This window comes from Henckelia pumila, chromosome 2 (assembly GCF_033568475.1).
Source record: "Henckelia pumila isolate YLH828 chromosome 2, ASM3356847v2, whole genome shotgun sequence".
Classification (NCBI taxonomy): Eukaryota; Viridiplantae; Streptophyta; class Magnoliopsida; order Lamiales; family Gesneriaceae; genus Henckelia; species Henckelia pumila.
In genome coordinates this window covers 49,976,752-50,120,930 of record NC_133121.1, presented here as the reverse complement: position 1 = coordinate 50,120,930, position 144,179 = coordinate 49,976,752, and the positions used below count along the sequence as shown (strand labels likewise).

At 36.4% G+C, this 144,179-nt stretch overlaps 1 protein-coding gene, 2 non-coding genes and 1 pseudogene across 3 annotated transcripts; 2 read left to right on the top strand and 2 right to left on the bottom strand.

The window, feature by feature from the left end:
• Positions 1 to 49,327: 49,327 nt before the first annotated feature.
• Positions 49,328 to 94,705, bottom strand: LOC140877594 (uncharacterized; annotated as a pseudogene).
• A 58-nt stretch (positions 94,706 to 94,763) lies between these two features.
• LOC140885957 (small nucleolar RNA R71) lies at positions 94,764 to 94,873 on the top strand. The gene has a single exon (XR_012151368.1). It is a non-coding gene; the product is annotated as a small nucleolar RNA R71 (small nucleolar RNA).
• A 7,255-nt stretch (positions 94,874 to 102,128) lies between these two features.
• On the bottom strand, positions 102,129 to 129,403 carry LOC140877593 (uncharacterized). The gene is made up of 9 exons (XM_073281126.1): positions 129,240 to 129,403; positions 128,948 to 129,037; positions 128,684 to 128,858; positions 126,488 to 126,682; positions 125,607 to 125,667; positions 115,709 to 115,898; positions 113,805 to 113,973; positions 113,289 to 113,771; positions 102,129 to 102,251 (listed from the first exon to the last, which is right to left on the bottom strand). The coding sequence occupies exons 1-9, from the start codon at positions 129,401 to 129,403 to the stop codon at positions 102,129 to 102,131; spliced, it is 1,650 nt and encodes a 549-aa protein (XP_073137227.1).
• On the top strand, positions 117,410 to 117,520 carry LOC140885773 (small nucleolar RNA R71). Its single transcript, XR_012151189.1, has one exon. It is a non-coding gene; the product is annotated as a small nucleolar RNA R71 (small nucleolar RNA).
• Positions 129,404 to 144,179: the final 14,776 nt, after the last annotated feature.

Here is a 144,179-nt window from a genome sequence, read left to right as displayed (position 1 = left end):
ATCAGCCTATCCTTCCCCCCCCCCGGCTCTTATCCGTAGCTCTATTTTCAACTTCATTAGCAGGAAAGTATATGTAATTTTATTTCAATATTTCAACTCCATGCTATATTTTTCATTTATTTTCACAAACATGCCATGAAACTTTAGATAAAATAATTTCACAAAACATCAAGTTTATATAAACACACAAATCCAAATCCAAAGTCAAATCCAAATCTCTAATTCAAAAAATCAGTACCTACATGATTGGCCAACGAAACAATAATCTCACAATGCATCAAGTATATATAACCACACAAATATAAATCCAAATCCAAATATCAATCCTCTAATTCACAAAAACCAGTACATACAATATTTTCCAGCAACACAATCATTTCACTAATAAAATTCATCAGTCAAGTTCTCTTTAAGTGTCCAAAGATAAACATGTAGGTCATGTTATCTCAATAAGTTTTTGCATACTCCATCAAAGTAATTTCTCTAGTAGGTTGACATAAAACTTGATATGAATCTTGATGTGTAAGATTATCAAACACGATTACAAATCTGAATCGCACCCTCTAATCAATAAACAAAAGATTCAAAGTTTTGGCCAATCTTTGAAACAAGTAAAATTGATAGAATTTTGGATTTCCACCTTTAATCGACGGAAATATTAACGACAGAAATCACGACAATTGAAACAAAAAAAACCTTCAGATAACTTGTATCTGACAATCTTCAGTGAGAAATTAATCGACAAATCCAGGCTCGCTCGAGCGGACACAACTCTCTCTTGAGCGAGAATCGCACTGTATCGCAACTTCCTTTGAGCTCGCTCAAGTGGCCGATACCTGTGCTCGAGCGAGAAACTCTCTGCCCGAATTTTAATTTCTTCATTATTTTTAACTTCTAACACTTCTAGGACGCAAAAAGATATTCCAAAATACTCTTCAAGCTGTTTAACTTTATTTCCTTGTATTCCAAATCCTTCTGCTCTTGATTGTAAATCAAGGAACAAATTTTGGAACAATATGAATCTTCGAGCACCTCCTAGATTCATATCAAACTCCCCTTCTTCAAAAAGATTTGTCCTAAAAGCCTTCCCCTTGTCTTGACATGGATCCAACATGCTAAGCCTTTTAGTGTTGTATCTCCTTTGCTCATTCATCCCAACATCTTTCACAACCTACAAAGAAGAAAGAATACTGCTCGAGATTGAACTGGCTATTTCATCACAATGAGAGAAAATCTCTTTGTACATAATTACTTTAAAGAACTTATTCAATTTCACAAATTTTTCAACCTCAAAATTTTGGACCATAATATTTTTATATTGGTCTCTTTCCTCTCTTTTCTTTTCTCCCTTTTTTTCTCTAAAATGCCATCTCACTCGTTTGAACACTTTTTATTTTGGCCTCAATTATTTCTTTTTCTTTTTCTTTTTTCATGACTATCTCACTTTTTTCATCACTCTTTTTTTTCACCCATATAACTCAAATTTTCAAATTTCAATTGATCTTCAGGAAATTCTTTTGGATTCAAATGCAAAGAATGATTACAAGACTCATCAATAGACTCACAAGTGATACCAACAAGATTATCATCTACAACATGCACAATCGAAGAATTATCATCAAACAATGATTTACCCTCCACCACACATATTGCAACACTCACATCATCAATAGTTGAAGTATCATCAACCTCAATTTTCTCAACTTCTTTTTTTAATTCACCATCAACTACATCACTAGATTCAACCTCTACTCGAGAATCCGCCACTTTCATCATAACCTCCTTTAGACATTGTCTCATATCATGCACATTTTTGTTACGACACCACAAGCATACAATATCACAAGTACTAAAATTTGAAAGTTTAGATGTACCTTGATAATCATGCTTTGGAACTCAATTTTCCCCTCATAGTGATTAGGAGCAAAACGTTCCCGCATAGCTCTATTCATCTCATCCCATGTAAAAATAGGTCGCAATCCACGTCTTTCCCTATTTTCATCCAATCTATCCCACCAAGTACAAGCATAGTCGGTAAACTCTTTTACAACCAATTTAACCTTCTTAGCTTCAGATAGATCATGACCTGCAAATATATTCTCTACCCGTTTCTCCCACTTCAAGAACAATTCCGAATCCATATCTCCATGGAACGATGGAATTTTATTTATCCTCAACCTATCCAAATTATATTCAAAATTTTTTCCCCATCATCATATCTATACACATCACTAAAACCCTTTATTTTTCTCGCTCTCCTACTCCCATAATAAAATCTCATTTCACTCTCCCTATACCCATCATATTTTTGATATTTTCCATCAACATCATAGTTTCTATAAAACATTGTACCGGCAAGAAAAAGGTTAGTTATAAAATATTCCTCACCCAAAATCTCACAAGTCACTCCAAAGATAATTCACTCAACACTCCTCTTTTTTTACACTCAAATATACGGAATAGCTTATGCTTTGTGATTTTAAATATCAAACTCAAAAGTTCAAAAACTTGTAACAATCGTCAATCGACTCACGTAGATTGCACAAAAACAAGTCAAGAGACTTATGAATATTGAAAGAAACTTGGCACCCAAAAACTCATAAGACACAAGAAATTTGCCACAAGTTATTTTATAACTCTTTTTTTTACTAAATTTCGTCGTCCTCTTTTTTTTTGACCGATTTTCAAATCTCTTTTTTTTAATATAATTTGTAGCACAAGACACGAGACTTGGGTAACAAGTTTAAAAGAAATGAAACAAAAATTTGATATAAGATAGACGAAGAAGGAAGAACAAAGATCAATGAACGAAGAACGAGGAACGAAAAAATAATATAGAATAAAGAAGGATACTACATACTTGAATCAAAAACCTTCGCTTTGATACCAAATGATATGAATCTTGAAGTGTAAGATTAGCAAACACGATTACAAATCTGAATCGCACCCTCTAATCAATAAACAAAAGATCCAAAGTTTTGCCCAATCTTTGAAACAAGTTAAATTGATAGAATTTTGAATTTCCACCTTCTATCGACGGAACGATTAACAACTGAAATAACGACAATTGAAACCATAGAAAACCTTCAGATTACTTTTATTTGACAATCTTCAGTGATAAATCAATCGAAAAATGTTTCCAAGTAATTAACTGAGAAAGTTTGAATTGAAAAGCCAAAGCACAGCTTTGAATAAAATTCTAGAGAGAATTTCAATAATTTGTGTATAAACTGAAACTGAATTATGTTATTCAATAATGAATTTATTTGTTTTATCTATAATACAACTACAAAATAATAAAATATATATCAAAATAATATCTAAAGATATCAAAGATATCTCCTAAAATTTTTCTAATATAATTAGATCTCTCAAAAATAGGAAAATAATATCAAAGTATCAAAATCCTGCACACAAACACAAACACGTCGAGTGTGTGTTTTTTTTCTCAGAAATCCAGGCTCGCTCGAGCGGACACAACTCTCGCTCGAGCGAGAATCGCACTGTCTCGCAACTTCCTCTGAGATCACTTGAACGGCCGATACCTGCGCTCGAGCGAGAAACTCTTTGCCCGAATTTTAATTTTTTCATTATTTTTAACTTCTAACACTTCAAGGACGCATAAAGATATTCCAAAATACTCTTCAAGCTGTTTAACTTGATTTCCATGTATTCCAAATCCTTCAAGTCTTGATTGTAAATCACGGAACAAATTTTGGAACAATATGAATCTTCGAGCACCTCATAGATTCATATCAGACTCCCCTTCTTCAAAAAGATTTGTCCTAAAATCTTTTCCCTTGTCTTGACATGGAGCCAACATGCTAAGCCTTTTAGTGTTGTATATCCTTTGCTCATTCATCCCAACATCTTTCACAACCTGCAAAGAAGAAAAAATACTGCTCGGGATTGAACCGGCTATTTCATCACAATGAGATAAAACCTCTTTGTACATAAGTACTTTAAAGATCTTATTCAATTGCACAAATTTTTCAACCTCAAAATTTTGGACCATAATATTTTTTTTTATTGGTCTCTTTCCTCTTTTTTTTTTTTCAAAGTCCATCTCAATCATCTGAACACTCTTTATTTTGGCCTCAATTATTTCTTTTTCCTTTTATTTTTCCATGGCTATCTCATTTTTTTCATCACTATTTTTTGCAGTCATATCACTCAAATTTCAAATTTCAATTGATCCTCAAGAAATTATTTTGGATTCAATTGCAAAGAATGATTACAAGACTCATTAATAGACTCACAAGTGATACCAAGAAGTTTATCATCTACAACATTCACAATAGAAGAATTATCATCAAACAATGATTTACCTCCACTGCAATATTGCAACACTCACATAAAAAATAGTTGAAGTATCATCAACCTCAATTTTCTCAACTTCTTCTTTTAATTCATCATCAACTACAACATTAGATTCAACCTTGACTCGTGAATCCATCACTTTCATCATAACCTCCTTTAGACATGGACTCATATCATGCACATTTTTGTTACGACACCACAAGCATAGAATATTACATGTACTAGAATTTGAATGTTTAGATGTACCTTGATAATCATGCTTTGGAACTCCACTTTTCCCCTCATAGTAATTAGAAGCAAAACGTTTCCGCATAGCTCTTTTCATCTCATCCCATGTAGAAATAGGTCACAATCCACGTTTTTCCCTATTTTCATCCCATCTATCCCACCAAGTGAAAGCATAGTCGGTAAACGTTTTTACAACCAGTTTAACCTTCTTAGCTTCAGATAGATCTTGACCTGAAAATATATTCTTTACCTGTTTCTCCCACTTCAAGTACGATTCCGAATCCATATCTCCATGGAACGGCGGAATTTTATTTTTCTTCAACCTATCCAAATAATATTCAAAATTTCTTTCCCCATCAACATATCTATACACATCACTATACCCCTCGATTTTTCTCGCTCTTCTACTCCCATAATCAAATCTCCTTTAACTCTTCCTATACCCATCATATTTTTGATATTTTCCATCAACATCATAGTTTCTATAAAACATTATACCTGCAAAAAAAAGGTTAGTAATAAAATATTCCTCACCCAAAATCTAACAAGTCACCCCAAAGAAAATTCACTCAACACTCCTTTTTTCACTCAAATATACGGAATAGCTTATGCTTTGTGATTTTAAGTATCAAAATCAAAAGTTCAAAAACTTGTAACAATCGTCAATCGACTCACGTAGACTGCACAAAAAAAAGTCAAGAGACTTATGAATATTGAAAGAAACTTGGCACCAAAAAACTCATAAGACACAAGAAATTTGCCACAAGCTATTTTATAACTTTTTTTTTTTCTAAATTTCTTCCTCCCCTTTTTTTTTTTTTTTACCGATTTTCAAATATCTTTTTTTTAAAATTTATAACTTGTAGCACAAGACACAAGACTTGGGTAACAAGTTTAAAAGAAACGACATAGAAATTTGATATAAGATATACGAAGAACGAAGAACAAAGATCGATGAACGAAGAACGAAGAACAAAGAAAGAATATATATTAAAGAAGGATACTACTTACTTGAATCAAAAACCTTCGCTTTGATACCAAATGATATGAATCTTGATGTGTAAAATTAGCAAACACGATTACAAATCAGAATCGCCCCTCTAATCAATAAACAAATAATCCAAAGTTTTGCCCAATCTTTGAAACAAGTAAAATTGATTAAATTTTTGATTTTCCAATTTAATCGACGGAAAGATTAACAACAGAAATCATGACAATTGAAACCAAAGAAAACTTTTAGATAACTTGTATCTGACAATCTTCAGTGACAAATCAATCGACAAATGTTTCCATGTAATTAACTGAAAAAGTATGATTTGAAAAGCAAAAGCAACTTTGAATAAAATTCTAGAGAAAATTTCAATAATTTGTGTATAAACTTAAACTGAATTATGTTATTCAATAATGAATGTATTTTTTTTTATTTATAATACAACTACAAAATAATAAAATATATATCAAAATAATATCTAAAGATATCAAAGATATCTCCTAAAAGTTTCCTAGTATAATTAGAACACTCAAAAATAGGAAAATAATATCAAAGTATCAAAATCCTGCACACACACACAAACACGCCAAGTCTACGTTTTTTTTCAAAAATCCAGGCTCGCTCGAGCGGACACAACTCTCGCTCGAGCGAGAATCGCACAGTCTCGCAACTTCCTATGAGCTCGCTCGAGCGAACGATACCCACGCTCAAGCAAGAAACTCTCCGCCTGAATTTTAATTTCTTCATTCTATTTAAATTCTAACACTTCAAGGACGCATACATATTACAATATACTCTTCAAGATGTTTAACTTGATTTTCATGTATTCCAAATCCTTCAACTCTTGATTGTAAATCACAGAACAAATTTTGGAACAATATGAATATTCGAGTACCTCCTAGATTCATATCAAACTCCCCTTCTTCAAAAATATTTGCCCTAAAATCTTACCCCTTGTCTTGACATGGATCCAACATGCTAAGCCTTTTTGTGTTGTATCTCGTTTGCTCATTCATCCCAACATATTTCACAACTTGCAAAGAAGAAAAAATACTACTCGGGATTGAACCGGCTATTTCATCATAATGAGATAAAACCTCTTTGTACATAAGTACATTAAAGATCTTATTCAATTGCACAAATTTTTCAACCTCAAAATTTTGGACCATATATTTTTTTTTATAGGTCTTTTTCCTCTCTTTTTTTTCCTATCTTTTTTTTTTCTCTCAAAGGACATTTCACTCGTTTGAACACTCTTTATTTTGGTCTCAATTATTTCTTTTTCTTTTTCTTTTTCCATGGCTATCTCACTTTTTTCATCACTCTTTTTTTCAGCCATATCACTCAAATTTTCAAATTTCAATTGATCCTCAAGAAATTCTTTTGGATTCAAATGCAAAGGATGATTACAAGACTCATCAATAGACTCACAAGTGATACCAAAAATATTATCATCTACAACATGCACAATAAAAGAATTTTCATCAAACAATGATTTATCCTCCACCGTAAATATTGCAACACTCACGTCATCAATAGTTGAAGTATCATCAACCTCAATTTTCTCAACTTCTTCTTTTAATTCATCATTAACTACAACACTAGATTCAACCTCTACTCGAGAATCCGCAACTATCTTAGCTTCAGATAGATCATGAACTGCAAAAATATTATCTACCCATTTCTCCCACTTCAAGTACGATTCCGAATCCATATCTCCATGGAACGACAACATTTTATTTTTTTTCAACCTATCCAAATAATATTCAAAATTTCTTTCCCCATCATCATATCTATACACATCACTATACCCCTCGATTTTTCTCGCTCTCCTACTCCCATAATCAAATCTCCTTTCACTCTCCCTATACCCATCATATTTTTGATATTTTCCATCAACATCATAGTTTCTATAAAACATTGTACCTTCAAGAAAAATGTTAGTAATAAAATATTCCTCACCCAAAAATCTCACAAGTAACTCCAAAGAAAATTCACTCAACACTCCTCTTTTGTTTTTACTCAAATATACGAATAGCTTATTCTTAGTGATTTTAAATATCAAACTCAAAAGTTCAAAAACTTATAACAGTCGTCAATCGACTCACGTAGATTGCACAAAAACAAGTCTAGAGACTTATGAAAATTGAAAGAAACTTGGCACCCAAAAACTCATAAGACACAAGAAATTTGCCACAAGCTATTTTATAACTCTTTTTTTTTCTAAATTTCGGCCTCTCTTTTTTTTTTAACTGATTTTAGATTCTCTATTTTTTTGAATTTATAACTTGTAGCACAAGACACGAGACTTGGGTAACAAGTTTGAAAGAAATGACATAGAAATTTGATATAAGATAGACGAAGAACGAAGAACAAAGATCGATGAACGAAGAACAAGGAACGAAGAAAGAATATATATTAAAGAATGATACTACTTACTTGAATCAAAAACCTTCGCTTTGATACCAAATTATATGAATTTTGAAGTTTAAGAATAGCAAACATGATTACAAATCTGCCCTCTAATTAATAAAGATAAGATCCAAAGTTTTTCCCAATCTTTGAAACAATTAAAATTGATAGAATTTTGGATTTCCACCTTTAATCTACGGAACGATTAAAAACTGAAATCATGACAATTGAAACCAAAGAAAACCTTCAGATAACTTTTATCTGACAATCCTCAGTTAGAAATGAATCGACAAACGTTTTCAAGTAATTAACTGAGAAAGTTTGATTTGAAAAGCCAAAGCCAAGCTTTGAATAAAATTCTAGAGGGAATTTCAATAATTTGTGTATAAACTGAAACTAAATTATGTTATTCAATAATGAATGTATTTGTTGTGTTTATAATACAACTAAAAAATAATAAATATATAGCAAAATAATATCTAAAGATATCAAAGATATCTCCTAAAAGTTTCCTAGTATAATTAGAACTCTAAAAAATAGGAAAATAATATCGAAGTATCAAAATCCTGCACACACACGCACAAACATGCCGAGTGTGTGTTTTCTCTCGGAAATCCAGGTTCGCTTGAGCGGACACAACTCTCACTCGAGAGAGAATTGCATTGTTTCGCAACTTCCTTTGAGCTCGCTCTAGCGGATGATACAAGCGCTCAAGCGAGAAACTCTCTGCCCGAATTTTAATTTCTTCATTCTTTTTAACTTCTAACACTTCAAGGACGCATAAACATATTCCAAAATACTCTTCAAGCTGTTTAACTTGATTTTCATGTATTCCAAATCCTTCAAGTATTCGAGCACCTCTTAGATTCATATCAGACTCCCCTTCTTCAAAAATATTTGTCCTAAATCTTTCCCCTTGTCTTGACATGGATTAAACATGCTAAACCTTTTAGTGTTGTATCTCCTTTGCTCATTCATTCCAAGATCATTCACAACCTGCAAAGAAGAAGGAATGCTGTGTTGGAAAACTGGCGTTCAGATCAATCACGATTGATACCCGGTGCAGCGGAAGTTTAAAAATTTTATTATGGAACAATTCCATATTGTGGGTATCAACCGTTCAACGATTAAATTATAAGTGTGTGTGTAAAATTTAAATAACAATTATTAAATTTTACCTTCAATCTCGAATCGAGATTATTGGACTCCAACAGATTTCTCTGCTCTTGTTGTCTCTCCCTGGAACCGATGAACTCCTTCAATCAGGTCCACGAATGGAGGTTTAATCCCTCTGATAGATTGCACTAGAAAATCTATCAGAAGTTTTCTGCGAAGAGAATAACGAATTTGATTCGCTTATTCCAGACTGCAATTCAAAATCACAGACCGGAATTTCTCTGACAGAGAGAGGGAGGGGTCGGCCGAAATATTCTTGAGAGGAGGCTAGGGTTTCGAAATTTTGCTCTCAAAATTATGACCAGTTGTGTGTAATTTCTGTACTGCAATAACTTATTTATAATGCAGGCCACTAACACCTTAGGGCCCATTAGTCATAAGTTGAGGCCCGACAAGCAAAGCCCGCATGTTCAGAAATTAATATAAAATTCATCGTGACTCCAATTGATAAACCGATTTTACCAATGTGCACAGAAACCATTTCTGCACATTTTAAAGTCAAGATAAATTTTCCTGAATCCGAATTCAGTGGTTTCCAAAAATGTACATCCCTATGTCATTTTAGGAAATCCTACTCCCTTACTCTTATTTAAGAAGTCCAACTTCTTTATTCATTAAATTTAACTCTTTAAATTTAACTATCTCAACGGGGATTAAAACTCCATTACACTGTGTGACCCTCAATGGTTCAGGGATACAGCTAGCCGTGGGCTCACAACTCCTTGTGACTCGGAACAACGATTTCCGACTTGCCCAACGAATCATGGTAAAGCGCCTAGCAACATCGCCCTATGATTCCCTAGGTATCACTGATAGTGCCTACAAGAACCAGTAGATTTTGGTTAGCGTACAGTACGGTCCCTTCATATATCCCGATCGAATCAACAACCATTGGTATATCGAGAGTCGCTCAAGATTCGATAACTATGCAATACATCTTGAAGATCAAATTAGTGACATCGCATGTGCTACTAAGAAACCATTTCTTAAATCACATCAAGTACTCTGGCCAGAGATTCGTCACACTAATATCTCCTCAGATCGCATAGGATATCCACACTCGCAAGTATGTGGTGAATCCTTGACAACAATGCATCGACTCCTATATGTGTTGTAACTGTACCCAATCCCGACACCTGATGACCCCCATAGAGTCGGTAAACGAGTCAAAGCACAGTACTAGCATATAGAGTCTCCATGATGTTTCAAGTAGTAAGGACTAATGGTGTACAACCAAAACCGCGGACTTTATCCACTCGATAAGTGATAACCACTTGGAAAGTCCGGATAGGGTAGTTCGATTATTCATCCTATGAATATCCATTTGCATGCTTCGAACATCTCCATGTTCCCTACCAATGAAACGTGGTACTCCGCATCGCAAATGCTAGTCTCAAACTCGAGCGATCCTTATCCTTATTATCGGACGGCTCAATCGACTAGGAACAGTTTAGAATATACAGTGACTATAAGATGTATTTCATGATAGACATCCCCATGTTCTACCACATCTTACATACACTATAGTATATTCAAGGTCTTTATCAAAACAACAATAGTATATCACAATATAACAATATGAAGAAAGATAAAGTCATTGCCATTGATAAAAGTGTAAATTATATTAAACAAAAGATTGTTTATACAAAGAGTCATCAAAGCCCATAGCCACAAGTTGGCTCACTGGGCACCCACTCTTTCAATCTCCCACTTGCCCTATAGCCAACTAGTCATACTACGTAGACCCATTGCTTCGCGATGTTTGTCAAACAATGGTCCTGGCAAGGGCTTAGTAAGCGGATCAGCGATATTGTCTGCAGAGGCCACTCGTTCGACAGTGATGTCTCCTCTTTCCACAATCTCCCGGATGATGTGGTATTTCCTCAGTACGTGTTTGGATCTTTGATGAGACCTTGGTTCCTTTGCTTGAGCAACGGCACCCGTGTTGTCACAGTACACCGGGACTGGACCAACAAATTCAGGAATGACGCCCAACTCTTGGACGAACTTCCTCATCCAAACGGCCTCTTTAGCAGCAGCTGATGCTGCAATGTATTCAGCCTCAGTGGTGGAATCCGCTGTGGTGTCCTGCTTGGAACTCTTCCAAGAGACAGCACCGCCATTGAGCATGAACACAAATCCAGAGGTTGACTTCGAGTCATCCACGTCACTTTGGAAGCTAGAGTCGGTATAGCCTTCCAATTTCAGATCTCGTCCTCCATATACCATGAACATATTCTTAGTCCTTCGTAAGTACTTAAGAATGTCCTTCACGGCTTTCCAATGCATTTGACCAGGATTAGCCTGATATCTGCTTGTGACACTCAGAGCAAATGCTACATCCGGTCTGGTAGATATCATCCCATACATGATACTACCTATAGCTGACGCATATGGTACATGTGTCATATTCTCTATCTCTGCATCAGTCTTGGGACACATAGACTTGGATAAAGAAACTCCATGACACATGGGTAGATGTCCTCTCTTGGACCCATCCATTGAAAACCGTTTCAATATGGTGTCGATGTAGGTTGATTGAGTGAGTCCTATCATTCTCTTAGATCTATCTCTATAGATCTGTATCCCAAGAATGTAGGATGCCTCACCCAAATCCTTCATCGAGAATCTACCTGATAACCATATCTTTGTTGACTGCAACATCCCTACATCATTCCCAATGAGTAGGATGTCATCAACATAAAGTACTAAGAATGTCACAGCATCCTTAACTACTTTCTTGTACACGCACGGTTCCTCCGGGTTCTTGATGAAACCAAAATCTTTTATTGTTTCATCAAATTTCTGGTTCCAACTTCTTGATGCTTGTTTTAGACCATAAATTGATCTCTGAAGCTTGCATACCTTATGCTCGCTTCCCATGGATGTGAACCCCTCTGACTGCTTCATATAGATTTCTTCCTTAATGTCTCCATTAAGAAAAGCAGTCTTCACATCCATTTGCCATATCTCATAGTCATACCATGCAGCTATGGCAATAAGGATTCTTATGGACTTGAACATTGCAACTGGTGAAAAAGTTTCATCATAGTCAACTCCTTGTCTTTGAGTGTAACCTTTCGCCACCAATCGCGCCTTGTAGGTCAATACCTTACCATCAGGTCCAAGCTTTCTCTTGTAGATCCATTTACACCCTATTGGAACAATTCCATCAGGAGGATCTACTAAAGACCAAACTTGGTTTGTATGCATTGAATCCAATTCAGACTGCATAGCTTCAAGCCATAAATTTGAATCCGCATCAGAAATTGCTTCCTTGAAGTTTCTTGGATCACATCCAATGTCGGGTTCATCTTGATCCCCTTCAAGAAGAAGACCATATCGAACAGGAGGTCTAGAAGTCTTCTCGGATCTTCTAGGTTCAGGCGTGTCCAGTAATGGTTCCTGAGGCGTAGGATCGTTATTTTGTATTTCGAGTTCTTCTCAAACTTCTTCGAGTTCCATCATCTCGCCTTTCTTATCCAATAAGAACTCCTTCTCCAAGAAGGTGGCATTCCTAGAAACAAACACCTTTGTTTCAGCAGGATAATAGAAATAATATCCGATTGAATTCTTCGGATACCCTACAAAATAACATAAGCTGGATCGACTATCCAACTTATCTCCCACTGTCCGCTTCACGTAAGCAGGACATCCCCAAATCCTCAAGTACGAATACTTAGGAGTTTTGCCATTCCATAACTCGTATGGTGTTTTGTCCACTGCTTTAGTGTGGACGTTGTTCAACAACAATACCGCCGTTTCAAGCGCATAGCCCCAAAACAAAGGTGGAAGCTCAGTGAAGCTCATCATGGATCGAACCATGTCCAACAAAGTTCGATTACGACGCTCCGATACACCATTTAGCTGTGGTGTCATAGGAGGAGTCCACTGAGAGAGAATCCCATTCTCTTTCAGATAGTCCAAAAACTCGGTACTCAAGTATTCTCCACCTCGATCCGATCGAAGTGCTTTAATACTTTTACCTAGCTTGTTTTCTACTTCAGCCTTGAATTCTTTGAACTTTTCAAATGCTTCAGACTTATATTTCATTAAATATAAATACCCATACCTTGAATAATCATCAGTAAAGGTAATGAATTAGGTATGGCCATGTTGAGTCCCAACTCTAAATGGACCACAAACATCTGTATGGATCAAATCCAACAGATTTTGACTACGCTCAGGTTTCCCCTTAAAAGGAGATTTAGTCATTTTCCCTTTTAGGCAGGATTCACAAGTAGGTAGAGAGTTAATATCAGACATATCAAACATGCCCTCTCCCACTAGCTTGTTCATCCTCCTTGAGGAAATATGACCTAGTCTAGCGTGCCAAAGGTTTGCCGGGTTTTGACTATCGATTTTCCTTTTGTTTGTTGTCGCCGGTTTATCAATATAATTTATTGGAACGTCTTTTAGTTTTAAGTTGTATAGATCGTTTTCAAGTTGTCCATTTCCAATCAAACATTCATTCTTGTAAATATTGCAAATCCCATTCACAAAATTGCAAGAATAACCATCTCTATCTAGCATAGAAACAGAAATAATGTTTTTAATTAAATCCGGAACAAATAAAACATCTCTTAATAATAACTTAAAACCATTCTGCAAAGTTAAACAAACATCTCCAATGGCCGTAGCTTCAACTCTGGAACCATTCCCGAGCCTCAGCTGGGTCTCACCCATTCTAAGCCTGCGACTTCTTGTCATCACCTGCAAATCATTGCAAATGTGAGATCCACATCCGGTATCCAATACCCAAGAAGTAGTATTAAGTGAAATGTTTATTTCAATATAGAACATACCCTTTGCAGTTCCCAACTGCTCTAGATATTCCTTGCAGTTGCGCTTCCAATGACCCGGCTTCTTGCAGTAATGGCAAACATCCTTGGATTTTTCCATTTTTGAAGCCTTTGTCTTGTGCTTCTTCTCGGGCTCGACTTTCTTGGGTGGGGCAGAACGTTTCTTGCCCTTCATACTTGGCCCCTTCTTAGCAGAAGATGAGGAGCCCACCAAGAAAGCTGGCTTATCCTTCTTAAGTGTGGATTCATATGTCACAAGCATATTGACCATCTCTTCAAGGGTGGCCTCTATCTTGTTCATATTAAAATTTACCACAAATCCGTCAAACGAAGAAGGAAGAGACAGAAGCAGTAAATCCACGTTGAGTTCATGCTCCAACACCAAATCAAGGGTCGCTAACTTTTGTATGAGCCAAATCACTCGTACCCCATGATCACGGACCGAAGTCCCTTCACGCATGCGACACGTCATCAGCTCCTTAACAGTAGCGAACCTTTCAGCCCTCGATTGAGCCCCAAAAAGTTCCTTGAGTTGAGCGTGAATATCAGCAGCATTCACGGTGTCCTCAAATCGCCTCTGGAGTTCATCAGACATCGAGGCTTGCATATAGCATTTGGTCTTGATGTCATGGTCCCACCATGCATCAAGTTTGGCCAATTCCTCCGGACTTACGTCAGCTGGTGCTTCCTTCGGAGGTGATTTCTCTAACACGTAGAGCATCTTCTCCGAAGTCAAGACAATCTTCAACTTCCGGAACCATTCCGTATAGTTTGCGCCAGTTAACTTGTTTTGTTCGAGGATCGAGAATAAAGGATTACGCGAATTCATCGTATGAAATACTGAAAAGAAAAACAGACATATATCAATGATTGTTTAAGCAATTTACTAAGACATAAAATAGGCGAATTTAATTTTATGAATCTCACTCCCACTATTTTAACGATTTCACTACCCTCTAGTGAAAACGGGAAACTTTTTCCTTAGTGAGAACATGGAGTCCAATTGACAAACTTATGGTCCCGAATAATATCAGCCAACCATAATTCTCAAAAGGTAGAGCCCAATTGCTTCCAAAGCAACCCCCATGTGTTTACCTCATGTCCAATAAGGGCCCAATAATATGACGCCGTTTAAAGTGACATGTCAAGATGACCCATCAATATTAAGTTGTGATGGACGGTCGCCATGTGGATCCCCCAATAATATGAGCCGATCCCATGGGAGTTCCACCCAACTTACAACATTTGTCGATCCAATGTACAGCTTTCCGACGAACGGGCCCCCCCAATAATATGAGCCGGACCGTATCCGCGGGTAGCATCTCATACATTGACCGTTGATGGAAGGTAGGAATATTTAAACAAATTTAAATTTCCTTTATTTATCTTGATATCAATTTTAAATCATATTTAAAATGAGGGATTTTTAATTATAAAAAATTTGTCTCATCAATTTCAAATTATTGCATGCTTGCCGGATTCACGCAATTATGTCTAAAACATGCATACAATCATAATATCATATATTATATAGGATGATCGATTCCATTTCTAATTGACCCGTGGTTGCCAATCACGAGTCTTAGTCCAATCCTAGGTAATATGCAGTATGAAATGCAATCCTATTACATGTGCTTCCAATTTACATTTCTTCTGTCTTTATTGTCTGCTGGGCCCACCATCTTCAAATCTTGATCTCCCACTAAATCTAATGTATTTACAATAAATAACAATGACAAGTAGGGGATACATTTTTTTTAGGGGGTGGGAACGGGCCATAAACCAAGCCCACTTTTATTACATATGACATTCATACTGGGTCATAAACCAGGCCCATTAATAAAACCAACAACAATAAAAACAAATGTAAATTCCTAACATACACCTACAAAATTGGTCATGGCAATCGATCATCCTTATCCAATAACATTTAATTCAAAATTAATTTATTGGATAACATGCAGTGGCAATTCAAATTTAAACAGGATAAAATCATATTTTATATATAAAATCTCATTTTACATATAAAATCATATTTTATCTCTTTATCAAATAAAATCATATTTTATTTACAAAATCCAATTTTATGGATAAAATCATATTTTACTCAATATATTCATAAGATCAAATCTTATCATCAATTGTACCAAAAATAATTGATTTCAAAATTCAATTTAAGGATAAAATATTAAAATTTTCCAAAAATTCAAATTTATCCAAAAATCAATTTTAAAGTTTACGGACTCGAACAATTCGATCCGAAATCTCGTGAACCAATCAAAAACAATTTTTGACCGGACCAAAAATAAAATTTTAACACATTAAAATTAATTTTAAATAAAAATTTAATTTTTCCCGCGGGCCGCCCGGGACACTCCCGGGCCGGCCCGCACCCGTGGGCGCGGGCCGGGGCAGCCCGGCTGCCCCTTTAGGGCAGCAACAGTTGCTGCCCTGGCGGCGCCTGGCGCCGCCCCTGGGCGGGGCCGTGCGCCGCCCTGGGCGGTGCCGAGCGTCGCCCATGGGCGGCGCCGTGCGCCGCCCTGGGCAGCGCCCAGCGCTGCCCTGCGCAGCGCCCAACGCTGCGCTGGGCAGCGCCGAGCGCCGCCCTTGGCGCCGCCCGGGGCAGCAACAATTGTTGCCCCACCGGGCAGCGATCCAATCGCTGCACGGGTTTTGCCCCGAAAATTTTTTTTTTTTTATTTTTATTTAAAAATATTTATTTTGTTTCAAAAACCGAGACTCAAAAATTTTTGTACAATCGATTAATTTAATCGTTTGATCTGAGCAACCTGGCTTTGATACCACTGTTGGAAAACTGGCGTTCAGATCAATCACGATTGATACCCGGTGCAGCGAAAGTTTAAAAATTTTATTATGGAACAATTCCATATTGTGGGTATCAACCGTTCAACGATTAAATTATAAGTGTGTGTGTAAAATTTAAATAACAATTATTAAATTTTACCTTCAATCTCGAATCGAGATTATTGGACTCCAACAGATTTCTCTGCTCTTGTTGTCTCTCCCTGGAACTGATGAACTCCTTCAATCAGGTCCACGAATGGAGGTTTAATCCCTCTGATAGATTGCACTAGAAAATCTATCAGAAGTTTTCTGCGAAGAGAATAACGAATTTGATTCGCTTATTCCAGACTGCAATTCAAAATCACAGACCGGAATTTCTCTGACAGAGAGAGGGAGGGGTCGGCCGAAATATTCTTGAGAGGAGGCTAGGGTTTCGAAATTTTGCTCTCAAAATTATGACCAGTTGTGTGTAATTTTTGTACTGCAATAACTTATTTATAATGCAGGCCACTAACACCTTAGGGCCCATTAGTCATAAGTTGAGGCCCGACAAGCAAAGCCCGCATGTTCAGAAATTAATATAAAATTCATCGTGACTCCAATTGATAAACCGATTTTACCAATGTGCACAGAAACCATTTCTGCACATTTTAAAGTCAAGATAAATTTTCCTGAATCCGAATTCAGTGGTTTCCAAAAATGTACATCCCTATGTCATTTTAGGAAATCCTACTCCCTTACTCTTATTTAAGAAGTCCAACTTCTTTATTCATTAAATTTAACTCTTTAAATTTAACTATCTCAACGGGGATTAAAACTCCATTACACTGTGTGACCTTCAATGGTTCAGGGATACAGCTAGCCGTGGGCTCACAACTCCTTGTGACTCGGAACAACGATTTCCGACTTGCCCAACGAATCATGGTAAAGCGCCTAGCAACATCGCCCCATGATTCCCTAGGTATCACTGATAGTGCCTACAAGAACCAGTAGATTTTGGTTAGCGTACAGTACGGTCCCTTCATCCATATATCCCGATCGAATCAACAACCATTGGTATATCGAGAGTCGCTCAAGATTCGATAACTATGCAATACATCTTGAAGATCAAATTAGTGACATCGCATGTGCTACTAAGAAACCATTTCTTAAATCACATCAAGTACTCTGGCCAAAGATTCGTCACACTAATATCTCCTCAGATCGCATAGGATATCCACACTCGCAAGTATGTGGTGAATCCTTGACAACAATGCATCGACTCCTATATGTGTTGTAACTGTACCCAATCCCGACACCTGATGACCCCCATAGAGTCGGTAAACGAGTCAAAGCACAGTACTAGCATATAGAGTCTCCATGATGTTTCAAGTAGTAAGGACTAATGGTGTACAACCAAAACCGCGGACTTTATCCACTCGATAAGTGATAACCACTTGGAAAGTCCGGATAGGGTAGTTCGATTATTCATCCTATGAATATCCATTTGCATGCTTCGAACATCTCCATGTTCCCTACCAATGAAACGTGGTACTCCGCATCGCAAATACTAGTCTCAAACTCGAGCGATCCTTATCCTTATTATCGGACGGCTCAATCGACTAGGAACAGTTTAGAATATACAGTGACTATAAGATGTATTTCATGATAGACATCCCCATGTTATACCACATCTTACATACACTATAGTATATTCAAGGTCTTTATCAAAACAACAATAGTATATCACAATATAACAATATGAAGAAAGATAAAGTCATTGCCATTGATAAAAGTGTAAATTATATTAAACAAAAGATTGTTTATACAAAGAGTCATCAAAGCCCATAGCCACAAGTTGGCTCACTGGGCACCCACTCTTTCATGCTGCTCAAGATTGAACCGGCTATTTCATCACAATGAAATAAAACCTCTTTGTACATACGTACTTTAAAGATCTTATTCAATTGCACAAATTTTTCAACCTCAAAATTTTGGACCATAATAATTTTTTTTATTGGTCTCTTTCTTCTTTTTTCTTTCCTCTCTTCTTCTCTCTCAAATGTCATCTCACTCGTTTGAACACTCTTTGTTTCGCTCTCAATTATTTCTTTTTCTTTTTTTTTCCATGGCTATCTCATTTTTTTCACCACTCAATTTTTCAGCCATATCACTCAAATTTTCAAATTTCAATTGATCCTCAAGAAATTATTTTGGATTCAAATGCAAAGGATGATTACAAGACTCATCAATAGACTCACAAGTGATACCAAAAAGATTATCATCTACAACATGCACAATAGAAGAATTATCATCAAACAATGATTTACCCTCCACAGCACATATTGCAACATTCACGTCATCAATAGTTGAAGTATCATCAACCTCAATTTTCTCAACTTCTTCTTTTAATTCATCATTAACTACAACACTAGATTCAACTTCTACTCGAGAATCCGCCACATTCATCATAACCTCCTTTAGACATTGACTCATATCATACACATTTTTTTTACAATACCACAAGCATACAATATCACAAGTACTAGAATTTGAAATTTTAGATGTACCTTGATAATCATGCTTTGGAACTCCACTTTTTTCCTCATAGTGATTAGGAGCAAAACATTTTCGCATAGCTCTTTTCATCTCATCCCATGTAGAAAGAGGTCACAATTCACGTCTTTCCCTATTTTCATCCAATCTATCCCACCAAGTACAAGCATAGTCGGTAAACTCTTTTACAACCATTTTATCCTTCTTAGCTTCAGATAGATCATGACCTGCAAATATATTCTCTACCCGTTTCTCCCACTTCAAGTACTATTCTGAATCCATATCTCCATGGAACGACGGAATTTTATTTTTCTTCAACCTATCAAAATAATATTCAAAATTTCTTTCCCCATCATCATATCTATACACATCACTACAACCCTCGATTTTTCTCTCTCTCCTACTCTCATAATCAAATCTCCTTTCACTCTCCCTATACTCATAATATTTTTGATATTTTCCATCAACATCATAGTTTCTATAAAACATTGTACCTTCAAGAAAAAGGTTAGTTATAAAATATTCCTTACCCAAAATCTCACAAGTCACTCCAAAGAAAATTCACTCAACACTCCACTATTTTTTTCACTCAAATATACGGAATAGCTTATGCTTTGTGATTTTAAATATCAAACTCAAAAGTTCAAAAACTTGTAACGATCGTCAATCGACTCACGTAGATAGCACAAAAACAAGTCAAGAGACTTATGAATATTGAATGAAACTTGGCACCCAAAAACTCATAAGACACAAGAAATTTTCCACATGCTATTTTATAACTCTTTTTTTACTAAATTTCGGCCTCCCCTTTTTTTTTGACCGATTTTCGAATCAATTTTTTTTTGAATTTATAATTTGTAACACAAGACACGAGACTTGGGTAACAAGTTTAAAAGAAACGACACAAAAATTTTGTAGTAACCCAGAACTCATTTTAAGATAATAATATGTTAAACATGATTAAGGGTAAGTAATTAACCAATTCCGGGATTTAATTGGACTTCAGAAGGAAATTTGGGCTTTTGACTTTGGGCTGGATCGGAAGCTCCGAACCCAGATCGGAAGCTCCGATCCCAGCCACTTCAGAAGCCGATCGGAAGCACAGAGATCGGAAGCTCCGATCCAGGAATGGAAGTTCCGATCTCCAGCGGCCAGCAATGCTCGATGACTCAGCCGTGAGTTTTGACAAGTGTCGAACGGAGGGCAGATCGGAAGCTCCGATCGTCGGATCGGAAGTTCCGATCCTGGCGTGTCAAGCATGCATGCAGTGAGCTGGATCGGAAGCTCCGATCCCGAAATCGGAAGTTCCGATCTCGGCAGGGAATTTTGCCTATAAATAGGGCTTGTCTGAGTTCATTTGAATTACGAATTCTCGAGTTTCTTTATTCAGTTATATAGTGTGAGATATACACTTGAGGGCCCTATCGGTTATAATAGAGGTTCTGGAATAACCAAGTTGTGGTTATAGTCATCCGGGACTAGCGACTCCAAAGGGCTATCTACGGACGAAGGTATGGTCCGGGAATCTATTTAAATTTTGGGAGTACTTATTAGCTTAGTTAAGGCTTATAGAATTTATGTAGTGATACGGTGAACTTTTGAATATAGGCTTGGAACCTAGGATCCTACTATACTTGAACTAGCCTAGAGGTACGTACACATTGACTGAGATTGCCAGTGAGTATACATGTTTATATATTGCATTTATTTGGCATTATTATATGGCATGATATATGATTTACCGCTTTTTATATTCATATGTCATATGCATATACACGTTGAGCCTATACCTTGATATACCTGATTATAGAGCCGCTCAGCTCTATACTCGATAGTATGTCACTGAGAGTACCGCGACGGCGGGGACATTTATGTCTGACTACTCTAGTGTACTTGACGAGTGTGGTTGCACCCAGAGGTTGATCCGTGCGGTGGCAGCACTCATGTGGCGCCGGTACTGAGCATGACTTTTCAGATGAACCCTTTACCAGTCATCATGTTGCATGCATCATATTTATACGTGTACTCATGTTTATGTACTGGGCGTTAGCGCTCACGTCCTAGTTGTTATCTTGGACACCCTATTCCATGGGGCAGGTCGCAGGATGGACGGAGTTGGTGGTTCAAGGCAGGATTAGGGAGCAAGCCTTGAGGAGTTAATTATACAGCAAGATTCGATATAGCTGTATAATGTTTACTTTTAAGTATTTCGATATGGTTGTATCACTACTGATGAATAAGCTTGACACTTTTATACTAAGCTGATATGTAATTTATGGTTATGTTTCCGCACGTTTTACTCTGTTAAGTTATTTTGTTGTATTAAGTTTAATGTATGCTATTAGTTGCCAGTTAGTAGGTGATACGATGCAGGGTCACTACATTTTTGGTATCAGAGCATGCTTAGATTTTGAGATTAGTACTTGGGATTTAGAATTAGTTTTGAGTAATTCTTGCGCATTTGGGATTTTAATGTGCAATTCTTTTCAGGATATGGCTGACGAGAGTCACGGTAGTGTTGGCCAGGGAGGTGTTCATCATCATCGTCATCGCCGCCATCATGATGATCAACATCGTCATCATGAGGGTAGACGTCGCTACACTATTAATAAGTTCATGCAAGTAGGGCCGAAACCCCTGGTGGGAGGCGAGAATCCTGAACAAGCTAGGAGCTGGATGTCTAAACTCGAGAGTACTTTCCGAGCTTTCGAGTGCACTGAGGATCAGAAATTGGAAGTTCTAGAATTTTTTCTAGAGGATCGAGCACATTTTTGGTGGGATGCCAAAGCTGCTCAGGCACGTACTGAGAGAGGACAGGTGACTTGGGGAGATTTTTGTGAGCAGTTCCAGAAACTGTATTTTCCTCTGTTCTCCAAGCACGATCGATGAAGTTGCTTACTCTAAGGCAAGGATCAATGACTATTTATCAATATCAGCAACGATTTATTGATCTGCTACCTTTCAGTCCTCATATTAATAAGAGTGATGCATCGAAGTATGATCTCTTTTTACAAGGCCTGAACCAAGATATCTACTCACAGGTTGTTGTCTGTGAAGGCCCAGTATCTTATGAGACTTTGGTGAACCATTTCCGTCTTGTGGAGACCAGTAACAGGCGTGCACAATTGTTGATGTCAGCACAGCTTAGTGGATCATTTGAGCCTAGAGCTCAATCTGTTGTGCAATCTGGACCTACGTCTTCTTCTACTCCTACTACTTCATCTGGATCTCGTGGTTCACGAGGTATGTTCCATTTTGGGAAGAAAAAGAAGAAGGAGGAGTTTTGTAGCCACTGTGGGGGGAAACATCCTGCAGCGTCATGTCGGAGAGCTACTGGTGCTTGTTATATTTGCGGTCAGCAGGGACATCTGCGGAGAGATTGTAAGAGTGGGTGCCCAGTGAGCCAACTGTGTGGCTATGGGCTTTGTTGACTCTTTGTATAAACAATCTTTTGTTTAATATTATTTACACTTTTATGGCAATGACTTTATATTACTTCATATTGTTATATTGTGATATACTATTGTTGTTTTGATAAAGACCTTGAATATACTATAGTGTATGTAAGATGTGGTAGAACATGGAGATGTCTATCATGAAATACATCTTATAGTCACTGTATATTCTAAAACCGTTCCTAGTCGATTGAGCCGTCCGATAATAAGGATAAGGATCGCTCGAGTTTGAGACTAGCATTTGCGATGCGGAGTACCACGTTTCATTGGTAGGGAACATGGAGATGTTCGAAGCATGCAAATGGATATTCATAGGATGAATAGTCGAACTACCCTATCCGGACTTTCCAAGTGGTTATCACTTATCGAGTGGATAAAGTCCGCGGTTTTGGTTGTACACCATTAGTCCTTACGACTTGAAACATCATGGAGACTCTATATGCTAGTACTGTGCTTTGACTCGTTTACCGACTCTGAGGGGGTCATCAGGTGTCGAGATTGGGTACAGTTACGACACATATAGGAGTCAATGCATTGTTGTCAAGGATTCACCACATACTTGCGAGTGTGGATATCCTATGCGATCTGAGGAGATATTAGTGTGACAAATCTCTGGCCAGAGTACTTGATGTGATTTAAGAAATGGTTTCTTAGTAGCACATGCGATGTCACTAATTTGATCTTCAAGATGTATTGCATAGTTATCGAATCTTGAGCGACTCTCGATATACCAATGGTTGTTGATTCGATCGGGATATATGGATGAAGGGACCGTACTGTACGTTAACCAAAATCTACTGGTTCTTGTAGGCACTATCAGTGATACCTAGGGAATCATGGGGCGATGTTGCTAGGCGCTTTACCATGATTCGTTGGGCAAGTCGGAAAGTGTTGTTCCGAGTCACAAGGAGTTGTGAGCCCACGGCTAGCTGTATCCCTGAACCATTGAGGGTCACACAGTGTAATGGAGTTTTAATCCCCGTTGAGATAGTTAAATTTAAAGAGTTAAATTTAATGAACTAAGGAGTTGGACTTCTTAAATAAGAGTAAGGGAGTAGGATTTCCTAAAATGACATAGGGATGGACATTTTTGGAAACCACTGAATTCGGATTCAGGAAAATTTATTTTGACTTTAAAACGTGCAGAAATGGTTTCTGTGCACATTGGTGAAATCGTTTCATCAATCGGAGTCACGATGAATTTTATATTAATTTCTGAACGAGCGGGCTTTGCTTGTCGGGCCCCAGCTTATGACTAATGGGCCCTAAGGTGTTAGTGGCCTGCATTATAAATAAGTTATTTCAGTACAGAAATTACACACAACAGGTCATAATTTTTGAGACAGAGCAAAAATCGAACCCTAGCCTCTCTCTCAACAAATCGGCCGAACCCTCCCCCTCTGCCCGAGAAATTCCGGTCTGTGATTTTGAATCGCAGTAAGGAATAGCGAATCAGATTCGTTTATTCTCTTCGCAGAAAACTTCTGATAGATTTTCTAGTGCAATCTATCAGAGGGATTAAACCTCTGTTCGTGGACCTGATTGAAGGCGTTCATCGGTTCCAGGGAGAGACAACAAGAGCAGAATTGTTCTGTTGGTGTCCATTAATCTCGTTGCGAGATTTGAGGTAAAATTTATTTAATTGTTATTTAAATTTTACACACACACAATAATTCAATCGATGAACGGTTGATACCCATACCATGGAAACGTTCCATGAAAATTTTTAAACTTCCGCTGCACCGGGTATCAATCGTTATTGGTCTGGGAACTCGCCAGTTTTCCAACAGTGGTATCAGAGCCAGGTTGCTCAGGTCAATCGATTGAATTAATCAATTGTACAAAATTTTTGAGTTTCGGTTTTTGAAACAAAATAAATATTTTTAATAAAAAATTTTTTTTTCCGGGGGCGAAACCTGGGCAGCGATTGGATCGCTGCCCGGAGGGGGCAGCGATGGTCGCTGGCCCCAGGGGCGGCGCACGGCGCCGCCCAAAGGGGGCGCACGGCGCCGCCCAGGGCGGCGACCGTCGCCGCCCAGGGCGGCGCACGGCGCTGCCCAGGGCAGCGCTGTGCGCTGCCCAGCGCAGCGCTGTGCGCTGCGCAGGGCAGCGCTCGGCGCCGCCCAGCGGCGGCGCCAGGCGCCGCCAGGGCAGCAAGCGTTGCTGCCCTAAGGGGGCAGCCGGGCTGCCCCGGCCCGCGCCCCGGGTGCGGGCCAACCCGGGAGTGTCCCGGGTGGCCCGCGGGAAAAATTAATATTTTATTAAAATTAATTTTAATATGTTAAAATTTTATTTTTGGTCCGGTCAAAAATTGTTTTTGATTGGTTCACGAGATTTCGGATCGAATTGTTCGAGTCCGTAAATTTTAAAATTGATTTTGGATAAATTTGAATTTTTGGAAAATTTTAATATTTTATCTGTAAATTGAATTTTGAAATCAATTATTTTGGTACAATTGATGATAAGATATGATCTTATGATATATTAAGTAAAATATGATTTTATTTGTAAAATTGGATTTTATACATAAAATATGATTTTATTTGATATGGAGATAAAATATGATTTTATATGTGAAATGTGATTTTATATATAAAATATGATTTTATCTTGTTTAAATTTGAATTGCCACAGCATGTTATCCAATAAATTAATTTTGAATTAAATGTTATTGGATAAGGATGATCGATTGCCATGACCAATTTTGTAGGTGTATGTTAGGAATTTACATTTTGTCTTTATTGTTGTTGGTTTTATTAATGGGCCTGGTTTATGGCCCGATATGAATGTCATATGTAATAAAAGTGGGCTTGGTTTATAGCCCGTTCCCACCCCCTAAAAATGTATCCCCTACTTGTCATTGTTATTTATTGTAAATACATTAGATTTAGTGGGAGATCAAGATTTGAAGATGGTGGGCCCAGCAGACAATGAAGACTGAAGAAATGTAAATTGGAAGCATATGTAATAGGATTGCATTTGCATACTGCATATTACCTAGGATTGGACTAAGACCCGTGATTGGCAACCACGGGTCAATTAGAAATGGAATCGATCATCCTATATAATATGTGATATTATGATTGTATGCATGTTTAGACATAAATTGCGTGAATCCGGCAATGCATGCAATAAATTAAATATGATGAGACAAATATTTTTATAAATAAAATCCCTCATTTTAAATATGATTTAAAATTTATATCAAGATAAATAAAGGAAATTTAAATATTGTTTAAATGTTCCTACCTTCCATCAACGGTCAATGTATGTGATGCTACCCGCGGATACGGTCCGGCTCATATTATTGGGGGGGCCCGTCCGTCGGAAAGCTGTACATTGGATCGACAAATGTTGTAAGTTGGGTGGAACTCCCATGGGATCGGCTCATATTATTGGGGGATCCACATGGCGACCGTCCATCACAACTTAATATTGATGGGTCATCTTGACATGTCACTTTAAACGGCGTCATATTATTGGGCCCTTATTGGACATGAGGTAAATACATGGGGGTTGCTTTGAAAGCAATTGGGCTCTACCTTTTGAGAATTATGGTTGGCTGATATTATTCGGGACCATAAGTTTGTCAATTGGACTCCATGTTCTCACTAAGGAAAAAGTTTCCCGTTTTCACTAGAGGGTGGTGAAATCGTTAAAATAGTGGGAGTGAGATTCATAAAATTAAATTAGCCTATTTTATGTCTTAGTAAATTGTTAAACAATCATTGATATATGTCTGTTTTCCTTTTCAGTATTTCATACAATGAATTCGCGAAATCCTTTATTCTCGATCCTCGAACAAAACAAGCTGACTGGCGCCAACTATACGGAATGGTTCCGGAAGTTGAAGATTGTCTTAACTTCGGAGAAAATGCTCTACGTGTTAGAGAAAGCACCTCCGAAGGAAGCACCAGCTGACATAAGTCCGGAGGAATTGGCCAAACTTGATGCATGGTGTGACCATGACATCAAGACCAAATGCTATATGCAAGCCTCGATGTCTGATGAACTCCAGAGGCGATTTGAGGACACGGTGAATGCTGCTGACATTCACGCGCAACTCAAGGAACTTTTTGGGGCTCAGTCGAGGGCTGAAAGGTTCTCTACTGTTAAGGAGTTGATGACGTGCCGCATGCGTGAAGGGACTTCGGTCCGTGATCATGGGGTACGAGTGATTTGGCTCATACAGAAGTTAGCGACCCTTGATTTGGTGTTGGAGCATGAACTCAATGTGGACTTGCTGCTTCTATCTTCCTTCTTCATTTGATGGATTCGTGATAAATTTTAATATGAACAAGATAGAGGCCACCCTTGAAGAGATGGTCAATATGCTCGTTACATATGAATCCACACTTAAGAAGGATAAGCCAGCTTTCTTGGTGGGCTCCTCATCTTCTGCTAAGAAGGGGCCAAGTATGAAGGGCAAGAAACGTTCTGCCCCACCCAAGAAAGTGGAACCCGAGAAGAAGCAAAAGACAAAGGCTTCAAACAATGGAAAATCCAAGGATGTTTGCCATTACTGCAAGAAGCCGGGTCATTGGAAGCGCAACTGCAAGGAGTATCTTGAGCAGTTAGGAACTGCAAAGGGTATGTTCTATATCGAAATAAACATGTCACTTAATACAACTTCTTGGGTATTGGATACCGGATGTGGATCTCACATTTGCAATGATTTGCAGGTGATGACAAGAAGTCGCAGGCTTAGAATGGGTGAGACCCAGCTGAGGCTCGGGAATGGTTCCAGAGTTGAAGCTACGGCCATTGGAGATGTTTGTTTGATTTTGCAGAATGGTTTTAAATTATTGTTGAGAGATGTTTTATTTGTGCCAGATTTAATTAAAAACATTATTTCTATTTCTATGCTTGATAGAGATGGTTATTCTTGTAATTTTGTGAATGGGATTTGCAATATTTACAAGAATGAATGTTTAATTGGAAATGGACAACTTGAAAACGATCTATACAATTTAAAACTAAAAGACGTTCCAGTGAATTGTATTGACAAACCGGCGACAACAAACAAAAGGAAAATCGATAGTCAAAACCCGGCAAACCTTTGGCACGCTAGACTAGGTCATATTTCCTCAAGGAGGATGAACAAGCTAGTGGGAGAGGGCATGTTTGATATGTCTGATATTAACTCTCTACCTACTTGTGAATCCTGCCTAAAAGGGAAAATGACTAAATCTCCTTTTAAGGGGAAGCCTGAACGTAGTCAAAATCTGTTGGATTTGATCCATACAGATGTTTGTGGTCCATTTAGAGTAGGGACTCAACATGGCCACACCTACTTCATTACCTTTACTGATGATTATTCTAGGTATGGGTATTTATATTTAATGAAATATAAGTCTGAAGCATTTGAAAAGTTCAAAGAATTCAAGGCTGAAGTAGAAAACAAGCTAGGTAAAAGTATTAAAGCACTTCGATCGGATCGAGGTGGAGAATACTTGAGTACCGAGTTTTTGGACTATCTAAAAGAGAATGGGATTCTCTCTCAGTGGACTCCTCCTATGACACCACAGCTTAATGGTGTATCGGAGCGTCGTAATCGAACTTTGTTGGACATGGTTCGATCCATGATGAGCTTCACTGAGCTTCCACCTTCGTTTTGGGGCTATGCGCTTGAAACGGCGGTATTGTTGTTGAATAACGTCCACACTAAAGCAGTGGACAAAACACCATACGAGTTATGGAATGGCAAAGCTCCTAAGTATTCATACTTGAGGATTTGGGGATGTCCTGCTTACGTGAAGCGGACAGTGGGAGATAAGTTGGATAGTCGATCCAGCTTGTGTTATTTTGTAGGGTATCCGAAGAATTCAATCGGATATTATTTCTATTATCCTGCTGAAACAAAGGTGTTTGTTTCTAGGAATGCCACCTTCTTGGAGAAGGAATTCTTATTGGATAAGAAAGGCGAGATGATGGAACTCGAAGAAGTTCGAGAAGAACCCGAAATACAAAATAACGATCCCACACCTCAGGAACCATTGCTGGACACGCCTGCACCTAGAAGATCCGAGAGGACTTCTAGACCTCCAGTTCGATATGGTCTTCTTCTTGAAGAGGGTCAAGATGAACCCGACATTGGATGTGATCCAAGAAGCTTCAAGGAAGCAATTTCTGATGCGGATTCGAATTTATGGCTTGAAGCTATGCAGTCAGAATTGGATTCGATGCATACTAACCAAGTCTGGTCTTTAGTGGATCCTCCCGATGGAATTGTTCCAATAGGGTGTAAATGGATCTACAAAAGAAAGCTTGGGCCTGATGGTAAGGTATTGACCTACAAGGCGCGATTGGTGGCTAAAGGTTATACTCAAAGGCAAGGAGTTGACTATGACGAAACCTTTTCACCAGTTGCAATGTTCAAGTCCATAAGAATCCTTATTGCCATAGCTGCATGGTATGACTATGAGATATGGCAAATGGATGTGAAGACTGCTTTTCTTAATGGAGACATTAAGGAAGAAATCTATATGAAGCAGCCTGAGGGGTACACATCCATGGGAAGCGAGCATAAGGTATGCAAGCTTCAGAGATCAATTTATGGTCTAAAACAAGCATCAAGAAGTTGGAACCAGAAATTTGATGAAACAATTAAAGACTTTGGTTTCATCAAGAACCCGGAGGAACCTTGCGTGTACAAGAAAGTAGTTAAGGATGCGGTGACATTCTTAGTACTTTATGTTGATGACATCCTACTCATTGGGAATGATGTAGGGATGTTGCAGTCAACAAAGATATGGTTATCAGGTAGATTTTCGATGAAGGATTTGGGTGAGGCATCCTACATTCTTGGGATACAGATCTATAGGGATAGATTTAAGAGAATGATAGGACTCACTCAATCAACCTACATCGATACCATATTGAAACGGTTTTCAATGGATGGGTCCAAGAGAGGACATCTACCCATGTGTCATGGAGTTTCTCTATCCAAGTCTATGTGTCCCAAGACTGATGCAGAGATAGAGAATATGACACATGTACCATATGCGTCAGCTATAGGTAGTATCATGTATGGGATGATATCTACCAGACCGGATGTAGCATTTGCTCTGAGTGTCACGAGCAGATATCAGTCTAATCCTGGTCAGATGCATTGGAAAGCCGTGAAGGACATTCTTAAGTACTTGCGAAGGACTAAGAATATGTTCATGGTTTATGGAGGACGAGAACTCAAACTGGAAGGCTATACCGACTCTAGCTTCCAAAGTGATGTGGATGACTCGAAGTCAACCTCTGGATTTGTGTTCATGCTCAATGGCGGTGCTGTCTCTTGGAAGAGTTCCAAGCAGGACACCACAGCGGATTCCACCACTGAGGCTGAATACATTGCAGCATCAGCTGCTGCTAAAGAGGCCGTTTGGATGAGGAATTTCGTCCAAGAGTTGGGCGTCATTCCTGAATTTGTTGGTCCAGTCCCGGTGTACTGCGACAACACGGGTGCCGTTGCTCAAGCAAAGGAACCAAGGTCTCATCAAAGATCCAAACACGTACTGAGGAAATACCACATAATCCGGGAGATTGTGGAAAGAGGAGACATCAGTGTCGAACGAGTGGCCTCTGCAGACAATATCGCTGATCCACTTACTAAGCCTTTGCCAGGACCATTGTTTGACAAACATCGCGAAGCAATGGGTCTACGTAGTATGACTAGTTGGCTATAGGGCAAGTGGGAGATTGTAAGAGTGGGTGCCCAGTGAGCCAACTGTGTGGCTATGGGCTTTGTTGACTCTTTGTATAAACAATCTTTTGTTTAATATTATTTACACTTTTATGGCAATGACTTTATATTACTTCATATTGTTATATTGTGATATACTATTGTTGTTTTGATAAAGACCTTGAATATACTATAGTGTATGTAAGATGTGGTAGAACATGGAGATGTCTATCATGAAATACATCTTATAGTCACTGTATATTCTAAAACCGTTCCTAGTCGATTGAGCCGTCCGATAATAAGGATAAGGATCGCTCGAGTTTGAGACTAGCATTTGCGATGCGGAGTACCACGTTTCATTGGTAGGGAACATGGAGATGTTCGAAGCATGCAAATGGATATTCATAGGATGAATAGTCGAACTACCCTATCCGGACTTTCCAAGTGGTTATCACTTATCGAGTGGATAAAGTCCGCGGTTTTGGTTGTACACCATTAGTCCTTACGACTTGAAACATCATGGAGACTCTATATGCTAGTACTGTGCTTTGACTCGTTTACCGACTCTGAGGGGGTCATCAGGTGTCGAGATTGGGTACAGTTACGACACATATAGGAGTCAATGCATTGTTGTCAAGGATTCACCACATACTTGCGAGTGTGGATATCCTATGCGATCTGAGGAGATATTAGTGTGACAAATCTCTGGCCAGAGTACTTGATGTGATTTAAGAAATGGTTTCTTAGTAGCACATGCGATGTCACTAATTTGATCTTCAAGATGTATTGCATAGTTATCGAATCTTGAGCGACTCTCGATATACCAATGGTTGTTGATTCGATCGGGATATATGGATGAAGGGACCGTACTGTACGTTAACCAAAATCTACTGGTTCTTGTAGGCACTATCAGTGATACCTAGGGAATCATGGGGCGATGTTGCTAGGCGCTTTACCATGATTCGTTGGGCAAGTCGGAAAGTGTTGTTCCGAGTCACAAGGAGTTGTGAGCCCACGGCTAGCTGTATCCCTGAACCATTGAGGGTCACACAGTGTAATGGAGTTTTAATCCCCGTTGAGATAGTTAAATTTAAAGAGTTAAATTTAATGAACTAAGGAGTTGGACTTCTTAAATAAGAGTAAGGGAGTAGGATTTCCTAAAATGACATAGGGATGGACATTTTTGGAACCACTGAATTCGGATTCAGGAAAATTTATTTTGACTTTAAAACGTGCAGAAATGGTTTCTGTGCACATTGGTGAAATCGTTTCATCAATCGGAGTCACGATGAATTTTATATTAATTTCTGAACGAGCGGGCTTTGCTTGTCGGGCCCCAGCTTATGACTAATGGGCCCTAAGGTGTTAGTGGCCTGCATTATAAATAAGTTATTTCAGTACAGAAATTACACACAACAGGTCATAATTTTTGAGACAGAGCAAAAATCGAACCCTAGCCTCTCTCTCAACAAATCGGCCGAACCCTCCCCCTCTGCCCGAGAAATTCCGGTCTGTGATTTTGAATCGCAGTAAGGAATAGCGAATCAGATTCGTTTATTCTCTTCGCAGAAAACTTCTGATAGATTTTCTAGTGCAATCTATCAGAGGGATTAAACCTCTGTTCGTGGACCTGATTGAAGGCGTTCATCGGTTCCAGGGAGAGACAACAAGAGCAGAATTGTTCTGTTGGTGTCCATTAATCTCGTTGCGAGATTTGAGGTAAAATTTATTTAATTGTTATTTAAATTTTACACACACACAATAATTCAATCGATGAACGGTTGATACCCATACCATGGAAACGTTCCATGAAAATTTTTAAACTTCCGCTGCACCGGGTATCAATCGTTATTGGTCTGGGAACTCGCCAGTTTTCCAACAGAGATTGCCCTCAGCACATGGGTTTTGCTAGTGGATCGGGATCACAGGTTGGATCTCAGGCTTCTACTTTTCCACGACAGCAGCCAGCACCACATAGTTCTTCTGGTTACCGTCCACAGTCTCAAGGGCAGGTATTTGCTCTATCTCAAGAACAGGCTACTGAGGGACGCGATCGCATGTTGGCAGGTATCTTTTTGTTATGTGGTATTCCTGCACTTGTTTTAATTGATACTGGAGCATCGCATTCCTTTATTTCTAGCCGTTTTGTTAATAGACATAGATTACCTTATGTATCATTAGATATGAATTTAGTTGTATCTACTCCGCTGGAGCAGGAGATAGTAACTAAGCGTCTAGTGATGGGTTGCCTTCTAGAGTTTGAGGGTAATGTATTGTCAACTAATCTGATGATATTAGCGATGACAGATTTTGACTGTATTTTGGAAATAGATATACTGACTTTGTATCACCCTACTGTGGTTTGTTATCAGCGTCTGGTACAGTTTCATCCTGCTAAGGGTGATAGCTGGTATTTTTATGGTGAGGGTGTGCGACCTCTGATGCCACTTGTTTCGGCTCCGAAGGCATGTCATGTCTTGGAGTCAGGTGGGGAGGGCTATCTTATCTATGCAGTTGATATGTCCATGAGTAGTACGGGTATTGATCAGTTACCGATAGTCAGTGAGTTTCCTGATGTATTCCCTGATGAGATTCCTGGTTTTCCTCCGGTGCGAGAGGTTGAATTTGGTATTGATTTAGTACCAGGAACTACGCCTATATCCCGAGCGCCTTATCGTCTAGAACCATCAGAGATGAGGGAATTGAAACAGCAGTTACAGGATCTGCTTGATAAGGGATGTATTCGTCCGAGTGTTTCTCCGTGGGGAGCACCTGTTTTGTTCCTCAAGAAAAAAGATGGATCGATGCGATTGTGTATTGATTACAGGCAGTTGAATCGTGTCACCATCAAGAATAAGTATCCTTTGCCGCGGATTGATGATCTGTTCGATCAATTACAGGGTACTTCTGTCTATTCTAAGATAGATCTGAGATCTGGATACCACCAGATGCGGGTACGAGACTCACATATTTCTACGACTGCTTTCAGGACCAGATACGGGCATTATGAATTTCTGGTGATGCCATTCGGTTTGAAGAATGCACCGGCAGTCTTTATGAATCTGATGAATCAGGTATTTTGAGAATATATGGATAGATTTGTCATCGTCTTCATTGATGATATTCTTGTCTATTCTCATGACAAGGATGAGCATGCACAACATTTGAGGATTGTTTTACAGACGTTACGAGATAAGTAGCTGTATGCAAAATTGAGCAAGTATGAATTCTGGCTTGATCGGGTAGTGTTTCTCGGTCATGTGATTTCTAATGAAGGAATATCTGTTGATCCTAATAAGATAGAGGCAGTGCTGAACTGGTCTCATCCGACGACGGTTGCTGAGATTCGTAGTTTCTTGGGTCTAGCTGGATATTACCGTCGGTTCATCGAGAATTTTTCACAGTTGGCCAGGCCTTTGACTCAGTTTACTCGGAAAGATGTTACCTTCATTTGGTCCTCGGATTGTGAGGAGTCATTTCACGAGCCGCGGAGACATCTTAATACTGCACCTGTGCTAGCTCTACCTTCTGGATCAGGAGGTTATGTTGTCTATACTGATGCCTCTGGTCAGGGGTTAGGATGTGTTCTGACACATCATGGACATGTTATTGCCTATGCTTCTCGATAGTTGAAGACGCATGAGAGGAATTATCCAGTACATGATCTCGAGTTAGCCGCCATTGTATTTGCACTCAAGATCTGGAGGCATTATCTTTATGGCGAGAAATTTGAGATATTCACGGATCATAAGAGTTTGAAGTATTTATTCACTCAGGCGGAGTTGAATATGCGACAGAGACGCTGGATGGATCTTCTAAAGGATTATGATTGTGAAATCAAATATCATCCAGGTTCTGTTAATCTTACTGTTGATTCCTTGAGTAGGCAGGTGAGACTTTCTGCACTTCAGACTAGTGAAGTATATCATATGATTCAAGAGTGATGTTCATTGAGTTTTACGCTCAAGCACAAGAAAGGGGGAAATGGGATTCGATTATATACTATTTTGTCTGAGCCAGCATTGTATTCTCGGATCAGAGATGCTCAGATATCTGATGTTAAGACTCAGCGTTTGGCACGTTTAGCCAATGGATTTAATACATCTGGATTTCATTTTCAGGCAGATGGTTTATTGTGCTTATCAAATCGAGTGGTTGTACCTAATGTTGCGGAGCTTAGGAACGATATTCTATCTCAAGCTCACAGGAGTCGATTATCAGTTCTTCCTGGAAGCATGAAAATGTATAAGGACTTGCGAACTAGATTCTGGTGGAAGGGGATGAAGCGTAGTGTGTATCAATTTGTTTCTCGATGTTTGGTTTGTCAACAGGTCAAGGCTGAACATCGAAGACCAGGTGGATTACTGCAGAATCTTGAGATTCCCGAATGGAAGTGGGAGCACGTAACTATGGATTTTGTTACCCAATTACCTATGACTTCACGTCGGTGTGATGCTATCTGGGTCGTTGTTGATCGTTTGAAGAAATCAGCACACTTTATTCCTAATAATTGGGAGTATTCTTATGATTTCATGGCACGTTTATACATCTAAGAGATAGTGCGATTTCATGGGATTCCAGTGAGCATAGTCAGTGATAGAGACCCGCGATTTAACTCACATTTTTGGGGTAGTTTTCAGGAGGCATTGGGTAACACTCTGAGTTTGAGCACTGCATATCATCCGGAGACTGACGGACAGTCAGAGCGGACGATTCGTACATTGGAGGATATGCTATGTTCTTCTGTCATGGATTTTGACTTATCTTGGCAGGATCAGTTACCTTTGATCGAATTTGCCTACAATAACAGTTATCATCGTAGTATTGATATGGCACCTTTCGAGGCATTGTATGGTCGACGGTGTCGTACTCCATTATTCTGGGATGAAGTCGGGGAATGGAAAGTCGAGGGTCCTGAATTGGTGCAACAAATTGTAGACAAGGTAGATTTGATCAAACATAGGATCAAAGTTGCTCAAGATAGACAAGCCAGTTATGCGAATATTCACCGCAAGCCACTTCAGTTTGAGCCTGGTGAATATGTGTTCCTACGAGTATCACCTTTCAGGAAGGTGATGAGATTCGGTGTGAAAGGCAAGTTATCTCCTCGTTTCATTGGGCCTTTCTAGATACTGGAGAAGATCGGAGATGTTGCATATCGTTTGGCATTACCGCCAAATCTTTCCAGTATACATAATGTTTTTCATGTGTCGTTACTTCGACAGTACATAGATGATGAATCTCATGTGATTTAGTCTACGGATATTCAGCTAGAACCAGATCTGTCTTTTGTTGAACGACCAATCCGTATCTTAGACAGAAAGGAGAAAGTTCTTCGGAACAAAACTATACCACTTGTGATAGTACAGTGGCAGCGCCGAGGCATTGAAGAAGCAACTTGGGAAACTGAGAGTCGTATGCAAGCAGAATATCCTGAGTTGTTTGCTTTGTATTTTTTATTACCATGTAGTTGTAATTACAGTTGTTGTAATAAAACGTGGTTTGATATTTCATATTGTTATCTTGATTTGTCTTTAGATGTTATTTTGCGGATGAAATATCAAAAGGTGGGGAGAATGTAGTAACCCAAAACTCATTTTAAGATAATAATATGTTAAACATGATTAAGGGTTAGTAATTAACCAATTACGGGATTTAATTGGACTTCAGAAGGAAATTTGGGCTTTTGACTTTGGGCTGGATTGGAAGCTCCGAACCCAGATCGGAAGCTCCGATCCTAGCCACTTCGGAAGCCGATCGAAAGCACAGAGATCGGAAGTTCCGATCCAGGCATGGAAGTTCCGATCTCCAGCGGCCAGCAATGCTGGATGACTCAGCCGCGAGTTTTGACAAGTGCCGAACGGAGGGCAGATCGGAAGCTCCGATCGTCGGATCGGAAGTTCCGATCCTGGCGTGTCAAGCATGCACACAGTGAGCTGGATCGGAAGCTCCGATCCCGAAATCGGAAGTTCCGATCCTGGTCGGGAATTTTGCCTATAAATAGGGCTTGTCTGAGTTCATTTGAATTACGAATTCCCGAGTTTTTTTCTTCAGTTATATAGTGTGAGATATACACTTGAGGGTCCTATCGATTATAATAGAGGTTCTGGAATAACCAAGTTGTGGTTATAGTCATCTGGGACTAGCTACTCCAAAGGGCTATCTACGGACGAAGGTATGGTCCGGGAATCTATTTAAATTTTGGGAGTACTTATTAGCTTAGTTAAGGATTATAGAATTTATGTAGTGATACGGTGAACTTTTGAATATAGGCTTGGAACCTAGGATCCTACTATACTTGAACTAGCCTAGAGGTACGTACACATTGACTGAGATTGCCAGTGAGTATACATGTTTATATATTGCATTTATTTGTCATTATTATATAGCATGATATATGATTTATCGCTTTTTATATTCATATGTCATGTGCATATACACGTTGAGCCTATACCTTGATATACCTGATTATAGAGCCGCTCAGCTCTATACTCGATAGTCTGTCACTGAGAGTACCGCGACGGCGGGGACATTTATGTCTGACTACTCTGGTGTACTTGACGAGTGTGGTTGCACCCAGAGGTTGATCCGTGCGGTGGCAGCACTCATGTGGCGCCGGTACTGAGCATGACTTTTCAGATGAACCATTTACCAGTCATCATGTTGCATGCATCATATTTATACGTGTACTCATGTTTATGTACTGGGCGTTAGCGCTCACGTCCTACTTGTTATCTTGGACACCCTATTCCATGGGGCAGGTCGCAGGATGGACGGAGCTGGTGGTTCAAGGCAGGATTAGGGAGCAGGCCTTGAGGAGTTAATTATATAGCAGGATTCGATATAGCTGTATAATATTTACTTTTAAGTATTTCAATATGGTTGTATCACTACTGATGAATAAGCTTGACACTTTTATACTAAGCTGATATGTAATTTATGGTTATGTTTCCGCATGTTTTACTCTGTTAAGTTATTTTGCTGTATTAAGTTTAATGCATTCTATTAGTTGCCAGTTAGTAGGTGATACCATGCAGGGTCAGTACAAATTTGATATAAGATAGACGAAGAACGAAAAAAAAAGATCGATGAATGTTATGAAAATTCCTCGCAAGCGTACGAGTGTCAAGTTTTAATATAGTGATTACTTCAGATGTCGATACCACAGGGAGTAAAATGAAAATATTTAGTACTTGTAATTAGAATAGTCCAAACTTTATCTAGAAAATCAAACTTTGAGAATTTTGCAATAAAAATAAAATAATTAAGAGATTTAAAAGCACGCACACAACTTTCAGATTAAAAATCAATCAGAGAAAAATGGTCTAGAGGTATAGATTTCACCTGGTTTCAACAACAATCAATCCTAATTAATTAATCTTCATGAATTCCAATCAATTAATAACCAAGAACACTTACGTTTATTATTTCCCTCTCCCGAGCAACAAATAATGTTTATCAACTACAATTAAATTTCAATATCCCTATTATGAATTTATCGCAGTGATCTATCACAAACCAATGTTCTTTTTAAAAGCTCTGTTAAAATTATACACTCTCCCGAGCTGTATAAATAATTAACAGTGTATTTTCTAATGTCCTATTCAAAATCCCCTCTCCCGAGCAATGATTTCAAATAAATATAACAAATCAATTATTGATCAGATAATTGAAAAGACAATCAATTCTAGAAAAAACAATTAATCTAGAAGAAACTCAATTCAATAAAATCAAAAATTCATGAAAGCGTCTACACCAGGTTCCATCCGACCTCTAGACTCTAAAAAATTAGTTCATAATAAAATTCTGAAAACAATAAATAATAAATCCAAACATGTTCAGAATTAAATAAAAGATAAGAAACAAATCCGTTGTCGATGTCATGTCCGGTCGATCAAACTCCATCTTTGTTCTTCAGATAAACTCCAGAAAAATCCTCAGCAAATCACGATCAATTCTCTGATATCCTAATGTGTGTGTGGTGGCTCCCCCTTTTCTCCTCTGATAAGAATTCCTTTTTATATTGCGTACAAAAGCCCACAAAATCAAGCCCAAGAATTAATTGCCCGAAATAATTAAAATTTCCAAATCTCGATCGGGCGGGCGCTCTATGAACGGCGCGGGCGCGCCTTTATCTCGAATTCTCAAATCTTCAATTATACGCGTTAGCTCTTCTTCCTCTCCTCATTAGCGCTTATTTTAGCGCTAAACTTTTAAGGCCCAATAAGAAACCCAACACTGTTCCTTTTCTTTTCTCCGAACGTTCCTTTCTTCTGTTCAATTTTCTCTTCTTTTCTTTTCATTTCCACATAAAATTAATAATTTCCTACACTCACAAAAACAACAGAACACCCACATAAATCTGCTCGAAACAAACAATTAATAATTAAAATCATATATAAATTAAGTGTATAAAATACACTTATCAAATACCCCCAAACTTAGACTTTTGCTAGTCCCGAGCAAAACTATTCAAAACAATAACTTCCAAAAACTCAAATCATCATAAACTCACAAGAATAGTCAAGAAATATTATGGAGCAATGGCCTCAGCAATGATTTCAATAAAATATCAAATCCAATATCATCCAACCTACTAACACTTGAAAGTTTCAGCCAATCACAAAATAATAACCGCATAAACTCACAATCTCCGCAACTCAAGTTCAAAACACCCTTTTCCAAATTCAATTCAAACCTTCATAGATCATGAGGACTTTTCAAGGATAGCATATGATCAAATATAAGATATTGAATCAAAAACACTCACAATTAGGTAAATTCAAAGAATAATAGTGTGTGCGTGTTTCGATCAAAATTCATAATCATTAAAAGCATCAATCAACAGTCCATAGGCTAAATTCTTGCAACTCTTCTCCCCTAGTATATTGAGCAACTGAGACTTGGTCAATAGGACTTATTCAGCTTATAATGTAAGGCTTGGCTCATGGCTACAAATGAAGGATAAGAATTCAAATAAGGAGTAATTCACATTTATGCTCAAACTCTAATGTCAACTCCCTTTCATTCACAACTTCACATTTATTTCCCTTCATTGATTTTTCAATTTTTCTCACAACTTCTTTCAACTCTCTTTTACAACTTTTCCAACCACATTTTTTTTCTTTTTCTACTACCTGTTTTCATCTTTTCAATTCATCCACCACACCATTCCATTTTTCACAAATAAAGCTAGGAGCATACAACATTTTAGCATTCAAATTACTCCCTTAAAGGTAGAAAATAGTGTATAAGCTATTCAGGTAGTCAACGTAGGACCTTGAAATAATGACGAATGGGGGTTTAATCACACGTTTACACGCATGCCATTCGATTTTCAATAAAGCTCAAATAAGGTACTAGGGATAACAAATAATTAATGGGTAGCTTGAAAGGCTCAAACGAATTCAAAAAAATTGCCTAAATCATTCCTAATCTCAGTTTTGCCCGTATTTCGCTTCGAAGAGTGTTCGAACTAGTTCTAGACAAGTCTCATTCCATAGTTAATTCATACAAATATCAATCAGTGCAGAAAAGAATAATCATCAGCAGTTAACGATGATTTTCACAAAAATTTCAGATTTCTCGTACCTCAATGTACTAATATACGTGTAGGCTCAAATCGGCAACTAAGGATAAATTCAATGAAAATTAGGCCCAAAATTTCAAAAAATGCCTCAATCATATCTATGTCTGTATGTCTCAAAAATCAGATTCAAGTATTAATCACAGAGTATATAGGAAATTGTTCATCCAATTGGTTCCATTTTTTTCAAAAAATATTTGTCAGATAGGCAAACAATCATGGATTTCAGTTATAGCACAAAAAACTTTTTTTTTTTTTTCATCAGCAGCCATGCGTCCAATTCTTTCTCGACTTCTTTTAAATTCAACTCAACTCAACAACAACAACTAAACTCAACAAAAATTTTATCTATGAAATTCAAAACTCAACTTTCAACCAAACAACCAAACAACTAAATCAAACATTGATTCACCCCCCCAAACTTAATGTAATCATTGTCCTTAATGATTAAAAACAATAAAAAGAACAAGGGACTCATACCTTCGACACCGAGCATCAGGACTCGGCATCATCATCATCATCTCCATGGAAAGAAGGTGCAGCAGCAGCAGTATCATCAGAAGACCACTGCGGAGGAGGTGGATAAGGCACAACAGTGGGCGGATAATTCTGGGCGAGAGCGGCAGTGAAGTCATGCATATATGTCATATGTTCTCGCATCATCTTCCACTGCTTCTTCATCTGAGTAAGCACGGCCTTAGAATCATCACAAGTAGAATATTCAGTGGCCGGATGCGTCGGTAGTGACATAGGTCCTTCCAAATAGGAAGGTGCTGGCTCGTGTGGTAGTGGCTCAGAGGGCTGCGGTGGTTCAGCTGCCTGTTCAGAAGTACTGGCTGCTTTCTTCTTCTTGTCCCGTCTCAGTGCACCAGTAATTCTTATAGGACCTCGAATTGGAAGAATCTGCTCCGTATCATCCCACACAACACCAGCTAACCGGCAAAGTTGAGTAATCAAAGACGAGTGGGGTAAACTGATAATCGAGGAACCCCTAACTGCAGCAATAATAGACTCCTGAATCACCCTCCCAGCATCAACAGATTTTCCGGTGATAATGCAGTACACAAGACCAGCTCTAACCTTAGTCACACCAGATGTATGCCCAGATGGCAAAATTCTGGCAGCCACAAACTCATGCCAATTATTCGCTTCTCTTCTAAGAAAGATGGATGGAAATGTAACAGCTTCATCCTTTGCATTCCTCTTCCATTCTGCCCCTTCATGACACAAAGTCTGAATTACAATATTATCTGGATATGACTCATTCTTAAATGCCTCATACTCATCATCTGAAATGTCCAAATCCGGCATTTCATAGAGACTGTTAATTGTACTCTTATCAAAAGGCATCAATTTTCCTCGAACTCGAACTTTCAGATTCACGTCTTTGACCATCAAATTTGCATAAAACTCATGAATCAATGATATAACAACATCTGGTGGACTCCTAACAAATGTCTCCCAACCTATTCTCTTAGCTTCAATTAACGCCGGCGCACTATGCTCTCTCAAACTCATTCCTCTTTCTTTGTGCATCCCTCTCTCCATTACATCAAAACAAAACTCCTCTGCTGTGGCATTCCAAAATCTGTGTCTATCATATGAACCAGCAGAGGACGAAGAAATTGCACCCTTTCCTTTGGTTTTCGGTGGCATTGTAACTCAATAATTCAACTCAAATCAAATGCCTCAAACAATGCACTAAACTCCAAACAATTCCAGCAACGTTCAAATACAACCCAATCAATTCAACAAACACTTGGTAGGCACGAAGAAAATGATATAGAAATTCACTGCATCAAACGTACTCTACACCACAGCTCAGACAACCCAATAGCCTCAAATCACAACATTTATCACGGATCAAATGTAATAGATAAAATTTCAGCTTTTGTACCGTTCAAGAAGAAAATTTTCAAAATCCTCCAAATTCCCCTTTCTCGACAAGCGTGGATGGAGCAAGACAAATTTTGAGAATCTCTGCCTTGTAATGAAGATCAAAATCCTTGAGATGATGATATTTTGTTGAGTGGAAGATTTACGATGATCGTGCCAGTATGTGAGATTTAAAGATGGACTCGAACGAGAGATAGTGATTGCTGAAGTCTGGAAGGAGCAGACTCTGGAGTGGGCTTTTAAATTTCTGAAGCATAAATTGCGCGATAGCGCCTAAGCATGCGCTATTCACTCGCGCGATAGCTCTTAGATTGGCGCTGTAATGGAGCGCGATAGCGCTTGTGTGGCGTGGTTGAGGATGCACGTTAGCGCTGTCTTAGGCGCAATTGAGAGAGCGCGTTAGCGCTGATGGGCGCGCGGTTGGGGTAGGCGATAGCGCAAGGGATGGCGCTCTTTGTTGGCGCGTTAGCGCATGGATGGCACAGCTCGAAAGCGCGATAGCGCTTGGTATTGCGCACTTGACGATTGCTGTTGGCGTAGAGAGAGAACGGACGCTCGAGAAGAGTGGCGCGGGCGCGGCTCTAGTTCGCAAATCAATACCATTTTTGTCCAGGAGATGCGCGGGTGCTCAATTTAATGGGGCTGACGCGCCTCTAGCTCGATTTTGAGTTTCTCAAGCCTGCAAATTTTTGAAAATTAATAAAAATTAAGCTCAAAAATTTAAAATAAAAAAAACTTAAAATAATTAAATAACAAAAATTAAATAAACTGAAAAAAAAACAAATAAAGTATAATAAAAGAAAATTCTTGGGTTGCCTCCCAAGTAGCGCTTGGTTTAAAGTCATCAGCCCGACTTTCACGGGATTAATTCTTCCCCTTCTCTTTCACTCGCCAAATAAATTCCACGAATCGCCTTTTAAATTTTGTTTTTTTCGTGGCCTTTTTGGTGGTTTTGGCGGTCTCTCGTTCGATGAATCAACCGCAATGTCGTCTTTTGAATGACCCTCCAACTTCATAACCAGCTCTATCAAGCATAATTTTTCAATAGGGGTGTTATATGACTTCATGAATATATTAAAAATTACACTCTCACCATCCACACCCATCGACAATGCACCTCTCTTCACCTCTCTCTTGGCATCGGCAGTGGCGCTCCCATTAAATTGGTTCTGTTGAACCATGTTGATCAATGTAGGCTTCTGCTCAAAACTATTTGCATTGATAGTTCCTCGAGCGATTCCAGAATAGTGAGCCTGGATCGTCGGTCTGAAGTGATCTCTAATTGGCACTAGGGGAGCTTGATTTGCTTCTTGTTCAGCCATTCTTTCAATTTCTTCTCTTCTAGCTCGTCTTAAAGCACGTGCAGTGCGCTCGATCTCCGGATCAAACAGTAGAGAATTAGCACTTTGAGATCATCGCATAAACTGCAATTAAAAGATAAGAAGAAATTAATTAGTAACTTAAAAAATAAAATAAAAACTCTAAATTAAAATCTAGACTAATTGGTAACAAGACTAAAAAATAATCAAAATTTACTCCCCGGCAACGGCGCCAAACACTTGTTATGAAAATTCCTCGCAAGCGTACGAGTGTCAAGTTTTAATATAGTAATTAATTCAGATGTCGATCCCACAGGGAGTAAAATGAAAATATTTAGTACTTGTAATTAGAATAGTCCAAACTTTATCTAGAAAATCAAACTTTGAGAATTTTGAAATAAAAATAAAATAATTAAAAGATTTAAAAGCACGCACACAACTTTCAGATTAAAAATCAATAAGAGAAAAATGGTCTAGAGGTATAGATTTCACCTGGTTTCAACAACAATCAATCCTAATTAATTAATCTTCATGAATTCCAATCAATTAATAACCAAGAACACTTACGTTTATTATTTCCCTCTCCCGAGCAACAAATAATGTTTATCAACTACAATTAAATTTCAATATCCCTATTAAGAATTTATCACAGTGATCTATCACAAATCAATGTTCTTTTTAAAAGCTCTGTTAAAATTATACACTCTTCCGAGCTGTATAAATAATTAACAGTGTATTTTCTAATGTCCTATTCAAAATCCCCTCTCCCGATTAATGATTTCAAATAAATATAACAAATCAATTAATGATCAGATAATTGAAAAGACAATCAATTCTAGAAAAAAACTATTAATCTAGAAGAAACTCAATTCAATAAAATCAAAAATTCATGAAAGCGTCTACACCAGGTTCCATCCGACCTCTAGACTCTAAAAAATTAGTTCATAATAAAATTCTGAAAACAATAAATAATAAATCCAAACATGTTCAGAATTAAATAAAAGATAAGAAACAAATCCGTCGTCGATGCCGTGTTCGGTCGATCAAACTCCGTCTTTGTTCTTCAGATAAACACCAGAAAAATCCTCAGCAAATCACGATCAATTCTCTGATATCCTAATGTGTGTGTGGCGGCTCCCCCTTTTCTCATCTGATAAGAATTTCTTTTTATATTGCGTACAAAAGCCCACATAATCAAGCCCAAGAATTAATTGCCGAAATAATTAAAATTTCCAAATCTCGATCGGGCGAGCGCTCTATGAACTGCGCGGGCACGCCTTTATCTCAAATTCTCAAATCTTCAATTATGCGCGTTAGCCATTCTTCCTCTCCTCATTAGCGCTTGTTTTAGCGCTAAACTTTTAAGGCCCAATAAGAAATCCAACACTGTTCCTTTTCTTTTCTCTGAACGTTCCTTTCTTCTCTTTAATTTTCTCTTCTTTTCTTTTCATTTCCACATAAAATTAATAATTTCCTACACACACAAAAACAACAGAACACCCACATAAATCTGCTCGAAACAAACAATTAATAATTAAAATCATATATAAATTAAGTGTATAAAATACACTTATCAATTAATGAAGAACAAGGAACGAAGAAAGAATATATATTAAAGAAGGATACTACTTACTTGAATCAAAAACCTTCGCTTTGATACCAAATGATATGAATCTTGAAGGGTAAGTTTAGCAAAAATGATTACAAATCTGAATCGCACCCACTAATCAATAAACAAAAGATCCAAAGTTTTGCCCAATCTTTGAAACAAGTAAAGTTGATTGAATTTTGGATTTTTACCTTTAATCGACGGAACGATTAAAAACTGAAATCACGACAATTGAAACAAAAGAAAACCTTCAGATAACTTTTATCTGACAATCTTCAGTGAGAAATCAATCGAAAAACGTTTCCATGTAATTAACTGAGAAAGTTTGATTAGAAAAGCCAAAGCAAAGCTTTGAATAAAATTCTAGAGAGAATTTCAATAATTTGTGTATAAACTGAAACTGAATTATGTTATTCAATAATGAAGGTATTTGTTGTATCAATAATACAACTACAAAATAATAAAAGATATAACAAAATAATATCTAAAGATATCAATGATATGTCCTTAAAGTTTTCTAGTATAATTAGAACTCTCAAAAATAGGAAAATAATATCAAAGTATCAAAATCCTGCACACACACCAACATGCCAAGTGTGTGTTTTTTTTCTCGGAAATCCAGGCTCGCTCGAGCTGCCGATACCTGCGCTCGAGCGAGACACTCTCTGCCCAAATTTTAATTTCTTCATTATTTTTAACTTCTACCACTTCAAGGACGCATAAAGATATTCCAAAATACTCTTCAAGCTGTTTAACTTGATTTAAATGTATTCCATATCCTTCAACTCTTGATTGTAAATCACGGAACTAATTTTGGAACAATATGAATCTTCGAGCACCTCATAGATTCATATCACACTCCCCTTCTTCAAAAAGATTTGTCCTAAAATATTGCCCCTTGTCTTGACATGGATCCAACATGCTAAAACTTTTAGTGTTGTATCTCCTTTGCTCATTCATACCAACATCTTTCACAACCTGCAAAAAAGAAAAAATACGTCTCGGGATTGAACCGGCTATTTCATCACAATGAGATAAAACCTCTTTGTACATAAGTACTTTAAAGATCTTATTCAATTGCACAAAATTTTCAACCTCAAAATTTTGGACCATGTTATTTTTTTTATTGGTCTCTTTCCTCTTTTTTTTTCTCTCAAAGGTCATCTCACTCGTTTGAAAACTCTTTATTTCGGCCTCAATTATTTTTTTTCCTTTTATTTTTCCATGGCTATCTCACTTTTTTCATCACTTTTGTTTAAGCCATATCACTCAAATTTTCAAATTCCAATTGATCCTCAAGAATTATTTTGGATTCTATTGCAAAGAATGATTACAAGACTCATTAATAGACTCACAAGTGATACCAACAAGATTATCATCTACAACATGCACAATAGAAGAATTATCATCAAACAATGATTTACCCTCCACCGCAATATTGCAACACTCACATCATCAATAGTTGAAGTATCATCAACCTCAATTTTCTCAACTTCTTCTTTTAATTCATCATCAACTACAACACTAGATTCAACCTCGACTCGTGAATCCGTCACTTTCATCATAACCTCCTTTAGACATTGACTCATATCATGCACATTTTTGTTACGACACCACAAGCATACAATATCACAAGTACTAGAATTTGAAAGTTTAGATGTACCTTGATAATCATGCTTTGGAACTCCAATTTTCCCCTCATAGTGATTTGAAGCAAAACTTTTCCACATAGCTCTTTTCATCTCATCCCATCTAGAAATAGGTTGCAATCCACGTATTTCCCTATTTTCATCCAATCTATCCCACCAAGTACAAGCATAGTCGGTAAACTCTTTTACAACCAGTTTAAACTTCTTAGCTTCAGATAGATCATGAACTGAAAATATATTAGCTACCCATTTCTCCCACTTTAAGTACGATTCCGAATCCATATCTCCATGGAACGATGAAATTTTATTTTTTTTCAACCTATCCAAATAAGATTCAAAATTTCTTTCCCCATCATCATATCTATACACATCACTATACCCCTCGATTTTTCTCGCTCTCCTACTCCCATAATCAAATCTCCTTTCACTCTCCCTATACCTATCATATTTTTTATATTTTCCATCAACATCATAGTTTCTATAAAGCATTGTACCTTCAAGAAAAATGTTAGTAATAAAATATTCCTCACCCAAAATCTCACAAGTAACTCTAAAGAAAATTCACTCAACACTCCTCTTTTTTTTTACTCAAATATACGAATAGCTTATGCTTTGTGATTTTAAATATCAAACTCTAAAGTTCAAAAACTTATAACAGTCGTCAATCAACTCACGTAGATTGCATAAAAACAATTCTAGAGACTTATGAAAATTGAAAGAAACTTGGCACCCAAAAACTCATAAGACACAAGAAATTTGCCACAAGCTATTTTATAACTCTTTTTTTTTTCCTAAATTTCGGCCTCCCCTTTTTTTTTTTGACTGATTTTCGAATCTCTTTTTTTTTTTTTTGAATTTATAACTTGTAGCACAAGACACAAGACTTGGGTAACAAGTTTGAAAGAAATGACATAGAAATTTGATATAAGATAGACGAATAACGAAGAACAAAGATCGATGAACGAAGAATGAGGAACGAAGAAAAAATATAGATTAAAGAATGATACTACTTACTTGAATCAAAAACCTTCGCTTTGATACCAAATTATATGAATCTTGAAGTTTAAGAATAGCAAACACGATTACAAATCTGAATCGCACCCTCTAATTAATAAAGAAAAGATCCAAAGTTTTTCCTAATCTTTGAAACAATTAAAATTGATAGAATTTTGGATTTCCACCTTTAATCGACAGAACGATTAAAAACTAAAATCATGACAATTGAAACCAAAGAAAACCTTCAGATAACTTTTATCTGAAAATCTTCAGTGAGAAATGAATCGACAAACGTTTCCAAGTAATTAACTGAGAAAGTTTGATTTGAAAATCCAAAGCAAAGCTTTGAATAAAATTCTAGAGAGAATTTCAATAATTTGTGTATAAACTGAAACTGAATTATGTTATTCAATAATGAATGTATTTTTTGTATTTATTATACAACCACAAAATAATAAAAGATATAGCAAAATAATATCTAAAGATACCAAAGATATCTCATAAAAGTATTCTAGTATAATTTGAACTCTCAAAAATAGGAAAATAATATCAAAGTATCAAAATCTTGTACACACACACAAACATGCCGAGTGTGTATTTTTTTTCTCGAAAATCCAGGCTCGCTCAAGCGGACACAACTCTCGCTCGATCGAGAATCGCACTATCTCACAACTTCCTTTGAGTTTCTCGAGCGGCCGATACCTGCGCTCGAGCGAGAAACTCTCTGTCCGAATTTTTATTTCTTCATTATTTTTAACTTCTAACACTTCAAGGACGCATAAAGATATTCCAAAATACTCTTCAAGCTATTAAACTTGATTTCCATGTATTCAATATCCTTCAAATCTTGATTGTAAATCACGGAACTAATTTTGGAACAATATGAATCTTCGAGCACCTCATAAATTCATATTCGACTCCCCTTCTTCAAAAAGATTTGTCCAAAAATCTTGCCCCTTGTCTTGACATGGATCCAACATGCTAAGCCTTTTAGTGTTGTATCTCCTTTGCTCATTCATCCCAACATCTTTCACAACCTGCAAAGGAGAAAAAATACTGCTCGGAATTGAACCGGCTATTTCATCACAATGAGATAAAACCTCTTTGTACATAAGTATTTTAAAGATCTTATTCAATTGCACAAATTTTTCAACCTCTAAATTTTGGACCATAATTTTTTTTTATTGGTCTCTTTCCTCTCTTTTTTTCTCTCAATGGTCATCTCACTCATTTGAACACTCTTTATTTCGGCCTCAATTATTCCTTTTTCCTTTTATTTTTTCATGGCTATCTCACTTGGTTCATCACTCTTTTTTTTAAGCCATATCACTCAAATTTTCAAATTCCAATTGATCCTCAAGAAATTATTTTGGATTCAATTGCAAAGAATTATTACAAGACTCATCAATAGACTCACAAGTGATACCAACAAGATTATCATCTACAACATGCACAATAGAAGAATTATCATCAAACAATGATTTACCCTCCACCGCAATATTGCAAAACTCACATCATCAATAGTTGAAGCATCATCAACCTCAATTTTCTCAACTTCTTCTTTTAATTCATCATCAACTACAGCACTAGATTCAACCTCGACTCGTGAATCCGTCACTTTCATCATAACCTCCTTTACACATTGACTAATATCATGCAAATTTTGCTTACGACACCACAAGCATACAATATTACAAGTACTAAAATTTGAAAGTTTAGATGTACCTTGATAATCATGCTTTGGAACTCCACTTTTCCCCTCATAGTGATTAGGAGCAAAACGTTTCCGCATAGCTCTTTTCATATCATCTCATGTAGAAATAGGTCACAATCCACGTTTTTCCCTATTTTCATCCAATCTATCCCACCAAGTTCAAGCATTGTCGGTAAACTCTTTTACATCCAGTTTAACCTTATTAGCTTCACATAGATCTTGTCCTGAAAATATATTCTTTACCCGTTTCTCCAACTTCATGTACGATTCTGAATCCATATCTCCATGGAACGGCAAAATTTTATTTTTCTTCAACCTATCCAAATAATATTCAAAATTCCTTTCCCCGTCAACATATCTATACACATCACTATACCCCTCTATTTTTCTCGCTCTCCTACTCCCATAATCAAATCTCCTTTCACTCTCCCTATACCCATCATATTTTTTATATTTGCCATCAACATCATAGTTTCTATAAAACATTGTAGCTGCAAGAAAAAGGTTAGTAATAAAATATTCCTCACCCAAAATCTCACAAGTCACTCCAAAGAAAATTCACTCAACACTCCACTTTTTTTCACTCAAATATACGGAATAGCTTGTGCTTTGTGATTTTAAATATCAAACTCAAAAGTTCAAAAACATATAACAGTCGTCAATCGACTCACGTAGATTGCACAAAAACAAGTCAAGAGACTTATGAATATTGAAAGAAACTTGGCACCCAAAAACTCATAAGACACAAGAAATTTGCCACAAGCTATTTTACAACTCTTTTTTTTTTCTAAATTTCGGCCTCCCCTTTTTTTTTGACCGATTTTCGAATCTCTTTTTTTTTGAATTTATAACTTGTAGCACAAGAAACGAGACTTGGGTAACAAGTTTGAAAGAAAGGACACTGAAATTTGATATAAGATATACAAAGAACGAAGAACAAAGATCGATGAACGAAGAACGAGGAACGAAGAAATAATATATATTAAAGAAGGAAACTACCTACTTGAATCAAAAACCTTCGCTTTGATACCGAATGATATGAATCTTGATGTGTAAGATTAGCAAACACGATTACAAATCTGAATAGCACCCTCTAATTAATAAACAAATAATCCAAAGTTTTGCCCAATCTTTGAAACAAGTAAAATTGATAGAATTTTGGATTTTCACCTTTAATTGACGGAAATATTAACAACAGAAATCACGATAATTGAAACCAAAGAAAAATTTCAGATAACTTGTATCTGAAAATCTTCAATGAGAAATCAATCACAAACATTTTCAAGTAATTAACTGAGAAAGTTTGATTTGAAAAGCCAAAGCAAAGCTTTGAATAAAATTCTAGAGAAAATTTCAATAATTTGTGTATAAACGTAAACTGAATTATGTTATTCAATAATGAATGTATTTGTTGTATTTATAATACAACTACAAAATAATAAAATATATAGCAAAATAATATCTAAAGATATCAAAGATATCTCTTAAAAGTTTTCTAGTATAATTAGAATTCTCAAAAATAAAAAAAATAATATCAAAGTATCAAAATCCTGCACACACACACAAACATGCCAAGTGTGTGTTTTTTTCTCGGAAATCCAGGCTCTCTCGAGAAGACACAACTCTCGCTCGAGCGAGAATAACACTGTCTCGCTTCTTACTTTGAGCGAACGATACCCATGCTCAAGAGAGAAACTCTCCGCCTGAATTTTAATTTCTTCATTCTTTTTAACTTCTAACACTTCAAGGACGGATAAACATATTCCAAAATACTCTTCAAGTTATTTAACTTGATTTCCATGTATTCCAAATCCTTCAACTCTTGATTGTAAATCACAGAACAAATTTTGGAACAATATGAATCTTCGAGCACCTCATAGATTCATATCAGACTCCCCTTCTTCAAAAAAATTTGTCCTAAAATCTTTCCCCTTGTCTTGACATGGATCCAACATGCTAAGCCTTTTTGTGTTGTATCTCCTTTGCTCATTCATCCCAACATCTTTCACAATCTGCAAAGAAGAAAGAAAACTGCTCGGGATTGAACCGGCTATTTCATCACAATGAAATAAAATCTTTTTGTACATTAGTACTTTAAAGATCTTATTCAATTGCACAAATTTTTCAACCTCAAAATTTTGGACCATATATTTTTTTTTATTGGTCTCTTTCCTCTCTTTTCTTTCATATCTTTTTTTCTCTCAAAGGACATCTCACTCGTTTGAACACTCTTTATTTCGGCCTCAATTATTTATTTTTCTTTTTCTTTTCCATGGCTATCTCGCTTTTTTTATCACTCTTTTTTTAGCCATATCACTAAAATTTTCAAATTTCAATTGATCCTCAAGAAATTATTTTGGATTCAAATGCAAAGGAAGATTACAAGACTCATCAATAGACTCACAAGTGATACCAAAAAGATTATCATCTACAACATGCACAATAGAAGAATAATCATCAAACAATGATTTACACTCCACCGAACATATTGCAACACTCACGTGATCAATAGTTGAAGTATCATCAACCTCAATTTTCTCAACTTATTCTTTTAATTCGTCATTAACTACAACACTAGATTCAACCTCTACTCGAGAATCCGCCACTTTCATCATAACCTCCTTTAGACATTGACTCATATCATGCACATTTTTGTTACAACACGACAAGCATACAATATCACAAGTACTAGAATTTGAAATTTTAGATGTACCTTGATAATCATGCTTTGGAACTCCACTTTTTCCCTCATAGTGATTAGGAGCAAAACGTTTCCGCATAGCTCTTTTCATCTCATTCCATTTAGAAATAGGCCGCAATCCACGTCTTTCCTTATTTTCATCCAATATATCCCATCAAGTATATGCATAGTAGGTAAACTCTTTTACAACTAGTTTAAACTTCTTAGCTTCAGATAGATCATGAACTACAAATATATTCTCTACCCGTTTCTCCCAGTTCAAGTACGATTCCGAATCCATATCTCCATGGAACGACGAAATTTTTTTTTTCAACCTATTCAAATAATATTCAAAATTTATTTCCCCATCATCATATCTATACACAACACTATTCCCCTTGATTTTTCTCGCTCTCCTACTCCCAAAATCAAATCTCCTTCCACTCTCCCTATACCCATCATATTTTTGATATTTTCCATCAACATCATAGTTTTTATAAAACATTGTACCTGCAAGAAAAAGGTTAGTAATAAAATATTCCTCACCCAAAATCTCACAAGTAACTCCAAAGAAAATTCAATCAACACTCCTCTTTTTTTCACTCAAATATACGGAATAGCTTATGCTTTGTGATTTTAAATATCAAACTCAAAAGTTCAAAAACTTCTAACAGTCATCAATCGACTCACGTAGATTGCACAAAAACAAGTCAAGAGACTTGTGAATATTGAAAGAAACTTGGCACCCAAAAACTCATAAGACACAAGAAATTTGCCACAACCTATTTTATAACTCTTTTTTATTTTAAATTTCGGCCTCCCCTTTTTTTGACCGATTTTTGAATCTTTTTATTTTTTTATTTATAATTTGTAGCACAAGACACGAGACTTGGGTAACAAGTTTGAAAGAAATGACACAGAAATTTGATATAAGATATATGAAAAACGAAGAACAAAGATCGATGAACGAAGAACGAGGAATGTAGAAAGAATATAGATTACAGAAGGATACTACTTACTTGAATCAAAAACCTTCGCTTGGATACCAAATGATATGATTCTTGATGTGTAAGATTAGAAAACACGATTACAAATCTGAATCGCACCCTTTAATTAATAAAAAAAAGATCCAAAGTTTTGCCCAATTTTTAAACAAGTAAAATGGATAGAATTTTGGATTTCCACCTTTAATCGACGGAACGATTAACAACAGAAATCATGACAATTGAAACCAAAGAAAACCTTCAGATAACTTGTTTCTGACAATCTTCAGTGATAAATCAATCGACAAACGTTTCCAAGTAATTAACTGAGAAAGTTTGATTTGAAAAGCCAAAGCAAAGCTTTGAATAAAATTCTAGAGAGAATTTCAATAATTTGTCTATAAACTAAAACTGAATTATGTTATTCAATAATGAATGTATTTGTTGTATTTACAATGCAACTACCAAATAATAAAAGATATAACAAAAAAATATCTAAATATATCAAAGACATCTCCTAAAACTTTTCAAGTATAATTAGAACTCTAAAAAATAGGAAAATAATATCAAAATCCTGCACACACACACAAACACGCCAAGTGTGTGTTTTTTTCTCTGAAATCTAGGCTCGATCGAGCAGACACAAATCTCTCTCGAGCGAGAATCGCATTGTCTCGCAACTTCCTTTGAGCTCGCTCGAGCGGACGATACCCGCGGTCGAGCAAGAAACTCTCTGCCCGAATTTTAATTTCTTCATTCTGTGTGACAACCCGGATCTAAATCTCTTGAATCTAATAATAGTTCAAGGTTCATGGATTAAGGCCAAGCATCAAAGCCTAAAAAAAAAATTTTTTTTTATAAAGTGCCCTGCGCGCGCGCGGGGAGCACCCCTCGCGCGGGCGCAGTTCAACGAGCCCGAGGCTCCATGGGCTAACTTGCGCGCGCGCGAGCAGTAGCTCGCCCGTGCGCAGGCCACTGCACCAGAAACAAAATGATGGTGCTCAGCTGCTGTCAAGTGTTGTTCTACCTCATCTATATCAGCTCTACCAAGATCTTAAGCATGCAACTAAGTACAAGAGCCATAATTAAGACAAAAACATATACATTCATATCTCATTACATGATTAAAACATCTAAGACAATGTGGTTACAAAATAAAAGTTGGTTCCAACTAAATATCAAACATCATAGACATACACTCAAGTCTATCAAGTGCACCACTTCAACTCTAATATAGAATCAACTTGCAAAGTTAACTAGACAAGACTCAACTCTAGCAACTATACATCATTACTCTTGATCTTATCAAACAAGTGACAGCAACTCAACATCTATTCCGGATCATCACGCTAACTTCTTATCCCTTGTTCTTTACATTCGCTTTTGCCCGGTTCCACTCCCTCCTATTGCAATGACACATACAACAAAACAATAGCCGGATAACTCTGGTGAGAAATAGATTTCCCAGTAAAAGCAACTAAACATGCATACAAACATATATCAAAATCATGATATAAAGAACATAACTTCAATGCATGTTTTAAAACAAGGTTCATTTCTTATATCGTCGGTTGGGATCCCGAGAAGTAGATATCATAACTAATCCACTGACTCTCCCGATCGAGGTGGGGCTACTTATCTCACTTCTCTAGACTTTGAAGCCATTATATATGTACTAGATCAGACGCTAGACTAAACAACCACCCAGGCCATACATATACAATTTCTCAAATCGTCTATTCGAACATTTCCGTTCATTTCAAAATCAAGGAACAAGTCTCGCAAGATGAATGCAATACATATCAATCAAAACACATTCATTACCATCAAGACTCATTCAAACATTCATAGGAAACATATAAAAGCATATAAGCAAATAAGTATGTGATTTAGGGGAACTCGATACAAACCATCTCGAGTTGTAATCCCAATCAAATAGTAGTCCACTTTTACCTTTCAAATATGGTGTTTAGGATGTCTTTGAACTTGTCAAAGTCTGTACAAGATCAATCACCAAAAACTCATCTCAAAGTCTGCTCACTATCAACCCAAACTTCAACAAGAACTTCAAGGCAAACTGTACCAACCTTGTTCTATCTTCTAACGGTTTCAGAGTCGACTTCTTGAGTTTATATACTCTGTTTATGCACTGAAACAATAGCATAACAATCAAGGAATCATCAGCTAATAGTTCAGCAACTTCTAAGTTCAAGAATAATAGCAAATCACTTCAAATCAAGAGTTCGACGGCATATCGGTACAAACTCGGCGATTCCACACATATCTACAACTAAACAAGTCTATAATCATATACATCTTTTCATCAGCTGAATATGACTCAAAATCAGCATAACATAAGGTATATATTTCGACATAAGTGCTGGAGATTCATAAGAAATGATATAAAACTCAATCCTCAACCCAACTTTGATAAAACAAGTTATAAAAGCTCTTCAACACCAATTCAACCATAATTCTGATATCTGTCATTTTCGAAATCTCAAACCCTGAAGAACAAAAAGGAAACTTACATCAAATCTAAGGTCTTGTTTCAAGGATTCCAAAACATCTTTCGGAATCGAAATCGGATACTCGAGTCAAAAGATATGGCAATCGCAAGATAAATAAATAAATTAGAAAGATCTTTGTTCTTGCCTCTCGGTTCCTTCCTCTGATTTTCTGAATAATCTGATGAATTGAAAGAGAATCACACGTGCACAAGTTTAAGAATCACAAGTGTCCCACTAAAATTCAATATTTTGCACTTTGGCCCCTCAAGACTTCCAAAATTGCAATTCAGTCCTCCATTTCGCTTTTCATTCAATTTCAATCCTAATCAATTTAAGAATATTAGAATTTAAATCAAAACTTCAAATATTCCTAAATTAATTATTCTAGGATTAAAATTAAATAATTCCGGGCGTTACAATTCTCCCCTACTAAGACACGATTTCGTCCTCGAAATCTGAAGTAATATCCACAGATCATATATCAAATATCAGATAACAGAAAATTAAAGAAGACTCACATCAATGAAACATCTCAGGAAATCTTTGCTTCATATCAGATTCAGTTTCCCACGTCGCTTCTTCAATACCATGACGACTCCACTGGACTTTCACAAGTGGAATAGTCTTCGTTCGTAGTTGCTTCTCTTTTCGATCAAGAATCTGAATTGGCTTTTCAAAATAACTCAAGGTCTCCTCAAGTTCAGCCTCATCAGATTGAAGCACATGAGATTCATCAACAAGGTATTTTCGAAGCATCGATACATGAAAGACATCATGTATTCCAGATAAAGATGGAGGAAGAGCTAATCGATAGGCGAGATTGCCTATTTTCTCCAAAATTTCATAAGGACCGATATATCGTGGAGACAATTTCCCTCGCTTGCCAAATCGTACGGTTCCTCTGAACGGAGAAATCTTCAAAAATACACGATCCCCCTGTTCAAAAGTCAAAGGTCGACGTCGAATATTGGCATATTTCGCTTGTCTGTCTTGAGCTGTCTTCATTCTTCTCTGAATAAGCTTCACCTGGTCATTCATATCACGTATCATATCAGGACCCGTATCAGGTACTTCAGAAATATCATCTCAGTACAAAGGAGATCGACATTTTCTTCCGTATAAAGCTTCAAAAGGAGCCATTCCTATACTCGATTGATAGCTGTTGTTGTACGAGAATTCACAAAGAGGTAGTGATTCCTGCCAACTAGTGCCAAAATCAAGCACTACAGCTCTCAACATGTCCTCCAATGTCTGAATAGTACGCTCTGACTGTCCGTCAGTCTGTGGATGATAAGCTGTGCTCAAGTGTAACTGAGTACCCATAGCACTCTGTAAGCTGTGCCAAAAATGTGATGTGAATCGAGGATCACGATCTGATACAATAGATTTCGGCACTCCGTGCAATCTGACAACTTCACGGACATAAATCTCTGCCATCTGGTCGTTTCTATACATCATACGATAAGGAATAAAACACGCTGATTTCGTCAATCTGTCAATAATCACCCAGATAGCATCACAACCTCTAGAAGATCGAGGTAATCTAGTTACAAAGTCCATGGAAATATGATCCCATTTCCATTCCGGTACAGAAAAACTCTGTAACAAACCAGGCGGTCTCTTCCTCTCAGCCTTCACCTGTTGGCAATTCAAACATCGAGCTACAAAATCAGTGATATCAGTCTTCATTGGTTTCCACCAGTATCGAGTCTTTAAATCATTATACATCTTCCTATCTCCAGGATGAATACTATAACGACTACAATGCGCCTCTTTCAGTAATTGTTGTCGCACATCAGAAATATCAGGCACTACTAGGCGATTGTGAATGTAAAGAAGATCATCTCGAACCCGGTATTCAGATACATGCCCTGATCTAACTTTCTCAATCGAGTTCTGTACATTCTGATCAAGTTTCTGAGCATCTCGAATTCTTACCAATAAAGCTGGTTCAACTTGAATTTGATAGAGTCGTAATGGCTGATAGTTTGTATCAAATACTAATCCAGATAAACAACAGTTTTCAATCAAATTCGATACACCAATCGTCGATAAGGATAAAGAACATACCTTTCCACTCAATGCATCTGCTGCTGCATTCGATTTTCCTGGATAATATTTAATCTCGCAGTCAAAGTCTTTCAGCAAATCCAGCCATCTCCGCTGTCTCATATTCAGTTCTGACTGAGAAAACAGATATTTCAGACTCTTGTGATCAGAATAAATTTCAAACTGTTCCCCGTACAGATAATGTCGCCAAATCTTCAAAGCAAATACAATGGCGGCCAATTCAATATCATGAATCGGATATCTGGTCTCATGAGGCTTCAATTGTCTCGAGACATAAGCAATCACATGACCTCGTTGCATTAAAAAACAACCTAAACCTTGGTGAGATGCATCACAATAAACAGTGAAACCACCAGTACCTGAAGGAATCGTCAAGACTGGTGCACTGGTCAATCGTTTCTTCAACTCCAAAAAACTGGATTCACAAGAATCAGACCAGACAAATGGAGTATTCTTCTGAGTCAACTGAGTAATCGGCTTCGCAATACTGGAAAAATATTTAATGAATCGACGATAATACCCAGCCAAACCCATAAAACTACGAATCTCAGGAACATATGTCGGTCTCGACCAACTGATCACTGCTTCGACTTTACTTGGATCCACAGAAATATCATTTCCAGATATAATATGTCCAAGAAAGACAACCTGTTTCAGCCAAAACTCGCATTTTGACAGTTTAGCATACAGTTTCTCGGCTCTTAAAGTCTTCAATACTGTTCTAAATGTTCAGAATGATCAATCAAATTCTTTGAATATATCAGAATATCATCAATAAAGATAATCACAAAATCATCGAGATACTTCTGAAATACACGGTTCATCAAAGCCATAAATACAGCTGGAACATTCGTCAAACCAAACGGCATAACTATAAACTCATAATGACCATACTTGGTTCTGAACGCAGTCTTTGGAATATCAGAATCCCTAACTCTCAGCTGATGGTATCCAGATCTCAGATCGATCTTGGAATACACAGAAGAACCCTGCAACTGATCAAATAAATCATCAATACGAGGCAAAGGGTATTTGTTCTTTACCGTAGCCTTGTTCAGTTGCCGGTAGTCGATACATAATCTCATTGAACCGTCTTTCTTTCTAACAAACAGTACTGGAGCTCCCCAAGGAGAAAAACTGGGTCGAATGTATCCCTTGGCCAGTAAATCTTCTAACTGTTCCTTCAATTCTTTCAGTTCAACTGGTGCCATTCGATAAGGTGCTTTCGAAATCGGTGCAGTTCCTGGCATCAGTTCTATGTTGAAATCAATCTCTCGATACGGAGGTAATCCTGGAATCTCATCAGGGAAAACGTCTGCAAACTCACTAACCACTGGCAAATCAGCCAGGTTCGGGCTAGTTTTCAACACATCAACTGCATAAACAAGAAATCCCTCTGCTCCTTTCTGCAAAAGTCGGGTCATAGATAATACAGAAATAAGTGGAATCTTGGCACGTGAACCCTTACCATAGAACTTCCATTCTCCAGCCATTTCAGGTCTGAATCTCACTATCTTCTGGAAACAGTCTACGGTAGCTCTGTACTTATTCAGCATATCAATCCCCATAATACAATCAAAATCAGACATACCAAGTACGAAGCAATCTATCTCAATTTCATTACCCTCATACTGTAGTAAACAATTCTTAACTATCTGAATCGATATAAGACCCCTCCCCAAAGGAGAAGAAACAGATACTACAACAGGTAATGTTTCAACAGGCAAAGCATGCAATGAAACAAATTTGGCAGATATAAACGTATGGTATGCACTTGTATCAATCAAGACATATGCGGGATAACCATAAAGAGAACAGTTACCTGCAATTACATCTTTTGGTGCTCCCTGTGCCTGTTCCTCCGTCAGTGTATAGACATGAGCCTGCTGTCTCTGTGGCTGACTGCCTGCCTGACTTCCTCCTGGCCTCGACTGTTGCTGAGGTGGTGATGGTTGAAAGGAATGGACAGAGGAGGCTTGACTCATGGGTTGAGCCACTGATCGTGATGACTCTGCACCTCGTGCCTGTCCAGCACCTCTCTGAGGACATACTCTCGCAAAATGGCCAGTCTGATGGCATATATGGCATCTCCCAGATACACCTCGACACAGATCAGTTGGATGTCCTCCACCACAAGTGTTACAGAATACCCCAGACTTCTGTTTCGTACCACTGGAACTTGAAGAACTGCTTCCAGATTTCTTAAATTGTTTTCCTCTAGCTTGCAAATATCCCTACTTGCCACTGCTACTGCCACCACTGTCAAATCGAGACGACTGTTGCTGAGTTGAAGCTGAAGGTTGTGACTGTCTCGGAGGCTGTGCAATATACGAAGCTCCTCGCTGCTGTATCAAGCCAGCTTCTGCTCCTTTGGCACTGTTCAAGACATCAGCAAAATTATTCGGTCGCCTTGTATTCACCAGTGTAAAAACATCAGGATTCAGTCCATTAATGAACTGATCAGCCATAGCCTCGTCACTATCTGCAACATGTGGAGCAAAACGTAGCAATGTAGTGAATTTTGCAACATAGTCTTCAATATTCAAGTTTCCCTGCCTCAGGTTAGCAAATTCGGCACCCTTGTCTTTACGATAAGATACCGGAAAGAAACGTTGATAAAACTCTGTCTTGAAGACATTCCAGGTCAAAACAGTTCCTCTACGCTCCAGAGATTTCTTTGTTGTGAACCACCAGCTTTTAGCAACCTCATGCAACTGATGACCAACAAGTCTGACTCTTCGTTCATCACCGTAATCAAGTGAATCAAATAACATCTCCATGTCATCAAGCCATCCTTCACATTCAACTGCATTCTCAGTACCTTTCAGAGTTGGCGGCTTGTAGGATTGAAAACATTTTAACAATGTTTCCATTGGAGTTGCAGTCATATCTGTCATATCTCGTGATGTACTGCCCTGTTCATTACTCGGAACTGCAGTTGCAGGCACTATCGGTGTGATAACTGTCGGTGGAGTATGAACTGTCTGTTCTGGTAGAGAAATAGGAACATGGGGTCTCAGAGGAGGTCGTCCTGGTCTTCGAGACATATCTAATTATCAAAATGGTTAGGATACCAAATCATCAAATTATCTCAGTCCTCCTCTGATCATCTTACCTCTGATCAAGGCTCGGTTCTGATTCAATTTTAAATAAATAATCACAATCTTCAAATAAAACATGCTTCCAATCAATTCAGATAATCAGGTAGCATGTCATAATTCATCAGGATACATGCCTCTATCAGTTCAGATATTCCAATAAGCATGCATCTTTAATCATCGTAATCATACTTTCAAATAAAATAAATACAACATCTTGTAATAAAATACTTGAAAGTAAACCATGCTAGCATTTACAACATGTATTTCAATCATGTAATTAAATCATAGCATGATAAAATAAATAAGCAAGGAAGATGACTCAATCTACCCCACTCAGTATCTAATTCAGTCCAGAATTATCTTTCTCTGATACCACCTGTTGTGACAACCCGGATCTAAATCTCTTGAATCAAATAATAGTTCAAGGTTCATGGATTAAGGCCAAGCATCAAAGCCTAAAAAAAAATTTTTTTTATAAAGTGCCCTGCGCGCGCGCGGGGAGCACCCCTCGCGCGGGCGCAGTTCAACGAGCCCGAGGCTCCATGGGCTAGCTTGCGCGCGCGCGAGCAGTAGCTCGCCCGTGCGCAGGCCACTGCACCAGAAACAAAACGATGGTGCTCAGCTGCTGTCAAGTGTTGTTCTACCTCATCTATATCAGCTCTACCAAGCTCTTAAGCATGCAACTAAGTACAAGAGCCATAATTAAGACAAAAACATATACATTCATATCTCATTACATGATTAAAACATCTAAGACAATGTGGTTACAAAATCAAAGTTGGTTCCAACTAAATATCAAACATCATAGACATACACTCAAGTCTATCAAGTGCACCACTTCAACTCTAATATAGAATCAACTTGCAAAGTTAACTAGACAAGACTCAACTCTAGCAACTATACATCATTACTCTTGATCTTATCAAACAAGTGACAACAACTCAACATCTATTCCGGATCATCACGCTAACTTCTTATCCCTTGTTCTTTATGTTCGCTTTTGCTCGGTTCCACTCCCTCCTATTGCAATGACACATACAACAAAACAATAGCCGGATAACTCCGGTGAGAAATAGATTTCCCAGTAAAAGCAACTAAACATGCATACAAACATATATCAAAATCATGATATAAATGTTGGAGAACGGCGATCAGATCAATCAGAATTGATACCCGGTGCAGCGAAAGTTTAAAAATTTTATATGGAACGATTCCATAATGGGTATCAAAACTTTACGATTAAATTGTGTGTGTGTAAAAATTAAATAACAATTATAAATTTTTACCTCCAATCTCGAATCGAGATTATTGACACCAACAGATTGCTCTGCTCTTGTTGTATCTCCCAGGAACTGATGGACGAACTGTTCTTCAATTAGGTCCACGAACAGAGATTTAATCCCTCTGATAGATTGCACTAGAAAATCTATCAGAAGTTTCTACGAAGAGAATTAACGAATTTGATCCGTTAAACCAGACTGCAAATTCAAAATTCGCAGGCTGGATTTTCCTGAGCAGAGGGGAGGGGGGCGGCCACTGTTAGAGAAAAATACTAGGGTTTTTCGAAAAATTGTGACATGTTGTGTGTAATTTCTGTACTGCAATAACTTATTTATAATGTAGGCCGCTAACAGCTTAGGGCCCATTAGTCATAAGTTCAAGCCTGACAAGCAAAGCCCGCATGTTCAGAAATTAATATAAAATTCATCGTGACTCCGATTGATAAACCGATTTCACCAATGTGCACAGAAACCATTTCTGCACCTTTTAAAATCAAGATAAATTTTTTTGAATCCGAATTCAGTGATTTCCAAAAATGCCCATCCCTATGTCATTTTAGGAAATCTTACTCCTCTACTCTTAAATAAGAAGTCCAACTTCTTTGTTCATTAAATTTAACTCTTTAAATTTAACTATCTCAACGGGGATTAAAAATTCATTACTCTGTGTGACCCTCAATGGTTCAGGGATACAGCTAGCCGTGGGCTCACAACTCCTTGTGACTCGGAACAACAATTTCCGACTTGCCCATCGAATCATGGTAAGAGCGCCTAGCAACATCACCCCATGATTCCCTAGGTATCACTGATAGTGCCTGCAAGAACCAATAGATTTTGGTTAGCGTACAGTACGGTCCCTTCATCCATATATCCCGATCGAATCAACAACCATTGGTAAATCGAGAGTCGTTCGAGATTCGATAACTATGAAATACATCTTGAAGATCAAATAGTGACATCGCATGTGCTACTAAGAAACCATTTCTTAAAACACATCATGTACTCTGGCCAGAGATTCGTCACACTAATATCTCCTCAGATCGCATAGGATATCCACACTCGCAAGTATGTGGTGAATCCTTGACAACAAAGCATCGACTCCTATATGTGTTGTAACTGTACCCAATCCCGACACCTGATGACCCCAATAGAGTCGGTAAACGAGTCAAAGCACAGTACTAGCATATAGAGTCTCAATGATGTTTCAAGTAGTAAGGACTAATGGTGTACAACCAAAACCGCGGACTTTATCCACTCGATAAGTGATAACCACTTGGAAAGTTCGGATAGGGTAGTTCGATCATTCATCATATGAATATCCATTTGCATGCTTCGAACATCTCTATGTTCCTTACCAATGAAACGTGGTACTCTGCATCGCAAATGCTAGTCTCAAACTCGAGCGATCCTTATCCTTATTATCGGACGGCTCAATCGACTAGGAACAGTTTAGAATATGCAGTGACTATAAGATGTGTTTCATGATAGACATCCCCATGTTCTACCACATCTTACATACACTATAGTATATTCAAGGTCTTTATCAAAACAACAATAGTATATCACAATATAACAATATGAAGAAAGATAAAGTCATTGCCATTAATAAAAGTGTAAATTATATAAAACAAAAGATTGTTTATACAAAGAGTCATCAAAGCCCTTAGCCACAAGTTGGCTCACCGGGCACCCACTCTTTCAATCTCCCACTTGCCCTAAAGCCAACTAGTCATACTACGTAGACCCATTGCTTCGCGATGTTTGTCAAATAATGGTCCTGGCAAGGGCTTAGTAAGTGGATCAGCGATATTGTCTGCAGAGGCCACTCTTTCGACAGTGATGTCTCCTCTTTCCACAATCTCCCGGATGATGTGGTTTTTCTTCAGTACGTGTTTGGATCTTTGATGATACCTTGGTTCCTTTGCCTGAGCAACGGCACCCGTGTTGTCACAGTACACCGGGACTGGACCAACAACTTCAGGAATGACGCCCAACTCTTGGACGAAATTTCTCATCCAAACGGCCTCTTTAGCAGCAGCTGATGCTGCAATGTATTCTTCCTCAGTGGTGGAATCCGCTGTGGTGTCCTGCTTGGAACTCTTCCAAGACACAACACCACCATTGAGCATGAACACAAATCCAGAGGTTTACTTTGAGTCATCCACATCACTTTGGAAGCTAGAGTCGGTATAGCCTTCCAATTTTAGTTCTCTTCCTCCATATACCATGAACATATTCTTAGTCCTTCGTAAGTACTTAAGAATGTCCTTCACGGCTTTCCAATGCATTTGACCTGGATTAGCTTGATATCTGCTCGTGACACTCAGAGCAAATGCTACATCCGGTCTGGTAGATATCATCCCATACATGATACTACCTATGGCTGACGCATATGGTACATGTGTTATTTTCTCTATCTCTTCATCAGTCTTGGGACACATAGACTTGGATAGAGAAACTCCATGACACATGGGTAGATGTCCTCTCTTGGACCCATCCATTGAAAACCGTTTCAATATGGTGTCGATGTAGGTTGATTGAGTGAGTCCTATCATTCTCTTAGATCTATCTCTATAGATCTGTATCCCTAGAATATAGGATGCCTCACCCAACTCCTTCATCGAGAATCTACCTGATAACCATATCTTTGTTGACTGCAACATCCCTACGTCATTCCCAATGAGTAGGATGTCATCAACATAAAGTACTAAGAATGTCACAGCATCCTTAACTACTTTCTTGTACACGCATGGTTCCTTTGGGTTCTTGATGAAACCAAAATCCTTTATTGTTTCATCAAATTTCTGGTTCCAACTTCTTGATGCTTGTTTTAGACCATAGATTGATCTCTGAAGCTTGCATACCTTATGCTCGCTTCCCATGGATGTGTATCCCTCAGGCTGCGTCATATAGATTTCTTCCTTAATGTCTCCATAAAGAAAAGCAGTCTTCACATCCATTTGCCATATCTCACAGTCATACCAAGCAGCTATGGCAATAAGGATTCTTATGGACTTGAACATTGCAACTGGTGAAAAAGTTTCATCATAGTCAACTCCTTGTCTTTGAGTATAACCTTTCGCCACCAATCGCGCCTTGTAGGTCAATACCTTACCATCAGGCCCAAGCTTTTTCTTGTAGATCCATTTACACCCTATTGGAACAATTCCATCGGGAGGATCTACTAAAGACCAAACTTGGTTTGTATGCATCGAATCTATTTCTGACTGCATAGCTTCAAGCCATAATTTTGAATCCGCATCAGAAATTGCTTCCTTGAAGTTTCTTGGATCACATCCAACATCGGGTTCATCTTGATCTCCTTCAAGAAGAAGACCATATCGAATAGGAGGTCTAGAAGTCCTCTCGGATCTTCTAGGTATAGGCGTGTCTATCAACGGTTCCTGAGGTGTAGGATCGTTATTTTGTATTTCGGGTTCTTCTCGAATTTCTTCGAGTTCCATCATCTCGCCTTTCTTATCCAATAAGAACTCCTTCTCCAAGAAGGTGACATTCATTGAAACAAACACCTTTGTTTCAGCAGGATGATAGAAATAATTTTCGATTGAATTCTTCGGATACCCTACAAAATAACATAATGTGGATCGACTATCCAACTTATCTCCCACTGTCTGCCTCTCGTAAGCAGGACATCCCCAAATCCTCAAGTACGAATACTTAGGAGCTTTGCCATTCCATAACTCGTATGGTGTTTTGTCCACTGCTTTAGTGTGGACGTTGTTCAACAACAATACCGCCGTTTCAAGCGCATAGCACCAAAACGAAGGTGGAAGCTCAGTGAAGCTCATCATGGATCGAACCATGTCCAACAAAGTTCGATTACGACGCTCCGATACACCATTAAGCTGAGGTGTCATAGGAGGAGTCCACTGAGAGAGAATCCCATTCTCTTTTAGATAGTCCAAAAACTCGGTACTCAAGTATTCTCCACCTCGATCCGATCGAAGTGCTTTAATACTTTTACCTAGCTTGTTTTCTACTTCAGCCTTGAATTCTTTGAACTTTTCAAATGCTTCAGACTTATATTTCATTAAATATAAATACCCATACCTAGAATAATTGTAGTGACCCTTACTCGGATCACCTACTAAACAGAACTTATGCATGCAATTTACTTAATTAAACAGATATCAGAATAAAACTGCGGAAACCATAAACAAAATACAATCCCAAGTGAAGGAATCTGTAATTTATCCAATAATATACAACCAAATCGAATAGTTGTATAAACCCAAACAACAGTAATAAAGCATAGACAAAGCTCCAGCTGTCCAACCACTGACTAGCCCCTCCTGGATCCACCCTCCTCGTCCAATCGCAAACCTGCCCCATGGAATAGGGTGTCCAGAAAATACAGAGTACGAGACGTGAGCATAAAACGCTCAGTACAAGAGTATGAGTATACATGCATGCAAAGTGAACTCCCTATAGACTCGAAGTCAAGGATCAGATAACAGAGACAGACCGGGCCCTGGTATGTAGCACGCTGTGCCGTCGCTTCAGGAGGTGGCTCCCATACCGAGATAACCGTGGATACGCCGGACCCAAATCGATGGAAGTCCATCCACTAACAGGATAGGGTACAACCCTACTAACAGACATCTCGAAAGAGATACAACAAGATGCAAATGAATGCAGCATAATATCATGGCATATAAATCATGCAGTCACATAATACATGCATACTCAGTCAGGATATCTCGAACAGTACTTTCGTACCTCAAAAAAGAGCAAGCTCTACCAACTCTAGGTCCACGCCTATAGTCTGCTCTACACTGCCAAATGATACTACTATCATTAAAGTGCTCTAAAAGCCTTAACTAAGCTATTGCGTACTCCTAAATATTAATAGGAAGCAAAAGCTATACCTTCGTCCGTCGTTAGCCCTTTGATGTCGATGCCTCCAGAACTTGGGCACAACTCCGCTACAACTACCGAACGCCTCGCCGACCTCCGGACCCAGCCTAAGAAGACTAGAACAGCTCCAAAAGTACTAGAATGGAAAGGAGAACTCGGAATTGGCAAATGAAAGTGAAGTCTCGACCTTCTATTTATAGACAACGATCGGAACTTCCGATCCTTGATCGGAACGTCCAAACCTCGATCGGAACGTCCGATCCTGCCATCAGAGCTTCCGAAGATCCTGATCTGCCACGTGTCAAAATATCACTTGTTGACTCCGAATAGGGGTGATCGGAGCTTCCGGACCTGATCGGAGCTTCCGATCCTGATCGGAGCTTCCGAACTCACCTTCGGAGCTTCCGAACTCTACCCAAGTATTTATGATTAATTCCTTAATTACTGATTTTGGTTACGGGCTACTACATTCTCCCCCACTTAAGATATTTCGTCCTCGAAATCAGATCTTAAGTACCGAATGCAAAATACAGAAATCAAAAACATTCTTTATTCAAATCAAACATTTACAAAGTTTGCAACTGAATACAACTATAAAGAATGAAATCAAAACAACTCAGGATGGTCTTTACGCATCCTGTCCTCAAGCTCCCAAGTAGCTTCCTCAGTGCCTTGGCGCTGCCACTGAACTAAAACCAAAGGAATGACTTTGTTCCGTAAAACCTTATCCTTATAATCCAGGATACGAAGAGGTTTCTCAACATAAGTCAAATCCTTGTCTACCTGAACCTCAGATCGCTGCAGAATATGAGATTCATCCGCCACATACCGTCGCAACAGAGATACATGGAACACGTCGTGAATACTGGATAGGTGCGGTGGCAAAGCTAGTCGATAAGCCAAATCGCCAATGCTCTCCATGATCTCAAACGGACCGATAAATCTGGGAGACAACTTGCCCTTAAGGCCAAATCTGAGAATCTTGCGGAAAGGTGACACTCTCAGAAACACTTTCTCCCCGACCTCGAACTGCAAGGGCCTACGCTTGATATTAGCATATCTGGCCTGACGATCCTGTGCAGTCTTAATCCGTTTCTTGATTTGATCAACAATATCTAACGCCTGCTGGATAAACTCTGGTCCCTCAGCCTGTCTCTCCCCCACTTCTTCCCAGAAGAGTGGAGTACGACAACGTCGCCCATACAACGCCTCAAAAGGTGTCATCCCAATACTAGTGTGATAGCTGTTGTTGTAAGCGAACTCGATCAACGGCAAATGATCCTGCCAGGCTGAACCAAAATCCATGACGCACGCTCTAAGAATATCCTCTAAAGTACGGATAATGCGCTCTGACTGACCATCAGTCTCCGGATGATAGGCTGTACTCAAACTGAGAGTAGTACCCATCGCACGCTGAACACTCCCCCAGAATCTAGAAGTAAACCTGGGGTCCCGATCGCTGACAATGCTCACAGGCACTCCATGAAGTCGAACGATCTCCTGAATGTACATCCGTGCCATGCGATCCACAGAGTACTCTCGGCTATAGGCAATGAAATGAGCTGACTTGGTGAGTCGGTCCACCACAACCCAGATAGCATCACAGTTCCTCGGGGATACCGGCAAATGGGTCACAAAGTCCATTGTGATAAACTCCCATTTCCATTCAGGAATAGGCAGACTGTGAAGCAATCCTCCAGGTCGTCGGTGCTCTGCCTTGACCTGTTGACACACCAAACATCTCGAAGCAAACTGATAAAAACTGCGTTTCATTCCCTTCCACCAGAAACGAGTACGTAGATCCTTGTACATTTTGTTGCTCCCAGGATGAATACTCAACTTAGTGCGATGTGCCTGAGACAAAATCTCCTCTCGCAACTCTTCATCCTGTGGAATCACAAGCCTACTAGACAAACACAGAAAGCCATCCGACTGATAATGAAATCCAGACGAGCTACCCTCGTTAGCTAGACGAGCTAAACGCTGGGTCTTTGAATCAGACATCTGAGCATCTCGGATCCGCGAATACAAGGTTGGCTCAGATAATATCGCAAACATCTGGATACTCTGCATACCTTTCTTATGCTTGAAAGTATAACCTGAAGTACAACAGTCACTGATCGCACTAGACATCGAACAAGTCTGAAGTGCGGATAGTCGCACCTTGCGACTCAAAGCATCAGCGGTGAGAATAGCAGCTCCCGGATGGTACTTAATCTCGCAATCATAGTCCTTAAGCAAGTCCATCCAATGTCTCTGCCTCATGTTCAACTCCGCCTGAGTGAACAAATACTTGAGACTTTTATGGTCGGTGAAGATCTCAAATTTCTCGCCATACAGATAATGACGCCAGATCTTCAAAGCCAACACAATGGCTGCCAATTCCAAATCATGGACTGGGTAGTTGTCCTCGTGAAGCTTCAGCTGTCTAGAAGCGTATGCGATCACATGCCCATTCTGAGTCAGGACACAACCTAACCCCTGAAGAGAAGCATCCGTGTAAACTACATACCCTCCAGATCCTGACGGTAATGCCAACACCGGCGCAGAAGTCAACCGCCGTCGAAGCTCACGGAAATTCTCCTCACACTCGGAGGACCACTCAAAATCCACACCCTTGCGGCTAAGCTGCGTCAACGGTCGAGCTAACTGAGAGAAGTTCAGAATGAAGCGACGATAATACCCTGCTAGACCCAGAAAACTACGGATCTCAGCAACTGTCGTCGGACGCGACCAATTAAGTACTGCTTCAATCTTGCTTGGATCAACAGAAATCCCTTCCCTGGATATGATATGGCCAAGAAAGACCACTCTATCCATCCAGAACTCACACTTGCTCAGCTTGGCGTACAACTGCTCATCTCGAAGAGTCTGTAGTACTAACCGCAAGTGAGAAACATGTTCTTCCGTATTACGCGAATACACCAAGATGTTGTCAATAAAGACCACGACAAACTTGTCCAAATACTCCCTGAAGACACGGTTCATCAGATCCATGAATATAGCCGGCGCATTAGTCAAACCAAATGGAATTACTAGGAACTCGTAATGCCCATAGCGAGTACGGAATGCAGTCTTGGCTACGTCCTGATCACGGACTCTCAACTGATGATACCCAGATCTCAAGTCAATCTTGGAGTAAACTGATGTGCCCTGCAGCTGGTCAAACAAGTCATCAATATGAGGCAACGGATACTTGTTCTTCACAGTGACTCGATTCAGCTGCCGATAGTCAATGCACAGCCGCATCGACCCATCCTTCTTTTTCACGAAGAGAACAGGAGCTCCCCAAGGAGATACACTAGGACGAATGTACCCCTTGTCCAAAAGATCTTGTAGCTGATTCTTCAACTCACGCATCTCTGACGGAGCCAGACGATACGGTGCTCTAGAAATAGGCGAAGTACCCGGGATCAACTCTATGTCAAACTCGACTTCCCTAGCAGGAGGAAAACCCGGAATCTCATCAAGAAATACATCTGGAAATTTATCCACAACAGGAATGCTCTCTATCCCAATACCCTCAGCGGACAAATCAACTGCATAGATAAGGTAGCCTTCCCTGCCAGACTCTAGAGCTCGACAGGCTCTCAAAGCTGATACTAAAGGCATCGGGGGTCGCGCTCCCTCACCATAGAAAAACCAACTCTCACTCCCTTCTGGATGAAAGCGTACTAATCTCTGATAGCAGTCCACTGAAGCTCGATAGGTAGTCAACATATCTATTCCCAGAATGCAATCAAAGTCGTCCATCGCCAGGACCATGAGATTCGCTAACAGAATGTTCCCTTCGAACTCTAAAGGGCAACCCATCACTAGACGCTTAGCCAAAGCAGATTGGCCCGTCGGAGTAGAAACAGACATCACTACGTCTAGTGCAATGCATGGTAACTTATGCCTCTTAACAAAACGTGAAGAAATGAAGGAATGAGATGCACCAGTGTCAATAAGTACAAGAGCAGGTATACCATAAAACAGAAATGTACCTGCGATGACTTTCTCATTCTCCTCCACAGCCTGATCATGTCTCAGGGCAAACACCTGGCCAGAAGCTCGTGGCCTCAAATGAGAACTCCCAGCAGACTGTCCCTGTGACCTCTGCTGTACGGTGGCCTGAGAGCCCGATCCTGAACCAGAACCAGAACCACCTCCCCCAGACAGTGGACAATCCCTCCGGATATGACCAGTCTCTCCACAACGGAAACAAGCTCCAGAAGCCCTACGGCACTTGTCGGATGGATGGTTCTTCCCACAGTGATCACACTTGTCCTTCTTACCGTAATGGACAACACCTCCAGAACTAGAGGAAGAAGAAGATCCAGACTTCTTGAAAGTTTTAGCACGGGGACCCAAAGAACTAGCAGGCCTCGACTGAGGGAAAGACCTGTTCCGCCGAATGCTGTCCTCTGCCTGGTGACAACGGCTCACCAAACCCTCGTAGGAAATGTCGTCACCAACCGCCACACGGTCATGGATCTCAGGGTTAAGGCCCTGAAGGAACAGATTATACTTCATCTCTGAGCTATCAGCAATCTCGGGGCAATAGGATAACAGATCAAAGAACCTCTGCTGATACTCATCGATAGACACGGCTCCTTGTCGTAGACTCAGTAGCTCACCCGCCTTCGACTGTCGGAGTGAAGGAGGAAAATACCGCTTTTGAAAAGCTGTGCGGAACTCGGCCCAGGTGGCCACTCCTCTCGCCGCAACAAAAGGTGCAGAAGTAAACCTCCACCACCTGCGCGCACGCCCATCCAGAAGATAGCCAAGGGTCTCCACCTTCTGCTCCTCGGTGCATTGGAAAGTCTGAAAAGTCGTCTCCATGCGGTCTAACCAGTTCTCCGCATCCTCCGGAGACTCACCTCCAACTAAGGGCTTAGGACCCATAGCTAAGAATCGACGCACAGTGAAATGCTCGTCGTCATGATGACGATGACGCCGTTCTCGACGAGGCTCCCGGTCGGCATCACCCCAACGCCCACCAACACTGCCATGAGAACTCCGGTCGTCATGATTTGCCATCTACAAAAATAACTCATGATGAGACTAAATCCCAAGAATTCTTTTGCATGCTCTGATACCATAAATTTAGTGACCCTTACTCGGATCACCTACTAAACAGAACTTATGCATGCAATTTACTTAATTAAACAGATATCAGAATAAAACTGCGGAAACCATAAACAAAATACAATCCCATATGAAGGAATCTGTAATTTATCCAATAATATACAACCAAATCGAATAGTTGTATAAACCCAAACAACAGTAATAAAGCCTAGACGAAGCTCCAGCTGGCCAACCACTGACTAGCCCCTCCTGGATCCACCCTCCTCGTCCAATCGCAAACCTGCCCCATGGAATAGGGTGTCCAGAAAATACAGAGTACGAGACGTGAGCATAAAACGCTCAGTACGAGAGTATGAGTATACATGCATGCAAAGTGAACTCCCTATAGACTTGAACTCAAGGATCAGATAACAGAGACAGACCGGGCCCTGGTATGTAGCACGCTGTGCCGTCGCTTCAGGAGGTGGCTCCCATACCGAGATAACCGTGGATACACCGGACCCAAATCGATGGAAGTCCATCCACTAACAGGATAGGGTACAACCCTACTAACAGACATCTCGAAAGAGATACAGCAAGATGCAAATGAATGCAGCATAATATCATGGCATATAAATCATACAGTCACATAATACATGCATACTCAGTCAGGATATCTCGAACAGTACTTTCGTACCTCAAAACAGAGCAAGCTCTACCAACTCTAGGTCCACGCCTATAGTCTGCTCTACACTGCCAAATGATACTACTATCATTAAAGTGCTCTAAAAGCCTTAACTAAGCTATTGCGTACTCCTAAATATTAATAGGAAGCAAAAGCTATACCTTCGTCCGTCGTTAGCCCTTTGATGTCGATGCCTCCAGAACTTGGGCACAACTCCGCTACGACTACCGAATGCCTCGCCGACCTTCGGACCCAGCCTAAGAAGACTAGAACAGCTCCAAAAGGACTAGAATGGAAAGGAGAACTCGGAATTAGCAAATGAAAGTGAAGTCTCGGCCTTCTATTTATAGACAACGATCGGAACTTCCGATCCTTGATCGGAACGTCCGAACCTCGATCGGAACGTCCGATCCTGCCATCGGAGCTTCCGAAGATCCTGATCTGCCACGTGTCAAAATATCACTTGTTGACTCCGGATAGGGGTGATCGGAGCGTCCGGACCTGATCGGAGCTTCCGATCTTGCCACACGTCATGACTGACGTAATATCGTTCAAAGCTTCCGATCCTGATCGGAGCTTCCGAACTCACCTTCGGAGCTTCCGAACTCTACCCAAGTATTTATGATTAATTCCTTAATTACTGATTTTGGTTACGGGCTACTACAATAATCATCAGTAAAGGTAATGAAGTAGGTGTGGCCATATTGAGTACCAATTCTAAATGGACCACAAACGTCTGTATGGATCAAATCCAATAGATTTTGACTATGCTCAGGTTTCCCCTTAAAAGGAGATTTAGTCATTTTTCCTTTCAGACAGGATTCACAAGTAGGTAGAGAGTTAATATTAGACATATCAAACATGCCCTCTCCCACTAGCTTATTCATCCTCCTTGAGGAAATATGACCTAGCCTAGCGTGCCAAAGGTTTGCCGGGTTTTGACTATCGATTTTCTTTTTGTTTGTTGTTGCCGGTTTATCAACATAATTTATTGGAACGTCTTTTAATTTTAAGTTATATAGATCGTTTTCAAGTTGTCCATTTCCAATCAAACATTCATTCTTGTAAATATTGCAAATCCCATTCACAAAATTGCAAGAATAACCATCTCTATCAAGCATAGAAACAGAAATAATGTTTTTAATTAAATCTGGAACAAATAAAACATCTCTCAAAAGTAACTTAAAACCGTTCTGCAAAATTAAATAAATATCTCCCACAGCTTTAGCTTCAACTCTGGAACCATTTCCGAGGCTCAGCTGGGTCTCACCCATTCTAAGCCTGCGACTTCTTGTCATCTCCTGCAAATCATTGCAAATGTGAGATCCACATCCGGTATCCAATACCCAAGAAGTAGTATTAAGTGAAACATTTATTTCAATATAGAACATACCCTTCGCAATTCGCAACTGCTCAAGATATTCCTTGCAGTTACGCTTCCAATGACAGGGCTTCTTGCAGTAATGGCAAACATCCTTGGACTTTTCCATGTTTGAAGCCTTTGTCTTGTACTTCTTCTCGGGTTCGATTTTCTTGGGTGGGGCAGAACGTTTCTTACCCTTTGTACTTGGCCCCTTCTTAGCAGAAGAAGAGAGCCCACCAAGAAAGCCGGTTTATCCTTCTTTAAAGTGGATTCATATGTTACAAGCATATTGACCATCTCTTCAAGGGAGGCCTCTATCTTGTTCATATTGAAATTCACCACAAATCCGTCAAACAAAGAAGGAAGAGATAGAAGTAGTAAGTCCACGTTGAGTTCATGCTCCAACACCAAATCAAGCGTTACCAACTTCTGTATGAGCCAAATCACTCGTACCCCATGATCACGGACCGAAGTCCCTTCACGCTTGCGACACGTCATTAGCTCCTTTACAGTAGCGAACCTTTCAGCTCTCGATTGAGCCCCAAAAAGTTCCTTGAGTTGTACGTGAATGTCAGCAGCATTCACGGTGTCCTCAAATCGCCTCTGAAGTTTATCAGACATCGAGGCTTGCATATAGCATTTGGCCTTGATATCATGGTCCCACCATGTATCAAGTTTGGCTAACTCTTCCGGACTTATGTCAGCTAATGCTTCCTTCGGAGGAGATTGTTCTAACACGTAGAGCATCTTCTCCGAAGGCAAGACAATCTTCAACTTACGGAACCATTCCGTATAGTTTGCGCCAGTCAATTTATTTTGTTCGAGGATCGAGAAAAGTGGATTACGCGAATTCATCTTTATGAAATACTGAAAAGAAACAGACAAATATAAGTGATTGTTTAATTAATTTACTAAGACATAAAATAGGCGAAATTTATTTTATGAATCTCACTCCCACTATTTTAACGATTTCACTACCCTCTAGTGAAAACGGGAAACTATTTTCCTTAGTGAGAACATGGAGTCCAATTGACAAACTATGGTCCCGAATAATATCAGCCAACCATAATTTTCAAAAGGTAGAGCCCAATTGCTTCCAAAGCAACCTCCATGTTTTTACCTCATGTCCAATAAGGGCCCAATAATATGACGCCGTTTATTGTGACATGTCAAGATGACCCATCAATATTAAGTTGTGATGGACGGTCGCCATGTGGATCCCCCAATAATATGAGCCGATCCCATGGGAGTTCCACCCAACTTACAACATGTGTCGATCCAATGTACAGCTTTCCGACGAACGGGCCCCCCCAATAATATGAGCCGAACCGTATCCGCGGGTAGCATCTCATACATTGATCGTTGATGGAAGGTAGGAACATTTAAACAATTTTAAATTTCCTTTATTTATCTTGATATCAATTTTAAATCATATTTAAAATGAGGGATTTTAATTTTGAAAATTTGTCTCATCATTTTAAAATTTTGTATGCTTGCCGGATTCACACAATTTTGTCTAAAACATGCATACAACAATAATATCATATATTATATAGGATGATCGATTCCATTTCTAATCGACCCGTGGTTGCCAATCACGAGTCTTAGTCCAATCCTAGGTAATATGCAGTATGCAATGCAATCCTATTATATTGAGCTTCCAATTTACATTTCTTCTGTCTTTATTTTCTGTTGGGCCCACCTCCGTCTTCAAATCTTCATCTCCCACTAAATCTAATGTATTTACAATAAATAACAATGACAAGTAGGGGATACATTTTTAAGGGGTGGGAACGGGCCATAAACCAAGCCCACTTTTATTACATATGACAATTCATATTGGGCCATAAATCAGGCCCATTAATAAATCCAACAACAATAAAAACAAATGTAAATTCCTAACATACACCTACAAAATTGGTCATGGCAATCGATCATCCTTATCCAATAACATTTAATTCAAAATTAATTTATTGGATAACATGCAATGGAAATTTAAATTTAAAAGGATAAAATCATATTCCATATATAAAATCTTATTTTACATACAAAATCATATTTTATCTTTTTATCAAATAAAATCATATTTTATCTATAAAATCCAATTTTATACATAAAATCATATTTTACTCAATATATCCATAAGATCATATCTTATCATCAATTGTACCAAAAATAATTAATTTCATAAAATCTGATTTAACGGATAAAATTTATAAATTTTCCAAAAATTCAAATTTATCCAAAAATCAATTTTAAAATTTTCGGACTCGAACAATTCGATCCAGACGCCCCGTGGACCAATCAAAAACAATTTTCGATCGGACCAAAAATAGAATTTTAACATATTAAAATTTTAATTTAAAAATTAAAAATTAATTTTTCGCGGGCCGCCCGGGATAGGGTAGTTCGATCATTCATCATATGAATATCCATTTGCATGCTTTGAACATGTAACGCCCGGAATTATTTAATTTTAATCCGAGAATAATTAATTTGGGAATATTTGGAGTTTTGATTTAAATTCTAATATTCTTAAATTGATTAGGATTGAAATTGAATGAATGGAGGAATTAAGGACTGAATTGCAATTATTGCATAGTTGAGGGGCTAAAGTGCAAAATTGTGATTGTTAGTGGGACACTTGTTATTCCTAGGCTTAGTCACGTGTAATTATCTTGCAATTCCATCAGATTCTTCAGCCCAAGGAAAGAAAAGAACCGAGAGCAACTTTCAAGATATCTTCAAGCTTCATCTTCATCTTCAAATCCTTATATCTTGAGCTACGGTTATCCGAATTCGATTCCGAAAGATGTTTTGGAATCCTCTCGACAAGACCTTCGATTTGATGTAAGTTTTTCTGTCTTTCATGTTGGTTTGAGAATTCGAAATGGACAGGGATCAGAAGTTGGAATGAATTTGATGGTTTTGATCTTCTAGCTTTGATGTTCTTGAAGTTTGGTTAAAGAGTGATGTGTATATCATGTCCTTATGATTTCCAGATATGTTTCGATTGATATATACTTGCTGATATGTTGAGTTGAGTTGTTGAACATCTGATATGAATGTTAGAAATGATTTAGAGTTGTTCGGGATCGCCGAAGTAATACCGAAATGCCGTCGAACTCTTGAATCGAAATGATTTGCTATTGTTCTTGGAATCTGAAGTTGTTGAACTATTAGCTGATGATTCCTTGTTTGTTATGCTATGATTTCAGTGTGTAAACAGGACAAGTGAACTCGAGAACGTTGAATTCGAAACCGATAGAAGAACACACAAGGTTGGTTGAGTTTCCTTTGAAGTTCTTGTAGATGATTGAGTTGTGGTTTTGTTGATGTTTATAGGATTGGAAATATGTTGTAAATCCTTGAATCAACATAAGGTGTCTTGATCTGGATATATGACAATGTTATTGCATGTTATGAGAATGATGATTATGTTGTAAAGCCTTGGAATGGTTTATTATTAGCATTAAAAGCATGTTAGAATGCATGGTAGTTGTTATGCTTGATTTCATCATGTCTAGACTTTGGTAGGACATGATCTTGAATCAATCATAGGCATGATCTCGTTTTTGACAGCAGCTGAGCCATTATTTTTTTTCTGTTGGTTTGGCTGGCGCACGGGCGAGCTCCTGCTCGCGCGCACGCGATCCAAGCCAGGGGACCTCGGTCCCATTGGCCGGCGCGCGCGCGAGGGGTGATGCCCGCGCGTGCGCAGTGCAATTTATTTTTAAAAAAAAAAAATTTTTTTTTTTATTCTTTTGTTTAGACTTTGATTATTGTCTAACATGGTTTAATAATGATTAATGAGATTAATGAGAGATTAGAACTCAGGTCATCACAACAGGTGGTATCAGAGCAAGAAAATTCTGGACTTAGATAGACAATGAGTGGGGTAGATCGAGTCATCTGCTTTACTTATTTATGATTTATGCTATTAGTTAATTACGTGATTGAATTACATGTTTTAAATGATAGCATGATTTACTTTCAAGTAATTTATTACAGTCTTGTATTTATTTTATTTGAAAGTATGATTACTATAATTAAAGACAGATGTTTACTGGAATATTTGGAATGATTAGAGGCATGTGATCTGTTAATTATGATATGCTACCTGATTATCGGATTTGATTGGAAGCATGTCTTGATGTGTACTTCGATTCTTTATGTACACCTGAATCAGAACCGAGTCTTGATCAGAGGTAAGATGATCAGAGGAGGACTGAGATAATTTGATGATTTGGTATCCTAACCATTTTGATAATCAGATATGTCTCGAAGACCAGGCCGACCTCCTCTGAGACCCCAGGTTCCTATTTCTCTACCAGAACAGACAGTTCATACTCCACCGACAGTTGTCACACCGATAGTGCCTCGAGCTACTGCAGTGCCGAGTAATGAACAGGGAAGTACGTCAAGAGATATGACTGATATGACAGCAACTCCTATGGAAACACTTCTGAAACGTTCCCAATCCTACAAGCCGCCTACTTTGAAAGGTACAGAAAATGCTGTTGAATGCGAGGGATGGCTTGATGATATGGAGATGCTATTTGATTCACTTGACTACGGGGATGAACGGAGAGTTAGATTGATTGGGCACCAGTTGCATGAAGTTGCGAAGAGCTGGTGGTTCACTACAAAAAGAGCTTTGGAGCGTAGAGGAACTGTACTGACTTGGAATGTCTTCAAAACTGAGTTCTACCAACGCTTCTTTCCTGTGTCTTACCGCAAGGATAAAGGGGCTGAGTTTGCAAATCTGAAACAGGGGAATTTGAATATCGAAGACTATGTTGCAAAATTCTCTACATTGCTACGTTTTGCTCCACATGTTGCTGACAGTGACGAGGCTATGGCTGATCAGTTTATCAATGGCCTGAGTCCGGATGTTTTTACACTGGTGAATACAAGGCGACCGAATACCTTTGCTGATGCCTTGAACAGTGCCAAGGGAGCGGAAGCTGGTTTGATACAGCAGCGAGGAGCTTTGTATACCGCACAACCTCCAAGACAGTCACAACCTGCAGCTCCAACTCCGCAACAGCAACCTTTTCGATTTGAAGGTGGTAGTAGCGGTGGAAAGAAAGGGTTCTTGCAAGCAAGAGGAAAACAGTTTAAGAAGTCTGGGAGCAGTTCTTCGAGTTCCAGTGGTACGAAACAGAAGTCAGGAGTGTTCTGCAACAGTTATGGTGGAAATCATCCGACCGATCAGTGCCGAGGTGTATCTGGGAGGTGCCATATATGCCAACAGACGGGTCATTTTGCAAGGGTGTGTCCTCAGAGAGATACTGGACAGGCAAGAGGTGCAGAGTCATCACGATCAGTGGCTCAACCTGGAAGACAGGCCTCTTCTGTTCATTCTTTTCAGCCAGCACATACACAGCAGCAGACTCGACCAGGTGGAAGTCAGGCAGGCAATCAGTCTCAGAGACAGCAGGCTCATGTCTTTGCTTTGACTGAGGAGCAGGCACAGGGAGCACCTGATGATGTGATTGCAGGTAACTGTTCTATTTCTGGTTATTCTGCTTATGTGTTGTTTGATACCGGTGCATCCCATACGTTTCTATCTGCCAAATTTGTTGCATTGCATTCTTTGCTTGTTGAGTCATTACCAGTTGTAGTATCTGTTTCTTCTCCTTTGGGGAGGGGTCTTATCTCGATTCAGATAGTAAAGAATTGTGTACTACAGTATGAGGGTAATGAGATTGAGATCGATTGTTTTGTACTTGGTATGTCTGATTTTGATTGTATTATTGGGATTGATATGCTGAATAAGTACAGAGCTACCGTCGATTGCTTTCAGAAGGTAGTGAGATTCAGACCTGAGATGGCTGGAGAATGGAAGTTCTATGGTAAGGGTTCACGTGCTAAGATTCCTCTTATTTCTATATTATCTATGACCCGACTTTTGCAGAAAGGAGCGGAGGTATTTCTTGTTTATGCAGTGGATTTGTTGAAACCTAGCCTGAACCTGGCTGATTTGCCAGTGGTTAGTGAATTTGCGGACGTCTTTCCGGATGAGATTCCAGGATTACCTCCGTATCGTGAGATTGACTTCAAAATTGAACTGATTCCTGGAATTGCACCGATTTCGAAAGCACCTTATCGAATGGCACCAGTTGAACTGAAAGAATTGAAGGAACAGTTAGAAGATTTACTGGCCAAAGGATACATTCGACCCAGTGTTTCTCCTTGGGGAGCTCCAGTACTGTTTGTCAGAAAGAAAGACGGTTCAATGAGATTGTGTATTGATTACCGGCAACTGAACAAGGCTACGGTAAAGAACAAATACCCTTTGCCTCGTATTGATGATTTGTTTGATCAGTTGCAGGGTTCTTCTGTGTATTCCAAGATCGATCTGAGATCTGGATACCATCAGCTGAGAGTTAGGAATTCTGATATTCCTAAGACTGCGTTCAGAACCAGGTATGGCCATTATGAGTGTATAGTTATGCCGTTTGGTTTGACGAATGCTCCAGCTGTATTCATGGCTTTGATGAACCGTGTGTTTCAGAAGTATCTCGATGATTTTGTGATTATCTTTATTGATGATATTCTGATCTATTCCAAGAATCTGATTGATCATGCTGAACATCTGAGAACAGTTTTGAAAACCTTACGAGCCGAGAAATTGTATGATAAACTTTCGAAATGTGAGTTTTGGCTGAAACAGGTTGTCTTTCTTGGACATATTATATCTGGAAATGGTATTTCTCTGGATCCAAGTAAAGTTGAAGCAGTGATCAATTGGGCTAGACCGACATCTGTTCCTGAGATCCGGAGTTTTATGGGATTGGCTGGGTATTATCGTCGATTCATCAAAGATTTTTCTAGCATTGCGAAGCCGATTACTCAGTTGACTCAGAAAAATGCTCTTTTCATCTGGTCTGAAGCTTGTGAATCCAGTTTTCTTGAATTGAAGAAGCGACTGACCAGTGCACCAGTCTTGACGATTCCTTCAGGTACTGGTGGTTTCACTGTTTACTGTGATGCATCTCATCGAGGATTAGGATGTGTGTTGATGCAGCGAGGACATGTGATTGCTTATGCCTCGAGACAGTTGAAGCCTCACGAAACCAGATATCCGATTCATGATCTTGAATTGGCCGCCATTGTATTTGCTTTGAAGATTTGGCGACATTATCTGTACGGGGAGCAGTTTGAGATTTATTCTGATCACAAGAGTCTGACGTATCTATTTTCACAGTCAGAATTGAATATGAGACAGCGGAGGTGGCTTGATTTTCTTAAAGACTTTGATTGTGAGATTAAGTACTATCCAGGGAAATCGAATGCGGCAGCAGATGCACTCAGTCGAAAGGTATGTTCTTTGTCTTTATCGACGATGGGTGTATCAAATTTGATTGAAGACTGTTGTCTGTCTGGGTTAGTATTTGATACGAATTATCAACCTCTTCTACTCTATCAAATGCAAGTTGAACCAGCTTTATTGGTAAGAATTCGAGATGCTCAGAAACTTGATCAGAATATACAGAATTCGATTGAGAAAGTCAGATCAGGGCATGTATCTGAATACCGGGTTCGAGATGATCTTCTTTATGTTCACAATCGCCTTGTAGTGCCTGATATTTCTGATGTGCGACAACAACTACTGACAGAGGCGCATTGTAGTCGTTATAGTATTCATCCTGGAGGTAGGAAGATGCATAATGATCTGAAGACTCGATACTGGTGGAAACCAATGAAGTCTGATATCACTGATTTTGTATCTCGGTGTCTGAACTGCCAACAGGTAAAGGCTGAAAGGAAGAAACCGCCTGGTTTACTTAAGAGTTTATCCGTGCCAGAATGGAAATGGGATCATATTTCCATGGATTTCGTGACTAGATTACCTCGATCTTCTAGAGGTTGTGATGCTATCTGGGTGATTATTGACAGATTGACGAAATCAGCGTGTTTTATACCTTATCGTATGACGTACAAACATGATCAGATGGCAGAAATTTATGTCCGTGAAATTGTCAGATTACATGGTGTGCCGAAGTCTATTGTATCAGATCATGATCCTCGATTTACATCTCACTTCTGGCATAGTTTACAGAGTGCTTTGGGTACTCAGCTTCGTTTGAGCACAGCTTATCATCCACAAACAGACGGGCAGTCTGAGCGTACCATTCAGACATTGGAGGACATGTTGAGAGCTGTAGTGCTTGATTTTGGCACGAGTTGGCAAGATTCATTACCTCTTTGTGAATTCTCGTACAACAACAGCTACCAATCGAGTATTGGAATGGCTCCATTTGAAGCATTATACGGAAGAAAATGTCGATCTCCTTTGTACTGGGATGATATTTCAGAAGTACCTGACACTGGCCCTGATATGATACGTGATCTGACTGATCAAGTGAAGCTTATTCAGACAAGAATGAAGACAGCTCAAGATAGACAAGCGAAATATGCTAACATTCGACGTCGACCTTTGTCTTTTGAACAGGGGGATCGAGTATTCCTGAAGATTTCTCCTTTCAGAGGTACAGTCAGATTTGGCAAGCGAGTGAAGTTGTCTCCACGCTACATTGGTCCGTATGAAATTCTGGAGAAAATAGGCAATCTTGCCTATCGATTAGCTCTTCCTCCGGCGTTATCTGGAATACATGATGTCTTTCATGTATCAATGCTTCGAAAGTATCTTTCTGATGAATCTCATGTACTTCAATCTGATGAAGCTGAACTCGACGAGACTTTGAGTTATTTCGAAAATCCGATTCAGATTCTTGATCGTAAAGAGAAGCAACTTCGTACGAAGACTATTCCGCTTGTGAAGGTTCAGTGGAGTCGTCATGGTAGTACAGAAGCGACTTGGGAGACTGAATCAGATATGAGACAACGATTTCCAGAGTTATTTTCTTGATGTGAGTCTCCTTTAGTTTTCTGTTATCTGATATCTGTGATATGATTTGTTGATATTACTAAGATTTCGAGGACGAAATCGAGTCTTAGTGGGGGGGAATTGTAACGCCCGGAATTATTTAATTTTAATCCGAGAATAATTAATTTGGGAATATTTGGAGTTTTGATTTAAATTCTAATATTCTTAAATTGATTAGGATTGAAATTGAATGAATGGAGGAATTAAGGACTGAATTGCAATTATTGCATAGTTGAGGGGCTAAAGTGCAAAATTGTGATTGTTAGTGGGACAATTGTTATTCCTAGGCTTAGTCACGTGTAATTATCTTGCAATTCCATCAGATTCTTCAGCCCAAGGAAAGAAAAGAACCGAGAGCAACTTTCAAGAGATCTTCAAGCTTCATCTTCATCTTCAAATCCTTATATCTTGAGCTACGGTTATCCGAATTCGATTCCGAAAGATGTTTTGGAATCCTCTCGACAAGACCTTCGATTTGATGTAAGTTTTTCTGTCTTTCTTGTTGGTTTGAGAATTCGAAATGGACAGGGATCAGAAGTTGGAATGAATTTGATGGTTTTGATCTTCTAGCTTTGATGTTCTTGAAGTTTGGTTAAAGAGTGATGTGTATATCATGTCCTTATGATTTCCAGATATGTTTCGATTGATATATACTTGCTGATATGTTGAGTTGAGTTGTTGAACATCTGATATGAATGTTAGAAATGATTTAGAGTTGTTCGGGATCGCCGAAGTAATACCGAAATGCCGTCGAACTCTTGAATCGAAATGATTTGCTATTGTTCTTGGAATCTGAAGTTGTTGAACTATTAGCTGATGATTCCTTGTTTGTTATGCTATGATTTCAGTGTGTAAATAGGACAAGTGAACTCGAGAACGTTGAATTCGAAACCGATAGAAGAACACACAAGGTTGGTTGAGTTTCCTTTGAAGTTCTTGTAGATGATTGAGTTGTGGTTTTGTTGATGTTTATAGGATTGGAAATATGTTGTAAATCCTTGAATCAACATAAGGTGTCTTGATCTGGATATATGACAATGTTATTGCATGTTATGAGAATGATGATTATGTTGTAAAGCCTTGGAATGGTTTATTATTAGCATTAAAAGCATGTTAGAATGCATGGTAGTTGTTATGCTTGATTTCATCATGTCTAGACTTTGGTAGGACATGATCTTGAATCAATCATAGGCATGATCTCGTTTTTGACAGCAGCTGAGCCATTATTTTTTTTCTGTTGGTTTGGCTGGCGCACGGGCGAGCTCCTGCTCGCGCGCGCATGAGGGGTGATGCCCGCGCGTGCGCAGTGCAATTTATTTTTAAAAAAAAAATATATTTTTTTTTATTCTTTTGTTTAGACTTTGATTATTGTCTAACATGGTTTAATAATGATTAATGAGATTAATGAGAGATTAGAACTCGGGTCATCACAGAACATCTCTATGTTCCCTACCAATGAAACGTGGTACTCTGCATTGCAAATGCTAGTCTCAAACTCGAGCGATCCTTATCCTTATTATCGGACGGCTCAATCGACTAGGAACAGTTTAGAATATACAGTGACTATAAGATGTGTTTCATGATAGACATCCTCATGTTCTACCACATCTTACATACACTATAGTATATTCAAGGTATTTATCAAAATAACAATAGTATATCACAATATAACAATATGAAGAAAGATAAAGTCATTGTCATTAATAAAAGTGTAAATTATATAAAACAAAAGATTGTTTATACAAAGAGTCATCAAAGCCCTTAGCCACAAGTTGGCTCACCGGGTACCCACTCTTTCAATAAAGAACATAACTTCAATGCATGTTTTAAAACAAGGTTCATTTCTTATATGGTCGGTTGGGATCCCGAGAAGTATATATCATAACTAATCCACCGACTCTCCCGATCGAGGTGGGGCTACTTATCTCACTTCTCTAGACTTTGAAGTCATTATATATGTAGATCAGACGCTAGGCTAAACAACCACCCAGGCCATACATATACAATTTCTCAAATCGACTATTCGAACGTTTCCGTTCATTTCAAAATCAAGGAACAAGTCTCGCAAGATGAATGCAATACATATTAATCAAAACACATTCATTACCATCAAGACTCATTCAAACATTCATAAGAAACATATAAAAGCATATAAGCAAATAAGTATGTGATTTAGGGGAACTCGATACAAACCATCTCGAGTTTTAATCCCAATCAAATAGTAGTCCACTTTTACCTTTCAAATATAGTGTTTAGGATGTCTTCGAACTTTTCAAAGTCTATACAAGATCAATCACCAAAAACTCATCTCAAAGTCTGCTCACTATCAATCCAAACTTCAACAAGAACTTCAAGGCAAACTGTACCAACCTTGTTCTATCTTCTATCGGTTTCGGAGTAGACTTCTTGAGTTTATATACTCTGTTTATGCACTGAAACAATAGCATAAAAATCAAGGAATCATCAGCTAATAGTTCAGTAACTTCTAAGTTCAAGAATAATAGCAAATCACTTCAAATCAAGAGTTCGACGGCATATCGGTACAAACTCGGCGATTCCACACATATCTACAACTAAACAAGTCTATAATCATATACATCTTTTCATCAGCTGAATATGACTCAAAATCAGCATAACATAAGGTATATATTTCGACATAAGTGCTGGAGATTCATAAGAACATGATATAAAACTCAATCCTCAACCCAACTTTGATAAAACAAGTTATTCAACCATAATTCTGATATCTGTCATTTTCGAAATCTCAAACCCTGAAGAATGCTACAACTTAAATTGTAATTCACCCAAGTGTAGGTTGTCTGCAAGTAATATACTCGTGAGTACGAGATCGATCCACGGAGAGGATGTTGTAAGTTTAATTTTAGCAATAATATATTATAGATGAAAATATTATTATAAAACTTCAAATACACAAATTATAAAATTGTCAAGGTTTCAAAGGTTCATTGTTGGTTTATTTAAGATTGTTTAATAAAAATAAATAAAAGAAACTAAAATAAGAATAAACATAAAAGAACAATGAAATATTTAAACAAGTATATCATAAAATATAGTTCCCACTATATTAATATCAGTCGATATTTAATACATGGTATCCATAATATATATATAAATGCATAAATATAAATTGACATAAAAGTAAATGTTAGATCAAATCACAATATTTCATTTAGAACAACCGGCAGAGCCACGCTATCGTCAAAATAAAATATATGACTTTATGTTAGATGCGATAAAGTAAATGTTAGTTGCGGAAAAGTAAATGTTATATGCGAGAAAGTAAATGTTAGTTGCGGAAAAGTAAATGTTAGTTGCGATCAAGTAAAAGTTAGATGCGAGAAAGTAAATGTTAGTTCAAATCACAATATATTATTTAGAACAACCGACAGTGTCACGCTATCGTCTAAATAATATATATGACTTTATTATAAATAGATACATATATTTATAGTATATAATTATTGTAGTATTTATTGTATCATATTTGACAACAAATCAAGGTAACCACATTCAAGGTACCAAGCATTTGATGTAAATAGATAACAACAAATCATCCAAAATTATACCTACAAATAAAGATCAATTAGTAAAAATAAAAATAGAAAAGAAAAGAATATACAAAATATAAACAATCTTACTTGACCAACAATGAAACCTTTTCACCTTGACATAAATAGATTTAGCTTTCCATTAACATGAAACTCAAGAATAAAGATAAAAGAAATTTCATACTTGAACTTGAGAAACTTGCACACTCAAACTTTTATTCTCACACACACAATATTTATTTTACAAATGAAGAATTCTCTACACTCTTGCATACTACAAAGCTTATACAACACATCTATTTATAGGCCAAATGAGAGCAAGAGTCCAAGGCTCATTAAATGTGAAATAGTAAAGTTGGTGGGTGCTTGTCTCCTTGAATGTCAATACCATGACCCAACTTTAATTGGCATGTTTGATGCCTTAGACCACCGATTCAGCCTTTATTTTCAACATAGAACACGTAGGATATTTTGTGTAGATGTGTTTGGACAACTCATTCACCCCTTTTGGATAAAATATGAAATACTTATGATATTTTTACTCCAAGCTGGTCATAGTAAAAGTAAATCTATCTCCATTTTGATGTTTGATTATTTTGATCATCTTAATGAAGTTTTTGGAATTTCTTGTCTTCTACAAAGTTGAAGATGCCTCTTTTGTGATTCTACAGGTTTTGAGGTTACTCCATTATGACCTCTGTAGCTTGAGTAATTTTATTTTTACCAAACCTGCGCAAACCGTAAAATACAACATTTTAGTAAAACATTTAAATATAAACACATAACACTAAAATAATACAACTTCATAATTTTAATTAAACTTAAAATTTAAAACACACTTTTTAACATATAAATAATTACAAATTTTAAGTTTCATCACACCCCCAAACCGGCTAATTACTAGTCCCTTAGTAATAAAATATCATAAAATATCATAAAATCACAAGTTAGATTTTTATTCCTTAATATATATATTCAAATTTGCAAACTTTGAAATTTTAAAAACACACTTGTGAGGAGATCATATGTTTATTTATAAATCTCATTATCAACCAATATATTAATATGTAATTGGATGGGCTATACATATATATTTCACACAATATCAAAATATTAAATATATATAATTTTTTTTACATAAATATTTTCTAAAAACTTTGAGAATAATATAATTAAAAGGATAATAGAAATCATTTTCATAACATGTATATCATCAGGAATATTAATGTAAAAGTCTCAACTCCATATTCTCTCGGGTTAAAGTATTTCATATATAGCTGTTTTTCACTCATGGAGTTGGAAGAAAATTATACACTCTTTGAAAATGGCTAGTAAAGTAGACAATCAAATAACCTAATATTGAAAATAAGATAGGATGATTTACAAAGAATAAACCCATTTTTTTTTTGTTTTTTTTTTTTTGTTTTTTTGTTTTTTTTTTGTTTTTTTTTGTTTTTTTGTTTTTTTGCTTGGCTGCAAAATTGTTTTTACATAATCAAATACCTCCAATAAACTTTGAAAATGTAACATTTTTTTTCAAAGTTTATTTATTTTTTTTATTTTTTATGAGGTAAATCTATTACATTAATAATTATAGTAGAGATATTAATACTCTACATCTTTACAATCAAACTTCAAACAACTTTGCAGCCAATTTTCATTTTTCTTTTTTTTTTCTTTTTTTTTTCAAAATGGGTTTAATCTAGTAATCAACCATTTCTTAATAATCAATAAAAGCTTATAAGTTGTTTTCTCAATTCTTACCCCTCACTCACAAAATTTATGTGAGTAACTATTGAACTTTTACAAATTAATTCCCTCAATTATACATGTTATTATTTATTCAATCAATATCACTTTAATTATATACTCATAAAAGTTTTAGAAAATATGTATTTGAAAACACACAATTATATATTATTTATAACTTATATCCCATCAATTATATATTTTCTATTAAATTGATAAAAAGAAGAATAAATAAACATCTATACAAAAAGACTTCATTTTCTTAGTAGTTTGCAATTTAAATATATACGGAATATTAAAATCTAATCTATTGTGATAAGATGATAAATAAAAACTAATGCGTGTCAGGAGTTTTTGACTCCTTACTCTGCCATTGAAAAAGAAAAATAAATATTATTATAGAAATATATTTTTTTAAAAATTTTAAATTTTTTTTTTTTTTTTTTTAAGAAAAATAAAAAGTACATGATGAAAGAGATATCACCTGGAATTATTGAAGATGAGGAACAAACACAAACCATTTCATGACATGTTGAATCAATGATCCAGTTTTCTTTTCTTACTGGTTGATTGAGACCAATTGATCTTTGTTATAGCTGAATCAGGTTGATGAACAAAAGCTTGGAGATCATCAATTAATTGGTCTTCATTCGAAGCAGAGATGAGCATCCTTCGTGAATTTTCTGAAATAAAATTTTGTTCCACGGCTACATCGAGAAAAGTCAACAAACCATCATAATAGTTATTGATATTCAACAAGCCAACAGGTTTATTATGGATATTAAGTTGTGCCCAAGAAACAACATGAAAAATTTCTTCTAAAGTACCAAAACCACCAGGCAAGGCAATAAAAGCATCAGAATTTTCTATCATTTTAGTTATTCTCTCGTACATTGATGAAACTTTCAACTCTTCCCCAACCGTAACACCTGTAATATTTCCTTCAGCTAAAGCTGTAGGAATAATACCCAAAACCTGACTACCTCCAAGATGAGCTGCTGTTGAAATAGATCCCATTAACCCAATATTGCCTCCTCCGTAAACCAAGTGAATTTTTCTCTCTGCTAAATTTTTTCCAAGATTAATTGCTGCATCAACAAATATTTCATTCTTTCCAGTATTAGAACCACAAAAGACACAAATATTTTTCAATTTTTGTGAAGAAGATCCTGTCATGTTTTTTTCTTTTCTTTTAAAAAATATAGAGAGAGTTGAGTGATTTTATAAGGAAAACAAGGAATAAGACAGAAATAGGAATACAGATGTGAACAAAATGATGAAAATAGTAAAAAAAAATAATATATAATAATAACATGCATGCGTATAAACAGTGATGTGATTGTGGCTCACAGTGTTCCTTCAATATTTATGAGTCGAGGGTTGGCTTACCATCCAATTTTCTTATAAATTGGCAAATAGGGTCTTTTTTAGTCAGATTCCCAAGACCATCACCATGACGCTGCGCTTGGAATAGTTTCCATAAACGGAGAAGTTGACCTTGTACATCTCCACTAGAATGCGTCTCAAGAGTCAATGAGATATCATCCAATGACTCTTTACTCAGCCCATTCTTAATGAAATCAATTTTATCTTCTCTATTTGTGGAAACATATCCCAAAGATCTGCATTGTCTATTACAAGTCCATCTGGCACAATTATGACAAACATCTAACCTTTTAGCCCTTATTTTTTTCGCATAGGTACTTTTTCCTAGTCCAGACATATTTCGAACAAGTAAGAATTTTGGAACTTCACCACCTAATCGAACCTTGGCTTCAATTATAAGACGAATATCCTCCGGGATTCCTTTTTGCATAAGCATTCTCAATCTTTCACATCTGCCTTCATAAATCATTCTCAGAACTTTTTTAGAAACAGATGAAAAATATTTACCAAGTTTTTTGATAGCTTCATCCATAATATATATTTATATATATATATATTCAATTATTTTGGGAAATTGAAATAAAACCGACTGAAAGTAGTCACGGAGTACCGTTATCCGCCACTTAACCGGGAAGTGAACTCAATTCTGCAAAAATAAAATAAAAATATAAGTAACAATTAAGTTGGATCATATAAAGGCATAAACTCTTCATTAAGAACTTCATTTTCTATAAACGGTTTAAGTCTTTGCCCATTAACTTTAAATACATTATTATTTTTAGGATTTTCAACATCAACAGCACCATGAGGATAGACAAATTTAACAATAAATGGTCCAGACCATCGCGATCTAAGTTTTCCTGGAAACAAATGCAAGCGAGAATTATAAAGTAAAACTTTTTGTCCGATTTCAAAAGATTTTCTCATAATATTTTTATCATGAAATGCTTTTGTTTTATCTTTATAAATCTTTGCATTTTCATATGCATCATTTCTTAATTCTTCTAGTTCATTTAATTGCAATTTTCTTGATTTAGATGCATCATCTAAATTAGTATTAAACGCTTTAATTGCCCAATAAGCTTTATGTTCAATATCAACAGGTAAATGACAATGCTTTCCAAAAACTAATCTATATGGTGACATCCCCAATGATGTTTAAAATGCAGTTCTATATGCCCATAATGCATCACTTAATCTTAAAGACCAATCTTTTCGATTTGGATTGACTGTTTTTTCCAAAATTTGTTTTATTTCTTTATTTGCAAGTTCAACTTGACCATTCGTTTGAGGGTGATATGGAGTAGAAACTTTATGTGTAATACCATATTTTCTTAACAACGAAGAAAATGATTTATTTATAAAATGACTTCCCCCATCACTTATTATAGCTCTAGGTATTCCAAATCGACTAAAAATATTTTCTTTCAAAAATTTTATCACAACTTTATGATCATTAGTTCTACATGCAATTGTTTCAATCCATTTTGAAACATAATCGACAGCTACAAAAATATAAGTGAATCCAAAAGATAATGGAAATGGACCCATAAAATCTATTCCCCAACTGTCAATTATTTCAATAATCATGATTGGATTTAAAGGCATCATGTTTCGTTTTGAAATTGAACCCATTTTCTGACAATTTTCACAAGATTTGCAAAATTAATGTGTATCTTTGAATAAAGAAGGCCAATAAAATCCACATTGAAAGATTTTTGCAGCTGTTTTCTTTGACGAAAAATGACCTCCACATGCCTCAGAATGACAAAATTTAATGACACTACTTACCTCATTGTCGGGTATGCATCGTCGAAAAATTTGATCAGGACAATACTTAAACAAATAAGGATCATCCCAATAAAATTTTTTGACCTCTTTCAAGAATTTATTTTTATCTTGTGAACTCCAATGAGAAGGCATTTTATTTGTCACAAGAAAATTTACAATATTAGCAAACCAAGGCATAGTAGTAGCATAAAATAGTTGATCATCCGGAAAATTTTCATTTATTGGTATTTCATTTTGAGATGATTCAGAAATTATTCTTGATAAATGATCGGCTACTACATTTTCTTTTCCTTTTTTATCTTTTATTACAAGATCAAATTCTTGTAACAACAAAATCCATCTTATTAATCTCGGCTTAGCATCTTGTTTATTTGATAAATATTTTATGGCAGAATGATCAGTGTAAACAATAGTAGTAGAACCAATTAAATAGGATCGAAATTTATCTAATGCAAACACTACTGAAAGTAATTCTTTTTCAGTTGTTGAATAATTGATTTGAGCACTATTTAAGGTTCTACTTGCATAATAAATCACATAAGGTTTACCTTCTTTTCTTTGTCCTAACACGGCTCCTACAGCATAATCACTTGCATCACACATTAATTCAAATGGTAAAGACCAATCAGGAGGTTGTAAAATAGGTGATGTAGTTAAAAGATTAATTATTTTTTTAAAAGCAGTTTCACATTCTTGAGTCCATTCAAATTGTGCATCTTTTGTTAAAAGATTTGAAATTGGTTTCGATATTATGCTAAAATTTTTTATAAATCTTCTATAAAATCCCGCATGACCCAAAAATGATCGAATTTCTTTGATCGTGTTTGGTGATGGTAGATTAGCAATAACATCAACCTTAGCTTTATCAACTTCAATTCCTTTTTCAGATATGACATGCCCTAACACAATTCCGGATTTAACCATGTAGTGACATTTTTCCCAATTTAAAACAAGATTTTTTTTCTTCACATCTTTTTAAAACTTCTTCCAAATTTTTAAGACAGTTTTCAAATGAGTTTCCAAAAACAGTTATATCATCCATAAAAACTTCCACAAATTCTTCAATCATGTCACTAAAAATACTTAGCATGCATCTTTGAAAAGTAGTCGGGGCATTACATAAACCAAATGGCATTCTTTTAAAAGCAAAAGTTCCAAACGGACAAGTGAAAGTAGTTTTTTCTTGATCTTCTAATGATATTGGTATTTGATAATACCCCGAATACCCATCAAGAAAACAATAATAAGGATTACCTGCCACTTTCTCTAAAATTTGATCTAAAAATGGTAACGGAAAGTGATCTTTTCTAGTTGCATCATTTAATTTTCTATAATCAATGCACATACGCCAACTAGATGGAATCCTAGCTTGTAATAATTCTCCCTTTTCATTTTTTATAACAGTGATGCCTGATTTTTTTGGTACTACTTGTGTTGGACTTACCCATTTACTATCCGAGATTGGATAAATAATTCCGGCATCTAATAGTTTTAAAACTTCATTTTTAACAACTTCTTTCATGTGTGGATTTAATCTTCTTTGTGGTTGTTGATATGTTTTAGCATTTTCTTCCAAATGAATTCTATGTGTGCAGATTAAAGGATTTATACCTTTTATATCTTGCAAAGTCCATCCAATTGCATTTTTGTGTTTTTTAAGTAGTGTTATTAAATCTTCTTCTTGGTTTGGTAAGAGGGTAGAAGATATTACAATAGGATATGTTTGATTTTCACCAAGAAAAGCATATTTTAGTTCTATTGGCAAGGGTTTTAATTCAAGTTTTGGATGATCATTTTCTTTTACTTCTTCAAGTTCATTAATTTCTTCAAATAACTTTGATTTAAAAACATTTTTTGAATCAAAACTTTCCACTAAACAAACTTCAGATTGTTGATTTAAGTTTTTTTGGTGTATATTTTCTTCCACAATTGTTTCTATTGCATTATCATCTTCATCTTCATTAATACTTGGTTGTTTACATAAATTGAACACATTAAGTTCTAAAGTCATATTTTCAAAAGACAATTTCATTAATCCATTTCGACAATTAATTAAAGCATTTGAAGTTGCTAGAAATGGACGTCCCAATATTACTGGAATTTCGTTATGTACTTCTATTGGTTGTGTATCCAAGACAATAAAATCCACAGGATATATGAATTTATCGACTTGAACTAACACATCTTCTACGATACCTCTAGGTATTTTGATTGACCTATCGGCTAGTAAAAGAGTAACAGATGTAGGTTTTAAATCTCCCAACTTAAGCTTTTAATAAACTGAATAAGGAATTAAATTCACACTTGCTCCCAAATCTAACAAAGCTTTTTTAATTTTATTTTTTCCAATAATACATGAAATTGTTGGACAACCGGGATCTTTATATTTCAAGGTAGAATTATTTTGAATAATAGAACTTACTTGCTCCGTTAAGAATGCTTTCTTCTTTACATGCAATTGTCTTTTTACAGTACATAAATCTTTTAAAAACTTTGCATAAGAAGGCACTTGTTTAATAGCATCTAATAATGGAATATTTATTTTTACTTGTTTAAAAACATCATAAATATCAGAATCATTTTTTTGTTTTTTATTATTAACTAATGCATGAGGGAAAGGAACATGTTTATTTGACTCACATATTATTTCAGATAATTTATCATCAACTTTCTTAATCTTAGGACTCAAAGTATCATCTTTCTCGAAAGTATCAAGATTTTCATCCTTACTCTTTGAGTTTGACTGATCTTTGTTTTCATCACTATATGGATCATTAACTATTTTACCACTTCTAAGAGTAATAACAGATTTTACTTGATCAAATTTTTCTTGATTTTGATTTTTAGGATTAGGTTGTGGTTGAGATGGAAATTTTCCTTTTTCATGAATATTAAGTGCAGATGCAAATTTTGCAAGAGTTTCTTTCAAATCATTCATAGATTGAATGTTTTGAATATTGATAGACTCTTGCTTTTGAATGTATGCATGAATTTCATCTTCAAAATTTTTTCTTGGAGGTGGGATATAAGGAGCATAACCTTGATGATTTTGGTTATTTTGAAAAGGTTGTTGTGAAGGTTGTGCATTATTATCGTTCCTCCAACTAAAATTGGGATGATTTCTCCAACCAGGATTGTATGTTTGTGAAAAAGGATCTAATGTTGGTTTTTTAAAATTGTTAACATAATTGGCTTGTTCATGGAGACATTCTTTAAATGAAGGCAAAGTAGGACAATTTTTTGTAAGATGATCATGTGTGTCACATATATGACAAACAATTTCTTGAACACTTTTTAATTGATCACTCTTTTTCATTTCTAATGACTCGATTTTTCTTGCTAAAGATGCAAGTTTATCTTGAACATCTACATCATCTTTAAGATGATAAATACCACCCCCATTTGTTGAATTATTGGTTTTACTTGGTGGTTCAATTGAGCCTATATTATCCCAATTTTGAGCATTTTCTGCTAATGACTCCAAATATTCCATAGCTTCATTTGGGTTTTTATCTTCAAAAGTTCCATTACACATGAATTCTATCATTTGCCTATCTTTAGGTATTAAACCTTCATAAAAGTGAGAAACTATTCTCCATATTTCAAAACCATGATGTGGGCATGTATTAAGTAACTCTTTATATCTATCCCAACATTGATAAAATGTTTCCCCTTGTTTTTGAGAAAAGTTGTAATTTGTCTTTTAAAAGAGTTTGTTCTATGGGAAGGAAAAAACTTTTTTAGAAATTGTTGTTGCATTTCTTCCCATGATCTTATTGAACTTGATCTCAAATTTTGCAACCATGTTTTAGCTTTATCTTTTAAGGAAAAAGGGAAAAGCTTTAATCGAACAGTATCCATGCTACAATTTTGATCATTATAAGTGTTGCAAACCTCCTCAAATTCTCTTAAATGCAAATATGGATTTTCAGAATCTAAGCCATGAAAATTTGGTAAAAGTTGAATGACTTGTGGCTTAAAATTGAAATTAGATGCATCAGGAGGAAAAACTAAACAAGATGGTGTACTAGTTCTTATTGGATTCATATGGTGCCTAAGTGTTCTTGGTTGTTCATGTTCTTGATGATGATTATTATTATTATTATCATCTTGATTATTAGAATTATCGTCCATGTTTAAAATATTTTCAGTTACTCGAACAAGTCTACCACTTTGTTTACGACTCCAAACAATCTTACAATAAAAAACAACATACTATTTACATAATAACAAAATTAAACTTAATTTATACCTCCCCGGCAACGGCGCCAAAAACTTGCTACAACTTAAATTGTAATTCACCCAAGTGTAGGTTGTCTGCAAGTAATATACTCGTGAGTACGAGATCGATCCACGGAGAGGATGTTGTAAGTTTAATTTTAGCAATAATATATTATAGATGAAAATATTATTATAAAACTTCAAATACACAAATTATAAAATTGTCAAGGTTTCAAAGGTTCATTGTTGGTTTATTTAAGATTGTTTAATAAAAATAAATAAAAGAAACTAAAATAAGAATAAACATAAAAGAACAATGAAATATTTAAACAAGTATATCATATAATATAGTTCCCACTATATTAATATCAGTCGATATTTAATACATGGTATCCATAATATATATATAAATGCATAAATATAAATTGACATAAAAGTAAATGTTAGATCAAATCACAATATTTCATTTAGAACAACCGGCAGAGCCACGCTATCGTCAAAATAAAATATATGACTTTATGTTAGATGCGATAAAGTAAATGTTAGTTGCGGAAAAGTAAATGTTATATGCGAGAAAGTAAATGTTAGTTGCGGAAAAGTAAATGTTAGTTGCGATCAAGTAAAAGTTAGATGCGAGAAAGTAAATGTTAGTTCAAATCACAATATATTATTTAGAACAACCGACAGTGTCACGCTATCGTCTAAATAATATATATGACTTTATTATAAATAGATACATATATTTATAGTATATAATTATTGTAGTATTTATTGTATCATATTTGACAACAAATCAAGGTAACCACATTCAAGGTACCAAGCATTTGATGTAAATAGATAACAACAAATCATCCAAAATTATACCTACAAATAAAGATCAATTAGTAAAAATAAAAATAGAAAAGAAAAGAATATACAAAATATAAACAATCTTACTTGACCAACAATGAAACCTTTTCACCTTGACATAAATAGATTTAGCTTTCCATTAACATGAAACTCAAGAATAAAGATAAAAGAAATTTCATACTTGAACTTGAGAAACTTGCACACTCAAACTTTTATTCTCACACACACAATATTTATTTTACAAATGAAGAATTCTCTACACTCTTGCATACTACAAAGCTTATACAACACATCTATTTATAGGCCAAATGAGAGCAAGAGTCCAAGGCTCATTAAATGTGAAATAGTAAAGTTGGTGGGTGCTTGTCTCCTTGAATGTCAATACCATGACCCAACTTTAATTGGCATGTTTGATGCCTTAGACCACCGATTCAGCCTTTCTTTTCAACATAGAACACGTAGGATATTTTGTGTAGATGTGTTTGGACAACTCATTCACCCCTTTTGGATAAAATATGAAATACTTATGATATTTTTACTCCAAGCTGGTCATAGTAAAAGTAAATTTATCTCCATTTTGATGTTTGATTATTTTGATCATCTTAATGAAGTTTTTGGAATTTCTTGTCTTCTACAAAGTTGAAGATGCCTCTTTTGTGATTCTACAGGTTTTGAGGTTACTCCATTATGACCTCTGTAGCTTGAGTAATTTTATTTTTACCAAACCTGCGCAAACCGTAAAATACAACATTTTAGTAAAACATTTAAATATAAACACATAACACTAAAATAATTCAACTTCATAATTTTAATTAAACTTAAAATTTAAAACACACTTTTTAACATATAAATAATTACAAATTTTAAGTTTCATCAAAGAACAAAAAGGAAACTTACATTAAATCGAAGGTCTCGTTTCAAGGATTCCAAAACATCTTTCGGAATCGAAATCGGATACTCGAGTCAAAAGATATGGCAATCGCAAGATAAAGAAATTAATTGGAAAGATCTTTGTTCTTGCCTCTCGGTTCCTTCCTCTGATTTTCTGAATAATCTGATGAATTGAAAGAGAATCACACGTGCACAAGTTTAAGAATCACAAGTGTCCCACTAAAATTCAATATTTTGCACTTTGGCCCCTCAAGACTTCCAAAATTGCAATTCAGTCCTTCATTTCGCTTTTCATTCAATTTCAATCCTAATCAATTTAAGAATATTAGAATTTAAATCAAAACTCCAAATATTACCAAATTAATTATTCTCGAATTAAAATTAAATAATTCCGGGTGTTACATTCTGTTTAAATTCTAACACTTCAAGGATGCATAAACATATTCCAAAATACTCTTCAAGCTGTTTAACTTGATTTCCATGTATTCCAAATCCTTCAACTCTTGATTGTAAATCACGGAAGGATTTTTAGGAGTTTTAAATAATTATTTTAAGACTTATTTTAAATAAAATAATGGGTTTTATATATATGAATATTTCAAAGCCCGTTTTTCACCTAATTAAGCTATTTTATTGGCTTTTTGAGCATTTTAAAAAACCCAATATATTATTACAAAAACTAATACCTTTTAATTGTAAATTAAAATATTTTAAGTTGATTTTAATGGGCTAACCCTATTAATATTTTATTAAAGCCTAAGTCCAATTTTCATCAAACAAATAACTGGAATCAAAATTCCATCTCTTTCATAGTTGTTCTTCTTGTTTTAAACTTGGAGTGGAAGCAAGAACACAGCCGCCACACATCACACAGAGCTTCACATGATTTTTGAAGGAAAATTCAAGAGTTTAGGCATTCTGTTCGTCCCGAGTCGTTATCTACGCTGCCGTATACGTTTTTTCGAGCGTTTTAAATTCAAGGCATGTTTTAAATTCATTATTTCACATAGTTTAAATCCTATATACTATATTTTATGTTAAAAATATAATTTTATGATTTGTATGTGGTTTAGAATAAAAGATACATGAGTTCCATGCATGGCATCACGTTTTCATGTTGAACCATCATCTTCTTCTCACGTTTTTGCCATGGCTGGTGGATGGGACTTCTCCAGGATGTTCATGGGTCAAGGTAGGGTCCATAGAAGTCTAGGGAATGGGTTGGTTTAGTAGCTAAGGGAATTGGATGGTTGGCCGTTCAGATCTTCTTCCATGGATGCACAACTCGCTTTAGTGTAGGGGGTCGTTCCAGGTCTATAGGTTGAGTTAGGTTCTGGATTTTGGTTTCTTATAACTCCAAGACATTGGGGAAGGTCCTCACAGTGGTGCTCCAACCGGTGGTGGCTGGGGCTGGGCGGCAGAAAGGCCTGAAGTTGGGGGTCCCGTTCTGCGCGCACGAGCAGAAGAAGTGCTGTGTTTTTTTGGTTCGTTCTCATTTTATAAGCCACGTTTTGGGGTCAGGTTTGTCTGGTTAGGACCGACCAAATGTTGGCTAAGTCTGGAGAAGGGGCTCCATCCAAAGGTGGCCGGAGCAGGTAGCACGAATGGAGTTTTTGGAGCTGCTCATTGTCTACGCGTGAAAAGGGGGCTTGAGCTGGAGTGTTTGAGTTAGGGAAGCGGTCAGGGGCTCGGGCAGGGTTCTTCCCGGGTCGGGTTAGATTTTAAGTGGGTCAAGTCATGTTGGTTTGGGTCCGGGTTAGTTTAGTTCGGGCTTGGCTAATTTAATTATGTGACTAAGTATTTTATTATGTTAAGTTAATGGGCTTGGGCGTTTGAGTTATTTACTAGGCTTAAGTTATTAAATTAGTTGATCCATTAGGTGTATTGAGCCTAGTGATCCATGAGAGTAATCGCCTTAGTTATGATGGGTTAAGTTTTAAAGGATCGGGTTTATGTGTTAATGGGTCAATCTAGTTTTACGGACTTAAGTAAATGAACAGCCACAACGATTGAGCCCATTACAAATAAAAGTTCATAAATATATATTTAATATATATATGAATTATTTTTATATATGCATGATTTTTATGAAAAATAATTAAATATATATTTATGGTCATATTTTTAAGGATAACGAAAAATATTATTTTTAAGTACATGCATCATGTAAGTATTTTAATGTAATGTTTAAGGGCATGCAAGAAAACATTTTTATGGAAGTTGAAATGAGTTTGGCATGCTCGGGATTTGGGATGATATTCTAGAGCTCAGAGCCCTTTCCACTTATAGTTATGATAATGAGCTTGTGGATATAGAGCAAGCCCAAGTGAAGTGGCAACATAGAGGTGGAAACCCCACCGCCACGTGCGTTGGTTTTTATGATTGATCAATCGTTCATGTTTAAGGCCACCATCATGGATACAACCTACAAGGACAGTTTTGGAAAATTGTGATGTTCCCTATCATTATATGTATTATGAATATGATGATGAATTATGACTATGTTGAAGAATGATGATTAAGATAATGACAATGCTTATGATTAAGCAGTATATGTATATATGCATATGTTTTTAAGATCATGCTTGCATAAGACGTTTTCAAGAAATTATTTTTATATGATATGTGTTTGCATGTGGTTTTATTATATAGTATTTGTTATTACTGGATGGAATATGCTGAGCCTCTAGGCTCACTAGATTTAACTGTGTATAAGTGAAAAAGATTTTAAAGTTGATGATGTGGTCCCTACTGGTGGTGAGGATGTCTGAGTATCCAGTGCAGCTAGTGTACCCGTGACCATCGCATGCTTATGATACAACGATTTTATGGAATTTTTTATATATAGTTATTTTTATTCCGCACATGAATATTAATTATATTTATAATGTATGCATGAGATTTACCTATGTATGAATTTTTAATCATGTTTAAGTAATTAATTTAATTGCATGCAAATATATATTATATATATTATATTTTATGAAAAACTATTTTAATTATAAATATTTTAAAGTTATTATGTATTATATTTTATGAAGAATTATTTTAAGAATAAATACATATATGTATGGGCGTATATGTATCATCAATATTTAAAAGTAAAGTATTTTTAAAAAAAATTCAGTAGTAGTATAGGGTCGTTTCAGTTGGTATCAGAGCATGGTCCTTGAAAGTTGATTAGCCTGCTACGTGGAGCTCAGAAGCCACACTGCCAGTCTATGAGTTTTAAATGCTTTTTAATTATGATTTTACGTATGGGATACATGAATTAGTTTTCACTGATTTATGTTATAGGAACATTACGTTAAAATACTTAGTTATGCATAACGGTTGCATGAGGAATTTATGGGAATATGGTTATATTTTTTGGAAACTAAACTTGATATTTTATGAGATTTAAGTTTGAAATTTGGGTTTCGGTATTAATTTATTGATTTTAATTAAGAATGATTTCATGGGTGAATTATTGATTTAAGTTAAATTGATTTTTGGATTGACACATAGATCTAGTACATTATAGATGATTTATTTAACTCGTGGTTATAAGATTTATAACGAATTACTTGGGAATTATGATCTACACATATAGGTTATTATAGTTGGATTTATAAAAAAAAATCATATGTGGACTATATTTTCACTATGTCGGGAAAAATATTCTTGAATTGCATTACGATTCTTCGAATTTAATTTTGACATTTAGATTTGTAGATGTTATGAATTTTTTTTAAATTGTTTGACATGTTAGGATTTTTGAGATTTAAGTTGAATTTTAGATTTGAAAAATTAAGTTATACTTTTTGGAATTAAGTTTTAAAATTATTTTTTGAAATAGTTTAGTCATGTGTTATTAGACGACTAATTTAAATCAAATTTCGATAACGAAACTCTATTTGGGGGGGGGGGGGGGGGAGAATTGTAACGCCCAAAAATTTGTTTAACACCCGCATGCATAACTTGGGAATAAATTATTTTAAAAAAATATTAAAAGAAGTTAAATGATGTATTATTGGAAATATGTGATATTTATATATGTTTTAAATTTAATTATGATATTTAATCCAGTTATGTTGATGATTACGGATTTTATGAAAAAGTTGATTTACGAACGCGTAGACGGGACCGTGGACGAACGAGATAAAAGTTTTTCATCAAAATTCATGAGTAGGATTTTTAAGAGTTTTAAATTATTATTTTAAGACTTAATTTAAATAAAATTATGGGTTATATATGTATATATATGAATATTTAAAAGCCCGTTTTTCACGTAATTAAGCTATTTTATGGGCTTTTTGAGTATTTTAAAAACCCAATATGTGTTTATTACAAAAATTAATAATTTTTATTTGTAAATTAAAATATTTTAAGTTGATTTTAATGGGCTAAGCCTATTATTATTTAATTAAAGCCTAAGTCCAATTTTCATCAAACAAATAACTGGAATCAGAATTCCATCTCCTTCATTATTGTTCTTCACGTTTAAAACTTGGAGAGGAAGCAAGAACACAACCGCCACATATCACACACACCTTCACACGATTTTTGAAGGAAAATTCAAGAGTTTAGGTGTTTCGTTCGTCCAGGGTCGTGATCTACGCTACCGTATACGTTTTTTTAAACGCAAAGGAATGTTTTTAATACATTCTTTCACACCGTTTAAATCCTATATACGCTATTTAATGTTAAAAAATGATTTGATGATTTTTATGTTGTTTAGAATAAAAGATACATGTGTTCCATGCATGGCATCACGTTTTCATGTTGAACCTTAAGGCTTCTTCTCACGTTCTTGCCATGTCTGGTGGATGCGACTGTTCCAAGACATTCATGGGTCCTGGTAGGATCCATATAAGTCTAGGGAATGGGTTGGTTCAGTTGCTAAGGGCATAGGATGGCTGGCCATTCAGATCTTCTTCCATGTATGCAGAACTCGCGCATGTTGAGAAGGTTTAGTGTAGGGGGTCGTTCCAGGTCTATAGGTCGAGTTAGGGTCTGGTTTTGGTTGCTTAGAACCCCAAGACCTTGGGGAAGGTCCTAACGGTGGTGCTATGGCCGGTGGTGGCCGGATCTGGGCGGGCGAAAGGCCTGATGTTGGGGGTCGCGTTTTGAGCACGCGAGCTGATGAATTGCTGTGTTGTTTTTGTTCGTTCTCATTATATAGGCCACGGTTAGGAATCAGGTTTGTTGGGTTTGGACCACCCTGATGTTAGATAAGCATGGGCAGAGGGGCTCTGGCCAAAGGTGGCCGGAGCAGGCGGCATAAACGGAGTTTCTAGAGCTGCTCATGGTCTGCGCGTGAAAAAGGGGGCTAGAGCTGGAGTGTTTGAGTTCGTGCAGCGGTCAGGAGTGTTGGAAACGTGTTCAGATCAGTTAAGAATTGATACCCGGTGCAGCGGAAGTTTAAAAATTTTTATTTTTCTATATGGAACGATTTCATATCATGGGTATCAAAACTTTACGATTAAATTGTGCAAGTAAAATAATAATAATCATAATTAATAATATTTTACCTCTTCAAGCAACGGCTTGATTATGGACAGCAACAGAATTTAATCTGCTCTTCTTGTATATCCCGGGAACCGATGGCTTCACGATCAATCTCCGGAATAAGGTCCACGAACAGAAAACAGAAACCCTCTGATTGATTGCACTAGAAATCAATCAGATGTTTATCGATGAGAATAAACAGATTTGATGTGTTAATTCAGAATGTAATTTTTCGCAAAAATCACAAACCGAATTTTCTCAAAAAGGAGCAGAGGATTTTCGAAAATCCCCTTGAATTATTTTATGTGAATTTTGAAAATTGCTAGAATTAATTATGTCAATTTTCGAACACTACACATGTATTTATAGATAATTTCTAGACTAGATTAAGTTATAATTGTATTAGGACTCTAACTCCTTAGGGCCCACAATCCATTACTTAAGCCCAACAAGCCAAGCCAGTTGTTATAGAAATTAATATAAAATTCATCATGACTCCGATTGATAAACCGATTTCACCAATGTGCACAGAAACCATTTCTTCACCTTTTAAAGTCAAGATAATTTTTCTGAATCCAAATTCAGTGATTTCCAAAAATTCCTATCCCTATGTTATTTTAGGAAATTCCACTCCCTTTTAGTTAAGAAGTCCAACTTCTCTTTCATTAAATTTAACTTTTTAAATTTAACTATCTCAACGGGGTTTAGTAATCCATTACTTGTGTGACCCTCAATGGTTCAGGGATACAGCTAGCCGTGGGCTCACAACTCCTTGTGACTCGAAACAACAATTTCCGACTTGCCCAACGAATCATGGTAAGACCGTCTAGCAACATCGCCCCGTGATTCCCTAGGTATCACTGATAGTGCCTGCAAGAACCAGTAGATTTTGGTTAGCGTACAGTACGGTCCCTTCATCCATATATCCCGATCGAATCAACAACCATTGGTGCATCGGGAGTTGGTCGATATTCGATAACTATGCATTACATCTTGGAGATCAAATAGTGACATCGCATGTGTTACTAGGAAAACCGAGTAACCTAAAACACATCATGTACTCTGGTCAGATATTCGTCACACTAATATCTCCTCAGATCGCATAGGATATCCACACTCGCAAGTATGTGGTGAATCCTTGACAACAAAGCATCGACTCCTATATGTGTCGTAACTATACGCAATACCGACACCTGATGACCCCAATAGAGTCGGTAAACGAGTCAAAGTACAGTCCTAGCATATAGAGTCTCAATGATGTTTCAAGTAGTAAGTACTAATGGTGTACAACCAAAACCGCGGACTTTATCCACTCGATAAGTGATAACCACTTGGAAAGTCCGAATAGGGTAGTTCGATCATTCATCATATGAATATCCATTTGCATGCTTTGAACATCTCCATGTCCATTACCAATGAAACGTGGTACTTGGAATCACAAATGCTAGTCTCAATCTCGAGCGATCCTTATCCTTATTAGCGGACGACTCAATTGACTAGGAACTGTTTAGAATATACAGTGACTATAAGATGTGTTTCATAATAGTGATCTCTCTTTATTCACTATCTCATCTTACTTACACTATAGTATATTCAAGGTCTTTATCAAAACATCAATAGTATATCACAATATAACAATATGAAGAAAGACAAAGAAAATTCCATTAATGAATGTAAATTATATTATAAAAAGATTGTTTATACATAGAGTGACAAAAGCCCTTAGCCACAAGTTGGCTAACCGGACACCCACTCTTTCAATCTCCCACTTGCCCTAAAGCCAACTAGTCACCCTACGCAATCCCATTGCTTCGCGATGTTTGTCAAACAATGGTCCTGGCAAGGGCTTAGTAAGTGGATCAGCGATATTGTCTGTAGAGGCCACTCTCTCGACAGTGATGTCTCCTCTTTCCACAATCTCCCGGATGATGTGGTATTTCCTCAGTACGTGTTTGGATCTTTGATGAGACCTTGGTTCCTTTGCCTGAGCAACGGCACCAGTGTTGTCGCAGTATACCGGAACTGGACCAACAGATTCGGGAATTACACCCAACTCTTGGACGAAATTCCTCATCCAAATGGCCTCTTTAGCAGCAGCTGATGCTGCAATGTATTCTGTCTCAGTGGTGGAATCTGCTGTGGTGTCTTGCTTGGAACTCTTCCAAGAGACAGCACCGCCATTGACCATGAATACAAATCCATAGATTGACTTTGAGTCATCTACGTCGCTTTGGAAGCTAGAGTCGGTATAGCCTTTCAATTTCAATTCTCTTCCTCCATAAACCATGAATATATTCTTAGTCCTTCTCAAGTACTTAAGAATATCCTTCACGGCTATCCAATGCATTTGACGGGGGTTGGCCTAATATCTGCTCGTGACACTCAGAGCAAAGGCTACATCCGGTCTGGTAGATATCATCCCATACATAATACTACCTATGGCTGACGCATATGGTATGTGTGTCATTTTCTCTATCTCTTCGTCAGTCTTGGGACACATAGACTTGGATAGAGAAACTCCATGACACATAGGTAGATGTCCTCTCTTGGACTCATCCATAAAAAACCTTTTCAATATGGTGTCGATATAGGTTGCTTGAGTGAGTCCTATCATTCTCTTAGATCTATCTCTATAGATTTGTATCCATAGAATATAGGAGGCCTCACCCAAATCCTTCATCGAGAATCTACCTGATAACCATATCTTTGTTGACTGCAACATCCCTACGTCATTCCCAATGAGTAGGATGTCATCAACATAAAGCACTAAGAACGTCACCGCATCCTTAACTACTTTCTTTTACACGCACGGTTCCTCCGGGTTTTTGATGAAACCAAAGTCATTTATTGTTTCATCAAATTTCTAGTTCCAACTTCTTGATGCTTGTTTGAGACCATAAATTGATCTCTGAAGCTTGCATACCTTATTCTCGCTTCCCATGGATGTGAATCCCTCGGGCTGCAACATATAGATTTCTTCCTTAATGTTTCCATTAAGAAATGCAGTCTTCACATCCATTTGCCATATCTCATAGTCATACCATGCTGCTATGGTAATAAGGATTCTTATGGACTTGAACATTGCGACTGGTGAAAAGGTTTCATCATAGTCAACTCCTTGTCTTTGAGTATAACCTTTTGCTACCAATCGTGCCTTGAAGGTAAGTACCTTGCCATCAGGCCCAAGTTTTCTCTTGTAGATCCATTTACACCCTATTGGAACAATTCCATCAGGAGGATCTACTAAAGACCAAACTTGGTTCGTATGCATCGAGTCTATTTCCGACTGCATAGCTTCAAGCCATAAATTAGAATCTGTATCAGAAATTGCTTCTTTGAAGTTTCTTGGATCACATCCAATGTCGGGTTCACTTTGATCCCCTTCAAGAAGAAGACCATATCGAATAGGAGGTCTAGAAGTCCTCTCGGATCTCCTAGATATAGGTGTGTCCGTTGAAGGTTCTTGAGGTGTGTGGTCGTTATTTTGTATCTTGGGTTCTTCTCGAATTTCTTCGAGTTCCATCATCTTGCCTTTCTTATCTAATAAGAACTCCTTCTCCATGAAGGTGGCATTTCTCGAAACAAACACTTTTGTCTCATAAGGATGATAGAAATAATATCCGATTGAATTCTTCGGATATCCTACAAAATAACATAAGATAGATCGACTATCCAACTTATCTCTCACTGTCTGCTTCACGTAAGCAGGACATCTCCAAATCCTTAAGTACGAATACTTAGGAGCTTTGTCATTCCATAACTCATATGGAGTTTTATCTACTGCTTTAGTTTGGACATTGTTCAACAACAATACCGCCGTTTCAAGCGCATAGCCCCAAAAAGAAGGTGGGAGCTCAGTGAAGCTCATCATAGATCGAACCATGTCCAACAAAGTTCGATTACGACGCTTCGAGACACCATTCAGCTGAGGTGTCATAGGAGGAGTCCACTGAGAGAGAATCCCATTCTCTTTTAGATAGTTCAAAAACTCGGTACTTAAGTATTCTCCACCTCGATCCGATCAAAGTGCTTTAATACTTCTACCTTGTTTGTTTTCAACTTCAGCCTTGAATTCTTTGAACATTTCAAATGATTCAGACTTATATTTCATTAAATATAAATACCCTTACCTCGAATAATCATCAGTAAAGGTAATAAAGTAGGTGTGACCAAATTTAGTACCGATACTAAATGGTCCGCAAACATCTGTATGGATCAAATACAACAGATTTTGACTACGCTCAGGCTTTCCTTTGAAAGGAGATTTAGTCATTTTACCTTTTAGGTAGGACTCACAAGTAGATAGAGAGTTAATATCAGACATATCAAACATGCCCTCTCCCACTAGCTTGTTCATCCTCCTTGAGAAAAATATGACCTAGCCTAGCATGCCAAAGGTTTGCCGGGTTTTGACTATCGTTTTTCCTTTTATTTTTTGTTACCGGTTTATCAACATAATTAATTGGAACGTCTTTTAATTGTAAGTTATATAGATCATTTTCAAGTTGTCCATTTCCAATCAAACATTCATTCTTGTAAATATTGCAAATCTCATTCATAAAATTACAAGAAAAACCATCTCTATCAAGCATAGAAACAGAAATAATGTTTTTAACTAAATCTGGCACAAATTAAATATCTCTCAAAAATAACTTAAAATTGTTCTGCAAAACTAAATAAACGTCTCCCACTGCTTTGGCTTCAACTCTGGAACCATTTCCGTGCTTCAGCTGGGTCTCACCCATCCTAAGCTTACGACTTCTTGTCATCACCTGCAAATCATTGCAAATGTGAGATCCACATCCGGTATCCAATACCCAAGAAGTATTATTAAGTGAAACATTTATTTCAATGTAAAACATACCCTTTTCAGTTCGCAACTGCTCGAGGTATTCCTTGCAGTTACGTTTCCAATGACCGGGTTTCTTGCAGTGATGGCAAACATCTCCGGATATGTTCACATTTGAAGCTTTTGTCTTGGCCTTCTTTTGTGGTACAATTTTCTTGGGTGGGGCAGAACGTTTCTTACCCTTTCCACTTGGCCCCTTCTTGGAGTAAGAAGAGGATCCAACCAAGAGTACCGGTTTATCCTTCTTTAATGTGGCCTCATAAGACACAAGCATATTGACCATCTCTTCAAGGGTGGCCTCTATCTTGTTCATATTGAAGTTCACCACAAATCCGTCAAACGACGAAGGAAGTGAAAGAAGTAACAAGTCCGCGTTTAGTTCATGCTCCAATGTCAAATCGAGTGTTACCAACTTTTCAATGAGCTCAATCATGTGTACCCCATGCTCATGGACCGAAGTCCCATCTCGCATGCGGCATGTCATGAGCTCTTTGACAGTGGCATACCTCTCCGACCTTGACTGAGCTCCAAAAAGTTCCTTGAGGTGCATGTGTATGTCAGCAGCATTCACGGCATCCTCAAATCGCCTCTAGAGTTCATCAGACATTAGCTTGCTGCTACAACTTAAATTGTAATTCACCCAAGTGTAGGTTGTCTGCAAGTAATATACTCGTGAGTACGAGATCGATCCACGGAGAGGATGTTGTAAGTTTAATTTTAGCAATAATATATTATAGATAAAAATATTATTATAAAACTTCAAATACACAAATTATAAAATTGTCAAGGTTTCAAAGGTTCATTGTTGGTTTATTTAAGATTGTTTAATAAAAATAAATAAAAGAAACTAAAATAAGAATAAACATAAAAGAACAATGAAATATTTAAACAAGTATATCATATAATATAGTTCCCACTATATTAATATCAGTCGATATTTAATACATGGTACCCATAATATATATAAATGCATAAATATAAATTGACATAAAAGTAAATGTTAGATCAAATCACAATATTTCATTTAGAACAACCGGCAGAGCCACGCTATCGTCAAAATAAAATATATGACTTTATGTTAGATGCGATAAAGTAAATGTTAGTTGCGGAAAAGTAAATGTTATATGCGAGAAAGTAAATGTTAGTTGCGGAAAAGTAAATGTTAGTTGCGATAAAGTAAAAGTTAGATGCGAGAAAGTAAATGTTAGTTCAAATCACAATATATTATTTAGAACAACCGACAGTGTCACGCTATCGTCTAAATAATATATATGACTTTATTATAAATAGATACATATATTTATAGTATATAATTATTGTAGTATTTATTGTATCATATTTGACAACAAATCAAGGTAACCACATTCAAGGTACCAAGCATTTGATGTAAATAGATAACAACAAATCATCCAAAATTATACCTACAAATAAAGATCAATTAGTAAAAATAAAAATAGAAAAGAAAAGAATATACAAAATATAAACAATCTTACTTGACCAACAATGAAACCTTTTCACCTTGACATAAATAGATTTAGCTTTCCATTAACATGAAACTCAAGAATAAAGATAAAAGAAATTTCATACTTGAACTTGAGAAACTTGCACACTCAAACTTTTATTCTCACACACACAATATTTATTTTACAAATGAAGAATTCTCTACACTCTTGCATACTACAAAGCTTATACAACACATCTATTTATAGGCCAAATGAGAGCAAGAGTCCAAGGCTCATTAAATGTGAAATAGTAAAGTTGGTGGGTGCTTGTCTCCTTGAATGTCAATACCATGACCAAACTTTAATTGGCATGTTTGATGCCTTAGACCACCGATTCAGCCTTTCTTTTCAACATAGAACACGTAGGATATTTTGTGTAGATGTGTTTGGACAACTCATTCACCCCTTTTGGATAAAATATGAAATACTTATGATATTTTTACTCCAAGCTGGTCATAGTAAAAGTAAATCTATCTCCATTTTGATGTTTGATTATTTTGATCATCTTAATGAAGTTTTTGGAATTTCTTGTCTTCTACAAAGTTGAAGATGCCTCTTTTGTGATTCTACAGGTTTTGAGGTTACTCCATTATGACCTCTGTAGCTTGAGTAATTTTATTTTTACCAAACCTGCGCAAACCGTAAAATACAACATTTTAGTAAAACATTTAAATATAAACACATAACACTAAAATAATACAACTTCATAATTTTAATTAAACTTAAAATTTAAAACACACTTTTTAACATATAAATAATTACAAATTTTAAGTTTCATCACATCACCCCCAAACCGGCTAATTACTAGTCCCTTAGTAATAAAATATCATAAAATATCATAAAATATCATAAAATCACAAGTTAGATTTTTATTCCTTAATATATATATTCAAATTTGCAAACTTTGAAATTTTAAAAACACACTTGTGAGGAGATCATATGTTTATTTATAAATCTCATTATCAACCAATATATTAATATGTAATTGGATGGGCTATACATATATATTTCACACAATATCAAAATATTAAATATATATAAATTTTTTTACATAAATATTTTCTAAAAACTTTGAGAATAATATAATTAAAAGGATAATAGAAATCATTTTCATAACATGTATATCATCAGGAATATTAATGTAAAAGTCTCAACTTCATATTCTCTCGGGTTAAAGTATTTCATATATAGCTGTTTTTCACTCATGGAGTTGGAAGAAAATTATACACTCTTTGAAAATGGCTAGTAAAGCAGACAATCAAATAACCTAATATTGAAAATAAGATAGGATGATTTACAAAGAATAAACCCATTTTTTTTTTGTTTTTTTTTTTTTGTTTTTTTGTTTTTTTTTTGTTTTTTTTTGTTTTTTTGTTTTTTTGCTTGGCTGCAAAATTGTTTTTACATAATCAAATACCTCCAATAAACTTTGAAAATGTAACATTTTTTTTCAAAGTTTATTTATTTTTTTTATTTTTTATGAGGTAAATCTATTACATTAATAATTATAGTAGAGATATTAATACTCTACATCTTTACAATCAAACTTCAAACAACTTTGCAGCCAATTTTCATTTTTCTTTTTTTTTTTCTTTTTTTTTTTTTTTCAAAATGGGTTTAATCTAGTAATCAACCATTTCTTAATAATCAATAAAAGCTTATAAGTTGTTTTCTCAATTCTTACCCCTCACTCACAAAATTTATGTGAGTAACTATTGAACTTTTACAAATTAATTCCCTCAATTATACATGTTATTATTTATTCAATCAATATCACTTTAATTATATACTCATAAAAGTTTTAGAAAATATGTATTTGAAAACACACAATTATATATTATTTATAACTTATATCCCATCAATTATATATTTTCTATTAAATTGATAAAAAGAAAAATAAATAAACATCTATACAAAAAGACTTCATTTTCTTAGTAGTTTGCAATTTAAATATATACGGAATATTAAAATCTAATCTATTGTGATAAGATGATAAATAAAAACTAATGCGTGTCAGGAGTTTTTGACTCCTTACTCTGCCATTGAAAAAGAAAAATAAATATTATTATAGAAATATATTTTTTTAAAAATTTTAAATTTTTTTTTTTTTTTAAGAAAAATAAAGAGTACATGATGAAAGAGATATCACCTGAAATTATTGAAGATGAGGAACAAACACAAACCATTTCATGACATGTTGAATCAATGATCCAGTTTTCTTTTCTTACTGGTTGGTTGAGACCAATTGATCTTTGTTATAGCTGAATCAGGTTGATGAACAAAAGCTTGGAGATCATCAATTAATTGGTCTTCATTCGAAGCAGAGATGAGCATCCTTCGTGAATTTTCTGAAATAAAATTTTGTTCCACGGCTACATCGAGAAAAGTCAACAAACCATCATAATAGTTATTGATATTCAACAAGCCAACAGGTTTATTATGGATATTAAGTTGTGCCCAAGAAACAACATGAAAAATTTCTTCTAAAGTACCAAAACCACCAGGCAAGGCAATAAAAGCATCAGAATTTTCTATCATTTTAGTTATTCTCTCGTACATTGATGAAACTTTCAACTCTTCCCCAACCGTAACACCTGTAATATTTCCTTCAGCTAAAGCTGTAGGAATAATACCCAAAACCTGACTACCTCCAAGATGAGCTGCTGTTGAAATAGATCCCATTAACCCAATATTGCCTCCTCCGTAAACCAAGTGAATTTTTCTCTCTGCTAAATTTTTTCCAAGATTAATTGCTGCATCAACAAATATTTCATTCTTTCCAGTATTAGAACCACAAAAGACACAAATATTTTTCAATTTTTGTGAAGAAGATCCTGTCATGTTTTTTTCTTTTCTTTTAAAAAATATAGAGAGAGTTGAGTGATTTTATAAGGAAAACAAGGAATAAGACAGAAATAGGAATACAGATGTGAACAAAATGATGAAAATAGTAAAAAAAAATAATATATAATAATAACATGCATGCGTATAAACAGTGATGTGATTGTGGCTCACAGTGTTCCTTCAATATTTATGAGTCGAGGGTTGGCTTACCATCCAATTTTCTTATAAATTGGCAAATAGGGTCTTTTTTAGTCAGATTCCCAAGACCATCACCATGACGCTGCGCTTGGAATAGTTTCCATAAACGGAGAAGTTGACCTTGTACATCTCCACTAGAATGCGTCTCAAGAGTCAATGAGATATCATCCAATGACTCTTTACTCAGCCCATTCTTAATGAAATCAATTTTATCTTCTCTATTTGTGGAAACATATCCCAAAGATCTGCATTGTCTATTACAAGTCCATCTGGCACAATTATGACAAACATCTAACCTTTTAGCCCTTCTTTTCTTCGCATAGGTACTTTTTCCTAGTCCAGACATATTTCGAACAAGTAAGAATTTTGGAACTTCACCACCTAATCGAACCTTGGCTTCAATTATAAGACGAATATCCTCCGGGATTCCTTTTTGCATAAGCATTCTCAATCTTTCACATCTGCCTTCATAAATCATTCTCAGAACTTTTTTAGAAACAGATGGAAAATATTTACCAAGTTTTTTGATAGCTTCATCCATAATATATATTTATATATATATATATATTCAATTATTTTGGGAAATTGAAATAAAACCGACTGAAAGTAGTCACGGAGTACCGTTATCCGCCACTTAACCGGGAAGTGAACTCAATTCTGCAAAAATAAAATAAAAATATAAGTAACAATTAAGTTGGATCATATAAAGGCATAAACTCTTCATTAAGAACTTCATTTTCTATAAACGGTTTAAGTCTTTGCCCATTAACTTTAAATACATTATTATTTTTAGGATTTTCAACATCAACAGCACCATGAGGATAGACAAATTTAACAATAAATGGTCCAGACCATCGCGATCTAAGTTTTCCTGGAAACAAATGCAAGCGAGAATTATAAAGTAAAACTTTTTGTCCGATTTCAAAAGATTTTCTCATAATATTTTTATCATGAAATGCTTTTGTTTTATCTTTATAAATCTTTGCATTTTCATATGCATCATTTCTTAATTCTTCTAGTTCATTTAATTGCAATTTTCTTGATTTAGATGCATCATCTAAATTAGTATTAAACGCTTTAATTGCCCAATAAGCTTTATGTTCAATTTCAACAGGTAAATGACAATGCTTTCCAAAAACTAATCTATATGGTGACATCCCCAATGATGTTTTAAATGCAGTTCTATATGCCCATAATGCATCACTTAATCTTAAAGACCAATCTTTTCGATTTGGATTGACTGTTTTTTCCAAAATTTGTTTTATTTCTTTATTTGCAAGTTCAACTTGACCATTCGTTTGAGGGTGATATGGAGTAGAAACTTTATGTGTAATACCATATTTTCTTAACAACGAAGAAAATGATTTATTTATAAAATGACTTCCCCCATCACTTATTATAGCTCTAGGTATTCCAAATCGACTAAAAATATTTTCTTTCAAAAATTTTATCACAACTTTATGATCATTAGTTCTACATGCAATTGCTTCAATCCATTTTGAAACATAATCGACAGCTACTAAAATATAAGTGAATCCAAAAGATAATGGAAATGGACCCATAAAATCTATTCCCCAACTGTCAATTATTTCAATAATCATGATTGGATTTAAAGGCATCATGTTTCGTTTTGAAATTGAACCCATTTTCTGACAATTTTCACAAGATTTGCAAAATGAATGTGTATCTTTGAATAAAGAAGGCCAATAAAATCCACATTGAAAGATTTTTGCAGCTGTTTTCTTTGACGAAAAATGACCTCCACATGCCTCAGAATGACAAAATTTAATGACACTACTTACCTCATTGTCGGGTATGCATCGTCGAAAAATTTGATCAGGACAATACTTAAACAAATAAGGATCATCCCAATAAAATTTTTTGACCTCTTTCAAGAATTTATTTTTATCTTGTGAACTCCAATGAGAAGGCATTTTATTTGTCACAAGAAAATTTACAATATTAGCAAACCAAGGCATAGTAGTAGCATAAAATAGTTGATCATCCGGAAAATTTTCATTTATTGGTATTTCATTTTGAGATGATTCAGAAATTATTCTTGATAAATGATCGGCTACTACATTTTCTTTTCCTTTTTTATCTTTTATTACAAGATCAAATTCTTGTAACAACAAAATCCATCTTATTAATCTCGGCTTAGCATCTTGTTTATTTGATAAATATTTTATGGCAGAATGATCAGTGTAAACAATAGTAGTAGAACCAATTAAATAGGATCGAAATTTATCTAATGCAAACACTACTGAAAGTAATTCTTTTTCAGTTGTTGAATAATTGATTTGAGCACTATTTAAGGTTCTACTTGCATAATAGATCACATAAGGTTTACCTTCTTTTCTTTGTCCTAACACGGCTCTTACAGCATAATCACTTGCATCACACATTAATTCAAATGGTAAAGACCAATCAGGAGGTTGTAAAATAGGTGATGTAGTTAAAAGATTAATTATTTTTTTAAAAGCAGTTTCACATTCTTGAGTCCATTCAAATTGTGCATCTTTTGTTAAAAGATTTGAAATTGGTTTCGATATTATGCTAAAATTTTTTATAAATCTTCTATAAAATCCCGCATGACCCAAAAATGATCGAATTTCTTTGATCGTGTTTGGTGATGGTAGATTAGCAATAACATCAACCTTAGCTTTATCAACTTCAATTCCTTTTTCAGATATGACATGCCCTAACACAATTCCGGATTTAACCATGTAGTGACATTTTTCCCAATTTAAAACAAGATTTTTTTTCTTCACATCTTTTTAAAACTTCTTCCAAATTTTTAAGACAGTTTTCAAATGAGTTTCCAAAAACAGTTATATCATCCATAAAAACTTCCACAAATTCTTCAATCATGTCACTAAAAATACTTAGCATGCATCTTTGAAAAGTAGCCGGGGCATTACATAAACCAAATGGCATTCTTTTAAAAGCAAAAGTTCCGAACGGACAAGTGAAAGTAGTTTTTTCTTGATCTTCTAATGATATTGGTATTTGATAATACCCCGAATACCCATCAAGAAAACAATAATAAGGATTACCTGCCACTTTCTCTAAAATTTGATCTAAAAATGGTAACGGAAAGTGATCTTTTCTAGTTGCATCATTTAATTTTCTATAATCAATGCACATACGCCAACTAGATGGAATCCTAGCTTGTAATAATTCTCCCTTTTCATTTTTTATAACAGTGATGCCTGATTTTTTTGGTACTACTTGTGTTGGACTTACCCATTTACTATCCGAGATTGGATAAATAATTCCGGCATCTAATAGTTTTAAAACTTCATTTTTAACAACTTCTTTCATGTGTGGATTTAATCTTCTTTGTGGTTGTTGATATGTTTTAGCATTTTCTTCCAAATGAATTCTATGTGTGCAGATTAAAGGATTTATACCTTTTATATCTTGCAAAGTCCATCCAATTGCATTTTTGTGTTTTTTAAGTAGTGTTATTAAATCTTCTTCTTGGTTTGGTAAGAGGGTAGAAGATATTACAATAGGATATGTTTGATTTTCACCAAGAAAAGCATATTTTAGTTCTATTGGCAAGGGTTTAAATTCAAGTTTTGGATGATCATTTTCTTTTACTTCTTCAAGTTCATTAATTTCTTCAAATAACTTTGATTTAAAAACATTTTTTGAATCAAAACTTTCCACTAAACAAACTTCAGATTGTTGATTTAAGTTTTCTTGGTGTATATTTTCTTCCACAATTGTTTCTATTGCATTATCATCTTCATCTTCATTAATACTTGGTTGTTTACATAAATTGAACACATTAAGTTCTAAAGTCATATTTTCAAAAGACAATTTCATTATTCCATTTCGACAATTAATTAAAGCATTTGAAGTTGCTAGAAATGGACGTCCCAATATTACTAGAATTTCGTTATGTACTTCTATTGGTTGTGTATCCAAGACAATAAAATCCACAGGATATATGAATTTATCGACTTGAACTAACACATCTTCTACGATACCTCTAGGTATTTTGATTGACCTATCGGCTAGTAAAAGAGTAACAGATGTAGGTTTTAAATCTCCCAACTTAAGCTTTTAATAAACTGAATAAGGAATTAAATTCACACTTGCTCCCAAATCTAACAAAGCTTTTTTAATTTTATTTTTTCCAATAATACATGAAATTGTTGGACAATCGGGATCTTTATATTTCAAGGTAGAATTATTTTGAATAATAGAACTTACTTGCTCCGTTAAGAATGCTTTCTTCTTTACATGCAATTGTCTTTTTACAGTACATAAATCTTTTAAAAACTTTGCATAAGAAGGCACTTGTTTAATAGCATCTAATAATGGAATATTTATTTTTACTTGTTTAAAAACTTCATAAATATCAGAATCATTCATTTGTTTTTTATTATTAACTAATGCATGAGGGAAAGGAACATGTTTATTTGACTCACATATTATTTCAGATAATTTATCATCAACTTTCTTAATCTTAGGACTCAAAGTATCATCTTTCTCGAAAGTATCAAGATTTTCATCCTTACTCTTTGAGTTTGACTGATCTTTGTTTTCATCACTATATGGATCATTAACTATTTTACCACTTCTAAGAGTAATAACAGATTTTACTTGATCAAATTTTTCTTGATTTTGATTTTTAGGATTAGGTTATGGTTGAGATGGAAATTTTCCTTTTTCATGAATATTAAGTGCAGATGCAAATTTTGCAAGAGTTTCTTTCAAATCATTCATAGATTGAATGTTTTGAATATTGATAGACTCTTGCTTTTGAATGTATGCATGAATTTTATCTTCAAAATTTTTTCTTGGAGGTGGGATATAAGGAGCATAACCTTGATGATTTTGGTTATTTTGAAAAGGTTGTTGTGAAGGTTGTGCATTATTATCGTTCCTCCAACTAAAATTGGGATGATTTCTCCAACCAGGATTGTATGTTTGTGAAAAAGGATCTAATGTTGGTTTTTTAAAATTGTTAACATAATTGGCTTGTTCATGGAGACATTCTTTAAATGAAGGCAAAGTAGGACAATTTTTTGTAAGATGATCATGTGTGTCACATATATGACAAACAATTTCTTGAACACTTTTTAATTGATCACTCTTTTTCATTTCTAATGACTCGATTTTTCTTGCTAAAGATGCAAGTTTAGCTTGAACATCTACATCATCTTTAAGATGATAAATACCACCCCCATTTGTTGAATTATTGGTTTTACTTGGTGGTTCAATTGAGCCTATATTATCCCAATTTTGAGCATTTTCTGCTAATGACTCCAAATATTCCATAGCTTCATTTGGGTTTTTATCTTCAAAAGTTCCATTACACATGAATTCTATCATTTGCCTATCTTTAGGTATTAAACCTTCATAAAAGTGAGAAACTATTCTCCATATTTCAAAACCATGATGTGGGCATGTATTAAGTAACTCTTTATATCTATCCCAACATTGATAAAATGTTTCCCCTTGTTTTTGAGAAAAAGTTGTAATTTGTCTTTTAAAAGAGTTTGTTCTATGGGAAGGAAAAAACTTTTTTAGAAATTGTTGTTGCATTTCTTCCCATGATCTTATTGAACTTGATCTCAAATTTTGCAACCATGTTTTAGCTTTATCTTTTAAGGAAAAAGGGAAAAGCTTTAATCGAACAGTATCCATGCTACAATTTTGATCATTATAAGTGTTGCAAACCTCCTCAAATTCTCTTAAATGCAAATATGGATTTTCAGAATCTAAGCCATGAAAATTTGGTAAAAGTTGAATGACTTGTGGCTTAAAATTGAAATTAGATGCATCAGGAGGAAAAACTAAACAAGATGGTGTACTAGTTCTTATTGGATTCATATGGTGCCTAAGTGTTCTTGGTTGTTCATGTTCTTGATGATGATTATTATTATTATTATCATCTTGATTATTAGAATTATCGTCCATGTTTAAAATATTTTCAGTTACTCGAACAAGTCTACCACTTTGTTTACGACTCCAAACAATCATACAATAAAAAACAACATACTATTTACATAATAACAAAATTAAACTTAATTTATACCTCCCCGGCAACGGCGCCAAAAACTTGCTACAATTTAAATTGTAATTCACCCAAGTGTAGGTTGTCTGCAAGTAATATACTCGTGAGTACGAGATCGATCCACGGAGAGGATGTTGTAAGTTTAATTTTAGCAATAATATATTATAGATAAAAATATTATTATAAAACTTCAAATACACAAATTATAAAATTGTCAAGGTTTCAAAGGTTCATTGTTGGTTTATTTAAGATTGTTTAATAAAAATAAATAAAAGAAACTAAAATAAGAATAAACATAAAAGAACAATGAAATATTTAAACAAGTATATCATATAATATAGTTCCCACTATATTAATATCAGTCGATATTTAATACATGGTACTCATAATATATATAAATGCATAAATATAAATTGACATAAAAGTAAATGTTAGATCAAATCACAATATTTCATTTAGAACAACCGGCAGAGCCACGCTATCGTCAAAATAAAATATATGACTTTATGTTAGATGCGATAAAGTAAATGTTAGTTGCGGAAAAGTAAATGTTATATGCGAGAAAGTAAATGTTAGTTGCGGAAAAGTAAATGTTAGTTGCGATAAAGTAAAAGTTAGATGCGAGAAAGTAAATGTTAGTTCAAATCACAATATATTATTTAGAACAACCGACAGTGTCACGCTATCGTCTAAATAATATATATGACTTTATTATAAATAGATACATATTTTTATAGTATATAATTATTGTAGTATTTATTGTATCATATTTGACAACAAATCAAGGTAACCACATTCAAGGTACCAAGCATTTGATGTAAATAGATAACAACAAATCATCCAAAATTATACCTACAAATAAAGATCAATTAGTAAAAATAAAAATAGAAAAGAAAAGAATATACAAAATATAAACAATCTTACTTGACCAACAATGAAACCTTTTCACCTTGACATAAATAGATTTAGCTTTCCATTAACATGAAACTCAAGAATAAAGATAAAAGAAATTTCATACTTGAACTTGAGAAACTTGCACACTCAAACTTTTATTCTCACACACACAATATTTATTTTACAAATGAAGAATTCTCTACACTCTTGCATACTACAAAGCTTATACAACACATCTATTTATAGGCCAAATGAGAGCAAGAGTCCAAGGCTCATTAAATGTGAAATAGTAAAGTTGGTGGGTGCTTGTCTCCTTGAATGTCAATACCATGACCCAACTTTAATTGGCATGTTTGATGCCTTAGACCACCGATTCAGCCTTTCTTTTCAACATAGAACACGTAGGATATTTTGTGTAGATGTGTTTGGACAACTCATTCACCCCTTTGGATAAAATATGAAATACTTATGATATTTTTACTCCAAGCTGGTCATAGTAAAAGTAAATCTATCTCCATTTTGATGTTTGATTATTTTGATCATCTTAATGAAGTTTTTGGAATTTCTTGTCTTCTACAAAGTTGAAGATGCCTCTTTTGTGATTCTACAGGTTTTGAGGTTACTCCATTATGACCTCTGTAGCTTGAGTAATTTTATTTTTACCAAACCTGCGCAAACCGTAAAATACAACATTTTAGTAAAACATTTAAATATAAACACATAACACTAAAATAATACAACTTCATAATTTTAATTAAACTTAAAATTTAAAACACACTTTTTAACATATAAATAATTACAAATTTTAAGTTTTCATCACTTGCATATAGCATTTAGCCTTGACATCATGGTCCCACCATTGATCAAGTTTTGCCAATTTTTCCGGACTTATATTAGCCGGTGCTTCCTTTGGAGGATTCTTTTCTAACACGTAGAAAATTTTCTCCGAGTTTAGAACAATATTTAATTTACGGAACCATTCCGTATAGTTTGCGCCAGTCAATTTGTTTTGTTCGAGAATTGAGTATAGTGGATTGCGCAAATTCATTATAATGAAATACTGAAAAGAAACAGACAATAATCAGTGATTGTTTAATTAATTTACTAAGACATAAAATATGGCAAAATTTAATTTTATGAATTTTACTCCCACTATTTTAACGATTTCACTACCCTCTAGTGAAAACGGGAAACTCCTTTCCTTAGTGGGAACATGGAGTTCAATTGACAAATCAAAGTCCCGAATAATATCAGCCAACCATAATTTTCAAAAGGTAGAGCTCAATTACTTCCAAAGTAACCCCCATGTTTTTACCTCATGTCCAATAAGGACCCAATAATATGACGCCGTTTATTGTGACATGTCAAGATAACCCATCAATATTAAGTTGTGATGGACGGTCGTCATGTGGATCCCCCAATAATATGAGCCAATCCCATGGGAGTTCCACCCAACTTACAACATGTGTCGATCCAATGTACAGTTTTTTGACGAACGGGCCCCCCCAATAATGTGAGCCGGACCGTATCCGCGGGTAGCATCTCATACATTGATCTTTGATGGAAGGTAGGAACATTTAAACAATATTTAAATTCCCTTTTATAAATCTTGATATCAATTTTAAATCATATTTAAAACGAGAGATTTAATTTTTGAAAATTTGTCTCATCATGCAATTTATGTATGCTTGCTGGATTCATACAATTTAGTCTAAACATGCATACATCAATAATATCATATATTATTTAAGGATGATCGATCCCATTATCTATTCGACCCGTGGTTGCCAATCACGAGTCTAAGTCCAATCCTAGGTGATATGCAAGTATGCAATGCAATCCTATTACATTGAGCTTCCATTTACATTTATTTGGTCTTTATCGTCTGCTGGGCCCACCATTGTCTTCAAATCTTTATCTCCCACTAAGTCTAACAAATTTACAATAAATTTCGATAACAAGTAGGGGATACATATTTAAGGGGTGGGAACGGGCCATAAACCAAGCCCACTTTTTATTACAAATGACAATTCAAATTGGGCCATAAACCAAGTCCATTAATAAAACCCACCCAACAACAATAAAACCAAATGTAAATAACCTAACATACACCTACAAACTTGGTCATGGCAATCAATCATTCTTTTATCCAATAATTAATTCAATAATTAAATATTTGGATAACATGCAATGGCATCATATTTAAAAAGATAAAATCAAATTTTATCTTATCCTTTCATAAGATCATATCTTATCATCAATTGTACCAAAATAATTGATTTTATAAAATCTAATTTAACGGATAAAATTTATAAATTTTCCAAAAATTCAAATTTATCCAAAAATCAATTTTAAAAATTTCGGACTCGAACAATTCGATCTGATGCCTCGTGAACCAATCAAAAACAATTTTTGATCGGACCAAAACTAAAATTTCAAAATATTAAAATTTTAATTAAAAATCAATTTTAATTTTTTCCCGAGCTACCCGGGACAATCCCGGGCAGCCCGTGCCCCAAAAAAGGGGCCCGGGCAGGGCTGCGGTCAAATCGTTGCCCATGGAAAGCACCGTGCGCTGCCCTGGGCAGCGACGTTCGCTGCCCCGGGCAGCGACAATAGCTGCCCCGGGCAGCGACGATCGCTGCCCGATATGCCCATTAAATTTTAATTTAAATTTTTTGTTTTTGTTTCAAAAACCCGAGGCCAAAAATTTTGTACAATAAATTAATTTAATCGTTTGATCTGAGCAACCTGTCTCTGATACCACTGTTGAAAATGTGTTCAGATCAATTAAGAATTGATACCCGGTGCAGCGGAAGTTTAAAAATTTTTATTTTTCTATATAGAACGATTCCATATCATGGGTATCAAAACTTTACGATTAAATTATGCAAGTAAAATAATAATAATCACAATTAATAATATTTTACCTCTTCAAGCAACGGCTTGATTATGGACACCAATAGAATTTAATCTGCTCTTCTTGTATATCCCGGGAACCGATGACTTCACGATCAATCTCCGGAATAAGGTCCACGAACAGAAAACAGAAACCCTCTGATTGATTGCACTATAAATCAATCAGATGTTTATCGATGAGAATAAACAGATTTGATCTGTTAATTCAGAATGTAATTTTTCGCAAAAATCACAAACCGAATTTTCTCAAAAAGGAGCAGAGGATTTTCGAAAATCCCCTTGAATTATTTTATGTGAATTTCGAAAATTGCCAGAATTAATTATGTCAATTTTCAAACATTACACATGTATTTATAGATAATTTCTAGACTAAATTAAGTTATAATTGTATTAGGACTCTAACTCCTTAGGGCCCACAATCCATAACTTAAGCCCAACAAGTCAAGCCCGTTGTTATAGAAATTAATATAAAATTCATCATGACTCCGATTGATAAACCGATTTCACTAATGTGCACAGAAACCATTTATGCACCTTTTAAAGTCAAGATAATTTTTCTGAATCCGAATTCAGTGATTTCCAAAAATGCCCATCCCTATGTCATTTTAGGAAATTCCACTCCTTTTTAGTTAAGAAGTCCAACTTCTCTTTCATTAAATTTAACTCTTTAAATTTAACTATCTCAACGGGGTTTAGTAATCCATTACTTGTGTGACCCTCAATGGTTCAGGGATACAGCTAGCCGTGAGCTCACAACTCCTTGTGACTCGAAACAACAATTTCTGACTTGTCCAACGAATCATGGTAAGAGTGTCTAGCAACATCGCCCCATGATTCCCTAGGTATCACTGATAGTGACTGCAAGAACCAGTAGATTTTGGTTAGCGTACAGTACGGTCCCTTCATCCATATATCCCGATCGAATCAACAACCATTGGTGCATCGAGAGTCGTTCGAGATTCGATAACTATGCATTACATCTTGGAGATCAAATAGTGACATCGCATGTGTTACTAGGAAAACCGAGTAACCTAAAACACATCATGTAGTCTGGCCAGAGATTCGTCACACTAATATCTCCTCAGATTTCATAGGATATCCACACTCGTAAGTATGTGGTGAATCCTTGACAACAAAGCATCGACTCCTATATGTGTCGTAACTGTACCCAATCCCGACACCTGATGACCCCAATAGAGTTGGTAAACGAGTCAAAGTACAGTACTAGCATATAGAGTCTCAATGATGTTTCAAGTAGTAAGGAATAATGGTGTACAACCAAAACCGCAAACTTTATCCACTCGATAAGTGATAACCACTTGGAAAGTCCGAATAGGGTAGTTTGATCATTCATCATATGAATATCCATTTGCATGCTTTGAACATCTCCATGTTCATTACCAATGAAACGTGGTACTTGGCATCGCAAATGCTAGTCTCAATCTCGAGCGATCCTTATCCTTATTAGCGGACGGCTCAATTGACTAGGAACTGTTTAGAATATACAGTGACTATAAGATGTGTTTTATAATAGTGATCTCTCTTTATTCACTATCTCATCTTACTTACACTATAGTATATTCAAGGTCTTTATCAAAACATCAATAGTATATCACAATATAACAATATGAAGAAAGACAAAGAAAATGCCATTAATGAATGTAAATTATATTAAACAAAGATTGTTTATACATAGAGTCACAAAATCCCTTAGCCACAAGTTGGCTAACCGGACACCTACTCTTTCAAGGAGCTTGAGCAGGGTTACTCCTGGGTCGGGTTAGATTTTAAGTGGGTCAAGTCATGTTGGTTTGGGTCCGTGTTAGTTTATTTCGGGCTCGGGTAATTTAATTATGAGCCTAAGTATTTATTAAGTTATGTTAATGGGCTTGGGTATTTGAGTTGTTTATTGGGCTTAAGTTATTAAATTAGTTGATCCATTATGTTTATTGGGCCTAGTGATCCATGAGAGTAATCGAGCTTAGTTATGATGGGCCAAGTTTTATTGGATCGGGTTATTTGTTAATGGGTCAGTCTTGTTTTACGGGCTTAAGTAAAGGAGCAGCCACATCGATTGAGCCCATGACAAATAAAATTCCATAAATATATATTTAATATATATATATATATGTATTATTTTTATATGTGCATGATTTTAATGAAAAATAATTAAATATATTTTCATTATTTTTATGAAAAATAATTAAATATATATTTATAGACATATTTTAAAAGATAATGAAAAATATGATTATTAAGTTCATGCATCATGTAAGTATTTTAATGTAATGTTTAAGGGCATGCAAGAAAATATTTTTATGGAAGTTGAAGTGAGTGTGGCAAGCACGTGATTGGGGATGAGATTCTAGAGCCCGGAGCCCTTTGCACTTATAGTTATGATAATGAGCTTATGGATCCAGGGCAAACCATTTTGAAGTGGCAGCATACAGGTCGAGACCCCACCGCTACGTACATTGGTATTTATGATTAATCAATCGTTCATTTTTAAGGCCACCATCATAGATTCAACCAACCAGGAAAGTTTCACAAAATTATGATATGCCCTATTATAATATGTATTGTGAATATGATGATGAATGATGACTATGATGAAGATAGTGCCATTGATTATTATTAAGCAATATATGTATATATGCATTTGTTTTTAAGATCATGCATGCATAAGGCATTTTCAAAAAACTATTTTTATATGATATGTGCTTGCATGTGGTTTTATTATATAGTATTTCTTATTATTGGATGAAATATGCTGAGTCTTTAGGCTCACAAGATTTAAATGATGTGTAGATGAAAATGATTTTATAGTTGATGATGTGGTCCTTAGTGATGGTGAGGATGTCTGAGTATCCAGTGCAGCTAGTGTACACGTGACCATTGCACGCTTATAATACAACGATTTTGTGGGATTTTTTTATATATAGTTATTTTTATTCCGCACATGAATTTTAATTATATTTATAAAGTATGCTTGAGATTTACGTATGCATGGATTTTTAATAATGTTTAAGTATTTAATTTAATTGCATGTAAATATATATTATAAATTATATTTTATGAAAAGCTATTTTAAATATAAATATTTTAATGTTATTATGTATTATATTTTATGAAGAATTATTTTAAGTATAATTACATATATGTATGGGTGTATATGTATCATCAATATTTTAAAGTAAAATATTTTTTTAAAAAAATTAGTAGTAGTATCGGGTCATTTTATGTAGTCTACTGATTGGTAAATCAATAGCCTTAGCACATGAAATTTACAAATAAAAAACCTGAAGACACGAAAATACAAGCAATGTAGTGACTCCTTCCAGAATCACTAACTTATGAAATTAAGCATGCAATAAATATCTTAAAGCACAGTAATAACTAAAAACCAGCTAAAACTTAAATGATACAACTAAAACCACCGGCAGAAAAATACAACCGGCACCAAAATCAAGCTTAAACAAATGTTATGAAACCCCATCAAATATCAGAAGTAAAAATCCACTAATAGAAGCCTGCTACGGTACAAGTCCAACCCTGCTACAGCTCAACGATCGCTACCTCCGATCCGTCCAACCTAAGCCCTGCCCAATAGAATGGGGTGTCCAGAACCAAAAATCGAGGACGTAAGCTAACAACACTCTGTACGAAAGTATGAGTATACACATGCTATGAATGCTATCTCAAATTAACGGTGACGAAAACCTATCACGGTAGGAAACTATTGCTAAAAAAATGGTACCATGGTATGTAGCACGTTGTGCCGCCGCATCAAGAGGTGACTCCCTTACCATAAGGAATACCTGGATATAAGTAACCTGATCTGAACCCATAGAATCCATCCACACAATAACTCAGGGTTATGTGACCCCACTACTTGCAATATCAAGCTACAGACTCAACATGATAATGCATGCAACATAATAACCGTGACATAATAAATGCACATAATCCATATAAACCATACAAACATAGAACATGCATATTCAACCAGGATATTACGTTTGTACCTCTATCAAGCTACTCAAGCAACCAAGCAACACTGGCTCTCTAGTCCAAACCGATAAGCATATAATCACCATACCATTTATTTTTTACTTAAAGTCTTAACTAGACTAATAGCTACTCATAGAAGCTAATCAGATTCTAGACTTATACTCGATTCAGTTGAATTTGATTCAATGGCCTCAAAACCTAGGCACAACTCCTTTATCGACCAGATCTTAAGAAAACACCCGAAGCATTCCACAATAGTAGAGAATGAAAGAGGAATCAACAGACTCATAATTTAATTAGGAATCGGGATACAACATTCTCCTCAACTTAAGAGATTTCATCCTCAAAATCTAGACTAGGATAATCAGAACAAAACAACACTGAAAACAAGTTCTCAAATACAATACTGCAATTAACACATGCAACTGAACTGCGCAAAGGAAATTACAATCAAAACATCTTTGGATTTTTTGAACACATACTCTAATTCCCAAATCGCCTCTTCAGTGCCCTTACGCTACTCTGAACCATAACTAGAGGAATGCATTTATTCCGAAGCACCTCGTCTTTCCTATCAATAATCCTGAGCGGTTTATACATTTATGACAAATCGTGTTTTAACTTAACCTCTATCGGGTACAGAATGTGCGACTCATCTGCAATATACTGACAAAGTAATGACACGTGGAACACGTTGTGAATGCTAGAAAGAGACGGTGTTAATGCCAAATGGTTAGCCACATCTCCAAACTTCTCTAGTATCTCAAATTTACCAATAAATCTTAAAGCTAACTTTCCCTTCAGACCGAAACTCAAAACCTTCTGAATGGTGATACTCAAAGAAAAACATGTTCTCATGTCTCAAAACGCAACGGTCTATACTTGGTGTTGTCATGGCTGGCATGTTTTTCCTATGCAGACCTGATCCTTTTCTCGATCAACTCGACTTTGTCCATGATCTACTGGATCAACTCCGACCCTTCAACCTATTGTTCCCCTACCTCATCCAAACATAAGGGTGTGCGATAACAGAGACCATAAAGAGACTCAAACGGTTCCATGCCAATACTGAGATGATAGCTATTGTTATACGCAAACTCTATCATCGGCAAGTGATCCTACCATGATAAAAAAAATTCATCCCTGAAGTTCTCAGCATATTCTCTTATTTTTGAATAGTCCTCTAGGACTGACCAATAGTCTCTAGATGATTTACAGTACTCAAACTCAAGGTAGTAACTAAGGCCCACTGCAAGCTACCCCAAAATCGTGAGGTCAACCTCGGATCTCTATCACTGACTATGCTCAATAGGAGTCCATGCAAACTCACAATATACAAGATGTACACCTCACCATGCAATCAAAAGTAAACTTGCGGTTATACGGAAGAAAATGTGTAGACTTCGACAACCTATCCACAACCACCCAAATGCCATCGCTGTCTGGAGGAAATTAGAAAGTGGGTGACAAAATCCATCGTCACATACTCCCACTTCCAATCTGGAATCTCCAAGCTCTACATCAGACCACCCGATCGATAATGCTCAGCCTTTACCTACTGAAGAACAAGATATCGAGAGACAAATTGGTAAACACAACATTTCATACCTTTCCACCAGAATATTGTACGTAGATCCGTGTACATCTTTGCACTGCTTGGGTGCACAGTGAATCTACTACGATGAGCCGGAGACAAAATCTGTTCTCGCAAGGAAGAATCATCAGGCACAACCACTATACCAGTCAAACACAACAATCCATCTGTATGAATATGGAAATCAGAGTTTTTGTCTCGCTGAGCAAGCCTGGATAAATTTTGCGTCTTTAGGTCCAAAAACTGGACTTGCCGGATACATGAAAACATTTTGGCTTAGCTAAAACCGAAAGACTTCGAATTCCTAATGTACTTTCTTGCGTCTGAACATGAAATCCAAAGAACAATGTTCCTGAATTGCACTACTGCGAAGAGCAATAACACAAACCTTACGACTAAGTGCATCTTCCATTGGATTCGTAGAACCTGGATGGTACTTAATCTCACAATCATAATCTTTGAGAAGATCCATCCAACGACGCTGCCGCATGTTCAACTCAGCCTGAGTGAACAAATACTTCAAACTATTGTGGTTTTAAAAGATCTTGAATGCTCTCCATACAGATAATGACACAAAATCATTAGTGCAAACATGATCGTCGTAAGCTCTTGATTGTGCACTGGGTAGTTCCCTTCATGGGTATTCAATTGTCAGGAATCATAGGCAAGCATGTGCCAATTCTGTGTCAGAACACAACCCAAACCCTGAAGAGATGCATCTGTATAAACCACATAGCCTATGGATGTAGATGCTAAAGCAAGAACAGGCGCGGTAGTTAGTCGACTCCTCAAATAATCGAAACTCTGTTCACACTCGGGTGACCAGACAAAATGAACAACTTTATTCTTCAACAAAAATCATTTTTATAAATATATATATATATATATTATGTATAATATTGCAAATCAAAAAATATACCCAATTCCACAATACTGTGTCAAATACAACAAATTTGGAAATTATAAGAACAAAAAAATACACCTCATAAAATTGAACAGATTCCCCAAATATGATACCTATTGTTGGTTTCCACGAATTCGTAATCCCTTCAAACGATATGTAGGGATAGGCATAAGATCCAGCTATAAATGGAGAAAAATTTAAGTAAGGTTAAATTAATTCATTGCAACAAGAAGATATGAATCTTTGAAGCTGCCGTGGGATGTAACCAGTTCAATATAGCTTCAATTCTACTCTGGTCCACTAAAACATCATCCCGATAAATTACATGACCAAGTAACACTATTTGGTCAATCCAGAACTCGCCCTTACTGAACTTGACATATAACTGCTTCTCACGGAGAATCTGCAATATAAGCCTCAAGTGCTGCGCATATTCAGCAACAAAATACGAGAAGATCAAAATTTCGTCAATAAAAACCATGACAAATTTGTACAGATAACTGCGGATGACCCTATTCATTAATTCCATGAACACTGCAAGTGCGTTTTTCAGTCCAAATGCATCAATAAAAACTCATAGTGACCATACCTTGTACACAATGCAGTCATAGAAACATCGGCATCTCGAAATCTGATGATAACTTGACCGCAAGTCAATCTTCGAGTAAATAGAAGTACTCTGCAGTTGGTCGAACAAATCATCAATGCATGGCAAAGGATAATTGTTCTTTATCGTCGCTTGATTCAACTGTCTCTAGTCGATACAGAGACGCATTGAAGCTTATTTCTTCTTGAGGAAAAGTACTGGCGCACTCCAAGGTGAAACGCTCAGTCAGATATATCCCTTATCTAACAAATCCTACAACTACTGCTGCAACTACCTCATCTCAATTGGTTCCAGACAATAAGGTGCACGAGAAATCAGTGTCATTCCTGGAATAAGCTCGATCCCGAACTCAACTTCAAGAACTGGAGGAAACCCTTGAATCTCATCCGGAAAAACATATAGGTACTCAAATACTAATGGAAACTCCTCAATAGCCATGCTCCATGTGTACATATCAACTGTATGAGTAGGTGTCCGTCAAGCCAAGTGTTGGCCGAGGGTCCTTGTAGTAACTCTTGTATGAAAATCTTTATTTTAATAATATTTCAGTTAATTAGTATGTCACATATTTATGGTTGTACATTATTATTCCTTATGACCTAAGACAACATTGAGACTCAATGTGCTAGTGCTACACTTTGACTTGTTTACCGACTCAAGTGGGGTCATCAGGTGGCAAGGTTGGGTATAGTGTCGTAACATGTAAGAGTCGATGATTTGTAGTCGGGGATTCACTGCTTACCTTCGGGTATGGATATCCTATGCGATCTCATGTATTTGTAGTTTGATAATCTCTGATCAGAGTAGGTGATAATTAAGAAAGAAGTTTCTTTAATTAAACATTCTATGCAACTACGTCATGACACATGGTTATCAATTCTATGAAAACCCTAGATTTACCAATGATTGTCGAATCGGTCGGGATATATGAGTTGAAGGGATCGTAATGTATGCTAACAATAATTGAATGGTTCTTGCAGGAACTATCATTTGATACCTATGAAGTCATGTAAGCGATGATGCTAGACGTTTAAAATGACTGGTTGGATACCATCAAACTTGATTTATGACGTTTTTATTATCAAAGAGTTGATAAGTAAGAATGAAGCTATTATAGTATGTTAATATAGGGACTTGTTGATCCTGAATCATATGGAGATGTAACACATTTCTAATTGTATCATTGAACCATTGAGGTTCATACAAGTACTGATTTTCTAGAACGGGTCTGAATAAAAATTAGCACAATGAGTTCAATATCTTATAAAGGAGTTTATATGCGTGAGAAATTAGAAGTACAACTTCTAAAAGGAGAATAAAGAGAAATTTAACTTTTAATTTGTGAAAGTGTTTCATGATTAAAAGTTTACTTAAATAAATAATTTATTTTTGAAAATGGTGATTTTCAAAACTATTATTATGAACATAATTAAATTAATTCAAGATTTGAATTAATTAAACACTAGTGAACCTTGTAGACTCCAAATAATTTAATTAATTCAAGTATTGAATTAATTAAACACTATTAGGTATTGTTGAGAAAAATAGAAACAATATTGAATAATCATTCTACTAATGGGCTTGAATGATTTCAGGTAGGATTTAATTAATCGATTGGACTTAAATGGGTTTGGGTATGAGTTTGTCAATTAATTAAATATTAAGTTCATGGGCCTTGTATGTATATTTTTGACTTAAAATACATACAATACATGTAAGAGAGAAGATGAATGGTTGCAAGACAAGATGCACAATATACAATGTATGATTTAACTTTTGTCATAACACACTTCACTCCAAGAACCAAGACAAGCTTCCTCTCCTGTCTCTCACCATGTCGGTCCACCCCCTCTCCAATATCCTCCAATTTATGCCTTCATCTTGTGTAGATGAGGCTATAGATCCTCAATGAAAAATACTCTAAATGTTCCAGTGCATATATTGGGTGGATCTAGTTTGACTAGTTATGGACCTAATTTGAAAGAAATCTGTTTTGAGCAAGGTATTCTCTTAGAAGCTTCAGTCCATTTGAGCAAGGTGTGTTCTTGGAAGGTTGTAGAGGAGGTAAAAACTTGTTGCGTGTTTTATTCGCTCGCAAGCTCACGGTGTCAAGTTTTAATATAGAATGAGTAAACTATCGTTCCCATTGAAAAGTAATAATTGATATCATACTAAATATATGAAACTAATATAATCTTAATATTATAGAGAGCTATGAAAGTTGAGTGATATTTAATTACTGAAATTTGCAATAAAATAAATATGAAATTCCAAAACAAATGTCAAATGGAGATAAGTTCTAGATGTTCGATTTTACTCGACTTTAACCATGTTCAATTTCTAAAGGTATCTAAATCGGAAGTTCTTCTAGTTTACTAGCCAAGAATTCTTAATATTTTATATTCCCTTTCCCAAGTGGAAAATATAACATTCGAATCTAATATCGAGTTTAGTATTCCTAACTGAAATCAAATACAAGTCCGATAAACAACATGAAAATTCTCTAATGGCTTTATTGACATTATAGGCCTTCCGAACTCTATAAACACCAATGATATATTTTCCTATGGTCCTATTCAAAGTCTCATCTTTCAAGTGTCAGATTTCAAATAAATATAAAAATTCAATTAGTAAACATTTAATTGAATGCAATGGAATCAGGAAAACATAAGTAAACTAACGAAGAGTTCTAATATATAAATCAAAAGATCAAAAACATGGTACCAGTCAAGCTACGTCACCCCTCTACATGAAAAGTTTATTTCATGATGAATTCAATAAAATAACCAAACATGTTCTGAAAATAATTAATCAAAAGTAAGAATATATCAAAGGGAAGAAACGAGGATGATGATTGAAGAGAGTTCTCCGTTATCGGATATGATGTGTTCTTCATCTTCGTCCTAAAATATTCCTCATCCCAGTGTTCTCCAAGAGTTCTCTTTTTTCTATCTTACGTCCTCCGTGTAAAACCCTTCATAATTATCAAAATGGGTGAGGAAATCTTTTTTAAAACGGAAAAGAAGGACTTTCCAAAATTCTAGACTCCATGTAGTGTTGTGACGCTATGAAAGTCGCGCAGGTGCATGACCAATTCTGATTGGAATGACTTGATCTCATTGGTGCAACGCTATGGCGTGACCATGGCTACGCAGGTTGCTGCTGGAACTATTTTGGGAACATTTTTATGCGTATATTGGTGCTGAGGCGCGATCATGACGCAGGGGAACAGAAAAATGGCGCGGGTGCACTGTGCCTGCTCGAATTATTTTCTTCAAATTTTTTTTCTTTAACATTCCTTCACCGTTTTGGTTCCATTCCAATCCATATGTGCCATAAAATCTCATTATTTCCTCGCCTTCTTCTACAAACAACAAAACCAACAACAAAAAACATAAAACCACTCAAGAAGCAGCAAAAATCCAAGTCAAATACATGCAATATAAGTGCAATAAATTGCACTTATCAAATCCCCCAAAACTCAGAATTTTGCTAGTCCCAAGAAAAATTGAATAAAACAAAGAAATTAAGATCAATAAATGAAAAACAAAACAACGAACTAAAGTCGTGAAATCTTGTGACTGTATCAAGCCTTAAAGATAATAGAGTGTTAATGCTCAGGAGTTTTTCATGTGTTTGTAGATTTTCCAATCCAATTTGACCAATCTAACAACCGGATAAAATTATGCAACCAGCGAGATTCACAAATTCATTAATCCTTACCTCAAGTTTCAAAATCAAATCAACCAAGTTCAATCAATATTTGTGTAAATCAATAGGACTTTTTAAATTATCACTGGGTTCAAACCAAGTAGGCAAGAAAGCAAGTATCCAAGAGTAGATCAAGGTCAATCAAAGAATCAAGATTAAATCAAAGGGATTGGATCAAGCTGTCTTTCTATAGCTATCAGAGTGATAAGTACGAGTAGTAAAAAAATATTATTTGTACTGCTATATTTTGCATCAATCTTCCTTCTTCTCCAAACATTCTCATTCTTTATAGTTTTGTATTTGATTGGATAAGAATTTCAATCGCCCTTCTTTTTTTTTCAAGTCTCCCCTCACCTTACTTTCTCTCTCATACACGTTTTTCTTTGCAACTTCTTAACTACTCGTTTTGTTTTATACATCTCATAGTTATAGTGTGGCTAAAAAGACTCAATTGATTCAAAATTACCTAAATCACTTTTGTGTTCAACACAAATCTACCTCAAGTTCAAGCGAAATCACAAGTGTTAAGAATTAATTCCTCTCATCCACATTATACAGTCTACATAATTGTTCTCTAAGTGTAAAGAATGAAAGATGATCATTTCTTTACGTGAATAAAATTTTGAAAAACTCAGAGAAAAATTAAGAACACAACTTTATTTGATCGCTCAGCTTACTTTTTCATCACTAGCCACAACAATCACATCTTCCATGACTTCAATACAACATAAACTATTTTTTTTTTAGTAATGCCACATAAAAAAATACAAAGATAAACTGAAATAATAGTAGTAGATGTCTAAGAAAACAACAAATAGTAGTTAAAAACAAGACAACCCCCCAAACATAAAACCGTGCATTGTCCTCAATGTACAATGAATAATATGAATAAAGGGTCTTTCAAAAAAAAAAATATGAATAGAGGGTTGCACATACCTCTTAGGCGACCATAAGTAGTCATTGCTCTCTCCATATTCAAAGGAGGGTGTGATGAAACTGCAACACTTGGCTTCAACATAAAACAATAACTCGAAATAACTAATATCTCAATTAAATTATGATCAGACGTGTAAATTCAAATATGAATTAAAAACATCATGAAAATAAAATATAAAAAAAATAAAAAATAAAAACTATGAAAGGATATAATTCCTGGGTTGCCTCCCAAGAAGCGCTTTATTTATAGTCATCAGCCTTACTGTACGACAATCTTAGTCTATCACTGCCACATTGTTGGAGGTCTTGTTCTTCTCTTTCACCTTCGAAACCTTCTTAATTCGATCCCTCATCTTCTTAAAATTCTTCAATATCCTTGTCAATATGTCGGGATCTTTCCTTTGCTTCTCAAAAAACTCAAAATTGTAACAATGTTCAGCTCGCTCATCTTGTTTCACATTTTGGTCCTCTTGCACTTTCTCTGGGTGGATTCCCGAGTTGAAAACATTGAAGTTGATCTTTTTTTATTCAATTTGCATAGTTAGTTCATCTTTCTTCACATCGATCTACGCTTCTCTAGTGGCTAAGAAAGATCGTCCCAAAATGATAGGAACATGGTGATCTTCTTCGATGTCAAGAACTAATAAATCTGCTCGAAGTATCAAATTGCCAACCTTTACTAGCACATATTCCATCAAGCCACATGGATACTTGACCGATCTATCTACCAATTGCAACATTACTCTAGTGGGCTTCATCTCTTTTAAACCAAGTCTCTTATAGATGGATTTAGGCATCAGATTCACACTCGCCCAAAAATCACAAAGTGCACTTCCCAATGATTTACCTCCTATTTCACATGGGATCGTGAAACTGCCTGGATCCTTTAGCTTCGTGGAAGCTTCCTTTTGATGATTGCACTACATTCCTCACATAATTCCAGATTCTCAGACTGAGCAAATATCTTTTTCTTTGATAGAAACTTCTTCATAGAGGGTCGCCCTGGCTCCAGGGCACCCGAAATCATCGCCCTTGCACCTGGACTGCTGCTTGCAAACACAGGCAGTGGCGCAGGGTGTAGGAACTCGTTTTATTTCTTATTTTGGTCCTTTTCGATCCTTATTCAAACCTACTCACCTAACCATTTAAACTTATTTTCAAAAATACGAAAAACTTAAAAAAACATGAAAAGTATTCACCCAAAAACATCCATCTTCAAAAGATTTGCATCAAAACTTTTTGTTCAAAATACTCACACCAAAATTCTCAGATTCACACAACTTTTCACATAAAATCTAAAAAATAATTAACATCTTTCTTAAAAATCTTTGCACCAAAACATCATGAACGATTCATTTTCATAGTTCTACATCATGCTCTTCAAAATCTCTTAAAATCAATGCAATATACATTACATACACATCAACATACATGTTTTTCATATCAAACTACATATATTCTTGATTGGTGGTTTCAAAAGAATTTGAAGCTTGCCTTTCATCTTTGGTATGGAGAAATCAGGGCCTCAGGTACACGACCTAGCCTTGCCACGAGCGAATTGAATGATAAACTTCTCCCAAATGGTGCAGATTTTTTATCAGAAGGAGAAGAAGAAGATATGGTGGCTGAACGTCTAGGAGATGGAGGAGAAAAGAGTTTTGGACGCTAACTTTTTATAGAAAACTTATGGGCTGAAAGCTGGACCATTAATTAAATCAATATTGAATTTTAAATTTCTCCCTCAATTAATACTTTATAACTTGGCTACCAAGCCCAATTTTAAATAATTTATACAAAAAATAGTTTTTAATTTAAAAATTAAATAACATACATTACTTTTTTTAATTAAATAATTCATATTGGCCATTACCTCTTTAAATCCTTAAACCTCATTTATAGGCAAGTCTCGATTCCTTTGTCATGGGGATTAAACCCTTACATGAAACACATTAAAAGCTAAATTTTGCAACTGTTAAACATTAAAAAATTAAATAATATTAAAGCATTTAACATAACATTTAAACATATATTTTAACACATAAAAACTCAACTTTGAAACATAAAATCTCATGAAATATAAATGGCACAAAATCTTAAACACAACTTCTAAATCATTAATACATCACATAAAATCATTTAATTAAACATGATTTTTAATTCAAAAATAGATAAAATAAAATCATTTAAAATCCCTTTAATACTCGTGAGTGGATAAATGAATTTTTTTGGGTGTTACAATCTACCCTCCTTAAAAATAATTTCATCCTAGAAATTTGATTGATCAAACACTAATAACAGAGGCTCTCGAAAATATGATCTATTAAATCCACACTTACATGTCTAGCTTCCAAATATTAGTGTCCCTGTAGTGACCTGAACCTAGAACTAATTATTAAGTGGTAATTAATTAAGCAATCATGTTTAAGATAGGTAAAATATGATTAAGGGATCCTCAAATAGGTTTATGGAGTTGAGAAATTGATTCAGACCGATCACAAATGGTCCAGTAGAGCATTGAGCTTCAGATAGATTGGAAGCTCCAAGAAGATTGGAGTAATAGTTCTAGTTCGGATGCTCCGTTGAGTTCGGAAGCTCCGAAGCAGGATCGGAAGCTCCGAACATCCCGAAGGCCAGTTGTACGGAATATTACGTAAGGAGTGATGTAATTGGGATCAAAAGCTCCGATCGGACTGTCGGTGGCTAGAATCTAAAAGAAGACACGTGGTTGGCGGAGGGAGTTCGGAAGCAAGGGATCAGACGTTCTGATCAAATCCAAAGCTCCGGTCTTGCGATCGGAGGTTCCGATCGCTGTCTATATATAGGGGTTCCGAGGCTCACTTTCCACTCGCCCATTCACCTTCTCTATCTCTCTATTATAGTCCCTTCTAGTCGGTTTTAGGACTGTCTAGGCATCCTACTAGAAGGTTGGGAGTGGCGGAGCGCTACGGGGGTAGTAGCGGAGCTGTGCCGATGTTTTGAGGAAATCGCCATAAGTGGGCTGACTACAGACGCAGGTATGGTCTGAGTACCCTAAAAATATTAAGGAGCATGTAATAGCTTAGTTAAGGCTTTTAGAGCATGATTAGTGATGCATGAGTATTTTACATTATATTGTTGGACAGTAGATGCGATGGCATCTAGGAGTAAACTAATGAAGTACGTAAGTACTGACTGAGATTGACAACGGGTATTCATGATTATGTGTTGCATTTATGTTCCATGATTGCATGCTATTACATTGATATATTATGCGGTATTTGCATATCATATTGTGCATGTACATCTTTTGAGATGACCCAGTGAGTAGGGTCGCTCAGCCTTGTTGGATGGTTAGGACATTGAGAGTCACTCAGACCGACGGGTCATGCAGGATCTAGTGTTTCCGGTTACATACTAGATCCACGTCCAGTTAGGAGTGAGTGGTTGGGTCCAGCGGTTTGATTCGTAGAGGCTACAACTCATGTCATAAGCATCAGTCTGAACAAGTTGATATAGTATATCCCAGTTACGGATACCCGAGCATTTTCATATTTCATGCATCATGTATGTTTATTTACCCGTATTATCATATTGAGCTTTAGCGCTCATGTCCAGTGTTTTCTGTGTTTTTTAGACACCCTATTCGATAGGGCAGTTTCAGGTCTTTCACCAGGATTTGGGATTTGGTGGAGATCAAGCAAGAGATGCAGGAGTAGTAGCTAGGTGTTGTACTATTTCAATTGAGTTGTATATTGGTTATTATCTAATTGTATTTTACCGGTCTATCATTATTTAAGTGTCCACAATTTATCTCCGATTATTGTATATTGCATTATTAATTAAGCATTAACCTCTGATTAGTAGTGGATCCTGGTTGGGTCGCTATATTTATTGGTATCAGTGCATGACATATGATTTTTGGGACATAGTGCTAATATTATTTGGTGATCCTTGTAGGCTTAATGAGACATCAGTTGTGATGATGATGTGGAAATTAGGTTTCCTGAATACTATCATCATCGGTATGAATTTCAAATACTTCGCTTATAGGATTCCAGCATGATCGGACATGAGAGAAGGGCCATGTTTGAGATATCAGTATTTCGAATCATGTGGATCCTAGCTTTGGACCGAGAACCATATGTTAGAGGCAGTAGCAGAGGACTGGTTGGACACGTGTGATGCTTGCATCCATCTTTCTCGACCAAGATAACACTCCTCTGATTATTCTCCACAAGCAGTTGGAGAGATTATCATAAAGGTCTTATCTTGTCTACCAGAGAAATACCTAGTAGATTACTAAGGATCTTTTGGAGATCGTGTGGAAATCGGTCTGTCAAGCATGCTTGTATTGATGCTTTCAAAGTGACAGACGAGAAACTACACGTTCAAAATTAGTAGAAGGAATAAAAGATTTTCGCATGTACTTGGGTTTAAATACTGTATTAAGTGTTTTTGTAAACAGTATTTCAATTGTAAGTATTGAATCATCAGTATTAGTGATTCCAGACAATTTTTGTATGATTTCAAGTTTTTGGATTTTAATAATAATTGTACAAAACTGGGATTAGTGATTTTGATATTTGATCTTTGGGAATTTTTGTAGTGATCCGCACCGTGATCACCTACTAATCAGAACTTAAGCATGCAATTAATTAATAAAATAATATTAATCAGAGAAACTGCGGAATTAAAGTAAGTCAAATACCAGGTAAACAAAACCTAGTGGTCAACCCCGCTATCCAGCCTTGGTCACCACATAACCTCCCTGTCTCCGAGAGAACTACCTGCATCTGCCCCATAGAATAGGGCATCCACCCAACAAAAAATAACCGGAAGTGAGCCTAACATGCTCAGTACGAGAGTATGAGTATACGGTGTTATGTGTGCATGTATGCAAGTGAACTGGGTACCAAGACTCTCAGGTCAAGAAAGAAGCTCATAGACCGGGCCCAGGGTATATAGCACGCTGCGCCGTCGCATCAGGAGGTGGCTCATATACCCAGTGGATAATGGTGACCTGATACTAGTACATTTGTCCAACCATAAAGGTGACCTGACACAAGACTTACGTATCCAACCATCCACAAACTCGTAGGGTGAGTGCCCTACTACAGGATACCTCTAAGGTAAAAGCTCAATATGCTCATGAATGCAACATACAGTCATGACATGATGTATATAAAGGCATATAAAACATGCAATCACATAATCCATGCAAACACATAATACATGCATACTCAATCTGGATATCTCTAATAATACTTCCGTACCTTACTAAGGCAGATCCTAGAAGCTCCCCCACTAGGTCCAAGCCTACCATGCAACACTACAGCATAAATAACCATGCATTACCTAGCATGCCAAACATCACCTACTAGGATCTAAAAGGCTTAATTAAACTATAGCCTACTCCCTATTTACTATAGGGAACCAAAGCCATACCTTCGTCCGTCGTCAGCCCGCTGATGTAGCATGCCCCAGAGCCTGGGCATAGCCTAGCTACGACTCCAAGAAGCCTCGCCAGAGCTCTGCCACCTGGCTGCTACTGCGGACACTGTCCGCTATAAAATAAACTATTTCCTACTCCAACTCTTAAAGAAAGAGTCCCGAAGCTCTTAAATAGAGCGATTACCGGGAGAGGAGAGGGAAAATTGCACTTAAAAATGAGGGATTCGGACCCCTATTTATAGCCCACGATCGGAAGCTCCGATCTCCTAATCGGAAGCTCCGATCGGTGCATGTTTGCCACGTTTTGGACGGCCGAGATCGGAAGCTCTGATCACAGGATCGAAAGCTCCGATCTCCTGTATCTGGCCACGTGTTTAAATCTCCTTGACACCTGTTTCTGGTTGATATCGGAAGCTCCGTTCTCAGATCGGAAGCTCCGTTCTCGGATCGGAAGCTCCGTTCTTGGATCGGAAGCTCCTATCTCGGATCGGAAGCTCCGATCTGCCCGGTAGCTCCGAACTATTTCTCATGATTCTGAACTGGTTTTGGTCCTCCGGGACCCCCGGGACCTATCCCACCATTTTTGGACGTTTTGAATCTGATTTTCCACTTATTTTAACCAAATAAGGATTACTTAAACATGTTTTGACACTTTTAAAAATTATATGTCATTTTCTAACATGTTTAAAATCACTTAATCTTGTAAAATGGAACCAGGCTACTACATTCTCCCCCTACTTAAGATATTTCATCCTCGAACAATCTTAAGTACTGAATGCAGTAAAATATTGAATAAACATATTTTATTCAAACTGATTCATTTTACAAGTTATAACTTGAAAATACAAAAATTCAAAATTGCTCTGGATAATCTGTACGCATACGACTCTCAAGTTCCCAAGTGACCTCCTTAGTGCCTCGGCGCTGCCACTGAACTAGAACAAGAGGAATGGTCTTGTTGCGTAACACCTTTTCCTTGTGACCTATGATACGCAAAGGTCTCTCCACATATGTCAAATTCGAGTCCAACTGTACCTTAGACGGCTGTAAGATATGAGAATCATCCGCCACATACCGTCGTAACAGTGAAACATGGAACACATCGTGGATACTTAGACAAATACGGGGGTAAAGCCAACCTGTAAACCATATCTCCAACACTTTCCAATATTTGAAATGGACCAATAAACCTATGAGATAGCTTTAGCAAATCTCAAAAATCCTGCGTAATGGTGAGACTTTCAGGAATACTTTCTCACCCACCTCAAACTGTAAAGGTCTGCTCTTGACATTCGCATAACTAGCTTGTCGATCCTGCACAACCTTAATTATCTTCTTGATCTGTCCAACAATATCAACAGCCTGTTGGACTAACTCTGGTCCCTCAACCTGTCGCTCCCCCACTTCCTCCCAGAACAGTGGAGTACGACATCGTCGCCCGTACAACACCTCAAAAGGAGCCATCCCAATACTACGATGGTAACTGTTGTTATACGCGAACTCAATCAATGACAACTGATCTTGCCATGCTGGACCAAAATCCATGCTCTCAAAATGTCTTCAAGAGTACGAATTGTGCGCTCTGACTGCCCGTCAGTCTCTGGGTGATATGCTGTACTCAAACTAAGAGTAGTACCCATAGCGCACTGAAGACTCCCCCAGAACCTGGAAGTAAACCTGGGATCTCGATCGCTGACGATTCTCACAAGCACTCCGTGCAATCGAACAATATCCTGGATGTACAATCGTGCCATCCTATCAAAACTAAAGTCTCGGTTATAAGGAATGAAATGTGCTGACTTGGTGAGTCGGTCCACAACAACCCAGATAGCATCATAATTCCTCGAGCTTACCGGTAAATGGGTCACGAAGTCCATCATGATCAACTCCCATTTCCACTCAGGAATGGATAAACTGTGAAGCAATCCTCCAAGTTGTCAGTGTTCTGCCTTGACCTACTGATACACCAAACATATAGAAGCATACTAATACACATTTTTCTTCATTCCTTTCCACCAGAAAGAACCTCAGACGCAAATTTTTCTACACCGAAAGGATTCGCATACTTTATGACTAACACTTGTCATAACTACTGTGACAACGTCGTTGTCCACAATTCTTAATTTCTTGAACCTCTCTGGTTTTGTTCTTGGAAAACATCAATACAATTATTCTGTTGATTAACAAATTGATTAGTGCAATCTCTAGTGCCAATTTATATTGACACCCATCTCATAACTTCAGATAACACCTGAAAATGAGAATATTGCTTATCCTCTCATGGACAATCATTTCTTGTTGAATCCTGACTTGCACTACTGGATGAACAAAACTGTTTCATCCCTCTTAGGCAAAGTCCTAAAACAAATACAACCTAGCAAAAACCCCTGAATCGATCTCATCGAATCAGACTTATCAATGCATCCATTAGACATCCTGAAAAATCAGTGACAACAATCTCACTGGATCTGATAACCTTAGATCTCAGTTGCTGTCCTTTTTCCATGTCTAAACACTTGATGTTATCATATTAGTATTCATTAAAATTCAAATGCTTGCTAGATCAATTTCTGTCACTGAAGTCCGAGAATTACTTCAAATCATTCCTGAGAACTGAATATCTGAGTACTATACTCATCTTACCAGTCTACCAAAAATTGAATAATTCCAATCGTTCTTTATGCTAAAGAATATTTAGCTCCTCCGTCATGGGGTTATAACATCTGTATCTACCTCAGAAAAATAGTTGCAAATAGTCATTGGCACCAAACTTGCACCAATTTAACTGACCATTTCAAAACATACATGAACACCTAAGTGCCCAGCTTTCACTAACCAAGTGAATTATCATACTGATGAATCCATGCTGTAACTTAGCAGGCTCATGACATCTGTCAATAGAATCGAGTATCTTTTCAAGGTTATCAAACTGACACCAAACTATATTTTTAACGTAATTGTTGCAATGATCTCTAGACTGAGTAAATTTTCCATCCTTTCCTGAAGTACAAAAGACTTCCAGAATATCAATGGAAATATACTCTCCCATGTCTATCGTTGATCACAGTTCACGTCTCCTAGTATAAGTCATCACAGTGCCCTGATAAAATTCTTCTTTGCTTGACAATTCATCGATCGAATTCCAATTCTTACAGGAAAATTTACCTAAGTAAACTCATCACTTAGAATTTCCTGTTCATCTTGTAATCAAGATCCTGATCACTAAAATACCTCTGATAGAATCAGACAATACTGGTAAAACCTCCTGGTTCTCCCCCAGTATCACGTGCGAGAACTACCCGTCCAGAATATTCACTTGTCAAGGAATCCTTTCCAAGACTATTCTGTCCACGGAAACGAAAGTCTGTATCTCTAATGAAGTCAGACGATAACTCAAATCCCTTGGAACTAATCCAGTACCAAGTATAACTCCAGAAGACTCAAATAAATCCTGAATATTCTCCTGATAGTTATACCCATTTCTATGACTATACAAACAACGAGACTGAGGTAAGTCTTCCTATAATGCCAAACTGGAACAAAAGAATCCTTCCAGAGTACATCGGCATAAGGTCGCACATACTATACCATCTCGGAACCCGACAGTCAAGAGCACCCTGGCATAACTCATCCCTGAGTCTCTGATATTATGCAATCATTCCTTTCTGGACCAAAATCATTGGTCAAGGAAAATTCTATGTAGAGGCACGACTCAAATCCCGAGTCTGCAAGCATCTGATAATTAAATCCTGTTGAATATCAATTCAACTAATCTCCTGGATTAAATCCCGATATCACGAATCAAGATCAAAAACTTATCTACTTAGAACAATTACTTGTCAAGGAAAAATCCATTCCAAGACTGTTCTAACAACAGAACATCTTTATCTCAAATAAACGATAACTAAACCTTGATACCACACCTGATATCTGTCCTATCCAAAGTCATACCCTGTTGTGACTGTTGCCAAATTTCTAAACTGAGTAGCCTTCCCTATATAGTCCCTGGAGCACCAAGGCCTCCAAACAATCTCCGAAGTATAGAAACTTCCAGAGGAATAACCGACTAAGGGTGGCGCCCCCTCATGTCTAGTACTGGTCACAATCCACAACTCTTGGTATTAGTTAATCTGTCATCCTGATGAAAATCCATCATCACTAGGTAACAACCTAAAAGGATCAAAGCAACCAACTGTTCTAAGAAAATACGTCTAGAACAAACATTCATGCGTCTTGATGAGTCACATCATCCCTGGCAAACACTTGGCTTAAAAGAATATTCTAGGTAAAACATCTAGAACTATTCATTGAAAACATGCAAAATTCCCAAGTACTCATTTAAAACAATGATCAGTCTTTTATTCAAAATAACCAAGTTAATCTCAAAGATTACAACACTTGAACCACAAATCCAGGTTCTAATACAATCTTTATTACAATCCCATGTAATACATAACTTAATCAAAAGATTACACTGAAAGATGTACAATACAACAATAATTGAGCACATCAAATACTGAAATAATTAATACATCTGATTACAACTGAAATACTGTTTACAACCAAATACAGTATTTAAATTCATGCGGAAGTCTTTCATTCCGTCTACTGATCTTTAACGTGAAGTTTCCCGTCTGCTACTCATGTCAGCAGAACTTCTACCTCACAAGATCTCAAAGAACAAAATCTTGCTAATCTACCGGATCCTTCCAATATTGTTGGGTTCCTTATCTGGTAGATGAGACAAGATTTTCACGTCAATCTCTCCAACTACTAGAGGAGAGTCTTCCGGGGTGGCTTCCTTGGTCGACTCAAAATGGATGACTACATGTCACACATTCCTTTTAACCTGGAGAAGCACCTGGCGTTGAAAACTGGATCTTCTCTACCAGCGCCATCCTGCTGGGATCCACATAATACGAACTTCTGCTGCCAACCTTGGCAATGACGATCTTGGAAAATCCTAGACATCCTGCTATTCCAATTCCTGATACTTCTATCGTTATTGAATCCAACTTGTAATACTGCAAAGGATAACCCAAAATCAATACTATGTCCCAAAGAATCTTATTGCATTCTCTGATACCATAAATGTAGTGACCCGCACCATGATCACCTACTAATCAGAACTTAAGCA

What these genes read in the sequence shown, in the direction of transcription:
- LOC140877593 (XM_073281126.1), bottom strand. Translation starts at nt 129,403, where the DNA reads ATGGCTATTGAGGAGTTTCCATTAGTATTTGAGTACCTATATGTTTTT. An exon ending in ACAACGTGCTACATACCATG is followed by an intron (nt 115,899 to 125,606) that starts GTACCATTTTTT and finishes ACGAAATTCTAG; the next exon opens with TAATATTGGGACGTCCATTT. An exon ending in GATGCATACCCGACAATGAG is followed by an intron (nt 113,772 to 113,804) that starts GTAAGTAGTGTC and finishes TGTCATTCTGAG; the next exon opens with GCATGTGGAGGTCATTTTTC.